The sequence below is a fragment of the Epinephelus fuscoguttatus genome, linkage group LG3 (assembly GCF_011397635.1).
Source record: "Epinephelus fuscoguttatus linkage group LG3, E.fuscoguttatus.final_Chr_v1".
NCBI classification, from domain to species: Eukaryota; Metazoa; Chordata; class Actinopteri; order Perciformes; family Serranidae; genus Epinephelus; species Epinephelus fuscoguttatus.
This window is the reverse complement of record NC_064754.1, coordinates 8,058,478-8,164,131: the sequence shown is the minus strand read 5'-3', so window position 1 is coordinate 8,164,131 and position 105,654 is coordinate 8,058,478. Positions and strand designations below refer to the sequence as shown.

The window sequence follows — 105,654 nt, the reverse complement described above, 5'->3', positions numbered from 1 at the left end:
AACGCCCATATTGTGACATAGAGGAATAAATAGACATTTTGGCAAATGCGCAAACTGTTTTCTAGGAGACCCTGAGGCCCCTAAAGGTGACATGATTTGACCTTTTGCGCACAAGATAATTATCTTGTAGGAACAAACTGTCTTGTGCCCACGAAATAATAAATTGTACATTCAAGGAAAAAAACTTGTTCCCACAAGACAATTAACTTGTTCCTTCAAGATAGTCATGTTGAAGACACAAGATAGAAGTTGTTCCCACACGATAATTAACTTGTTGGCACAAGATAAAGAAGTTGTTCCCACAAGATCATTTACATGTCTGGACGAGATATTAGTTTGTTCTCACAAGATAATTCACTTGTGTAGACAAGACAATAACGTGTTCCCACAAGATAATTATCTTGTACACACAAAATAAATAAGTTGCTCCAACAAAATATTAACTTGTTCCTATAAGATGATTATATTGTATGTGCAATATAAATGTTATTCCCACAAGATAAATAGGTTGTTCCCACAAGATGATCATCTTGTTCCCACAAGATACTTATCTTGTACACACAAAATAATAAGTTGTTCCCTCGACATAATAATTTGTTCCAATAAGATAATAACCTGTTCCTATAAGATGATTATCTTGTACGTGCAACATAAATAAGTTGTTCCCACAAGATAATTATCTTGTACACATAAGATAAGTTGTTCCCACAAGATCTTGTGCACACAAGATAAATAAGTTGTTCCCACAAGATGATTATTTTGTGCACACAAGATGAATAACTTGTTCCCACAAGATTATTAACTTGTGTGGACAAGATAATAAGTTGTTCCCACAAGATGATTCTCTTGTTAGCACAAGATTAGTTGTTCCGACAATAATAATGGCTTGTTCCCATAAGATCTTATGTTGCACACAAGAAAAAGTATTTGTTCCCACAAGATAATTATCTTGCAAACACAAAATAATAAGTTGTTCCAACAAGATAATAATTTGTTCCTATAAGATGATTATCTTGTATGTGCAATATAAATAAGTTGTTCCCACAAGAATTTTTTCCCCATCAAAGCGAGGGTCCTAAGGACAGAGGGATGTCGTATGCTGTAAAGCCCTGTGATATTGGGCTTTATAAATAAAACTGATTGATTGATTGATAATTATCTTGTACACATAAGATAAATAAGTTGTTCCCACAAGATGATTATTTTGTGCGCACAAGGTAAATAACTTGTTCCCACAAGATTAAATTGTGTGGACAAGATAATAATTTGTTCCCACAAGATGATTTTCTTGTACACACAAGATAAGTAAGTTGTTCCCACAAGACGATTCTCACAAGATTAGTTGTTGCCACAGTAATAATTACTTGTTCCCACAAGATGTTATCTTGTACATACAAAAAAAATATTTGTTCCTACAAGACATAACTTGTTCCTACAAGATAATCATCTTGTACACACAAGATAATAAGTTGTTCCCACAGGACGATTCTCACAAGATTAGTTGTTGCCACAGTAATAATTACTCGTTCCCATAGGATGTTATCTTGTACATACAAAAAAAAAATTTGTTCCTACAAGACATAACTTGTTCCTACAAGATAATGATCTTGTACACACAAGATAATAAGTTGGTCCCACAGGATAATGACCTAATAATTATCTACAAATTATCTTGTGTGCACAAGATCATTTGTTCCCACAAGATATAAGTTGTGTGCACAAGATATTAACTTTTGTACACAAGATAAAAAAATGTCATCTTTTGGGACTGTGGGGCTCTGTAGTATTCACTGTGCAGGTAGGAGAAGTCTTCGGAGTCCTGGTTTGAATTAAAAGTATTTGATTCCTGTCAGAAAGGGCTTTCTGAGAGAAAGCCTACCAGGAAAAACTCCACTGTGCATTTACTTCCTGTCTGTCTGTCTGTCTTAAAATGGAGCCAGAATCGAGTTAGCTTAGTTGAATTGGTTTATGTGATTAAAACATTTTATCTCACTTGTTTATTTTATACAAAAAAAACAAGGCTGAACCACAAATTGCTCTTAAGTGGTAATTAGTGAACTAGTGGCTGCCACCTGTTTCCTGTCACTATGCTAAGGTGTGATACCTGGCTGATCATGACCTCAACACACCTTTAAACATATTGACTGAGTGCATTTATAACCGTAACGGACATCAATTTTCTCATTTAACTCTCTGTAATATGGGATGAGTGGCACAGAGTCCCACATTTACAACTTGTGATTCATGTCATACCGCAACTCGTGGTTGTTTGACTGCAGATCAGGTCATGACAGGCTGAAAATATTGTGCATGGTCAGTATGACACTGTTTCCTGGATAAACCTGAACATGCTAAATGTAGCACGATAAAAACCTGGATACTGGGGCAACCATATCCAATTTACTAACCACTGAGTGCAATGTGTGCATGTCCTGCCTAAACTTAAAGGTTGAGTGTGTAGCATTCAGTAGCATCTAGCAGTTTGCCAGTTCTTGGCTACATGGCTGACTCAGTGATAACAGGACGACCGACTGTCGTGTCCGTGTCACAGCCGTGCCGCGCCATCGGATATAGCAGCTTGCAGTGGAAGAGGACCCGTGCAACTGCAGATATAAACTGCTCATTCTAAGGTAACAAAAACACAATGATTCTTAGTTTCAGGTGATTAGAAACATATTTCTGAATTCTACACACTGGACCTTTAAGTTAGCCAGTAAAACAAACAATATGGTCAATGTCATGGTGAAATGAAAATAAAAGTCTGAGAGTGGCAATGTGGTGAATACATTGTTTCATTGCGCTCACCTTCCATTACAGATGATTAAAGAGAGAAGCTAAATGCAGCACAGTGTTAAGTACAGAGTCCAGACCAAAACCAAACTGAGTTTATCCTAATTGTTGGTTGAACTCAGTCCATCCAGAAATGACAGACTTGCTGGATGTGAAGAATAAAGACCTGCCTGCACCACTACGGAGAAAAAGTAAACTTGCGTTATGTCATCATGCATGAAGGGATATGCACAACCAGGTTTCTCTATGTACAATGTAAATGTTACATCCTGAATATACTGAAGTACAACTGTGCATGATGTAAACATAGTAAAGTAGAAAAGCGCAATACAAATGCAGCCCTCTTACATTTACTCATCATAGGACTTGATTTACCTTTTTTCAGTTTATGTTTTGTCACCATCATGATACACAATTCAACAGCATATACAGACTGGCTTAGTTCTGTTGAACGAGGAGGACTGTTATACAAGCAGGGGCCCAGCTGAACATTACTGATAACACAACTCCTGAGCACAAATACATACCAGACACAGAAAGCAAAAACATGCACTTGTCCCCATCACGCCATCGTCTTACTACCAGGGTTCAAGAAAACTGATAGATGCCAGATGTGCGCGTCAATTTTCTTACCAAATTAAATGATAACACATGCAATAATAAGAGGTGTAACCAAAACCAAAAACTTAAAAGGTCAGGCGACTGCAATCCTTAGAGCTGTACTGACTCTAGGTCATTGGTTTAATCAATTAACCAATACAACACTCAGTGAAAACATATTTGTGTGGGCTGAAAATCAAGACGTTATTTTACATTTTAATCCGACATGACTGCGTCAACTCAACTGTTCTGTCGGTGGTGGAAGTACTCAAATATTAAGTATGCTTATCACAGTAAAAGTCCTGCATGAAGAAAAGCACTGGCGCAAAATACCTATGCTCATGATGAGACTATTTCCTTTCAGTCATAGTCACTGATGCATCACCCTGTAATCAGTACTTTATTGTTCAATTTGTCAAACAACTCATTACCCTGGTATGCACTCCGGGACATTACAAGCCAAGGTGTGACAGTTACTACACATCAAGCACATGCAACCATACATTCTGCAAGAATAAACTGTGTTTCTAACTGCATTTACTGTCAATGGATTTTAGAAATGTTCCATTACCCCCCATTGGTTACTTTATACTCTTGAGTTTCTTTTAAAATCAAGCATGAGATCTCAAACCACCAACACACCTTTTACCCTCAGGTCATTTGAATGAAGTAACACATGTAATACACTCTGGAATGAGCTGTATGTGTATCGACAAGCATGGATGGACACTCACACCAGCCACACCCTGTGAATCTGTGCACGAGTGCTTTATGTTGCATGTGGTTTTCTTTCCAGTAACCTGTCAACTTATGGCAAGGCTGATGGAACCAGGGCAACTGATTTCCATATGATTTGAATGCATGTGGTGCTACATGTGCATGTTTAAATGAGGGCAAAGTATTGCACCTTTATGCTTTGACAAACAAACGTGTCCAAAAACTGTTAAGTACTGTTGACTGTCTGGACAAATTCATAATCTTGCCAATTGATTGATGAGATGATCCTGATTTGAAGCAGCTACAAGGTGTTTATTCTGAGAGGCCCTTGTGGACAAAAGCGTTATTGTTTCCATGAACACCATTTCCTTGTGTCATAAAGATCTTGATCTGGCCTGCGGGTGCATTTGTTTATTTTGGAAGCGAGTGAAACACTGACTCATCTTATGTTTGATACTGCTTTTCTTGTTTCAACAGCTGTTTGCAGGATGCATAGCTACATAAGATTAATAACCGCAATATAACAATAGTGAAACAAATTGGAGTACACTTTGTTTTAGCCACCAACATAAATTTATATATTGAAGTAAAACCACGTCTTGCAATGTATGTAATTAAAATAGACATATTAATTGGGTTGGGTATCGGTACTCAATACCTTTACGGTATCTTTTAACATAACAGAATACCAAGTAGTACCGAAACTTCACCGGTCAAAAAATACCTGCATTTGATCCTTTATGTACCCAGATCTAGAGAAAATTAGTTTGTTAGGTTTTGCTGGCAGCACAAGTGTTATTTGATTTAATGTTGCATGTGATTGGACGATGATCGCAGCAGCTACAACCCATACAGTCTGTGATGTGGTGAAGTTGAGTGCGGTATTTGACGGAAGTGCTAGTTCAGCGTGCAGAGATGCCACCCAAATACACATTCTCAATCCGACCTCGTCACATTTCAACACTTGGTCATGGAATTTCCACGTTGACATTTGACGTGCAAGGTACCCTGGGTGCGTTTGTTGTTGCAGTCTGCGACGCCATGTCAACTTCAACCTGTTTGGCTTTACATTCATAAGGAGAAGTGAACACTGCCCCTCCAGGTGAAAGTCTGAGGTTGTGGGACACATCCACCACCTGTCCCACTCGCCCTACTCTGACTTTTACCCCATTAACTTACAGCGTTGTCCTGCCACATTTTCAGCCCCAGTGCCACCGGGCGCCATTACACATTAATGGCTACCAACCTTGTATCATGCAAACGTGAAAGGACACCTTTTTTATCGGTGTCTGATGCCGGAAGTCACTGTCCAAGCGCAAGGATTCAACAACTTCAGAATGAGACTGGGCTGAAAACATGGCTTTACTATACCCCTGTGACTTCTGGTGGCATTTTACACAACCTAGTGCTTCTGTTCACATGACGGGTTTCAAATGAAGTAGAATAAAAAGGATCAAATGACATACTCTATTGTTATCAGTATCATGTTAAAGGTACTGGTATCTTGATCAATGATACCCACCCCTACGTATGACAAACCGACCAAGGTTGACTCATGTTTTTAGTCTCTTCTAGCTTTTTTTTGCTGTTGTTGTTCTTCAGTCAATTCTTTTCTTTTTCTCTTTACTGATCATGCCCCAATATCAGACAGAAGAATAAAATTCTCTAAAGAAAAATCTCCTCCTGCTTCCTTTTAACTGCCTAATGTATGACTAATTGTCAAACTGTGCCTGGGAAAATGTAAACATAGGGTGTTCCTGGGAATTTTACCTGGGGACAGGCATCAAGAACACTACACAGCGATAGCTAATCTTCTTACTGATGGTCTCCTTTGCTTATGTAATTCATATATAGACACTGGTATTAAATTAAGACTGTTTCATAACCATTTAAGAGCTCCTTGTGACTACTTTAAATCATAATTTTGAATTGTATTTTAGTTGAGTTCTTGTACGGAACTTTGGCTTTTTTATGACATGTATGACATGTTAGTGTTGGTACTGAAACTCTGGCACCATATCGGCACAATTTGACACAAACTGAATGACAGCAGTAACACAGGGCTGGGCAATATACAGTCAAGTTTAACTTGGACTGAAGTGGTTTAAAAGTCTTAAATGTGCTCAAGAAACAAGCAATTATGTCAACTTTCCTTGAGTACATCACGAGTGACTCCCATTGTGATCACAATAACTTTATGAACATGTGGCCTTTTCAAGCACCAAGAAACACAACACGTGTACTCAGCCATTGCACGAATGTGTTCAGTTTTCGCTAACAGCCGCGTCTCTGAGCTGGATCATTTTAGGAGGCCTCGGAGACACAGATGCACACAGGTCTGGGAAGTCTTCCAGCTTTTGACAGTTTGTGGAGACAAACTTGTGTTTGCTAATGTTTTCCAGTGTAATGTTTGTTTTAATTTGTGCAGCATCGATGCTATAGCTGTAATAGCTACCGCTCATTTGTTTCACAATGTGGCTCTGTTGCACTGAATAAGCCCTCTACAAATAAACCTGACCTTTTTCATATTCAGCAATGCTTATCATCTTTCAATGGAATAATAGGTGATGAGCCATGAGGGGACTGGCCTGTTGACTTTGTGCGGCGCACCATTCTGTTGTCCTGTTGTAAAATTCTTTGCTGACAATATAAGCTCTAAAGCAAGTTATTACATGATTGTGATTTTGCGGTGCATATTGCTCTCATTTGTTGTGACTAGCTGTTTCAGGCTCACTATCAGGTTACAGTTGGGTCATTTTTCTCAGACTCAGGCCTGGGGGGGAGCTGTTCACTCATGTGAACAAGAACTCAGATGCTCATTATTTGGCAGCAGTGATACAGTTCAGACTTACAATGGCCTATGACCTACTTACTTTTTAACAAGTGTCTGTGTTCATGCAGCAAGTCGGTGAAGTTGGCAACGCCTCAGCTTGTTAGTTCTACTGTAAATACAGCTGGATGTGAAGGCCGCCGGTAGTACTGCAACCCTCATATCAGCCTGAAATCTTCAACCTTACAGCCTCCATTTGTTCTCTCTCTCTCTCTCTCTCTCTCTCTCTCTCTCTCTCTGAGCAGTCAGCAGTTGTTGGAAGCAAGCTCACAGACCCTTCTGCCTTTTTATCAAATATTGATATCAGCCTGTCAGCACATCCAATGTGACAAAGGTTTTCATCCCTGACAACAGGGGACTGTTTTATAGAGCGCAGTTATGAAGTGTGAGAGAGTAATACCTGGAGACCCATCAAATCTGGAACATGCTTTGAAGTGAAAACCCTTCTGACTGGAGGTTTTACTCTGGATTTTTTTTCTGGGAATGTAAAGGGTTTTAGCACCAGTGAGGTGTTTGAGATTGTACAATTTAAAACATCCACAGAGTTGGTATTTTACACACGGATTCCAGTGTTTTCTACATGCTACTTAAATTTGGCCACTTTTAGACCACAAGGACTAAATAAATAGGGGCGTCGCAGTGGGGGGAAAAGTGGGACTGATTACCCAGGGCCCCTTTGGAAGGGGGACCCTCAAAAAGGCCTGCAAAGAAAGTAATTAGTGCCATAACTTCTTAAAAATTGGCTGAATAACCTGGTTAAAAGAAAACTTTTTATTGAGAAAAACTAGTGGAAGCTCTCTGAAGCTCCTCTCACCAAAATGGTTTCGTCCACTGGTGCACTACGATTCATTTCTAAACGCAGCTCCAACTGAGTGAGTGACTTCTTATGCTGCTGGAGCATCAATGTGCACTGTCATGTCTTTTCATCAAGAAAGGAAAATCAGGGTTCCAAAAAAGAAAAGAAAGAAATACGATATGTGGATCAAGAGAAGACGGGCCCACAGAGACTGCTTATGCATCGGTGCCTTTATGATGCCTTACTTTGAGGAAAAGAAACATTTGATTTGACCCTTTCTTTCATCTAACTGAACACTGGAGCTGTCTTGAATACCACTTTAGGACCTTTGACGCTTCAGTGATAATAACCCCCAAAATTTGCAGCTTTGACGGGACACAACAGGACCTTTTGGGGCTGACTTTAGTTGGACTTTACGCCGCTGCATGTGTGTGTGACAGACAGACAGATAAAGAGAAGAAAGTGAATGTGGAAGGTGGACTATTGCAAGCCATGTTTCTACAAGTTATTTTTACCTTTGAATGCTGCAGATGATGCTATTCGACTTCCAGGTCAAAGCCTGGGGTGGAGACTGGAGCATGGGCAAAGCGTAGGAATTTTACCCCCAGGTGCATTATCTGGATGTCTTAGTCCGACTTTGAGAAAGTCAGTTTAGTGCGATTTCAGTCAGCATGTTAAGATGTATTTAAAAGTCCGGTTCCAGGCCAACTAACACAAAATCGATTTTCCCTGCTGTCATGTAAATGTACTGACAGAGACAGACAACCATTCACACTCACATTCACATCTATGGGCAATTTAGAGTCACCAGTTAACTTAAACTGGGTGTCTTTAGACTGTGGGAGGAAGCTGGAAAACCTGGAGAAAACACGCCTACACCCGAAGAACCATGCAAACTCCTCCAAACTTTGGAGGTTTAATATCAATCATGCTCTATCAATAGTGACCACAACAGTTTTCAGTTATAAGGCTCTAAAAATGTCACTGAATGACATATCAATCCATTTCCAACAAATACTGAAACAATAAAAGGGTCTCAGTGAAATACTGTATGTGCAGTGTAACTTGTTTTGTGTTAACTGTCATATGACCAGAGCTATTTACGTCCTGGTTGCACCACAAGAAGAGGACGGCTGCATCAAAACTCCCAAACAAAAGTACGGAAAGTGGTGGTTTCCAACTGGTCCAGCCACATTGTCAAGACTTCTCCGTAGTCATTAGTTAAAAGTCCACACAGTTGAATACGTTCAGCGTCATACTTGTGTTTGGCCATGGCGTCGAGTTAGTTTGCTGTCTTGGCCAAATAGCTGTTTGTGAGTCACTTGCTCTTTATGAGGTGGACAGCACTCCAAATAAAAGCTCCATGCCAAAATTCACTGTACTTCAAAACAAAGTGTGTTTTTAACAAACTTAATATATTTGCGAGTCACGGCCCATTCAGATTTGACCTTTGACCCACTTTTGGACTGCAACCCACCAGTTGGGAACCACTGATGTATGTTAACATCAAGATAGGACAGAGATTTTTTGGTACGAATCATCTTTACAATGTGTAGTATTGATGCGTGCATTTGCATTACCCAAGTTTGTTTAGTGGGGTCACAGAATTAGTTAACAAGTTGACAGCAACAATAGCGACCGGCCGGATAACACAGCACACATAGTTCCTGGTCATACCTAACTTTCTACTCTTTTTTTTCTTTTAGGGTCATTGTGAGTGCAGTTGTGATATGTTGGATCTAGATGACGGCTCAGACAAAGCATGCAACATTACAGTTGTCCCTCAAACTAAAAAAGATGCTGTCTTCAGTGATTGTGATAGCGATGGGTCAGATATAGACAATCAGGGGGAGACAGGCCATTTGCCAGCCAGGCTGTTGAATTCATATGCTGAAATTATGCAAACAGAGCATGACAGGAACATTATCAGTAATGATGACTCCCCCCCACCACCCCTTCTTGCCCATCTTCCACTCCCACTCCCACACACCTATCCACTGTTGATAATAAAGAGCCAAGGGCCTCTACCCACCAGAGGGTCCACCCAGAAGAGCCAAGGGCTTCTACAAACCAGACAGGTCAGCCAGAACAGGAAATGGCCTAAAACTGCCAGAGGGTCCAATCAGAAAAGCCAAGGGCCTGTACAAAACAGATGGGCCAGCCAGACCGGCTAAGGACCTCTAACTATTTTTAAAGTCTGCTGGGAGTCAACAATAAAGACCGAGTGTTTAAACAATCACAGTGGCCTGTTGTTGCTGTGATTCTAAAACACATTGTTTACCGCCCAAATGCTGCAGACATATCCAACAAACCTGCCCCGACCCAGTGCTAACATTACATTAAAGTAACAATTACAAGTGTTGAAATACACTAATGGCTGCTTTTGGGCCTTTGCTCTGAGTATTCAGATTGGTGTTGTATAAGTGTTTCTGATGTGTGAAGTAGTCACTCTCAGATGTGAAAGAGCATTCTAGTGGCAATGTTGGGGACTGCTAGTGACAGAGTTTTAAATGTGTTAATAACTGGACGGGGATATAGAAGAATTTAGATCACTTTTCACCTACTTTTCCATGGAAATTTTTAACAGTAATGATTATTTCAAACTAATGACAGATGATTTGGATATTTTCCTCTGAGAAAAAATTGGGATTAAATAGGTTAGTGTCCCTTTGTGTAATTTTTTTCAGCTGTATCCCTGCTCGAACAGGTTCTGATCATCTCACAGCCTGAAAACAGGACCAACACCCCTGGCAGGAGTAAAAACTGACAGGAGCAACTGAACATTTGAAACCTTAATGTTACTAAAAAAGGTCAAATTTAAAACGATTATTGAAGACTGGCACAGAAATGCTAACTCCTGTCTCTATGTATGAAACCCTTACTGCTCAGAAAGCCCCACAAAATGGAAAGTCCTGCCAATTTTAAACATGAATCTCATTTTCCTAGATGCACATACACACACGGAACTCCAAACACAGAATGTTAAATATTCAGCCAAAGCGCCGTCTCAGATGACACTGGAGATATGAGGGTTATGGAGGACTTTGATCCAAGTCCAGACAAACTGAACCGTTACTGTTGGCTACAGATTTCACCTCCACGACCAACGAGCTTCCCTCAGATAAAATTCCAGAGTGACAAAACAGGAATTGGGAGTTGGAGATGAACCATCTGACTGAACTCAAGGCAAGGTTAGAGAGACATGGAGGTATGTGTCGAGAATGGGCACATTATCTACGGTTTATGTTCTCTGAGACAAAAGGCAAAGAGAGCCAATATGTGGCCATATGCTGTGTGTGTAGTATAAACAAAACAATGTGGGCTGGACAAAAGGGTTGACCCAACAAAAATGAATCATAGTCAAAGGCTTTAGGACCTAAAAGGCATAGTTTACCACTTTGGGAAATACACTTATCTGCTTTCTTCCAAAGGGTTAGATTAATAATGCCACCCTCATGTCTTATACAGCCAGAGCCAGCAGCCGGTTAGCTTAGGTTAGGATTAAACTCCGGGGGCACCATCTTGTGAGGATCACGCAGCGATACCTGTGTCTGCCATCAATCAAGATTAATCAACAGTATTTCTAACATAGGCTACGTTCACATTCCAGGGCTTAATGCTTTCTTCTAATTATTACAACCGAGCTGATCATTCTGCCCCGACTGTTCACATTATGTTTGAAATAACACATCTGACATCCGCGTCAAAGGATCTCTGCCCTGAAACGCCTCACATGCAGTGAGTGACGTCTCAGACATGGGCATTGGAACCACACAAAATGCCACAAACAAATGAATTATGTAGCTTTGCAAGTGTCCATCTCTCGAATGACTTGCGGCGGAGGTTGGATGACAAGTTGCCATATGTTTAGGATGAAAAGAAACACAAAAGCCATAGCTATAGTTATTGCTAGTTCTGTGGAGGTAGAGGGTGTGACTGGGAGAGGAGTCAGGAGTGTTGGAGCCACAATGTGGAGGGTTTTACGAAGGAACAGTTCCTCCAAAACTTCGAGGATGTCCAGGACTACATCTTTAGATGCTTCACAACAAGGCTGTCACACCAGGACTCAAATGTAGCTGAGCTGTCCCGGTCAGAAAGCATATGGCAGGTGGACTCTATTGGCTGGTGACTGGAGCAGCCTCTTTAACAGTGTAGGGTGAGTAATCCGTGCCTGCATAGTGAAGTCTGACATGCTAAAACCATTAATATATGGGACGGTGGCAGCACAGTGTTCTTTGAACCTAGGGTGAGGGGTTCAAACTCTGGGGTGGGGGAGGGCCTTCTGTGCAGAGTTTGCATGTTCTCCCCATGTCAGTGTAGGTTTTCTCCGGGTACTCCAGCTTCCTCCCACAGTCCAAAGACATGCAGGTTAATTGGTGACTCTAAATTGTCCGTAGGTGTGAATGTGAGTGTGAATGATTGTCTGCCTCTACGTGTCAGCCCTGTGATAGTCTGGCGACCTGTCCAGGGTGAACCCTGCCTCTCGCCCAATGTCAGCTGGGATAGGCTCCAGCACACCTCCAACCGCTAACAGGACAAGCAGTTACGGAAAATGAATGAATGAACTAGTCCATACCCATTGGTAGCTTTGTCACCTTCTACCTATGCCAATCCTCAACGCCTATGTGCAGTTTCACATAGACTGACCACGTCACTGAGTAGAAAAACGTGGGACAGACAGAATGACTGACTGACAGAATGACACACTGACAGTTTCCGTGATTATGTACAGCATACCATACCATGACTTAGTCATACCAAAAATTAGAAAAAACAACATTGGTCCACAGGGGGAGCCACAGTGATTGGTCGCATTTTAGCCATTTTTAAGCATTTTTCTGTTTTTATTGCCAGTTGCCAATTAGAGTTAAATTTCTCCAGTCACCTTGAGGCGTCCTGATCTACATATCTACCAAGTTTAGTAAAAATCCATATGGCGGTTAGGCCTAGATAAGAAATGAGCTCTCTAGCGCCCCCATTTTGTTTGATGGGGTCAATAATGGAGGGGTCCCCTCAGATTATGTGTGGTCATATGCCTACAAAGTTGCGTGGTGATGGGTGAAACCCTTGAGATGTTATATACCTTTATGTGATGAGCCACGCCCTCCGCAATATTCATTGCCTTATAGAAGCTCAGTTTGAGTAAGTTTAGATATTGATATTGGTCCCTAGATTATGTTCACTGAGTTTCATGCAGATCGCTCAAACTTCTTAGGAAGAGATCGATTTGAAGTGTTTTTCAAAAAATTCAAATGGCGGAAAATCTATATAACCAGAATTTATGGGTTCTTGAGGCAAATTTGTTTCTCATAAGGAGAGGCATCTCTGTGCAAAGTTTCATGTCTCTACGACATATGGGGCATGAGATATGCCCATTCAAATTTTGCCATTTCAATCGGTTGCTATAGAGTGTGCCAGGGCTGACGTCAAAACCTGGAAGTTTAGCATCGCGCTGGTTCCCGGAAGAGAAAGTGAATGTGATTTTTGCATTGCGTTTTGGATTATGTCAGAAAATAAGCTCTGTGGCTAACACAAGTTTATGATACTTACAGGTTTTGTTCAGCGAGATAATCTTCACATATGAACACCTTTCATACCGCATTTGAAGCTTAAATGCGATCGGCAGAATTAAAAAGCTAACGTTAGGCTTTAACGGACAACATGACTACTCCACGGTCGCATGACTCTTGACGTCACCACCACTAAGCTTTCAACTGATTTTGGCCGCATTATTTTAAAAACATTGTATAATGGGGAAATCGGACTGTTTAAGCTAAATAAGAAGCTGTAATGGGGGACTGCCAGCACTCTCACCTGTTCGGGGGTGATGACGTTTAATGTCCCTGACGGAGTTTGTAGCCGTATTGAGCAACTTGTTAGCAACCGCCTTTTTTATGACACGTAAAAGCTTCAACATTCACAAGCAGGGTATTTACTGACGTGTTTTACGTCGTAGAACAAAACCTGAAACTTGCTTAAGCTTTTGTTAACCACAGACCTTATTTGAGGCATTTTACCAAAATCCCATTCAAAAAACGTACTGACTTTTAGACGAGAGAACCGGAAGTGCTAAAAGCGCTAACGGAGTTCCGGGTTTACTGGCACACTCTATAGCGCCCCCCTTTGGCCAACTGATGTAATATTGCTTCATTTGCATCCTCCCATGACGCTCTACCACTGTACCAAATTTCACATGGATTGACCAAGTCAGTGAGGAGAAAAACATGGAACAGAGACACTGACACACACAGACAGAGGTTTCATTATTATATAGTAAGATAAGATAAGATATATGGGAAAAACACACATATGAATCCTGATATGACTGTTCTGATGATGGTCATACTGCCAGTGATCAGATATTTATCAGATTTAGGATCACATATGAAAGTGCCTGAGATCTGATTGGGAAAAAAAAATCTAATTTCTGTGACCACGCCTCTGCAAAAAAAAAAAAAAATCGGATTTGGGCCACATTTACTTGTAACATGAACACAGCCATAGATCCATGTGAACTGGCAGCACAAGGCTGGATTACAGACCCCGACATACCTTGATACTGTAAATGATCTCCATTTTGGACTGAGTGGATAGACTTTGAGAATAAAAGTGACAGAGCGCTCATGAGATGGTGCCCCCAACCCACACAGTGTGACATCTTCACACTCTCTATAGCACCTGAAGACTCCAGACGAAAAAAATATAGTGCTACACGCAATACCCCCACAGCACTGCAACTAACTGCTGACTGGCTCCAGCTTAATATCAAAAAGACAAACAGAAAAGTGATGTCAATCTTCTCATCTAACTCTCACCAATACAGCTAAAAAGTTTATTTCCCAAAATGTTTAATGATTCGTTTAAGAAAATGCCAAAATATTGGCAAGTAAGACATTTTCTATAGAATCCCCTGAAACAGTTTCCTTTACCAGCACACTTTGCGGTATACCCAAAGGTCAAAGATTGCTGATATACACTTATAACTTCCTGTTGCTGTTTTTGCAAGACGTAACCATAGAATATCAGAAAATCTAAAAGTACTTGTCATGAAATGAAAAATAAAGCAGCATGTGAACACATATATGGACAGAGAGATAAAATAACTAACTTGTTTGACATTTTCCTGCTTTTGGACACATTTTCTCACCACTGCCTTTAGAAACTAGTCCCAAATCTCCTTACAGTTCCACACACACACACACACACACACACACACACACACACACACACACACACACACACACACACACACACACACACACACAGGCTGCATCAGCTTCAGCAGTAGTGTGTCCTCTCACAGACAACACGTCAGACGTTATTACATTCGTAGCAAAAAAATTACAGACATTTGACAGAAGTAAGATCACAGGATTTCTCCTTCACTACCAGAATAGTGGCAGACATGCTGTCAAGCCTGCATCTGTTTACACACAAATGCACGCACAGCTCTCCTCCTCACCCACACTCACTTAGGGAGCATAAATGACAAAGTCTTACCTGTCAAATTTTCCTCTGCCTGTGCTCTCCTCTGCACTCAGTAACACAGCCACAGTGAACGGTCCAGCTCCAGGTAAACCACTCCCCTGCCTGTTGTGTCCTGCACTCCTGCTTCCAGGTGACACTAACAAGCTCTGCCATCAAAGGTGAGAAGAATCAGGTGAGCGTGGGCTGAACAAACACGGCAATCCACACTCTCCTGAGTGATAAAACACAGCAGATTGGCCACCTCATTGGTTGTGAGTATGAACACACCCACAGATTGGCAGGTCCACCCTATAGCTGGTAACTTTTTAACTTCTATCCAGAGAATAATAATAATAAAAGTGGTCAGAATATCGTCAGTGGCGGTACATGTCTTGTTCCTTTTTTTCTCATGCTTCTGCTTGTAAACGTTTCTGCTGACCCTGCACACAGAGAACATGATCAGAAATGCATTCAGTTTCTTGCACAACATTTAATACTGCTTGGCCTCACATCGACTAAACCTGAAAGCTTCAGGTTACAGTACGCTTGGGTAATCGACCATTTAGGCGTCGTGTTGCCAAAATCAAATTGAGTCAGGACCTGAAGGCACAGGTTGCTACTTTGAGATACTCTGTGATGCATGTGGAAATCTAGCTCCACATTGCCATCTGATGGACTGACTGGAACAAACAGCACAACAGACCAGGGCCAGTGGCAGTAACTGTGGGTTCACTATGGAGGTGTGATGGTGATTAAAACCTAAAGTCTACTGGAGTAAAAAGAAAAACATGCTCATGTTGAAAGGTGCAGCACCCTCATCATCCTGATTTTCTCCCTTAGTCTCATTTGAGGGAAAAGCAAAGATGCATGGTCACACATGTCTCTCAGAGCATGTAACACCAGTAAAAGACATCTAATTTTAAGTCTGTAGGTAACTGATGTGGAAAGTAACAAAGTACTTTCACTCAAGTACTTTGCTTAAAGGGACAGTTCACCCCCAAATCAAAAATACATATTGCTCTGCTTACATGCAGTGCTACTCATCAGTCTAGATTGTGTTGGTGTGAGCTGCTGAATGCTGGAGATTTGCCTTCTCTTGAATGTAATGGAAATAGATGACACTCGGTTTATGGTGCTTAAAACAATGACTCTTTCCAAACATCATGACCCGGTTGAACCTCAAGATAATCCACAGACCTTGTTGTGAGCAGTTTCCTGCCAACGGTATCATCACACAGAAGGTAGCATGCATCTATTCATGAACGCACACACACACACACACACACACACACACACACACAGAGACAGTTTGTTCATTTCGGCTGTGAATCTCCTCTGCAGTTTGGGAGTGCTGAGAGGGCTGCTGGGTCTACCACACGGCTGGGTCAAGGTGGAGAGCTGCCTGGTCAAGCAGAGCTACTAGAAGCGTCGTGCAACGCCGGACCTGACCAGCCGCATAACAGTGACCAGATACAGATACACCGACCTTGTTGTAAGAATATCGGCTTCGCCATACACAAGGACAGCACACCCAGCCACAGACATTTATTCCCTCTCTCAACTGAACTGGCTTCCAGACCCATTTTATCTATTTTCTCCCCTAACTTGGGCCCCCATTTTTAACTTTTTTTAATCTATTGAATTGTAATAAAATTACTTGCAAATTTCAGCTTGTTGTGTTTTGCCCATTTCTTCACTGGTTGGTTAAGCCGAAATGGGGTGTTCTACACTTGCACTCATGACAGCTTGAGATGTAAACTCAGATGGATATAAGGTGCTTAGAGCACCACAACCCCAGTGCCATCTAGTTCTATTATATTTGATAGACAGCAGGCATCTCTCTGATATCTCCAACACTCGGAAACTTACACTAAAACAATCTAGACTGATAAAAAGCTCTTCAGGGAAGAGGGAAAAAATGGGTTTTGGATTTTGAGGTGAAGTGTCCCTTAAGTACCTGAACTTTACATCACTTCCTATTCTCTTTTATACTTTTATACTGTAACAGATGAAACTATCCACCAGTAGACAAAGCTCTTGGAAGTCGTTTTAACCAGCTATAATATACAGTGACACATGCAGACATACATCAGTAAGAGTAAACTGAAGAGCCACGCTGCTGCATAATAAGTACTTTCACATTTGATGTTTTAAAGTACATCTCCCCGCCAATGCTTTTGTTTATCTGCTCAAGTTAAATGAATGCAGTTGTAGTGAAGTTAGTTTACCTGAGGCATTGCTACTTTTTTACCTGCCTGTCCTGTAACTCTGAGCAGCCAGAACTAGTTCAGTCACTAAACTATCTGGCATTTCATCTGGAACAAGGAAAAAGACTTGTTTTTTCTCCCACCCTGATGGAAACTTGATAAGCTTATTTTCTTACAATGTGAACTGATAATGTTGCCGCAGTATTTATGGTGAAAACATCGCGTCACTGTTTACATTTCCTGTTTCTTTCTTCTTCTTTTTTTTCCAACATCCACATTCATCGAGCTCACACTGAGGTGCATCTCGCTGTGTGTGTGTTCTCAAAGAAGGAAACAATTATTAAGCACAAACACTAAATTCTCAAGACGACTTGTAGATGGTGAAATACAGTGTGCAAACTTTTATTAACTTCAGTCCTGTTTTGTGGGAAATTGAAGCTGTCTGAGCTAAAGTTGTAAGATAGGCAGCTGATTTGGGTTTGCAAATAACTGGCTGTAATCTACACTATGAGGAGATTTCCCTACGAGTAAATGTAAATGTGGCCAATGTGCATGTTTGCTTTCTTTGTGAGAGTTAGATTAGAAGATTGATATCACTCTGTACACTTAACATGAAGCTACAGTGGAATGGTAACTTTAGCTTAGCATAAGCAGTGGTGCAATGTAACAAAATATAAAATCCTTTGAGTTGTGACGACCTATTTTCTTTCCAAGTGTAATGTAGGCTCCATTTTTGAAGGTGGTGTACACGTTAAGAAGAAGCCACTGTATTCTCCAGCATCCATGTAAATATGATTTGTTTGCTGATTTCTGCTCAGCCCGGATGCACCAAGTCTCATCTATCATTATAAGATTGGAGACCGGAGTCGCACAGCAGAGAAGGCGAGTAATGATTCAAGGAGATAAAGATTTGTGACAGGTAACTGTGTGGTGACTGCTCCACTGCAGCGTGTCAGCCCTGGATAGTCAAAGGTTTTCTTTAAATCCTTTCAGCTGTGAAGAAGACCTCGTTTTCTTCAAGTGTAATGTCGGCTCCATTTTTACGGTGGTGTAGCCTACATGTAAACAGGAAATAAACCTCATAATTCTTTTTATTTACAGCCTTTACTTTTACTTTCAATACTTTAGCATGTTTAATATGATAAAATTACTTTTGATACTTAAGTACAGTAAATATCAGATGCTTTAAGACTTTTACTCAAGTAATATTATGATAGGTGACTTTAACTTAGTAAAAAAAAAGGGAAAGGAAAAAGGCAATGAGCAACTTAGTAATAAATGTTCCCCAAACTGCAATAAAATAGAATAAAATAAATAAATAAATAAAATAAAATAAAAAATAAATACAATAATTAGATTTAGGAAATATCTTTTTAAAAGCTAAGGAAAAAGGCAATGAGCAACTTGGTGATAAATGTTCCCCAACCTGCAATAAAATAAAATAAATTTAGAAAATATCTTTTAAAAAGCTAAGGAAAAAAGAAAATGCTCGAGATAAACTATATTTACATTTCATTACATATTGAAAATTATGTTACAGAATTATTATAATTTTTAAGATTTTTTTCCTTGTTTGTTTTGACTTTTGACTCCTTTATTTATTTATTTATTTTACATATAATTTTTTGCAATTTTTTTGGGGTCATTTCTTCTTTTGTTGCTCATTGCCTTCTTGCCATGTATCTTACAGAACCCAATCTGATTAGCTCAGGTTTCAAAGGGTTAATTAGTGAGCTGTGTTGTGTTTTCATGCTAAGCTAACTGTATCCTGGGTTTATGCTACGGTTGTATTGTTTTCACATTATGCGTAGCTTTGGACATAAATGACCAAACATAAATATAACTCTCGACAGTCCATTTGGTCGCTGTTTTCTCACTAACTAAATCTGAACTGGAGTTAGGTGGCAAATCTCAAAAACTCAGAACATAATTCAGAGAAAGATGCTTGGAATAATTTTTAATTATTCACCAATACATTTTACTTATTTCCTTCCTCCATTTCATCTTTGTCCCACGTGTTTGATTGCATCCATGTATAATCAGCAGCTATATCAATATCTGAATTGTTTACCTCCTAACATCAGCACCAGCCCCAGATATCCAGCATCAGTCGGGCTCTAATAACATGCCTGACACGTTTCTCTGTGTCACTTTGCATAATGTTTGCCTGTTTTCAGACTGAGGCTTGTTATTCATGGAAAAAAAAGGTGTTAAATGTCTCAGTCCTGGAACAGCGCCCGGGATCGTCATCATCACATCCAAGGCCGCGCTGCTTACATCGAGCTCCCTCTGAGACCATCCATCACTACAACACATGAGGTCATGTTGTACAGTATACAGTATGTTTCGAGAATACACTCAACGAGGCACTACTGTAAATCTCCCACAAGGCAGATTAATATCATACAGCATGATGATCTAACACATCACGCCCAGAGAAAATACAGAACAGCTACATTCATCATTCCCATCAGTCAGCAGGCTCACATTTTATGACCGTGAATAGATTTCCTTGAGGGGATACTTGACTGGTTTTCAAACAGCTTTGTGTCATAACAATGTGGACAGTATGTGTAAAAGAACGTGCCTTCATCTATCAGAGGCTGAATCTAGCTGCTCATCTCTCAGCTACGATTTTTTTTTCTAGGGCAGTGGTTCTCGAATGGTGTGCCATGATGCCAATCCAGGTGTGCCATGGGATTTGTGATAAGCAATATTCAACTGGGCCTGTACAAAAAGTTATGAATGAATTTTCAGTATGTTGTGTGCACCTATTTCCTAATACAGAGACAGACTCTGGCTAAAAAATGTCATTTAATTTAAAAAACCTTCACAGTAGAACCTATTTGTCGCTGTTCGCATGTGGGAATTATAAGTGTGTGACACATCGAGGGTCCTGTTTGCCAGCCATGGTGCTTCTCCAAGTCAAGGATGCTTCCTTGGTAGGAGGAGTCCTTCCAAGGAAGCATTCTATAGAGGTAAGGCAAGACTCCTTCCTAGCCTCCAGTGAACACATTGGAACAGGCTAACGAGCGTCCCCAGGTGTGCGTCATTAACCCTCAGCAGACCGAGGAGGCTTCAGGGTACTAGGATCATTTTAGCACTCTAAATATATGCAGTATTTTCAAAGTCACATGACTTTTAGGGAGAATATATTTCCGGATTATACTTAAATAAACAAAGAGGTAGGCTAAATGAAACTTTTGTGGCACTTGACTCTATCACTGCTGTAAATAAAAACTGTCATGTTTTATCTTAATCACAGTATTTTAAAAATCTCATTATTTGGCAGTGGACACATTGGAAAGTGTAAATTCTGAGGTTTCTTTTAACATTTTTTTTTTTTACGATTGTATGACAGAAACTCTTGAAGATATTAATCCAAATAAATGACATATTTATCTAAATCCTGCCGAGCTCCTCTGGCACAGGATTCATTGAAGAGGCCTGCCTTCACTTTCAGCAAATTGTGCACAAAGAATTGTGGGTAGCCTACTTTATACCTGCTAAGGATACACACATGCATCCTTGAAAATTCTCGGAATGCAGGACTCTGTCCTTGGTAGAATTTAAAGGATCCTTGGCATTAAAACAGTCCTTAGGTGGGATTTGACAACATAGCATCCTTGCAATTCAGCCCTTTAAGGATTCTTCCTTGACTTTGAGAAACACCCCCAGTCTGAGGGACGATAACATCTAAAAGGAGAACACTGTGAGTGGGACACTGGATCATTTTATTGTGTGGAGCAAATTCCAACAAAGCACCACCGACGACAACCTACCACAGAAAGAAACGAAAGAAACAAATTGTCTGTAGACAGTATCAAGAAAGCTACCTGTCTTATTTTTCTTACTTTTATTGTCTTATGTTGTGAGTGATAACACACATTACAGAAGCTACTGTGCAGATATAAAGACAGGTTTGCCTTTAGATTTTGGCTTGCACTTTGTGCCTTGGGAACAAAAGGTTTGAACTCTAGGATTGCTCTAGGGTTGTTACTCGGACTGCAGATTGTACTTATGCATTTTCGAACACCTACCATCACAGACACAAAGGGTATAGCAGCAGATCGTGAGAGAGACCCACCCCTCTCTCTCAAACGCACACCAAACTCAGATCACATGGTGAAACTAGGCAGTGCTGATCTAAGGTGTCTCAAATCACATACTTCCGTTAGTACACTTCCATGTAGTATACTATGTGCACTATGTACTCATTGGCCTAGTCCGGGAATTTCAACAGGGTAGTGTTGTCTCAAACCAAACACAGCCGTTGTGTAATCACCGGAAATGACGACTGCAAATTAGCTAGTTAGCAAACTAGCATTAGCATTTGCGTTATTGTTTGCGGTACCAAATCATTACAGACTGCTAAATTAACCCAATAAACATACTGCTGGCTTATACCCGACAACAGTATAGTGGTGCTTAGTGCAAAAACGCATTTGTACAATGCAGCAACATTCACGGTTGCACAGTCCTCGGCCGCCATTTCCAGTTTGAAAAGTCGCACCTCCCCTTCCGCTACGTAGCCAAGATGGCGACCACTGAGGGCGAGAAGTGTCCATAGTTCCACACTCAACTTCTTGACTGTTTTGAGTGCTTCTCAGTGTGAACGCACTTATGCACTCAAAATATGAAGTGTAAGTACAGAAGTACGCGATTTGAGACACAGCACAAGATTCTGTTACTGTGATGCCAATTTCTCACCTAAAATGTCTTCAGAGATATATTTTGGTGCACTATTTGGCTGTGATACGAGAACTTGTTAAACAAGAAGCGGGCGCCATGTTGCTTCCTGTATTGTGTAAGCAGAGACTAAAAAAAATTTGATCAAACAGTATAACTAGGCACTGCTGATAAAATATGAATTAGATTCTTTTACTGTGTTGCCTATGTCTCACCTCTCGCATTTTCATTATCATATATTCACTTCCTGTTTAACTGTAATTTAAGATTGTTTGTTACCAGCCGTCTGCCATATTGTTTCTTGTGGAAAAATTCCCAAACTCGCGTTACGTCACCAAAGATACTGGATTAATACAAAATGGCCCACCTACAATATAATCCCATTGTATGAAATGGTATACATTTCTGGTCTCCTAAGTAGGCATTGTCCCCCGTACCCCAATCAAAGACGATGGAGAACCGCCAATCAAAGACGAGTATCCCCAACCTCGCTTACGTCACGTGTGTAAACTTACTGGCCGTAAGCTAAATAAATAAACGGTCCGTGAAAAAAATGTTTGTTCCAGCGGATGTCTTAGTTACAACATGATTGAGCTAACTGGAGTAGTTTCATGTCGTATCCGACAACGGGAGGCTTTTAACAGATCACGTCCTGATGTTAGCTTTGCTGCTAGTGTTAGCTGTCCCTGTCAGCTGCAGCCACTGATGCTTTCTAGACATTGTGATTTCCCAAAACTGAATAAATACCACACATAGCAACACAAAACTGCTTTGCTAGCTCAATCATGTTATAACTAAGATATCCGCTGGAAAAAAAATATTTTTTCAATCCAGTATCTTTGGTGAAACTGCACTGATTTCAGCACCAGAGAGGAGCTATCTGTTGCCAGATCTCGCGAGAGTGTGTTGTTGAGACAGAGACAGGTCTTGAACAAAGTCAATTTTCTCCTGATTTGTCCGTGTGAAATTTGCCATTTTGGTGTTGGAATGTTCTGAAGATATGTGGCTTGTGATAAATGGGTCCAATATCTGCTTCCATGACTATGGGGCAAAAGAATCGGCCATAATCTGTAATCACGTTCATTTCTCCCACTGAAGACAATGGACTCAAGACCTGCCGTTAGTCTCCTAAAGGGGCGTGGTGGTCGTGAACCCCACGTGACACTGATACAGGAAACTGACTCGCAGTGGACCATCTTGGTTTATCCACCGTCTTTGATGTCACCCACCAGTGGGAGTGTTTATTGGTCTGGTGAAGTGCAGTGCGTTATGGTGGTTGTAGGTTTTCTATTTCTTGAACAAAAGCCACAGCCCTTTTTTACTGTGTTCTCTGGTCATACAGCACCAATTTTAAGTATGTGTCTTCCTCCTGTATACACAGCCTAGTTTTCTGAAAAGAACAACTTCCCAGCAGTGAAATACGGCTTAAAGGACAGGGATGAACAGAGAGTACAAATACAATGCAGTGATGGCGGCAGCCAGCTCTGTTCAACCTCCACCACTCACCTAAGTCTTTTTTTTTTAATTTTTTTTTTTAGGAGCAATAAAGTTAATTGAACCCACTTTTCAAGAATGAGGTCATGGCCTTAACAGGAGGAAAACACCAATTACCACTAAAATGAGCAATTAGGAACATGCCCTTTGTCGGCTTTGATACTAAACAACTCTGTGTTGCACTGCAGCTCCAACTGGTGATTTGAGGTTTTAATGTGAATTTATTTTTCCTTCCATTCATTTCTTTTTGTGTGTGTTTCTAATCAGTTCCCTGATTAGGCCAATTAGAGTTTCATAACAGTGTGAAGTTAATTTAGGGGATTAGATTAACTCCTGGCCTCCAAGAGGAGGAGGCGATGGAAATAAATCTGGACGGTGGCTGGTTGTACGGTTCAGCGACAGGGAAACAGGGAGATTCCATTCCTCCTTCCTAAAAGTAATTCTGGAGTTTGGGAGAAGCAGAAATTAAAGTTTCATCACAAAATACACATTGAAATGCAATAGTAGGAGACTAATAGAGGAGGGCTATTTAGGGTTCAATAAATGAAATTAGAAAGACCAAAACTTTTATTTCAAAGCACAGGCAGCACATGGGATAGAACAACCATAAAGTGATGACTCTGCTGGGCTTTGATGGATGGTTTCATTTGCTCCAACAATCACTCAGCGCCTCCTGTCGACCCTCCCCGCTCCTAACCGTCACATGATGGTTGATTATATTTTTTACTTCACTGCATTATGAACACAGTCTGCCGGCGCTCAAGTCTCCACACTCCCCATCCATCAATGTCATGCTGCTGAGGTGTCAGAGAGGTCCTCTTCCAATCCGCTTCCTTGTCATGTTGACAGAGCAGACTTCGCTTCATAGTAAAGGAGTGGAACATAGTAGCTATGGTCCACTCTGGCTCTCAGAACTGCACATCTCGCACTGTCCTCATACTGTAGCTTGTTTTGCTTTATGTAGTACTGAATCATTTCTGATCTCTGAAAACCTCCAGGTTCAGCTTTTTGTTTTCAGATTTGTTTTTTTTGTTCAGTGACGATCTATCATGCCATTTAAAAAAGCTATTTTGTCATATTTTTCTTGCCATCAAAATCATATGCTGAGGCCTTGACATTGTGCATTTTAAAAAGTGCACATATAGCATGATCCTTCTTGCCTTCATGCTTGGAAGAGTCACTTTTTGCACAAGGTCCCAATGACCACAAACTCTTAATTTCTAGGGTCTCCCCACTCTTTTAGATTTTTATTAAAAAATACCATATTTGATGCTGTTATTTTTATTGCTGTGGTCATTTAGTGCATTCACATTCTGTAAGTGCTTCTCTATATACTAGTTTTGGTTTCCAGCTTTTGAAAATAACCCACGCCTGCACAGGAAATTATGCATGTTGAAGTAGGCGAGATGGTGGCTTGTTGCTGCTCCTGACTAACACACTGTACCGCTACTGGTAAGTAAGAAACATTTGCTAATTTTCCATCCAAAAAAACCCCTATTGCTTAGTTATCTTCTATAAAAATCTCTAATGTGCTTCCACTTTTAAACATTCTCATTTGTTTCGAAGTGTAGCTGTGCAGAGAGGGTCCTCTTCTGCGCTGCCTGTCCACAGACACAAATAGTCATTTAGAATTAAACGCTGGGGTGTGTATTATTTAAAGACATCCTGTGTGACTACATGTCACCACAGGTGTTGTCATACCGACCAAATGAGAGCCTCAAGGGGCCAGATGTATAAGCGATGCATACACACAAAAACCATGCATACGCCTTTTGCTACACATTATAAAAAAAAGAAGTATGCGGTGAGAACGTGTGCACCTCATGCATTCTTCAGACCAGGCGTATATGTGGTTTTAGCTCAGATAGCTGCTGCTGATTAGGGTATACATAAAAATAAGGTGAGAGATGTAACATTATAATAAAACATTACTTTCAGGTTGTTTTTATCCTGATCGTATTATTTTTGCAGGCTCCATGAATGCATCACTGACCATCCTTCTGACGTTTAACAATCATAATGATTGAGATTTAACAAGGATAAAGGTTTGCAAAAATGTGATGAATTATTGGTTTGGACACTACAAATATCCACAGCGATGCATCAGGAGAGCTGCTCTGGCACCATTGGGGAACCTTGCCGATGGTGGAAGAGTGAGCCCAAGCATCGATATACAAATTGATGTTTAAGGGCGTTTACACATCCATTTTTCGGTGAACTGTGAGAGTGGAGATGAGGCTTGTGCATGTGAGCCCAGCTGCACAATGACAGAGATTTATAAAACAGAATCAGATGTACGTGTGGCTTATAACTTTAACGAAAAGAATACGTATGCATACTTCTGTATTTGTTTGTACACAGTTTTAGTTGTGAGTCTGCACACTGTTTTATGCATCTGGTCCCTGGTCTTGTTTGGAGAAGGAGACAGTCAAGTGTTAATATGAAGAGAAGCCCAGAGAGCCCACTGAGTCATTTGGAGATATACTTTCATTACAAATTAAAAAGTACTTTCAAACGTATCCATTCATTTTAGGGCCTTAGTCATAATTATCAACTCCATAAACTCTCAAGTCGATGAGATCCCTGTTTGCAGATACATGTTTTTACATCTGACAACAATGGCTACAGTCTGGATTACATATATTCACACTCATGCCCAGCATCTGAAACAGAAGCACAAACATCATTTTGTGGTGTGTAGTGACACCAGTGTCTCACTGTCTCAGGGTTTTTCTTTGCCCATTGGTTTCACCCGATGTCTGACAGTAAGACCTGGTGACCTCAGTCCTTTGTCCATGCGTCCCCATGCACCTTTAGGTCACTTAGTTTCAGTTATGATACATTAAAAGCATTTCATTGGTCGACCAAACTACCTCTTAAAATCTGTGTCCCTTTGCAATCCATGTGCCTCCTTGCTGTCAGAAAGCCGAGTATGTCCCTTTCCAACTGGCACCGAGCACCCTCATCGTCCCCTCACTGGGGTCCCAGTCCTCCTTGGGTGCTCTGGCCGTCACTGTGGTCACTTCCCCACAGGCGGTAAAACTGACTGAAGTCCACGTACGGCGGTACCCTGCCCGTCTCGTCGGGCTGAGCCGCCTGGCTGCCTCGCTGGCGGAACAGGCTGCCATCTCCCGAGCTGGAGCTGGAGCTCTGCGTCTGGGTGTTGGTGGACTGGAGGGTGGCCGTGGGGCTCTGACTGCTGGGGAGAGTGGAGGAGTAGAAGAGGGAGGAGGAGAAAGGTGGTTGGTTGGGGAGGGTGGAGGAAGAGGAGGAGACGGGTATAAGGGTGGGAATAGAGGGGAAAGATGTGGGGGCGTCAGAAAAGAGGAAGGAGTCCATGTCGTGGGTGGAGAGGCAAAGGAGAGAGGTGGAGAGAGGGAGAGGGCGGGGGGGTGGAGGAGTGGTGGAAAGAGAGAAGAGGGAGGTGGAGAGGGGGAGAGGAGGAAGAGGAGAGAGGGGGAAAAGAGGGGAAAAAGGGAGTTCAATTATGGGCTGCAGGATGTCGACGGAGGTCTGGCAGGTGGCGGGGTGAAACGTGCTAAAGAGGCGGAAAAAGGAGAGGCAAGGACAGAGTGTAGGACGCAGGATGGATATTGGCAAGTCGAGGCCCATGTGGAAGAGAAACACAGATGTGAGTCAGACGGTGAGTGACAGAGTCAAAGTCGTTAAGGAAGAGGAGACAGGGAAGCAATCCTTGTGGACGAGCGAGCAAAGGGCGAAAAAGGACGCGGGAAGTGAAGCACATGCAGCATGAGCATGAGTGCTACTCATGTTTATTCATACTACATTACAAGCAGGTACCCTCCCTACCTCCAGGCACACTAACGCATGCTAATTGAAGCTGTCAGTGATTCATGCTTTGTTACAAATTAAACATATAATTAACTTGGCAGAAGAACATCACATACCACATGTTAAGTGTTCAATCTTAGCCTGTTAACCTTCCAGTGCTGTAAAATCCTGTGAGCATTACAAACTGTCGGCATCTGACAAGCCTTTAAACTTATTAATCTGATATGCCAACTGGACTTCCTGGATCATATTTAATAGTTTTCACATTTATTTGTGGTGGCCCATGATTTTCTATTTTTTGGGGCTGGACCCTTCAATAGGAGCTCTACTGGAACATATACACTGTTCTGATACTAACTGCACTGCACTCTCTGAGCACAGAAGGAGCAGCAGAACCCCAGGTGCAGTCAAAGAGAAACTTAATTGTTCATTGCCCTGGGTCTAGAAGTTTTCATTCACTCGCCTCTGCAGCAGCTGCTCCTCTCATCCATCAATGATCTGCTCAGGGATAATCGGATCGACTGATCATTATCCACCTTGTGACTCAAACTTCACAAGTGAAGCTCCCAGCCAGTAACAGCTTGCAGGTGAGGGAAAGAATTTATAAACAGACAGCAAGCAGAGAGTAGCAGCATGCACCCAAGTGGACACTATGAAAATCATGCAGACACAGCGCAAAAAAACAAAACAAAACAAACAAAAACGTAAAAATAAGCATGGCAAAATGCCAAGCAGAAAAAGCTTAATACAACACTAAAGTGAATCTGGGATTGGCTTTGCCTTACACTTTCACTGATGAGGAGCGACACAGAGTTGGCCTGTTTTCTGTACGACGAGTAGGTGCTGGTGGTTAGCTTAGGCCATGTTTACACGAAAATGATCCGCTGAAAACGGAATCATTTCTCACTTTCGTTTTTAAAAAAAAATCCGCGTTCAGACGACAACACTTTGATAACAATTCCTGTGCACACGGATCCGCAAAAATGACCAAAAACGCTGCAATATACCCGCCAGGCCAGTAGCTGTGACTTTGCAATGAAACAACACACGCCTGCACACATGTGCTTCCTTCTACAGAGCAGTGATGTATAAACAAACAAAATGGCAACCGCACAAACATTTGTCTGGACAGACGACGAGGTGGAGCTACTACAGTAAATCTACACTTTGCTGGAGAAGCATTAATAAATTCAACAGGCTGAGCAGCACAAACAGAGCTCGGGAGTCCGTCATTGTTGTTGTGATGGTCGACTTTCTCGCACATGCCTAGTGACTGGAAGTGTAATGCGCATGTATGAAAAGTCTCCGTTTTCAGAGGAACTGCATATTGCAAGTTTACATGACAACAGAGACGGTGCTGTCCAAAAAACTGCACTCTGGAACCTGTTTTCAAAACACAACTAAAGTTTACTGTTTGCAGTTGAAATCGTTGTCGTATAAATGTGACCTTAGTTAGCTTGCTGAAGTATTGGTATTTTTAGAGTTTTGGGGCTTTTGGCCTTTATTTGATAGGACAGAGCGAATCGGCGCCCCGCGGTGTCTCTATTGTAACAAATGTAATGTTCCTAGAGTGGTAGCTTGCACAAGCAGTAAAGGAAGGAGGAATCAAGTCTGAACGTTGTGTTTACAGTGACCCACAATTCTTGCATGGTATACCTTTAAACATCACTCTCCTCTGCACTGATTTAACACAGGGTGCTGTTTTCATTCTGAGTCCCTGCTAAGTCTCTTGAACACATGACAGTGTGTTCTGTTATACTTGTGAGCACAGCCAGCTGTGATGTAGCTTAGTACTACGCTGTCATGCCACATACCTGTATTACAGACTGAGGAAAAAGGATGTGTTCAGCAGCAGTTGGCAGCACAAGCAGCACTGGAGGCCATTAACACAATTTAAGCAGCAATCTGTAAAACTATTAATTTGTTGGAAAAGCAATAACGTGTTCCAGTAATTTGTTTCTGTACAACACTGTCTAAAATCACAGTGGAAATGGCTCCCAAGAGCAATACTGATTTGATTACACTCATATGCTCACATTACAGTGTGGTGTGTACTGTACTGTAGCGTGTGTTTATGCTCATGTGAAAGTTCAATATTAAAATACTTTTACAGCTGTACTTGATCAGTCTTCTGTTTCTGGTCTGTGAAAGGGACCCTGGCATGATACACGGAGCTCACAGCGGCGGAACAACGGGGAAGTGAAAACCATGCTTACACATAAATAAGCATGGCAGCGAAGGGACACAGGGGAGTGAAAATCAAGCTTACCTAAAATAAATATAGCACGGGAAGGATGAGGGAGGTATCTAAAACACAGCCAAAATAAACCTAACAGTCGGGAGGGGATAGAAGAGTCAGGATAAAGCTCACCGACAGCAATGCGACAAAGGGAAAATCAAGTTTATCAAGTAAAAACACTGAAGCAAAAGCAGTGAGATAAAAAGCAAAAAAACGAGCTTATTCAGACCGAATATTGGAGTAGGAGACAAGCCGGGGTGAAAACCAAGCTTACCCAGAGCAAGCAGGGACAACACACAAACCAAGCTTACCCTGGTGTGGGGGTACCTTCCTCCAGGGTGGAGGCAGTGTTGGTTCCATTGGTGAGGGTACTTTGTGAGGGCATGACCAGTGAGAGGGTGACACTGGTTTTACTGGTGCTCTGGCTGTTGGAGTAGGGCACTGACACGGGGTAGATACGTCCACCTGACAGAAGGACATTCACATAAAAGGTTTAAAAATCACTTTAAATTCTGTGGCCCTGTTGATGTCAGACCTATTTGGAAAGATCAATGAAACAAAAGGTTGAAGGCTCAATAATGTTTTTTTAATATACTTTTCACAAGTACTATTATCAAGAAAAACACTAGTGTGTAGTCTCAGCATAATGGGCGTCTTGGGAACCTGGAATAAATTGGATTGTTTCTGCCCAGACTTTGTTTTTTTGGCTCTGTATGATATTCTTAGCTAGACCTCTCAAAATCTTTTATTTCTCTTTCTCAGGACTGGCTGCTCAGACGAGGATAAACCTAATACTATTTTAAGATCTCCTTTGAAGTGTCGCATTCCCCTGGTATAGGACTAGACTTTTCTTCTTCTTTATTAAGGCAACCAACCCTAGAAGTTTATATTATTCAAAGTCAGCATAGAGTTGAGTTGATATCCAGTTTTGCTGGTCCAGTCAGATGTGAGAGCTTCAACCAGTTTGATGTTATTCAAACTGGCTGAACTGGCATTTGTTATTATTAAGTTTAAGTTAAGTTTAAGTTTATTTACTTTATTAATCCCCTGAGGGGAAATTCAATGTTTTCACTCTTGCTTGTCAATTACACACAGGTCCGAAAGAAAAAATGCCCAAAGTGGAGAGATGTCAGAGTGAGGGGGCTGCCTGTGGTCAGGTGCCCCGAGCGGTTGGGGGGTTCGGTGCCTTGCTCAAGGGCACCTCGGCAGTGCCCAGGAGGTGAACTGGCACCTCTCCAGCCACCAGTCCACACTCCATATTTGGTCCGGACGGGGACTCGAACAGGCGACCCTCCACTTCCCAACCCAAGTCCCTATGGACTGAGCTACTGCCGCCCCCGTTACACGTTCAAGCAAAATAAGCAACCTGTGATGACATACGATGGAGCTATTTCAACTCAGACAGCATTAGTAACAAGCAATATGACAACGTGACTAATATAATATGTTTAAACTGACCAACAGAGCCACTAGTGTCTGACAGATCATATGTAAGAGTGTTTTCACATATAATCCTCTTTAAACAAACCAAACTCAGTCCTCTTAAAGTGCACCAAAAAATGGACCCACGGAAAAGGGACTCAGTTCTTTTTCTGGTCGAGTTCAGCTCTGATGAAGCCTCAGTCCTCTTTCTGTTCACACTACAGTCTATATATGATATATGTAGGGCTGTACTCAAATATTCGGATATTCGTTTCTATGGGTAGGTATTCATTATCAAAAATTTGGTATTCGATATTCGTTTTTTTTATTTACTTTTTTTTTAATCATATTTGTTTGGTGCTAAATGTAGTCTTTTTGTTGTTGGTAAATGTAGGTTATCAATAAAAATCAAAACTTTTAAATTGCATTGTTAAAAATGTGAAAATATAGTATCGCCTACCAACTGAGCTTGTGCGCACGGCACGCTTGAGCCCATCCGTCTGAGGCTGTGGATCAATGCCAAGTTTTACCATGTTATCACTATTCCCTCTAACTCGTAGCTGTTTTTTCATTATCTTTTGAATGTAATATGAATTATGGAACCGTTTTTGTCAACGTTTGTTTCCCCCGTTTTGTACAATAAATTATTAAAGTTTCAACAAATTTCTTTTGGAGTGCGTGACACAAGTGTGTTTTGAAAATGACAGCGGACTGTCACCTGCTCAACGCATCAGGACCTTCGGATGCCATGACAGTAATAGCCAATAATGTCAAAATATCATTTACAGACCGATTTAACAGACGATCACTGCTGCCTGACCTGCAGGTCCATTTGCGGGTCCCGCGGGTTCCGGGTCAACCTGCGCATCACTACTCAGCTCAGTCTATAAGGCTGTACACAACAGTAAGGCTATAGACATTATATTCTATTCAGGCCGGGAGAACCAACAGCGCATCGGCTCTACAGTGCACGGCACTGCTGATTAACCATTTTATTGCAGCACAGAGTGTCTGCCAGCAACCAATTACTTGCCGACAACTTGTTTCAACGGTTCTGATTTAATCAGAAGACAAATTAAACAGGATGACTAGCCAATGTGAAAATCAAAAGAAAGCACAGAATAATGTACTGAAGGAGACTGTTGTGCCATCGCATTTTTTTGTGGTTTGAGAGCAAATATCCGGTCGCCGCTTTGCAAAACTCCGCAATACAATTAGGTCAGAAAAAACCCAGGAGTCCGCGCACGCGAATGTTAAAAAATGGTATTCGGGACAGCCCTAGATACATTTTGACATAGTTTTGTTTTTACTTGAACCAAACTCAGACCACCTTCTGTTCACTTCAGATGAGTCAGACTTCTCTAGAAGTGTTGGCATTTATTTAGATCACCTTTCAGAAGAGGTGGGAGGGGGTAAGAGTGGCACACGCTATATTTGTTTACTTGAAGGTTCATGTGTTTTTTGAGGGGTGAAGGGAAACATGGTAGAGTTAGTCCCTCAAGAAAACTTTGCTAAAAGAGAAAGAAATGGCCTGTTTATTTACAGATATAGATCCCAGGGTACCTTTTTTGTATTCGGGAGCTGGTTTTTTTTGGATTTTTTTTTTAACCAATTTGTCATATTGTCAAGATATCTTAATTGCAAAAATGCCCTGAAATACCGTGGTATTATTTTAGGGCCACATCGCCCACCCCTACTGTGCGACACATGCTAGTTTTCTGTTGGAACACTGTGTCACTATGTTCAGCTCAGGAGCAGCTGCTGAGTTGAGACACCCAGTAAAATTTGCTACACTAGTCTGGTCTGGTGTTTAGCATAGTATCAAATGGGTTTGAAAACCGTAATGTAATTCTAAAATCTGTCAAGCAGTGGTTACCACTGAGGAGTTGGGACCGTCCAAAGGTGTCAAAAGAGTCGCAATATCATCAACAAGTTCGGAAAAAATGATGTTTGTTTGGACATTTAGCTCTACGACTTCTTTGTGAAATACTGAATAGTTTTACTTCTTCAGGCCTGATTTGAATTTAAATATTTTTATCTGAAAGTGCGACCAGCTCAAAAAAACTGTAACCTTAGATGAGGGGTTGTGAGTTCACTTTATTTCAAAGAGAAAAAGTTGGGAAGAACTGATATATGATTGTTTAATGTTCTGTAGGAACCTGAATAATATATATTCAAAATGCTTCAAAATTCTGAAGTTTTTAATGATGAACACTTGCGTTGGTGTAGCGAGTATAGAGGTCTGCTCCCTAGGCAGTTTCAATAAAACATGAACCAATCCCTGAATGCCCTTTCCTACCCTGTGTGGGTGTGAGCACTCCGTCAGCCAGCGGATAGTTGAGCGTGCGTATAAGCAGGGTCATGTCCTCGTGCCGAGAACAGTAAGTTGCCCTCTGACGGCCGGACACGTAGACGTCGTGGTGCAGCCGTTTGACGCGCTCCACCACCGACTGAGCCACTGCCTCCAGACTGGTCTGCTGGGCCAGCTCTGCTGCTACCATGGCAACAATTTCCTGCGGTGGACAGCAGAGGAGACAGGGAGTCAGAGAAAGAAAGATTAATGATAAAGTTTAAGAGCTAAAGAAGATTAGGAGGATGAAAAAAAGAGGCAATACAATAAGTGAGAGACAGAAAACAGCAATGGACGTTAAGACCAAAAGTGGTCATGAAAACAAGAGTCAGGAAGGGACAAGGAATAGTAACAGAAGGATGACATCAAATGAAAAGGAGAAAATAGTAGGTTTGAGTGGAAGGAGGTGATAGAAGGCATATGAGGGAAGGAACAAGATAAGGTAAAGAAAGCAGATTTGGAATAAAGAAAGACATTAAACTTAAACACAGAGACTGAAAAAATAAAACACCAGAAAAACAAGTGGAGAGAAGGTGGCTGAGGTGGGAAGAAATCTTTAAAATGAATCGTCTAACCTGATTGGCTTGTTCAGGGCCGTGGGCGGACTCAAGGGCATTGATAAGACCTTCTGACATCAGCAACAAGAAGCCTGTCACGTTGTCCAAAGAGTGGCTGCCATGAATCTCTGGCTCTGCGATGATTGGCCTTGTCTTGGCCGCACTGATGTAGTAGGAGGACAGGAGAAGATAGATACAAGGGTAGATAAATTAATTCAAAGAAGTGATGAAGAAGAAAGCAAGCAGAGACAGAGACTAAGTAAGAGAGAAGTGGAGGGAGAGAAGAGGAGGAAGGAATGGAGACGAAAAGAGAGACATACCTAAGTGCACCTGACCTAAATACAATAAACCTGGCTAATCTCATAAATCCGAAAAAATCGCTTATACTTTGTCCACATCAAATTTCCTGCACTCTCTTTGATGGCAGTAAGGAGGAAATTCTATGAAGATTCTATTGTGTTTTTTATTGAGGACCATAATTGGAATGACTCGTAGATATCTGAGCCTGATTCGCTTGGCCTGGACAGCAGACAGGAACAGGAAATGAGAAGTGTGAGAGAGGGGCCCCCGGATCGTGGAATTTCAAGAGGCTCAGAGAGGCTGGAGGAGAGTCAGATCTGATAACACAGACCATAATATGGAGACAGAGCCTCCACTGTCCAGGTACTGTTGAGTACACACACAGACACACACACACACACACACACACAACCTGCAGAACTGATTGTACGTAAGTGTGTTTATTTAGCTGCCCTAGTTTCGGTTGAAACACAGTAATAAAGGAAAAGTTTTGGAAAGTATCCTTATTTGCTCTCTTGTTGAGAGGAGAGTAAGAAGATCAGCACCAATCTCCTGCCTGTATGCAAAATACGAAGCTAATAGCTAGTCAAGCAAATAGCTTAGCGTGACTTAAGATTTATTTTTTTCTACTGGCAGAAATGTAATTTAATATAATAAGAAAAATAGGAACTGTAGTGTTTTTGTTACCTTAGAATGAGCCATTTATAGCTACTTAGGGAGCGGGTCCTCATCCATGGAGTCTGCCATATTTCTACAGTAGCCCGCAATGGACAAACAAAACACTGGCTCTAGATAGAGCCATTCGAGTCTTCGCAATTTTGCTTTGGCTACAGTAGTCAGTGACCCCTCTGCGACATGAGCATTGACAAAAACGCTGCTTTATACCAGTTTAAATCATCTGGGTCTGTTTGTTTTGTAGAGGAGGAGATCTCTGCAGATAATCCGGCTACTGGTAAAAACCTCCTGAACGTCTGGATCTTAACTTCTAAGAGAAAAAAGGTGAGCACACATTAGCAGGTGCTGGGCTAACGTGACATGCCAAACAGCGCCGGAGTAACACCGATTTGCAATGTCAAACTGCTTTAATCTGTGTTTTAGCGAATTTAATCACCTGTTTCATTTATTTTGGAGAGGAAGAGACCTTTGCAGATAATTTGGCTCATGGTAAAAACCCTCCTGAACATCTGGCATAAGAAACAAGGCAAGCACACATTAAGTAATTAGAGAAAATAGGTGAGCACACATAGCAAGCAATGGATGTGCTGTTTAGTGATGTGAAACTGCTTTATTTATTGTTTTTACTGTTTTTAATCATCTGGGGTCTCATTTATAAAACAGTGTGCCGGATCCATACTAAAAATGTTCGTACGGACATAAGCCAAAAATGGCATGTGCCAAAAAATACTTAACAATTTCTACAGTCAGGCTTCCAACCCGCCATCTGGGTCACCAATTTCCCGTCTCCAAATTGTTCGGAAGCGTGGGTCAAAGTTTCTCCTGTCGCGTCTGGTTTTATAGATCACAACTTTTGCGTGGGAAGTGGCATACGTCTCTTTCAGGCCTTGTTTTGTGCGTACACAATGTTTATAAATGAGACTCCTGGTCCATTTGTTTTGGAGAGGAAGAGGCCTCTGCAGATAATCTGGATCCTGAACAATTAACACTGAGGGAATTCTAATTGGGTGAAGTTTTAGCTGGTTGCAATCTGCTAGCAGCCACTAAACCTCCTTGAATCTTACACACTGTTCCTTTAAAAGACTGGAAACAGGGGGAAAGCATCTGGCCTGACTTGATCGAAAGTTGCCTACAGGCATTTCTACATTTTACTTACTAAGACTTTATATCCTGTTTGTTTGATCTGTACATGAACAGAAATCCAGAAGGCCAAAACACATTCAGTGACTTCCTGGATTCACTGTGCAAAGCCAAGAAGTTGTTCCAGCACATAACCCCCCATAAAACAACATCTTGTTTTTAGATTTCTAGAAACTTGGCTGTCTGAATAAAAATAACTTTGTGAAGACTCTGAATTTTACATATAAAATATAAAAGACCATACCATAAATGTGACAGAACAAGCAAAAAAAGACATTAAAGAAGAGTGTGGCAGCTTGGCCTCCCCAGGCATGTACAGTATGTGCTTATGATGTAGTCTGAGTATTCTGACTTCACCTGAGAAGGTCGATTTCATTGTAGTTGAACTTAACCCGGTAGTCTCCGAGCCTCCTGGTGCTGCTCTGACCAGCAATCTGCCCTGCCTGCCTTACACGAGCCGAATCTACACCTGTATTAAAAAGGAAGAGGACAGGAGACACATTAAAAACAGGGGGAGTTGGAAAATGAGGACAGAGGAGATGAGTTTGAGGATATGATGATAGATGGCGGGTATGGGGGAGAGGAGCAAAAGATTTAGTATGAGGAAGGAGAGTTTAAAGCAATAACACAAGGGCAATAAGTAGAAGCAGGAAATGGGGTGGGAGGAGAGGAGGGGTGTGTGTGTTTGGGGGTGGATGAAAATATGAGGGGAGAGGTCACCTTCAGCTGGGTTAATGGAATGACTGCCATTTCATTTAAATCATTCAGAGAAGGGCCTGAACAACAGAATAATCACGTGACTCTCAACTGGAGACGGGAGGAGCGGGAGAACAAAGGGAGACAGAGAGCTCTGCCTCCTCTTCTAATGATGTGGTGTGAAGCACCAGGAAACAATGCAGCTAATTCTCCATTATATTCATTACGGGTGCCAGGCTGCACCTAATGCTTCCTCCACAAAGCTAATCACAGCGTATGTATTTCCTGCTACATACACAACCTACATTACTGGACCATTAGCTTGGCTGTCCACTATAGATAGACGTCTCTATGTGTGTCTCTGTGGCAGCTAGTTTACACTAATAGCTGACTCACTGTCAGCCTGTATGTCCTGCATGGAATGCAAGGAATGTTATATAATGTAGGTATGTCTGCTATGCTACTGTGCAAATCTGATTTGTACCAAGATACATGTCTGAGTATTCATCAGACCTCAGTACTAAAGGCAAAACAAAATCCAAAAAGCTTTTCCTCCAAACTAAACTGTTAATTCTGACAATTTTTTAAAATCTTTGTCAGGATTACTTCCTGTCTTGTCCCTGGAAAAAAACAGCAGCAAAGTGAGCAGAGTATGAGAGGAAGGAGGCAGCAGTGCTAATCATATTGGTGAAATGGGATGTCACTGACCAGATAATGTGGAATATTCATCTTGGTGTGTGTTGGTGCATGGTTAGCTCAAAATGAAAAATGCCCAGGATAGCTAAGTATTACATATTTATTCCCCAAACTGAGTGCTTAATAAAACTTAAGTGAAATCTGTGTTCTAATTAAATGAAGCTGCATTAAACCAGAAAAAATAAAACCAAACGAATGGTTAATAGTGCAGAAAGATCTGAAGCTAAGCAAAAAATAAATTACTAAACTATTATGGAGAATATATCTCAACTGGATAAGTGCACCAAACTGACTCTGGACAGTCTGACTGTCTGTCTGTCTGTCTGTCTCACCCAGTGCAGCCAGCCTCTGCAGCTCATCTTCATTGTCAGTGCTGTGTGGTCGGCCAATCTGTAGGACCTGGTTCTGGCCGTCGCTGCTGGACTTGCACAGCAGTGCCCGGTTGGTACCTGGAATCCAGGACAAACACGTAAGGATTAACAAGACGAGAATGGGGACTGGTAAAATAAGTCCATGGTTTAAAATAATCATTTCGTCTTTAAAGGTAAATCAACATCGACACAAGGTTAAATAGATTCGAGACAAAAAGAATCCAATTCATTCACTAGAGCTGCAAGGTAAGACAGCAGCCAGCACAAAGAGAAAATACGAAGCTGGAATGAAGTGTTTTAAATCTGAATGAGTTACCAGTTTTTGTTGACACTCTCAGAGAGGATCTCTTTCAACTCTATTGCCATTTCTCTCATGAGGATGAGACATTTCACCTTGTAATTTCTCCACACAATAATCTTGCAGGGACAAAGATGCAGTGACGTTGCTCTGCTGTGACTCACAGGCCCAAACCTCCGTCAGTGAATCAGCACAAATATTGCACTACTTTTACAAGCTCAATATCAATCACTGAATGATGAAGCCAGTTGCTGACAAAAGCTGACCGGAGATACATCAGTGATTAACTCACTTTTATATTAAAGTTTCTGAACGCTGAGCAGGAGCCTGATGAAGACCACCCCCACCTCCACCCAAAAAAAGTTCGGTAAATGCCCAGTGTAGTGTGTGCTGCTCGTCTAATGTGCAGACAAGGCCAACCAATTAGCCACATTATACTGAAATTGCAGACAGGGGCCCCATGTGCCTCTCTCTGTCCTCTCTGTGGGGCCCTGGGCTTCAGCCCCTGTCACCCCATGTGTTAATGAGCCAGTGCTGACATGGTGCACCGCATTTGTGGTGTTCCAAACAGATCCGATTGGTCACAAAATACTCTATATACCCTCTTCGTAGGCTTGGTGATAATCCTCATGTTCATATGTGCAAAGCTGCATTACATATGTGCAACACACAGCCAGCCATGCCTGTTGTACCTCCATACACCCTTGTCTGCCACCCACACACTCCCACTCCCAGCATATCAAATTATGGGTCATACGACCTTAACTGTCAAATATATTTCACATCAGCACACAGCTGGAAGAGCTTTTTAGAGAACACTTACTCTTATGTTTAAACCTCGCTAGGATTCATGTTGTGTCAACTCTGAACTCTTGACCCTCACACAACAGGCCATTGGGGAGACAGTCCCCCTTTCTACTTGCTACTAATTACTACACCCCCGCCACCCCACCCCATGTTCTGCTCTGTGCCATGTCCTTGAGGACAAAAGAAAATGAAATCCCAGACAGAGAGAAAGAGAGAGGGTGAGGGGCTCTTTTCCTTTGGCTGCTACAGAATCGAGGATGTTAGCAAAAAAACAGAAACATCTAAAACACTGCATTTAAAGGATTTACACTCACCAGACTTACTTTCAATTAGTGCGAACTTAAACTAATATTCATACCCTTGATGAATGTGCCCAGATACATGAAACAAACCACACAGACAGCAGCTGGAGTCTGGCACTTTAACTTTGATGATTCTTGAAGAGGAAGACTTCTAAGGGATAACGCTCCTCAGGGTTGGTGTGTGTATGTGTGTGTGAGTGGGGGTGTTTCTCACACTCTCCAGAATTTCATTACGGTAATGGATCGAAAATGACTGCTGTAGAAACATATCTTTCTATATCTTACTATATAATGACGAAAACTCTGTCTGTGTGTGTGTGTTCCACGTTTTTCTCCTCACTGACTTGGTCAATCCATGTGAAATTTGGCACAGTGGTAGAGGGTCATGGGAGGATGTGAATGAAGCAATATTACATCAATTGGCCAAAGGGGGGCGCTATAGCAACCGATTGAAATTGCAAACTTTGAATGGGCATATCTCATGCCCCGTATATCATAGAGACATGAAACTTTGCACAGAGATGCCTCTCCTCATGAGGAACACATTTGCCTCAAGAACCCATAACTTCCTGTTATACAGATTTTCCGCCATTTTGAATTTTTTTAAAAACACTTCAAATTGATCTCTTCCTAGGAAGTTTGAGCGATCTGCATGAAACTGGGTGAACATAATCTAGGGACCAATATCTAAAGTTCCCTCTTGGCAAAAGTTGGAAAACTTACTAAAAATGAGCTTCAATAAGGCAATGACTTTAACTATCTGCCTTTCAGCATGCTACCTCAACTACTAATGTACAGTTTTAGCCCACTAACTATCCCACTACTGGCAATGGTACTACTGAACTTTCTATAAAGCAATCATACTATCAAATTCACAAAAACTCTGCAATCTGCAATTTCCTATGACCAGTATCGCAAACACACACCATGTGAAACTGTACATGGGCAACTGTGCACTCAATGGGTATGGACTAGTCACTGACAAATGCTTCTTTTCTGTTTCTGTAGCTCAAGATGTTTGGTGAGAATCTCCACACACTAACACACATTTACACACACACACACACACACACACACACACACACACACACACACACACACACACAAGCTTTAATGTGACTCCCTCTGCAGCTGTTGCCTACAGGAGCCTAATTTGGGATTCAAAATCAATGGCCGGCACTGTGGTTATGTTCTGAATACAGATTCAGTCAGTATGATTCCAACATCTGTTTGACAGCCACAGAAAACAGAATGTGTGGCATCAACTTCTTGTCCTCTGTAGAAATAAACCTTTTTGGCACAGTATGTAAAGCACATGCTTGCTGGCGGAGCATTTCATTTCATCTATGGCAGACCTTTTTAAAGCCATGACAAATCACCATTTATTTTGTAAATACTATCAAAATAATCTAGATTGTTGTGCCATATAATCTTGCAAACCTTCTCGTGGTTGATTAGATCTGTGTGTGTGCATCTGTGTGAGTAGGAGTGCATGGCCACAGAAATATTTAGTTAAATGTTTGTATTACTGGACTAAAATGAACAAATAAGGTTAAAAACCATAACTGGATGACTCATGCAGAACAGAATAAGAAATAATCAAGAGGAATACCTGCCCAACCCAAACCCAGACTGAACTCGCTCTGCCGTAGCTAATGCTGTGCATCCAGTATTAGCTTACATGCTACTAAAAATAGAACTAGTGTCCTCTTGGTGGAGAAGCAAAAGATAAAAGAGATGGGAGACTTTATAAATGCCATATGCATCACACTTTGTCTCACTGCAGGATTATTCTGTGCTGTTTGATATTACTGTTTCGTAACTCTGATGTTTGAGTTGTATTTAATGAATGAATGAATAAAAAGAAGAAATGGAGAGACAGAAACAAAGACTAAAACCTCCAGAACACCTTTATCTGTAGGTGTAAAGTGTTTAATGTAACTGCAGTGGAAAAAAAAGAGCAAATATTTTAATTTCTCTACTCCACTCATGCTCTCAACTGGTTCTGACCCTTGTACGACCCACGAGCTGTGGCCGCCACAGTGTGACATCGCCCACAGTCAGCCCTGCAAGCTCGACCTCTAAATTTCCCTAAACTTTGGAAAGTACTACTCCCACAGCGGGGACTTTTTTCTTCTTCATGTGGAACCACCTGAACTAAATTTGTCCCTGCTGCCTCCAGTTGAAATTAAAGTTTAGTTCCTGAGTTCCTCAAAAGGCTCTTGGTCCCTCGGGAAAGTTCCTGCGGTGGAAATGGCTTTATGAATTCATAAACTTTCAAGTCCCTATCTGCTTTCTGTGAATACCACCCAGCCAATCCAAAAAAGTGGTCTCTGACTGGGATTTTCAAAGAGAGACAAGCCCTAAACCAAAAACCTGTGTAAGCCTGACATCTACTGGTGTAAAGCTCATTCTTAAGAGGCCATTTATTGGCTGGTCTTTGGCATTAACCATATTTTCCAGCACTACAACAAAGATGAAAAATAAGGTAAAAGTAAATCAAAATATTTCTCTCAAGTTTTTGATAATGACTGATTTTGAACAGAACCAGAGATGGAGCTGTCAAAGTTAAATGACTCTAGCCTGTGTAAACATGTGTGTCCATACCAACACTGGCGATGTAGAGCTTGTTGTTGAGGATCAGTGCCACCACAGCCGTCGCTCCTCCTGACACCTCCTGCTCCAGCTCCTTCAGACGCTCCTGCACCTTCTGACTCTGAGGAGAAAGCTGGTGGAATGACACATTCTGACCAGCCAAGAGGAGACAAGGAAGAAAGAGAAAGATTGAAGGAAATGGGAGTAGTGAAAAAGTCAAGAAAATGTATTGAGCGGGAGGAGTAGGCAGAGAGGAGGGGAGGAAGGCAGGAATATAAAAAAGAGGAAAAATATCAGTTTGAGTGGGCAGATTGACGGAGAAAAAGAGAGAATGAGACAAGTGATAAAAAATGGAGTTGAGTAATAAAAGACCATAAACATCATCTTACAAAAAACGCCTACAACCAGCAGCAGTATCACAACTGACTATTCCACTATGTGCAGCAGAGACTGAATGAAGAGGAGATATGTCATGACGAGAGAAAAAAATGGAGGGAGGGGGAGGGGAAGGAGTGGAGGCAGGGGAGCAGGGAGAGCTGGATCCAGAGAAGGAAAACTGAGACCTGCTTATCTAATGAAACAGGCTGATGAGACCAATTAGAACATAACAAGCTCATTTTCCAATGGCTGAGCATTAGCTCACACTAATGTCCAAATCTGCGGTTGCTATGGAAACGTACGGAGCACCCCTCTGCTCAATTTTCAGCCAAATCTGTCCATATGCTTTGCAAAGAGTGTGAATGTGTGTGAAGGTGTGTGTGTACCTCATTGTGTGGTAGGAGGTAGTTGGACAGGTGAGCCTTCTCAGCCAGAGCATCATCTATTGTCTCAAAGTAGCTCTTCTCCACCACATCAAAGGCCTGTGACGACAAGAACACACGACAGGATGCTGGTTAATATCCAGGTCGGTTCGCACAGTAAATCAATGCCAAGTACATGCTCTAAATATCGTGCATAACTAATAAGATACAGCGTGTACAAGGGTATCTGCACATTTAATAAGTACTAATTTTATGATCTTTAAGAGCTTTTTAACACCTCTACAAGGAAAAAGAAATTGACAAACTACACCACAGTATACACTGTTACTGAAATTTACTGACTTTGAATGACTGAAATATTCAGTGCACATTTATTAACGCAAATAAAATATGCGTGGCAGTAGACCCAGTCCAATGGAAAACAATGCCCCATAATTCCTTGTATGAAAACTGCCTTGGCAATAATCCTAATAATTATTAATAGATTATAATGATGTGTTCAGGCTTGTACAATTGTAGCAGCGTTTATGAAAAGGGAAAAAAGCAGTTTGAACAAAATCGCTGTTTTGGAGTGCTGGAAGAGGTATTTAGGTCCTAAAATACTCTACTACAAGTAGAAGTCCTGAATTCAAAACCATGCCTATGTAAAAGTGTTTAAGTATTATCATCAAAATGTGCTCAAAGTATAATAACAATAATAACAGTAATGAGAAGAAGAAGAAGAAGAAGAAGAAGACACTTTAACACCTCTATGGAAAAGAAATTGACAAACTACACACAGTATACACTGTTACTGAAATTTACTGACTTTCTATGACATGACACTGTCATGAACTTGTCATAAACATTATGTAAATGTCATAAACCTTTATGACTGCTGTCATTTAGAGTCATTCGGTTTTTGTCATGACACGTTGACATTGTTTGGGTTGTCTTGATTATGACAAGTTGACATTAGTCAAAGTGACATTACCAGAAGTTGTCTTTGTCATGACAAGTTGACATTAAATTTGTTTGGGATGTCCTTATAAGGACAACTTGACGTTAACATAAAGACATCTTCTGGTAATGTCATCCTGGTTAATGTCAAGTTGTCATTATAAGGACATCTCAAACAAATTTAATGTCAACTTGTCATGACAAAGACAACTTCTGGCAATGTCACTTTGATTAGTGTCAACTTGTCATCATCAAGACAACCCAAACAATGTCAACGTGTCATTACAAAAACTGAATGACACTTAATGACAGCAGTCATAAAGGTTTATGACATGTATATAATGTTCATGACAGGTTCATTACCGTGTCATGTCATAGTTATGACAGTGTCATGTCACTCTTATTTAGAAACCTTCAAGTAATGTGTGACCAAACAGAGTTACATAGTTCAGTACAATAAAACTTAACACATTTAAAACACGACTAAAGATAAAATAAGGAAGGCCAAAACTAAAATCAAGATAATTGGAAATTAACAATAGTAATCAAATAAGATAGCAATAAAACAGACAAACAGTTAAGATAAAATCAGGATATGCTTTCCGATAGAAGTACGTTTTTAGGAGAGTCTTAAGCGAAGCCAGTGACTCAGACAGTCTTATATCCTCTGGCAGGTCACTCCAGAGCCTTGGGGCCCTGGTGGCAAAAGCTCTGTCCCTTTGTTCCTCAGTCTGGACTCTGGGACAAGCAGGAAACCTCTGCCCGAGGATCTCAAACTACGCAGAGGTTCATGAGCCATTTCGTTTTCATATATCAAGTCACTTCCTTATGTTGTTTGTGCTTTATTAAAATAGATGCAGCTTATTGTTTGACATTTTCTTTAAATTTCCAATGACTGCTCCATCAATACTGGAGTGATAGTGTCTTGAATCTTAACGGTGGGTCTACCTTCTTGACACAGATTTACTTTGACGTAAGTGAGTGTGTCAGTGTGAGAAGATTAATCAATTCCGCACCCTAGAGAATAAAAGTTTATTTCTCACTCTTCCTAGAAAATAAATACACCATGTGACTTGCTTTACAATCAGCAAGATGTGACACTTGTAATATAAAAATTCGCAGACCTGTGTGAGGATCCGGCGAATGTCGCTGTCTGTGTGACTGGAGTTGAGCTGTCCTAGCAGCAGTTCAGCCGTCAGACACTGCGAGGCAAAACTGGCCACTCTGCTGCCATCGTAACCGTTAAAAACCCCGTACAGGAAGCAGCCATCCTCGCCTCTGATTGATGAAGGAAAAACGAAGACAAACATGTGACTTCTTTACTTCAATGAGGGAAGACAGTGAGAATGTGAAAAAACAAAATGTCCTTCATCCAAAACTTGAAGGATTTAGAGTGTGTTTTGTGTAAATTGTAAGGTTAGGAGGTGTGGGTTGTCTAATGATAATGATAATGGCAAAGTGACATGCCATGTTTGAGAAAAACTAATCAGATAACATTCGAAATGGAAAACAACTACATAATTTCTACATCTTATATTTAGCTTAGCTTAAATGTTGAATTGTGGACTTTTCAAACAGCACAGAGACATACTGTATGTATATTTAATGTGGCACAATTCTGTAGTTTGAGCGTTAACTACTGTAAAGCATGGCTGCCTCAATAAACTCTTCCTCATGTTGTATTTGCAGCAACATGACTCAGCATGTCGGTCATCAAACATCAAATACTAGGATGTGCTGTATATGTAACACAGTTTGAATAAAAGTGATTTATTTACACAACTGGGTAATCAATGCCGTGCTGTCCAAAGGGAAACCTGTTAAAGCAGGTAAACGCAACTCTGATTGTGCTTGCTGTGCACTGTCATGGCTAAAAGGTCAGTAATCTGAAATCAGAGGTGTAACCACACGCAACGTGATTTTTCTTTTAGATATGAGTTTTTAGATATATGTTTTTTTAGCGGCTGAGGTGAAAAACGTGACTGGCCCGATCTAGAGCCACTGACTAGTTGTACAATCATGGCTAACTCCATAAATGAGGATCAGCTCCCTATGTAAATATAAAGAGCTCAGTCTTAGCTAACAGAACAATTTTTATTTTCGGGTGACAGATTACACACTACAGAAAACATATTGTTATTAACATGTAAACATGTTATATTCCAATTCTGCCAATATATCCCCTAAATATACACACTGTTCCTTTAAATACAATTTAGAGACTTAAGCCCTGTGTTGGCAAGAGTCTACCCTGCTGAAGTGTCCTCGAGCAAGACACGCAATCCCTACCAGCTTCAGGGAATTCTTTCAAAAGTTGGCTCCAACAAAATCTTAATGCCATCAGCTGGTTCAACAGCAGTTAGTTTGATAGTGTTTCATGTAACAGGTGTTAATTCATTGTATGACAAAATGATGAACACTCCAAAAATGGAGTCAACGTGGCATCTGAGATGCAAATACTGAGCATGAAAGACAATGTTGTTGCCTCGTCAGCAGTTATCACTCCAGGCATGTTATTATTCATTTTTGTCTCTGCTTTATTCTTTTGTGTTTCCAGAGTTTCTCACCTGAACCCGAGGTGTCCGTCCTCGTTGGGGTGGCTCTGAGTTCCTTTACCATCAGGGCCGTACACACAGTTGGTAGCTGTGCCGACCCCACACATCTGACACAGCGGCAGGTCATCTGTCCAGCTCTGATGCTGTCACGGGGAAAAAAGGAATGAGCGAAAAATTTACAAAAAAGTCCTGTCTTTATACGTCTATAGAAGAGAAGCCTTCAGTGCAGTGAGCACACATAGACACAGCCTTCACTAAAAGCTTTAAGAAACCTCATGTTGTAGGTTTGTAGTGTAAGTTTGCACATATTATCTAAGGAGTATGACACATCTTCAGTGTCTTTTCTGATCATGACTACCGGGCAGCCTGTAGCTTCCACACAAAATTGGTTACAAGTGTAGGTCATTATGACCCCTTGTTCTAGCTGACCGTGACACAGAGAAACATCCACTGTGTTCACATGACATTGCAAATCCTGATGCAGAAATAATTTCTCTACTAGAGTACATGAATGTTTCTGCCACAGACTATATGTTGCAGGTTAACTAATAATTTGAAACTGAATGTCTTTAGAAATACTTTGCCAAAACTATTAGGCAGAAATTAATTTCTTTCTGTGGAAAATTCCACTTATCTCTCTTTAAACCTCTGAGTTATTCTACAAGGTGTTGCCAAATACTATTTGACGAGCAGATTAATGGGAGAATCGAAGTCAGTAACTGTTTTCATAGAATAAAGAAATACTGCAGACTGTATTGATCTTCGGGCAATAAAATCTACAAAGCCATGTTCACCTACATAATGATCTTGTAAAAGTGAAAACATTTCCATGGGTATGAGCTATCTTTAGTGGGTAGGTGCTCTTTCCTTTCCTGTATCCATGCACTGTGATGTGCACTACTTTAGGTGCATTTCACTCTGCATTAACACCATTCTCCTGTACACTTATTGCTGTCTGTCTTTATTGTAAAACACATGAAGTGTGAATTTCATGGAAAGCCTTGTTTAATAAACTTACCTTTGCCTGGCATGCCTGAAAGGATTGCCATGCTGTATGCTATTGTTTATAACAGGTAGGCTTCAAACTGGCAAGTGTCCCTCGGCAGTAACATGTATCCCTCTGTACTTACTAGTAATTAACAAAATGACAATTCTGATTTCGACTTAACTTCTTCATGTTTACACCAGAGACCGACATCGTCTTCATGAAACTACACACCCCACACTGGTGAAAATTAATATGCGGTTACAACTCGAACTCGTTAGGGGTGTTAATAAGGACCTGACAGACAGCATAATCTACTTAAATAATCACCAGCATCAACGTTTCTCAGAAACCCTGTAAGCCAAACATACTGAAGTGACCATTGCTACAGACTAACTAGCTAGCCGACTCAGAGTCTCAGCTAAGTTAGGTGTGAGGAAAAAAACAGAGCAATGCAAAGTCAGTACCACACACATAATTATCTCCTCCTGTTATTAGCAATATCAACTGCCCCTGTTTATTAGAAGTCACTAAATCGCATTACGTTGAGATTAAAGTTTGGTAACTTAGCTAGCTAACTGTTAGCAAACAACTTCAAACAGCCCAGCTAAATTAGCTAGCTAGCATCACTGAATGAAACGAAACAACACTGAGCGGGACAAAACAAACAAAGGCGACCACCTGTGGGGATAAACGAGACCTACACAACCTTCAATGGCAGTGCAACAGTAACATAACAGGTTAGTGAGAGTGATAAAAAGCTGAGTTTTCACTTACGCTCTGCATTAAATTCCGACGCTGCGCCGCCATGTTGGACGGTACTCGTTGCGTTCACGGATTCATTGCAAGGTTCGTAATTTTGATTTTCCCTTTGAAACACGTCTGTCATTGTTAGTGGAATTCATCGATAATGAAATTTAAAAATATATGAAACAAAACCTACCGTGGCTGCTATGAAAATGTATCTCCACTGATGTGAATACCATAAAACACAACATGTGAATCAGCATTTAACTACTGTTTTCTATTTTACGCAATAAAAGAAAAAAACAAACAAAACAAAATCAGTGACTTATTTTTTTTTTAGATCAGGTGTTGAAATGATTTCATGCTGTCGCGTAGATGTCTTCTCTACTGCGACTGTATAAAATAGTTCCCTCCTGACTTGTGGTGTTTTATACTCAGCTAAGATTTACCAGTCTTTGATAGTCTTCTAAATTTCCGACAGCATTTCAAGGCGGCATCAATTTTTTTTTCTGGTAAATAAATATTTTTCTTTATTGCGGTGCGTTTTCTTTATGGTTGCTACTTAAAACGTTTAAACGTAGGCTATGTCCCTTTATTTCGGTAATTTATAAAAAGGATAAAGATTAAAAATATATATATAGAATAAAAAACGGACAAACACCACTTCCTGTTTGTGGCTACGTTGCATTTATTTGGCAATATCGCCACCGTGTGGGTTTACTGTGAACTACAATAATAAATTGCTCCATGCTGCAGACGGCTGGTGGGCCTTTTGACCATCACTACGACATAATGATCTATCTGATACATGAATTTCATTCATGGCTACAGGGAAGCGCTCATGGAAGTTTTACTTTTTGTTTTTGACTTTGCACTGTCTATACTCTGGTATAACAATGATAAATGTATCTTTTTAAATATCAGCTGGATTGTGGGAACAAGCGCATATTTGGATGATAATCTCTTGCACTCCTCTGTTTGGGTCAACAGGGAGGAAAGGGAAATGAATTACAAGAGTTTCAGTATGGTTTATCATTCTCCAACCAAAAGCTACAGGTAAAGGTCTTGCCAGTAGAGGGAGACATGTTGCACAGTCTGTGTCTCACTGCAGCTGCTCAGTAGGGTGAAGTCAGGTAATTTGCAGCCTTAGGTAAAATGGGACAAAAAAGTTTTACATCTCCTGCTCTTTAAATATAAGCAGCCAATCAGTGGTCCCAGAACTTGCAAGGCAGGCCATGTTGTGGCGTGTTGATTTTTGCTTTTTAGTTATAAGAGTACTGCAGGGAAAACAGTAATGGAACAACAAGGTCTGAAGGTCCAAAGTTTCTAAATTATTTGACTTGGAAACATATTTTCTTGTAGAAATATATCAGTGAAGTAACAAAGTGACACTCAAGAAAGTCTTCAGATTTTAATGTGGTTTCACACTTCACACTATCAAAACCAGACTGAAACAAACTTGAAATGATCTTTAGTGTACTTGTTACTTTGTTTGCAAAAACATTGATAAGAGTTTCCTGAACAATCAAGACAAAGTGCTGTAGTTTGAATTAATAGTTGATGTAGAAAATGTGTGTGAAAGTAAATTTCTGGGTGTGATACTGAATCACGAAATCAGCTGGAAACATGGAATAAGTCACATTCAATCAAAGCTGGCAAGGAGCAGTGCAGTTATGGAAAAATCAAGACACATACTGGACCATAAATCACTATACACCATCGACCAATTTCTCCTTAAAGGAAAATTAAGGGGGGCATAAAACAGACTAAATAGACCACACAGAACATATTTCTGACATTTTTTTCAAAATACCACCCCTCACTGTCAGAGATCTGTAATGTTACATATATGTCACACTGGGCGTTAAGAACCTGGATAATTTATCCATCAAGGAAAATTATGGGGGACATAAAATAGACTAAATAGACCATATAGAACACATTTCTGACATTTTTCTCAAAATAACACTCATTAGTGTCAAAGATCTGTCAATGGGTGTTAATGGTAAATTCATTCCTCTTTTGAAAATAAATCAGCCTTAGTCTTTTTCGGTTTGATAACAAAGATTTGTCTTTTTATTTGCGTTTCCACAATATCATAACTTTACCTCTTAGGTTTAACAACAAAATCTTTAACAACAAAATTTTGATTTATTTCACAATACAAAAATTTGCAAATTGAATTAAAAAAAAGACTGCCTCATCATATTGGAGGTCTTCTCAACAAGCCATTGTAGCTGTAAAAAAAACTGAGCTACAGTCTTTTTCTGGTCATGTTTTTCTGTTTGGTAACAAAGATTCTAACTTTACCTCTTAGGTTTAACAACAACATTTTCTTTTCATATTTGTTTTACAACACACAAATGAATACATTTGCAAAAATTTGCAAATTGAACAAAAATAAAAACTACCTCATAATGGAGGTCTTTATATGATACTGTAGCTGTAGAAAACTGAGCAACAGACTTGTAAACTTGTAAACACAAAAAAAGTGTAGTAACAAAAACTTTTGTATTCTCAGAACCATGTTTTAACCACTGTTATCAACATGTGTGGCAGTTAAGCCTAGGCCAAATGGAAAGATCTGAAACAATTTCTTTCCTCAGTGAAGCAAACACGCACGTCGCATTTCTCACAAAGGGTGGTGGTTGCATTGATTTTGCAGAATTTGCAACGGCCACGTTTGTCACATTTCACAGGCCAGTGTGCAACCTGGTCCACGCGAACATCATCTGGAACTCCAACACGAACTCTCTTGGGAGGTGGTGGTGGTGGTGGAGATGTGGCACTGAGTGATGGGCGGCCCCTTTGTGAATGCAGGAGAATGAGGCTAGTTGCAACCTCTGCCTGGAAGCTCCTTTGTTTCAGTGGCTTGTGGACACCAAGTAGTTTACAGTCACGGCGGTAGATCAGCCATGCGTTAACAAGGCCTAGCATTATGGTTTGCCAGAATAGGTAGAGGTACCACCTCCGTGACCTCATGTGGTACTTGTACCTTGCAATGCATGCATCTAGGAGGTCTACCCTCCCATGAATGTGTTGTACTCCTTCACAATGTATGGCCTGTTGACTTCCACAAATGCTTTGTCTGATTTGCTCCAGCGTTGAGCTTTGTCTTGAGGTTCAATGGCACAGTAGGATGAGATCAGGGTAACAGATTTGTTGTCATACCACTTGACAATGGCCATGCGTTCTTCTTTCTCCACCCTGACATCAACAGATCCTCTGCCTCTTTTGGCAAGACTTTTCTCATCTTCAAGCTGACAACCAGCCAAGCGATTGCGGAGTGTTCCTACAAAGTAGATCTGACGCTGAAGAAGCGTGAGCACCAGTGGTGCTGAAGAAAACAAGTTGTCTGCAAATACTTTGTAGTTTTGGTTTGATGGGAGAGTTTCACACAGCTTGACCACAATGTCACCTCCCATGCCAAGTGAGGTTTTTTTCCCAGTGCCACCTTCGTAGACTGCAAAATCACAGAGGATTCCAGAGGAAGTGCAGCGGCCCCAAATTTTCAATCCCCAAGGGTGGGGCTTGCCCTTGACATATTGCCTTATTGGGCTGTGAGTCCCTCTGAAAGAGACCATTTGCTCATCAATAGAGTTGTGCTCCTCTGGGGGGATCTCCAGGCATTGTTTGCGAAACATCTCAAGCCACGGACGGATCTTCCAGCACTTATCCTCTTCTTGCCTGTTTGACTGATCAGTGTTATCAGTGAAGTGCAGAGATGCCAGCAGGTTCTGAAAACGGTTGCGTGACATGTTGTCAGCCACCATGGCACACCTTGTGTCATTTTCCCAGTAAGCACGATTTCCTGGCAGTTGGCAAAGACCCATGCGCAGGTAGAGGCCAATCAATATTTCCAGCTCCTTAACAGTGGTGTTAACATTGCTGTGATTTGCAGATTTTTGTACACTGTACAAATTTGTTTGCTCCTTCAGTAACTCAAGCATTTCCGCTGTGATGAACTTCTTGAAATACTCCAGGGGAGTATGAAGATTGTCTGGGGGTGTGGCACTCTCTCCTTTGAATGAGCACTCAGGGGCTTCAAAAGGTTTCTTTCTCCAAGAAAACTGTTTTGTGTCCTGGGTAGTTGTATTTTGCTGCCCAGGGTTCATCTTTGGTTGAGGTACTTCATCTAAATCACCTGATTCACTGCAGTCTGAATCACTAGACTCACTCGACTTGTCATTCTCCATGTCTTTGTTGCTGGGAGTGTAATCAGGGTCTTCGTAGTCGTCATCTGAGCTACTTTCACATCCCTCAAAGTCACTGTTGTCTCCCTGGATGAATGTCAGTGCATCCTGAACACTGTATCGCTTCTTATCCATACTGCAGATAAAATTAAATTACAATTTTCAATTATTCTTTTCAATTTTTATTATTTATTTATTTTCATTAAATTTTCAAATGATATAGGGTAGAACAAAGTGATATAGGGTCTGTTTATTTTATTTACTGATGGGTAAAAATGGTTTCCTTATATATTTTGTTAATAATTGGATTCATATAATGTGATTTTTTGTTTACATTTGTTTTAATATGCTTTGAATTGAACAATATAAAATATATTAACTAAATATCATTGAAAAAGTTAAGTTAACTGAGCAGATCATACAAAAAAATTCTTATTGTGACATATATGTCACAATAGGTTTTCCATGACAATTTTAAGGTTAAAGGTCCGATGTGACATATATGTCACAACGATATTTACCTGACTTGTTTTATATCAATTTGTTCATGAAATGTGTTCACAACAGGTTAAATGTAATAAAAGACTTGTTATGTAAGCATTACAGTTCTTAAATGGTTTGAATCTTACCTTTGGCAACCAAAAACAAGCTTTTTAAATTTAGCTAGCTCTGCCCCTAGTGGTAACCTGGCACACAGACATCTTGGAAATGTTGGTGTGGGAAGACCAAAGCACATGACCTGTCACATGATCCACCAGGATGTTAAGTATTTGTCACTCTGGGACTTCATGAGTTAAAGTCAAGGAGAAAGCTGTTCATGGAATTTTCCAGAACATTTAAAGGATGTGTGGCACCTGTGTCACAGTGGGTTCTTATGGGCTATCAAAACCAGACTGAAACAAACTTGAAATGATCTTTAGTGTACTTGTTACTTTGTTTGCAAAAACATTGATAAGAGTTTCCTGAACAATCAAGACAAAGTGCTGTAGTTTGAATTAATAGTTGATGTAGAAAATGTGTGTGAAAGTAAATTTCTGGGTGTGATACTGAATCACGAAATCAGCTGGAAACATGGAATAAGTCACATTCAATCAAAGCTGGCAAGGAGCAGTGCAGTTATGGAAAAATCAAGACACATACTGGACCATAAATCACTATACACCATCCACTGCTCACCCATTTTACCGCATCTTAATTGATGTGTGGAGGTCTGGGGTAACAGCAATTTATATCCAATACACATGTTACAAAAAAAGCCATTAGGATTGTACATGATGTTGGATACAGGGAGCATACTAGGGACACACTGTTTTTAAAATCACATACATTGAAATTTGGGGACTGGATTAAATTGAAAACAGTATATTATATAAATAGTCTACTCTAGTCAGATGAGGAGTTAAAGGGAAGCACAACTGTAGAGCACTTTAAAAAGATGGACAGACAGTATGTTTCGGAGGTATACAGACAAAGAGGGGTGATGCTGAAAGGTTGTTTTATTTATTTATTTATTTATCTGGGCTTGGTTGGGATAGGGTTTGTACATCCTCCTGAGGTCCGAACATTTGTTTAGTCTACATTTTTAATTTCTCCTAGCTATTTGGGATCAGTAGGACCCAATAAGTATAAAAACTAAACATTGTCAACAATATTTAAGTCTCAATGTCTTAAAATGAGTACATCGTAATCAACAGTGTCTTAGCTTGTTACTGTTGCTAAAATTGGTCAAATTTGTTACCAAAGCAAACTACAAACATGATTAACCATTAACAAACAAGTTTCAACCATAAAATGTGATCAGGTTTTGGATTTTGTCAACTTTTTGTTGGGATCGGCTGCAGACTGACTTGGCAACGATGGCTGACATCTTGTTTTTACATGGATTAGTGTATTGTGCTCTTACTACCACTAGATGGCACAAAAAGTGTCCATGAACGAGGACAGCGGCTCTAAGTTAAGTAGAATTAAGGCCCAATCCAATTTCTACCCCTTAATCTTCCACTTGGTATTGAGTGCCCTTGTTTGTGAGATAACCCTTGATGAGGGAAGTGAGAAATATTAGGGTGGAGATCTTTCCCAAAGAAATGAGACACGACATCATGCAAATCGGCGTGGCCGACATACAGGCATACGTCACGCGTAGTAGCAAGTAGCGACGCAAGATACCGGTAGTCATTCAGGTTTGAAAATGCCAGCTCCAGCGCTTGTGTTGTGGTGTGTGCTATGTTTATTCTTCTCTGTCTGATGACTCAATGGAGAAGAAATGCTGAAAACGGGAAGCGCCTACGACGTCTTCTAGCTCTGATCGATTTTGTTTAAATATTTTGACGCTGTGTTGAACAGAGTTGCTGATGAGTTTACCCTAGTCCAACCATCTGTTGTTTATATAGCCTACGTCCCGATCGTACAGTAACAAATTGTTTTCCAAAACTTGCCGAAGTTGCTGACTTTGCAAGGTGTTCTGGGAAATTTCATCCTCTACTTAGATGTAAGTGTGGGCCGAGGCTCCCTTGGAGTCTAGGGTGGGTTTTAAGTGTTGGAGACCTTCCACTACCTCAGTTCTGTTTTGGGACACCACTAATCTAATCGTGAACGCGCACAATCAAGTGCAAGTGGGTATTTCTAGGGGAAGTGTGGGTATTGGGACAGGTTGAGTAAACCCAAAATGTGATGTCCTCATATGAGGGCACAGGGTCTAAGGAGGATATTTAATATCTAAAACTCAGATAGTTGTTGACAATTTCAATTTTTGAGACATGAATACTGAGAAGGGGGAAGGATTATATAAGTGTACAGTTCTTCCTACTACTTTTTGAGCATGTTTTGTTTTTATTTTGCTCAAAATGAAGTCATTAATTCGTTCATTCAATGAAGCAGTATGGTAGGCGACATGTGTATGTATTGTATCGTATGTATGTATCCCCCACACTAGAGGGGACCTGAAAGTTAAACAGATTTATCGATATGACACTTTTTAAACACACTTTTATCAGGTTTTTAAAAAGCATAAAAACAGAGTGAAGCAATTATAATCCAAAAATCCCACACCAGCCATTCATATCTTTCTCAGTATTTTCTTTATTTTTATTGGTTAAAATCAAACACAACAAAAACATACATTTGTACACAACCTTTTTTTGTCTTAAATCTTACCTTGCTTTTTTCGACAGATTTCACAAAGGAACATCACACGTTTCTACGTCTACATAGTTGTACAGTTTAAAGTATATATGTGCATATATACTTTGATGATTTGGTCACATTTTTTGTTGCTGTATTTTTTTCTTATAGTTAGTATTATTATCCCAAAATAAAAACATCTCCTTACCCTGAAAGCAACGTAAAATATGAGGCGTGGATGACCTCACCATATATCTTATCACAATAACACTCAACAGAACATAGATCTTCTTTCTTTAGTCTTTTCTTTTTTTTATACAGAACTAGCATAATGCCCTAAAATAAAGCATAATCTTTTTTCCAAACACTCTAATATACTGAATTATAGATTTACATATATTTATAGAGAGATAGATATACTTTATTCTTTAAGAAAATGGAGCATGTTCATAAATACTCAGGATGTTCGTGGTTGCCTCATCAGATTTGTTGAAATAAAATGGGAAAAAGATAAATTACCTGTAGTTTATCAGTGTGGTAGGTTGTCTGTAGGCCTGCTGATGCGAAACGTTTTTATTTTGGATGCTCTATAATGTCGACAAATGCTAATTTTGTTCGGGGTTTCTGTGTGCCAGGGGACAAAAACAATTTTATCGGCTGTATTTTTGCTCTAAAGATGCTGAGAGAGAACTGTGATATGGTGCATGTTGGGTTTTATGTTGCCCTGTGTTCGTTGGATTTTGCTTGGCAGTCAGCACTAAGGCAACAATCGAGGAAAGAAAAAGCGGGTTCTTAAGGGAAATAAGAAAAGACACACTGTCCCACACCCACACATAAAAACAAAAACCCAATGGAGACCTTTCGACCCATGCACAAACACACTCCTGTGTTACAACTGAGGGGATTAGTTGCCAGATATGCCACTGTTGCTTGTTTGTCTATGCTGAGATCCTGTAATGCACCTCTAAGGAGTTTCGTCAGCAGAAACTTGTGTTGTATGTTAAAAATCTGTATGTCCTGTGCTTGCATGTGTGTGTTTTTCATGTGTCTGTGTGTGTTTCAACTAACACTGATCGTTTTGCTTACTGACAGCAGACCTTAGAGGATGAAGGCAATGTGGTCACAAGCATTGATCTGCTACAGAGTGACCGATTCTGCAAACCTTTGACCTCCCGATTCTTCCCACACTCCTTTTATGCCCCTAAATTGTTCCTGACATCTTTAACTGCACCAAGTGACTCTCTACATCCCAATACCTTTTCCCATGGATACCCTGAACCCCTTGCTCTTGTTCTACCGCAGACTCACACCTAATTGACATCTTGTCCCAAAAATCTGTAAAGTTGCCCACAGTTTCTGACTCAGAGACAAATGTAGCTTTTTATGGAAATCAGCCCGATAACTGACATGTCACAGACATGAAATCCACCAACTTCTCCTCCCAGCTAAGTGCTTTCATTTTTGCACGCATGCTCGCACTAAAAGTCATTATGTCAAAACTGACCCAATTTGAGTTCATATAGCACTAATGCAATAATGTCTCCGCTCTACGCAGTACCCTTGCATTAAAAAAAAATCACAATGGGTTGTTCTCATTCAGTGTTGGTGTTAGCTTTTTTAAACCTTACATGTGACTATTTGTTATTTATTGTTTTGCAGTTTTAAGTGTCCTTCTCTGATTGTTTTGTACACTTAAAGCTACAGTAGGTAAGTTTTATAGAAAAAAACATTTTGCTATATTTGCTGAAACTGTCACTGTATCCTGACTGTAGCGAATGTAACAGATAATTTGTGGGGGGGAAATCATGTTCCTCCTCTTAGTGCTTCTAATAGCATTTGCAACTGCCCCTGAATGAAAACAACCAATCAGAGCCCAGCTTGAGCTTCACTGGAGTTCTGCAGCATGTGCACGAGCTGTGATTGACACTGCGTTAGAGAGTCCTCCTGGCTCTGATTGGTTGTTTTTCGTTCAGGCACGGTGGAGGCAGAGGAACGTGTTTTTCCCCCCACAGATTAACGTCTCATGTACTCTTATCAGGATGTGGTGACAGTTTCAGCAAATATAACAAGTTATTTTTTAGAAAAGTCACCCAGTGTAGCTTTAACAACCGATTTGTGACAGTTTTAAGGTAAAATTTAAAGAAACAGTGCATCCCCAAATCAAAAATACATGTTTTTCCTGTTACCTGTAGTGCTGTTTATCAATCCAGATTGTTCTGGTGTGAGATATCGACCATAGAGATGTCTGCCTTGTCTCAAATATAATAAGACTAGATAGCACTTGTCATTTGGTGCTCAAAGAGCGAAAAAGCACATTTGACAAACTCAGCAGTAACGTCTCTCTCCAGAAATAATGATGCTGTTACTCAGGATAAACTACAAAACCATGTAGGAACTATTTTCTTTCTACTGAACTACAACCACCACCTGTATCACTGCACAGAAGGAAGTGTGCATCTACTCATGCGTGAGCAGCTCATGTTAGTGACAGCTCCAGATGTAAATGTCAGACAGCTACCTGTTTAAGCCAGTGGGAGGCGCTATCATGCTGTCTATTTTGCAGCAAGCGTGGCAGTTCACACTGTTTGTCCCCAGCAGGGCACTGTAGCTTTGAGATTTTGTTTAGGACGCAATGTTTTTCAAATTTTATTTTCTCTTGCCCTGCAAGGTTGATGATTTTGTTGAGGACGTGATGCCAGCAACAGAGATGTTACTGAGTGTCACTGTGAGATAAACTGCAGTCAAGGTCTCAACCACAATCCCAAACCCTGCGTCTGGAGCCTCCTTCTCTCCACAAGACACTCCACTGCAACTATGAAGAAAAAAAATCACAACGCAGAGTCCAGCGGAGGTGTAAAGGGAGTCTGGCGACGAGTGTGCAGAGGCAGTGGGTTTAAACGTTAATGGAGTCCTGCTCAGCTGAACTACAATGTAAATAGAATTTTTGACTTTGGGGTGGTTGTTGTGTCTAACACTGGGCCAAAACAACCCATTGGTACTGGTATTGCGTCTGTGCGATATTAACCAAACTGTAATTGTTTTTAGTGTGACAGAAACTATACAAACCCTGCTCTAAATTAGGAACTATGGGCAACTTCACAAGGTCTTCCCCCCACTATTATATTTCTCAGTATTCCTGACGTTGGTAGCCTCCGGTGCCATCAAAGGCCCCGTCGCTGTTGGCCTGGCCCCCTCCTCCTCCTGGGCTCTCCAGGTCGTCCCCACCGAAGGAGGTGTAAGGGGCTCCGGCTGCATCCTGGCTGGGGTCCGTGTAGTCCTGGGAGAAGAGGGCTGAGTCGGCCCCTAGCTTGTACCTCTGGAAGCCCAGGAAGGACTGGCCCGCCTTGGGGACGGAGGGATTGGAGATGGAAGCCGACAGGAAGGCAAAGAGGATAAACAGATGGGGGAAAGGTGTGGCAAAATGGATAGATGTAGAAGCAGAGATGCAGAAGTGTTAGAGCAGGGGTTTGGGGAGGAGAAAGAAAGAGAAGGAAACATTGATTAGTTGGCTTGGAAAGCTTGTGAAGCTCATTAGGTAGTTTGAGTGAGTCATTTAGTCAGTCAGAGCAAGTTAGTTCTATAGGCAGCGCTGCAAAAAGGCTATTTATCCATTGTTCAGCTCCATAATGAGAAACACCACCTCAGCGCCACTCAAGTCCACAGCGGCATAGAGACCAAGCAATTAAACTGTGTCTGCGTGCATTATTAAACAGCTGAGGCCCTGCACTGTAAAACACCACAAGACTCATTTTCGTCGATAACTACAGATGTTTCAAGGCAACAGTGGACCAAAGCCAACGATACAATGAGCACACAGAACAAACACAGACGCTCACAGAAAGAGAGAGAGAACACCACAGAGGAAGTTGAGCTGATTTAAGTTCTCAGTGCTGGGAAGTTTCCCGAGGGTTTTATTTACTTGTGTGTCTCGAATCGATAAGATGTTGCAGACAGATCGAATCTGGTTGAACAGTTTTGACTCTTTCAGTCTGATAGACCACTCTGTCACGGGCCCATCGAAGATTTTGTCGGGTTGGGTGATTGCATAATATGAAACAAGTCAATAAACCTTTAGAGAAATTGTTACTTCTTGATAACATAAAAACACAATTTACAGACAGAAACCTAAAAATTCACATTTTTTTGTTTTTTTGTTAAAATGGATGTGGGACATGTTAATATAGTAGTCATGTAATAAAACTTATTTATGGCCCAGTTACATGCACCAGTCTATAAAATTCTAATGCAATAAAACCGTTTGATACTTCAATTTAATTAAAAACAGTCCAATCAAACTGTGAAGTAAATCTCAAAAAGCTATAAAAAAAACAACAATCTACCTACAAAACTTAATGAAACAGCCAAAGAGGGAAAAACAATGAGATTCACATCGAAAAACTTTGATATGCAACACTGGAGAAATGAAAGGAATAGTCTGACATTTTGGGAAATACACGTTTCCACTTTAAAGCTGAGCATTAGATGAGAAGATTTAATGTCTGTCTCTTCAACATGAGTAAGAATAAAACCACACTGAGTTCTCAGTAACATTACGGCCTTAAAAAAGTTTTCATACCATGCTTGCATTTTATTCGAGACTTTTTATTCCTAAAGTATTACACAGTTTGTCACTGCACAGCCTTTAGCAGTAACTTGAAAAGTTGTGGGAAATTGCAAGGTCGTGCAGAATTCACAGGGATTGATTGAATTTACATGAAGGGCCGTTTCATAGTCGAGGCAAAGGCACGCAGACGCAAATGCCTTGGGACGCATCGAGACGCATTGGCCGCCATGAAGTGCTTGCATCTCAAAATGTGTTGTCCATTTTTTTAAAAAATTGCTACGCGTGTAATACCATGCGTTGCCAGCGGGGGTGATAATGCAAGTGACGTACTTGAAATTAACCACTTTTTGTTATTCACAGAAGGAGCAGGTAAGAAATATAGCGGGCGAGGAGGAAAAACTTTGCAAACTCGTACGGGCACTCCTCCATTTATATGACAGTTCTAGTGCCCTGCACTCTAATACAATAGCAGTACTAGCTAGCTACAGCAGTACCAGCTAGCCAGAATGTACCGGTGATTTTGCTACCCCCTATTGCGCGAGCGATGTATTGCATTTCAAGTGTCGCCCGCGTCGCTTGCGTTCAATGTGTTGACTATGAACGGAAGTGCTCTGCTCGCGTCGCTTGTGTGCGTTGCGTGCATCGACTATGAAACGGCCCTAACTCTTGTGATCACAGTATTGCAACATCCGGGAGGGGCCAATGCAGACTGAAAGCAGGAGACTCAGTTAATGAGTGTATTCCCCAAAATGTAAAACTATTCTTTTAAGGACTGAGGAGAAGGTTTTGAATGTAGCTTTATCAAAAAGCAAAAGAAATACAAAACCTTTACAGTTTTAAGCAACGTATTCTGACAAGTCAGTTTAAAAAAAAGTGAAATCACATAACTGAACTGTTACATATAAAAACTGTCCCCTATAGCAAAAGGTTAAAGCACCAATGTCTCTGTAGACCACCATGTTAATGATGAGAAGAAGTGGTGCTCTGTTCTATAAATTGAGACTGCACTTGTTGAAGGGCTCCAGGTTTGGGGATAAAGCTACAGCTGGGCAGATTCTGTGCCTGTGTTACAGTACACCCAGCTACTTCAGCAATGCACCACTGACCTGCCAGCTCTGAATATAAAGTAAAAAAAAAAACTGAACAACCACATGGTCACATTTTAAAACATACTGCTTGTCTGTAATGTCTGACGTCTTGTTTTAATTCAAATTTCAAACAGACTCCTCCATGAATTTGTAATGTAAGATTTTGGTCGGGAGCATTTTAAAATTCCAGTGGGCAGGGAGCTTTCATTCCAGAACGGATTACAGGAATTTAAGTGGGTGTTAAAGGCCAAAAATCTCAGCATTTGGCGATGTAATTGTTGAGTCATGCATATTGATCAACAATTGAATCAACCCACCTGCACACACATTATCGTCACATTGTGCTTGGGTCAGGAAATAAACTATGATAGGCAAAAACATTAAGCAACATCTTACTGGCGTCAATGATGGTACAACTTTCATGTGACTAGGTGCCTTTAAACAAGCTCAGCCACAGCTGAGTAATAAAAGTGTGTAGGACCAGCTGTGGAGGGTTAAGGCAGCAGGGAGAGAAGACAGAGCAGAGTCAGACAAAAGGTTGATGGGGCTGAGGGGGGAACAGCTTGGTGTACTCCTCTTCAAACGACACATTCTTTAACTTCTCCATAGAGAAGAGAGTCTGAGCACCCTGTTGGAACAACATCTTATGAGTTCACTTGTACACATACAAATTAACATGACCACACATATCCAAACACTAACCAAAAAGAAAATGGAGGAACAGCAGGCATTCACATTTTCAATAGGTCATCAAAAAGAACACAAAGGTGATCCACAATCTAAGGTGTTCAGTGTCTTCTTAGGCCATCCATCACCACCTAACGGCAGGTGTTTTGTCGTGTAGTGTTATACGAAGCACCAATGAAGTGTGGAGGCCCTTACCCAGGTGAAGATGGAGAAGAAGGAGAAGGTGATGGCTGCCCGGGCAGCGTCTCCTCCCTCCCTCAGTGGGTTGTCCTCATGTTTGGTCACCTGCCACTGGTTTGCCAAGAAACAGAAACCCACAAACCACATGAAGGACCAGAACGCTGGGAAGAGAGACAGATACATAAACAGTGTTAAAATAATGCTATACACCTATCAGCTTAAACATTAAAACCACCTACAAGTGACGTGAATAACCCTGTTCACCTTATTACAATACAATGTTCTGCTGGGAAACCTGCTGGGTCCTGGCATTCATGTAGATGCCACTCGACATGCACCACACCCTTGCGGACTACGTACCCCACCCACCTTATGGCAAGAGCACTCCCCGATGGCAGTGGCAGCAGGACAATGCACCATGCCACAAAACAGTTCAAGAATGGCTTGATAATAACAAAGAGCTCAAGGCCTCTATCTATCCTCCAAATTCCCCAGATGCCAATCTGATTGAGCGTCTTTGGTATGTGCCGATACCCCACCTCACAACCCACAGGACTCAAAAGATCTGCCACCAGCTCCCTCGGTCCAAACACCCCAGGACACCCCCATGGGTGCTGTGTCAGTGCCCAGACAGGTCAGAGCCAAGTCCAATCCATGGTGGGGCCTCTGACCTGTTGAGGCAGTATAATTTAGATTTAAATTAAGTCAAATACTTTGACTTGACATTAGCATCAGAAAGGTAGGCCAAGACAGCTAAACTGCTATAGTTGGAGGTCCAGAGTGTGAAATTAAACTCTATATTATTAGTATAACAATGAAGAGGACTATGGAGGCAGTTGTGAATCTGTTGAAAACAAAAAGGGACCAAGGATTGACCCTTGTGGAATTCCACATGTAAAATGAGAAGATAAACAACAGCAACCCCAAAACCAGATTAGGATCTATCCTGCTGGCCAGTTGTTGGAACTAGAGGAGGACCAAGATATTAAGAGGATTCAAACATCACCCAGTCACATCTACTGCTGCTAAATGTGTGGTCACTGAGGAGACAAAAGCTAGAATGTAATCAGAAACATGACTGTGGTCTGATCAGGACACATGTACCAGCTGTCCTCTTCGTAAAGTAAGGGTTTAAAGCATTTCATATTACAGCACAGAGGTAGTGGGAGAAAGAGAGAGACAGAAAGTGTGTGAGTGATGAAAATGGGGAAGGAAAATCTTGTCTGTGACAGAAACGGCCTCATTAAGCGACTCAACACTTGACTATCTTGTCATCATGTCTGAGTTCACTGCAGAGGCAGTGCAGCAGGAGAGGAGAGGAAGCTGCTGAGGAGACACCAAAACATAATGTCTCAGAGGCTTGTTAGCACCAGAAGAGTCCTCCTCTCCTTATTATCCCACTCACACCTCCTCTCCCTTTGTTGTGATGATAACCTAATTACCAATCTCTGAAATGTCATTTCTTTATAGACTGAAAAGAGGGCTCATATTTTCTCTGAGGGTGGGGTACTTTGGGACTTTTTATCAGCTGAGAAAATCAGTCTAGGAGAAAGAGAATAAATGTCGGAACCTTATAGCTGACTCACAAGATAAGCAGCTTGACCCCGACCCCAGTACATGCAGTCTGGTAGCACAAGAGTAGAAATGTATGAGTTGAAAAGAGGACAATCCTGGCACTCAGCATGTATGCTAAGTCAACTTCCTATACAAAGTATGGCAACAGCAGCAATAACATCAGCTAGACTTGTTTCTTTAGAGCGGATTTAATGATAAAAATCACAAGCTGCTCTTTCCAATTTTCCCAAACCTGCTTTTCATACTGTATCTTTTTATTGTTAAACTCATTAATGAGGAACAATTTTCTCACATCATTAATCCATCCATCCATCAAATCAACACATTCTCACTCATTCTTTTAGCCTCTTTTAGTCTCTTCTGTGTCTGTGAATTTGCTGTAATGGTTGTCATAACAGCTGGATAAGCTAATCGTGCTGTGGGTCCCAAGAGGTAGGCTGTGGGGAACCCTCCCAGCATGCCCAGGGCAGTTAATGTAAGGATATGTGTTGATTTATCTGAGCTTCTTGTGCTTCAAACAAAGTGCCTGTCAGATAAAGAAATGACTGATCAGATTTGGTATGTGTTCAATTTTAGGTCAAGAAAAATCTTTTTCTGTAAATCATGGCAGTCATGTCCTTGGGTGCTACAGCAAAAAGAAAAAATTAGAAAGGACAGCTGCGTTGGTGGGACATGTGCTCTCTAATTGCCTTGTACTAATTTATTTTATTAGGTTTTAAGTGTTATTGCCTCACAAGCTGTTGAGCACTTTATGAATCTGTTTTCAAAGAGCTATTCAACTTGAATTTATTTGTTCCAGGTTCATTTGTATCAATTGCCTTGCACACGGTCTTTAAACTCCTGTTCATGCATCTGTCTCTGCCTTAATGCTATACAGTCAATGTTTCCTCTTGCTTTTAAGAAGCTTCACTCTTCTGTAGAGAGTGTGGGAAGTGGATTTAGGAAGAAAAAGAGGAGGACTAATTGAAACCAAAATTATCAAATGAATCTTTATCAGAACTAAGTATGAATGCATAATGGCTTTACCTGACACCCCGACATCAGCCAGCACTGCCTTCTTACGGTCTTTGACGCTGCTGATTTGGGGAAAGTAGACGTCCAGAGCCAGGAAGGCCATGCAGCAGAGGAAGGCCATGGAGCCCATGAAGACGCCATAATTACAGGCGTTCTGGTTGCGGTTGAAGATGCAGTACTCTTCCACTTCGTCGGGGCGGTTGATGTAGCCCTCGTTGGCGATGCAGCCGAAGATCACGATGGAAAAGAGCTGAAGAGGAGAAAAGAAGGGACGAAACTTTGAGAAAAGTACTAAGGCAACCCACTGTAGCTCTAAAGGTATGGTCAGGACATCGATAAACAGGATACAATTTAAAGATATCTGGTAAAAGAGAGCTATCTTTCATTATTTACATAATTACTCTTAAAAGGGAAAACACACTGGTGGTGTATGGCGTGCCAAAAGACCAATGCCAACTGTTTTAAGCTCACATACTAGTGGTGTCTTCACACTCATCTGGATACACCACTGTCCTTTCCAGCAATGGGAAGGCAGCAACTTCATCATATTTGCTCAAAAATTGGCACAAACTGACAGCAAATTCACTTAAGTATTACTGTTGTGCCCAGACATCAATGTGTGACACAAATGACACGACACTTCACAACATGATCTGAGTATTTTGCATAGTAAACCAGATAACACCAAAAGATGAATGACAACAGTTCATGAAAAGGAAGATTTAGGCATTTACGTGGTGTTTCATAGAGTCTGACAATGTATTTGCATCTTTAAAGGACAGCAGCCACTCATAATGGAACATCCATGATGAACTTGAAATAGAATCAGAGTTACATCTGCCAGTCATCAAATTGCTTTATTTTGTCTGACTAACAGTGATATTAAAATGAAGATAAGAAGAAAATTCCCACACGTGAGAGTTTGAAACCGGGAAATGTTTTACATTTTTGCTTGAAAGTTACTGAAACAAATGACTTATCAACTATTAAAAGTTACTGACAACTATAAAGCAAATTTGCTTATGACATGAGTCTAAATTTTTAGGTGTAATTTTAGATTCTCAGCTTGTGAAAAGACTGTGCAAAACTGTTAAAACAAATCTAAATTGCTTTCCCTGAATAAGAAAATATATACCTTTAAAGGCAGTACAGCAGTTCATGCATCCTATGATAATTCCCCATTTATCATACTGTATAACTGCATGGGGTCAGGCCAATCAATCACACACAGCCATTAGGTCATTATATAAACAGGTATTGAAAGTAATGGATCAGAAACCTGCTGGATGGCACCACAGCCCAATTCTACAGAAATACAATATATTGAGTTTTGGGAGAACATGCAACCCTCTTGCTGTGAGGCGAGAGTGCTAACCACCACACCACCGTGCCGCCCACATCGTTTCTTTTATTCCTTATAAATAAATTTGCAGGTTTAGCTTACTCAATCAGTGCAAACAAGGGTTGCCTCCTTCGTCTGGCTCAAAGCCAAAGTGTTGCCATATTGGAGCATTCTTTGATTTCTTTGAGACTAAACTGTCCGCCATTATCGACTCCCCGTCACTGTTAAACAAATTCCAGGCTACAGTAGAGGCCTCGGCGCATGCGCACTTGCACCCCCTAGCTCAGTTTCCTGTAAAAATCCCTGCGAAAAATCCCCACGATGTGAAAAATACATGCCGAGCAGTCTTTTGTGTGACACTGGTGTGCGGTCGTAAAATCTGAGCTTTGCGCGCACAGGGCTTGCAGAGTCCGCTCCACGTCTGTTCCGCCCGATGACGTATGCAGTCCAGTCAGTCTCAAAAAAAAAAAAAAAAACCCCGGTCCAAGATGGACTACAGAACCAAATTGGTATCACCGAGAACCGACCCAACCCTAGCGACCAGTGTGTAGGACTTAGTGATGACTAGCCGTGAGGTTGGACATTGTGCTACCCCTCCACTCACCCATCCCTTTCCAAGCATGTCAGAGAACACTACAGTGGCCTTTAGGTAACATAAAAATGCGACCCAACCTAGAGGCAGTGCTTAGTTTGTCCATTCTGAGCTACTGTAGAAACATGGCGGACTCCTTGAAAGAGGACCTGCTCCCTATGTGGATATGAAGAGCTCTTTCTAAGCTAATGAATACATGATTCTTAGCTTAAGATGATTATACATTAATGTAAACATACTTATGTATACTAGTTTCAATTTCTGTCAATGGATCCCCTAAAATCCTACACACTGGACCTTTAGAACTTTAGTGTCGTTAGTGTAGTTAAGATAGTCATAAAAATGTTACTACCTCATCTGGGAATTCATCCTATTAAAAAAGTTTCTTAAACTTTTACTTACTGAACTGCAGCTAGATTTTTTGGACAATTTAAATAAGTAAATATTAGTCATTTTAATTTGCATGTCTTTACAAAGCCTGTGTTTAGAGTCTGTTTGCCATGAACCCATTGTCCATCCTAATTATGCTTGTACTTTCATGCTGACTGTTTGTTCCCGAGTGTGTGTGTGTGGCTGAGCGGATTTTCATTCACTAATCTGAACTCCCCTGCTCAGTATTGTGCTTATACACCCCCACCTCACCTCTTTCTCCACTCGCATGTTTCGTAATAATTCATAAAAGCCCTTTTCAGCCCAAAAGAAAACCACCTGCTGTAGTCTGATGGTATATTTAGACTGACCGGGTAATTTATGAATAAGGGAACACTTCAGCGTGACGCTCTCAGCCCATAATGTCACGACAACCCTGCAGGGGAGTTTTATGAATAATCCCTCATGTCTTTTTCAAACAGTTTTGCTCAATGTGCCTCTGGGGTTTCTGGCGTTTGACTGCGGAAGAATTCTCTGCTATTCTGCAATTTTGTATGACTGCTACATAATATAAAATAATGCATATATAATGCTCACTGAGGATGTTATGTTTCCTGTATTAATTTGGAAAATATTCAGTAAATTTGACAGTCTATTGTGTGAAGAGTAACCTATTGCTGCATTTTTTCCCACATCATTTTTTAAAATTCCAAACTTAACTACACCTAAATGTCTGTGAAATTACAAATGATCACATCCTGTTTTATTATTATCTTGAACTTATTAGTTGTCTTTTCTGCCCAGGGACTGCAGATGCAAATTATCTAACTCCAGTGCAATTATTTTAGATATGCACACTCCCTCCCAAATAAAAAATTAAAATCACAAAATTAAATTACTTAAGTATCATTTATAAATCCCTCTACCATTTAATTTCGTGTTATCAAGAATCCATAATATGCCTCTGCTAAATCAACACAACAAAGAACACACAAGGGCATTTTCACTTTGCATCACCAGAATCTTTGAAAGCAAAGACTGCACTTCAGGTAGATATCAATATCTGTTTGTTTCTTCAAGGAATAGTTTAATGTTTTGGGAAATGGACTTATTTGCTTTTTTGCAAATTGTTTTATGAGAGGATGAATACTGTTACCTATTCTGTCCGTTCAGTAAAAAGCTACAGCCAGCAGCAGGGGCAGACTGGCATCAAGAAGCAGCAGGTGAATTTGCTGTCAAGCAGATACACCACATTCAAACTGACACATGTTTGTCGATCATTCATTCATTCATCTTCTAACCGCTTCATCCTCTTGAGGGTTGCGGGGCCTCACAGCTGACATCGGGTGACATCGGGTGAGAGGCAGGGTACACCCTGGACAGGTCGCCAGACTATCGCAGGGCTGACACATAGAGACAGACAACCATTCACGCTCACATTCACACCTATGGACAATTTAGAGTTATCAATTAACCTAGTCCCCAATCTGCATGTCTTTGGACTGTGGGAGGAAGCCGGAGTGCCCGGAGAGAACCCCCGGAGTGCACGGGGAGAACATGCAAACTCCGCACAGAAGGGCTCCCACGCCCGGGATCGAACCGGCAACCCTCTTGCTGTGAGGCGAGAGAGCTAACCACCTCACCACCGTGCCGCCCTTGTTTGTCGATCAATTAATATATATTTTAAACCATCTGTTATTGCTTGTGTTATGCTAATATGTTAGATATATGTTTACCGTCACAACCTGGCTCAAGGCTGGATAAAGTGGGGAGACCAAATATGAGTTGTAACTAAAGAGAAGTTTATTTTACAAAACTAAAATCAAAATGAGTGTAATGATAAACTAAATGTAGCCAAAACCAAACTGGGTGAAAGCCAGGGGAGAGGAAGACTGGCTGATGCCTCCAGCTTATATAGTCCTGCAGCCTGCTCCAGCTGAGCTGAATCTCCCTGATGACGCTACTCCACCCACCAGGGTCTTGAAGGGAGAGGCAAATCAGATAGTGTTGTCACAACACCCTTATAAAACAGTGGTTCACCATGATCTCTCCCACCAATCCCAGATGAAACCCCAACAATATCTGAACTGCTTTTTACAGGACAATATCCGCAACCTTGGTACAAGGAGAAGCATCTTAAAGACTATAGAGGGAGACAAACAAGATTTCAGTTGAAGGGGCATGGCGGAGCAAGACAGACATGAGGAGCAATGCTCGAGTGTGGGAGTGAATCAATGACTCCAACAACAACCTTTCCCATTAAACAAGCTTCATATAATACACAAATCTGAAGTGCTGACTCCCTTTGTGCATTAACAAAACCAAAAGGTAGTCCACACAAACAAACTGGAGTCTCCCAACCTAAGTCAACTAACAAAGTCTACAGCTAGCTATATAAGCTCATCCCTTGTCTTCAGACAGCTACTGATGGGGGGTGCTTATTCACTGGAAACCAGTGGGTCCAGATGTCCCTGCTAAGCAGAGCCAGTGTTTGGTTTATCTGTTCTGGGCTACTGCAAAAACAACATGGTGGACTCTGTGGAAAGGACCAGCTCCTTATGTAGACATAAATGGCCCATTCTAAGGTAACGAAAACACACTGATTTTTTTTCAAGTGATTATTAACTAATGAAAAACACAGTGAGGAATACTATATATTATTTCTGCCAATACAGGCTCCTATCTCCTACATACTGGACCTTTGGTCACCTGCAGAGCACTTTCTGAAAGGAACTCTGGTCAAGCCAGTCATCACTCATATCTCCATGGCCAAATCAGCTAGAACTAGAGTGTGCTCATATACTGACACTCATGGTCAATGCATTACAATGGTCCAGATCGAGCTGACGGGGAGAGCTAGTGACAGACCTTGGCGAAGTTAGCATAAGGATACACATGTGACTATTTTTTTTTTTTTAAAGGAGAGAGATTAAAAGTACAGTAGCTGCAGAATTTGCAGATTTAATGCCACTTCCAGTATAAGCCACACCCACCTCCAGTCGTCGATCAGAATACAGACACAGAGACACATAATTTTGTTGGTTCAACAGATACAGATAATGACATGTCTGTACACAGCACACTGGGAAAATTCTCACACTGCCCAGTGGCCAGTCTGGCTAGCTTAGCGTAGCATTAAGACTAGAAACTGGGCAGCTAGCCTGGCTCTGTTCAAAGGTAACAAAACCATCATTTATACATCAGGGCACGTAATCACAAAGGTTCCTAGTACCAAGATTTGCTCCTTGTGATCAAATTCTAAGACAATTCTTAGAATTAGTAGAATTTCCCCTTAAAGTTAAGACCAATGCAATAACACTATAATGTCTGAAATAAAATGATCGTGACACTATGATATTTAGAAAACAATGCTGCAGTGATGACTTGGGTCTGTCTCAACCTGTCCTCAGCAGAGTGATCTCACCAACAATGACAACATTCATATTCTCATATTGTGATGCAGTTCATTTCATTTCCACTGGGTGTCCACACCCTGCAGGCTCACAAAAGGACAACCAATCACATCTGTTAAAACAATGTGTCAAACCCGTCAGCAGGGTCAACCACACCTTCTCACCAAAATAAGATTTGCTCTGAGAACTTCTGTAAATCACTCCTAACCTAAAACTCCTTACTAAATTTTTTTAGGCTTAGTTAGGAACTCTCTGAGAGCCTACACAGAATGTTTGTGAATACAGCCCCAGTTCTTGTAGGTAATACTAGACAGGAACACGGTAATTAGTGTTATATATAGACTAGGGGTGTAAATCACAAGTTTTATCACAATGCTATATTATATTGATTCTTTTGACAGTGATACAATATTTGCTGAAATCACAAAGTCTGCCACAATATGATTTTGATTTGATTCAGGGGCTTGCGATCCATATCAGACGATATCAGTAAATATCCTCATTGTGTTTTTTCTCGGATGCTCACCATTATCTGCCTGGCACTAGGTCACTAGCACTGTTTAAATGTTTAGGAGGGAAGTATGCTTGGATGGAAATGGTGACACAAATTTGCCATTGGATTTGTAAAATAAAGGCACATATTGAAAATGATGATTTGTATTAATTTTTTCACTTTGCATCAATAATATTGGATTGCTGATCATTGAATTGATGATCTTTACACCTCTATTACAGACCTGGTATGTACCCGTGCTGCGTCTGTCCATGTTAACATGGTGTGTGATACAATGCGCCATCATTTGCTGAAAAGTAATATTTGATGCTGCACATGTATAAGCACTGAAAATTAATTATTTCAAAGACACGTTTAAAGTACTTTTTTATCGTATGAGTGCGGTTTTGGTGGTAATTGCTCCAGTGTTAATTCAACTGCTGGATTACATGGTCCTCTGTGACTCTTAGCCATGTGAAATCCTTTTTCAACCAAGCGTTTAATTTTAGAAATGCATGGCAGCCAGTTGAAATATAATGCTGATTTTCTTAATTGCAAGTACGTGATGGAGAGCTTTTTCTCCGGACAGGGCCGGTCTGTCTGCGGTGGCGACAAAATGGAGTCAATCATACCATAGGAGGAGGTTACTATGATAGCATCTGATCCCTCAATCCTTCACGCTGCTCTGCATTCCTCTCCTTTCATCCTCTCTCCTCTGTCCTTTCTTTTCTTTCCTTCTCCTCTCCTGTCTGCCTTTGCCTCAAGGAGTAGAGACACAAAGGGCTACAAAATGGAGTCAATAGCAGGAGCAGGTTACTAAGATACCATCTAATCCCACTCTCCTCTCCTCTCCTCCAATCAGCACAGCATCACGGAAGCACCCTTTCCGGGGCCATAAAATATAAGACCACACACACGTACAGACACCCACGGTGTTAGTATTCCACCCTGCAGTGCAGTGTAGCAGTCGACTTTGTACTTCAGTTGATAACAGCAGATCAGACAACTCCATCCAACTGACAAACCCTCAGACCAAACCCCTAGGGAGCCAGTTCTGTCTGGATAAGACCGAGGCTGAACGTGTTTATGTTTGTCTGCAGTCTGTGTGTGGATTTTGCTGTGGTGACTGATGGATTCTGAATGTGTGTGTGTGTGTGCGGTGTGTAGTGTGTGTGTGTATGCCATTGAGGGAGTAAAAGAGAGACAGAAAGCTAGGAGTGAACCTTGGGTTGCTGAGCTGCTTGGATAGTTTACCCAGCTGTTGTGTCTGTGTTTATATGATAAATGACAGTGATACAAAGGGAGAGCACACAATAGACTGTACTTCCACTGACAGCCCTGACCATGAAGGCTAACAACCAGGCCGGGAGGGAACGGGGATGTCAGTCAGGATGGGGATTACAGCACAGTTTCTCTCTTTCACTCTTTCTGTCTTTATCTGCGTTGAAGCTCTTCTTTCCACTGTCTGTTTCACACCCGGGAAACCACATTTTCTCTGCTGACACAGAGTACTCAACATCTGAAGTGCCAACCGAGGCAGAATATACTGTAAGTCTGTTAACTTTACTTTCCACCGACTTCATTATCTCAAGACTGAGACTTCTGGGATACAATCCATTTGACTGCACGAGGGGAAAAAGTTGAAAATCAAGTCACTTTGTTTTGATATTATAGCACCCTTTGAGGAAAATCCCCATTGTCCATGTCTTGCGTGATCCCAGTGTTGGCCCAGTAAAAACCAGTATGCTTGTTACTGTATTTATACCTCTAAGAGGGACTTATACCTGTGTGTCAGCTCTATACAGAACCTACGCTGGAGCCTATGTATGGGGCTGAGCATTTATACTTGTGCGGTGGCGTCTGTGTCACTCTGCAGTTACACCTCCAAACCACTAGTCGGCATCTGGGTTTCTGTGAAGTGCTTTGAAATTTAGCTGATTCAAAACACATTAAACATAGCGTGATAGCAACAATTTCAAACACAAGTACACAAATCGACATCATTATGACTTGCAGTATTCACAGACAAAACACACACACACATTTTCCCTACAAATACAACATGCTAATGTTTTTAGCACAAGCCTATGGCATTTTACATTGTTTAAATTAGCCTAGCAGCTAGCAGACTTTTCCTCTACTCATATGAAGCCAGGGACAACAGCAACATTTAACAAAGGTAACATTGCAAAATGCTGCTCTATTACAACTCACAAGGTTCACTGACAAAACTGCTAACAATATCAGCACAAGCCTATGGCATTTTACATTGTATAAATTAGCCTAGCAAAGCGCAGATTTGAATTTGAACCCCATCACAAGGTTGGTCGTCCCTTTTATTATCAACAGGGTTTCAGGAAAAAAATGAAAAAATTAAAAATGTGTAACTTTTTAGTTTTTTTAAAGATAGAAACACCAAATTAGTTTTATCTCTATCATAGTAGCCTGCTCATTAATGCCCCTTGTGTTACCATAAATTTCATCCAGGTGTTTGTTTGAATTATCCTCTGTAATGACGAGGCCATTGTTTTACAACAATTCATTATGAATATAACATGAATATAACATTAAATGAAACAGTGGAATTGGAAAAGATTAATCTCCATCACATTGGGTGCGGTTACATGATGGCTTCTCATTCAGAATGAAATAAATCTGAATGAAATAATTCCAGGTAGTTTACATGAGAAATATTAATTCCGAATGAAGGTTTCCACAGGAGATCAGTTTAATCGCCTTTATTCGGGTCTGCGCAAGGTTTGGGGCAGGGAAGGTTTCTGATTGGATAGGGGGTGGGGTGGATGTTATGTGTTTACGTTTTCCAGAAGAAAACACTGTAGTCCTTGCTCCGGATAACAAGATGCTTGACAATGCCGTTCTTAGTGCCTTTTTCAGGCTTGTTTTGCTTATATTCTTGAAGCAGCAGTACGACAACAACCTTGTTCTGCTAATGCTTCGTCTGTTGAGGAGGAGAAGGGAGGTAGAAGGTCGAAGAAGGGAGACAGAAGACCGTGCTGTGGTGAATGGAAACCGGTGAGTGCAGCAAGTCTGACTGCTCTATCTCAGCCCGTTGCTATGCACGCTGTATACGTCATCGCGCCAGAAGGGCAAGGAAACGAGCATGCGCAGAAAGAACGGAATCACTGGAATCGGGTAGGAGGTGTATACAAGACAGAAAAATTCTTCCATTTGTGTTCTGAAAAGGAATATTCCATCCCTGTGCACCCGATTAGATTTTCTTTCGGGTTGGCTGTTTTCATTCGGGTTGAGGTGTTTACAAGGAGCATTTCTATTCAGGTACGGCTTCCAACGCGAATGCAAAAGGAATACATGGCTCCATGTAAACGCACATATTATGAACCAGAACTTTTGTTAAAATGTCAAACAGCCTAGGCTGAAGTATGAAACTGTTTGGATGCAACGTTGTTTTCTACTGAGGAACTAAAGCAACACTGTGTGTGTGTGTTTGTGTGTGTGTGTGTATGTGCAATCAAAAACACCTGAGAACATATGGACCATAACATGTTTGCCATGCTGACTGTCTTTCTGAACTGTCACACATGAACAACCAACCCCCAGAGCACTGAGACGACCGTCCCCAGCTGACCTCTGAACAAACTTTCTAAGCTAGCTACCACATGGCTTTAGCCTGCGAGCTAAAAGTTGACTCAAGTCAAAGCTATTACCTTTGAATTTTTATGATTCTGATCTATTAACAACTGATAACCTACAAGCTTTTAATACAACAACAACACCAACATGAAAAATTACTCAACAGCACAGTGTTACAGCGCCCTCTAGTGTAGCTGTAATAAGCACTGTGACAACCAACCCCGGTCTCCCCTACATATTTTCGCTCTCTTGAGCAATCTCTCTAAATGTAGGGGAAGAGCAGGCATCACTGTGAGTTTTGACAGCCATGAATCTTACTACCTGATGACATAGCCTAATCCCTGAGTCACTCGTATTAATCAGCAATAACACAAGTGACTCAGTACAGTAGCTTACTGTATACAATAATACACTATTATTTTGTGCTAGGCTGCAAACAGACATCACTAATGTTCATGTTAAAGACAAAGTCAATGGAGAGCTGTCTACACAATGTAGGGAGGAAACATGAGCTGGCATTTGGAGTCTGTGTCTTGTCTTAGCAACCATGCACAACCTTTCTGTTTCCCTCGCCCTCCCTCCGTCTGTCCCCTTTCTGCCTCTCTGATCTCTGGCCCGTCTTGAGCCTCACGCACTCCTCTCTCCGTGGAACGAAGGATGTGTGGAGGAGGACACTAACACCTCTATCCCCTCTCCATCTACCTGCAGCCCTTTTTCATTAAAGAGAGAGATGATGAAGAGATGGAGGAAAAGGTGGAGGGATTGCAGAGGGGACGAGCGGAGGGAAGCGTTGGGGGCAGAAGGGGTATGGAGGCGGTGTTATTTTTAGACCGGCTGCATCATCGCTCGCTCCCTCCACTCTCGTCTTCTCCCATCTCCCCTCATTACTGGCCCTGCCTCTGCCCACGAGCATTCTTGAGAAAAATGAGCGCGCTCTTACACACGCGCTAACGCACGCACTCAACCATGTACAGCTCAAACGCACGCACAGTTTGTCCACTGCTTCACATGCCCGTCTTACTTCCGGAGTCAGGTCAGAAAACACAAAGTCAAGCTCATACAGAGTCGATCACATGATGTCAGCATGTTTTGTGTGCTCAGAGTAGACATTTAATAAACATATGTTACAGATAGATATACATATCTTTATCTTACTTGTTCTCTTGCCTCTTTAATTTTTTCCTTTAAGCTTATATTTTCTTGCCTCCCACAGACGCAGACATGCTGGGTTTTTGGCTCTGTGTTTAAAGCATAGAGGAATGGTAGTGTTATCTTAACAGTGGGTTAATATTATGTTAATCTAATTTATGCTCATTTCTCTTACATTGTTCACCTAAAAACAACATATACACTCATCATGCACAAACTTATTTACTTATTTACTTCATAACAACTACATGCAGGTAAAACTAGAGCTATAACTGCTGATTTTTTTCCCCTAAAAAATTTAAATTTGTTAGCTTCTCTGCACTTCTGGTTCAACTGGCTTGAAGTTAATGGGATTATTGAATGGGTTTTTGGTTACATGCCTGAATTATAGTCTGTAGTTAATAGCCAGCTCGCTCACTGTAAAAGTCTGTAGTACACGCAGGTCAAAAAATGCATCCGAGGCACTCTGACTGTGTTAAAAATCCGGGATCACCAACACGTTTTGACTAGAAAGTCTTCATCAGGGTGTAAAATGCACTGGAAACACGTGTGCAATTTAACAGCTCATGTGAGGGTCATGTGACACAGCTCACATGATATGTTGGTATAGGTCAACTAGACAAAAAAAACCCCACATTGACAGAAATTGCCAATGAAAATGACATAAATGTATACTATAAATAATGAACATATTTAGTAACAAGAGGTTCAATGCCAAATAAATAGAAAGGAAACAACAGTGAAATAAAGTGAGAATTGTTATGTATTGTGACAAACCTGCACATAAAGTGGCAGAAACTAACAAAAAGCAGACATGACAAAACACACTACTACAAACTCATGACATGTATTAAGTTGAAATATTTATAAAGCGTATAACTCCTGATAACTAACAAAAGGATTTGTTTACAGCCTAACGTTAGCTTTTTACTTTTTTTTTTTACTAGCTTTGACTATTTTGCTGAACTAAACATGTACCTATCATAAACTTTTGTTTGCCACAAAGCCTTTTTTCTGCAATAATCCCAAAATCCAATGGAAAAATCCCATTGGCTTCTTGATGTGGGGAGCCACTCTACGAATAATAGAGATAGGGGAAAGAATTAATACAATAAAATTGAATCGTGACTTAAGTATCATGATAATATCATATAGTGGATTCTATGGTGATTCCCACCCCAAATTATTAATAGTTTTAATAATAACAAAAGGTTCTAATAACAGTGATGCATGCTATTCAGACTATAAAGTGTTGCAGGACAAATGTGTGATTCTGGCTATCCACCTTATTTTCAAACATGGAAGTAAATAGTGATCAACTTCCGTGTTTTTGTGCGAGGCGATTCCCATTTACACAGTAGTCAAGAGTGCTGGACCGGAAGTGTCGCAAAACAAAAAAAACAACAACAACAAAAAAAAAAACGGAAGCTGGCTGCGTTCTGTTTTGCCTCCGTGTTTCCATGAAAAATAAGGTGAATATGAATAAAATGGACTTCACTTAAATGTGCAATATGTCATTTTCTGCCGCTAGGGGTCTCAAATCAAAACAATAACAGAAGACGGAGTTGGATGACGTCACGAAATAGCGTGGGATCATGGGAGTTGTAGTTATATAACAGATACAGATCTAACGTTCCTCACTCCATGAAACCGAAACCAACCGTTGCAGTTTTTTTGACAGAGCGAACTTCAGCAGCAGAGAAATGCTCATGGACGAGGTATATTACTGAAGATATATTCACTTTATGTTTCACTTTATACAAATGGGGTCCGTCGGCCGGTGTAGCACCACACCAATATTTATCCTTGATTTAGCTCTAAAATTCTTCTGGGATCGCTTGGTTGACCCATACGTTTCCATTTTACCGGCTTGTTTACCGGGACAGCTTTGGTGTCAGAAGGTGCAGCAACCGTCAATGCATAATCATGATCCATGACGAGTTAGCTTAACCTAGCAACAGTAACGTTCATTCTCTGACATCTCATGCGGTCTACTTCTTCTTCTTCTCCTTCATTTAATGGCTATGGTACCTGGAGTTACGTCGCCATTGACATGCGACCTAATGACACGGTCCGTAACTTTTATTAATATTTCATATTTATCTGAGTTTGAAAAATTGTTGGAAACATTTCTGATAATCAAAGTAAACAACTAAACAAAATATTTAATATTGGTTTAGTGGTTTTTAGACATTTTTATGTGGGAAAAACTACATATTATACCTTTAAAGGTCCAGTGAGTAAGATTTAGGTGGGCTAAGTGACATCTAGTGTGAGAAATGCAGATTACAACCAGCTAAACTTTAGGTCACAATTCCTTTAGTGTTCAGTGTTAAGGGGGTTTTTAGCAGGAGCCAAATTTTCCAAAGAGGTCTCTCCCTTTCCAAAATAATCGGACGAGGTGATTAAAACCGGTAAAAACAATGTATAACGCTGTTTCATGTTACAAATCAGTGTTTCTCCAACACTGTTTGGTACGTCACAGACAGCCTGCTTGCCAGGTACCAGCAAATGAGTGCTAACCTAATTTCCAGACGTTGAGGAGGTTTCCTATATAGATATTAACAGCTCCTTCTAAGATAACAAAAACACAACAATTCTTATTTTCAGATGATTATACATTAAAACAACATACATTATATTGCATTTCTGCCTGTATATATATCCCTAAATCCTACACACTGGACCTATAATTATAATAATGGGAAGGAACTGTTTCCATTCATTTGGTAAACCGATTAAAACATGTCGGTGAATCTGTAATAAAAGACTGTAGCACCTATTGTTGCTGCTAACTGTTACTGGAAACACTGAAGCAGTGTGAAATTATAAATTATTTCAACGGCAACTTGTTTTCTTTCATTTTGCTGTAAGACAGAACAACTTAAAGCAGATGTTTGATGTTGTTAATGCCAACCTGAGTTAGCTTTCACAAGCCTCACGTCTGTTTCTATGAATTAATTACTATCATTCTGAAAACTTCTTGTTAAGCACAGAGGTTCATTTTGAGTTTGCGAGGACGTGCATATCTGTAAACTGTAGAATAAAAGGTTCTTTCGGAGATATCTCACAATGTTGATTCAGCTGTTTCGCTCAGGTCATGAAATGACACTGAGTATGCTTCTTTTGCTGGACAAGGCCGTAAGGTTCGGTCAAAGCTCTCAAAAAGGGGTGCCCTAATGGCTGAAGGGTTAAGAGCTGACCATGTACCACCCACAAGTTTGGCCTGGGACTTTTGTTGCAATTCATTCCTCATTTCTCTCGACTCATTTCCTGTTAATGAAGGCATAAAATGACCCCAAATCACATTTACTGTGATAGCAGTTTGCTTCGTATTGTGAAGTGCTGGTGTTTCAGTGTACACAGTGATTATGGAACATGTACATCTGTGTCCCCCGCTGCTTTTTATTTGGATGCAGAGGGGAATTTGTCAGCCTCTGTAACAAGGACAGCAGGACCTGCAGGGCCACTAGTTTTTAGTGGTGTGACACAGTTTGGTTTTATGATGCTCCCCTGAGAAACTCCACTGGGAAATAAACTCACTACCAGGGATGATCTTTCTCTACGTGCCTCTATTTTCCACACTCTCTCCTCTTCTCTGCCTGTTCCAGTGACACAAGCACCAAACACACAAACGCCCTTACTTGAAATAAGGATTGGTTTTGGCATGACCTAGTTCGTTGGGTTTGAAAACGCACATCGTCTTCAGGGTCACAATTATATTTGCTGTCACATGGCAGGGGGCAGATTGAATTACTGAGCTTTTTTCTCCGGCTGCGAGCAGAAATCCAGAAGGGTTTGTGACGGCTGGGGCTGGAGCATGTCCTTCAAATGCACACTGACTGCATATCGCAAGGTTTAACAGTCATTTTTCTAATGTGCACGTCCCACTGAGATACATGTACGCACTTACGGATACGTTACATAACATAAATATTGAAGTGCGCACAAATGAAATGTGGTGAACGCTTGAACTCACTGCACCTAAACATTCCTCACTTGCTTAGAAGCCGTGAAAAGTGGAGCATGTGATATGGTTTCTTATATGACTCTCCTTCACGCCCTCCCCCACACTTTTCTGCTGTGATGCTGTAGATACTTTAGGTGTGTATGTGTGGGGAGGTTTCCTCGCCCCTCTGATCCGTAGACAGATCACAAGGCTCCTGGTGGTGATGAAAGCGGGCTCTGTGAAGGACACCACGTGGGTTTCTGATCTTGTGACCATCAGAGGGTCACTTACAAATTGCACATTAAGTATGCCAACTGCTAGAAGTGCATGTGTGTGTGTGCATGCTTGTGAAACTGTGCATGCATTCGGGAACGGAATCTCCCTTTCTCTTTCTACCTTCCTTACTCTATCTACCTTTCCCCTTTTTTCTCTAAAATTTAATTTTGGGTGGTTGCTCCATGCACCACTTCAAACAGCCAAACAGCCACTGGGTAGACCTAAATCATATCGGTCCAGTCTGGCTGCTTGTGAATGATTTAAAGCTGCTGTTGTTGCTGGCTGAAAGGCCTTTTTGGATCCATTGTAAAGACCAGACAATTGAGCCCGGGCCTCATGTCACCCCAGTATTCACACACTGTACCTCACACAAAATCCTGTGTTAGAACTAGCAACACACACACATGCAGAGGGGCACATCAGACCATGGCCTAGCACTGCAGTTTGTCCAGGTCTTTGTGGCTGTGTATTCATTATCGAATAATAAATGAAAAACCATCTGTGGAAAAAATACTGCACAGGTGAGTTAGTCTTCTCCTTTTTTGAATCATAGACTAATCTATGGAGTAAAATATATGTCCCCTGCACATTTAAGAAGCAAACTGACAGATTTTTACTGACAATGTGAGTCCAAACTGTCATTACACCCCCAAAACATCAGTCTTAATGAGGGGTTTGGTCTCAGATTCAGATTCAGTCTTCAAGACTTTCTAAAACACGAAAGCAGGTCCTGTGGGGTGAGATTATTTAATTTGTTTTTAATAAGCCTGCCTTCGTTTGGGATTAGCTTTATGTCCGTACATTTTCATCTGATTATCCGTGGCCGGATTGCAGGGGCAGCAGGCTGAGCAAGGTACTCCAGGTGTCCTTCTCCCCAGCAACGCTTTCCAGCTCCTGCTAGGGAAACCTGAGGCATTCCCAGGCCAGATGGGGAATATAATCCCTCCAATGTGGTCTGGGTCTGCCCTGGAGTCTCCTACCAGAAGGCGCCTAGGAGGCATCCTGATCAGATGTCCGAACCACCTCAACTGGACCCTTTCAATCCTTTCCAAGCTCCCTCTGGATCTCTGAGCTCCTCACCCCATGTCTAAGGCTGCGCCTAGCCACCCTACAGAGGGAACTCATTTCTGCTGTATCCACGATCTCATTCTTTTGGTCACTACCCAGAGCTCATGACCATACGTGACAGTTGGGACAAAGATATACCAGTAAATCGAGAGCTTTGCCTTCTGGCTCAGCTCCCTCTTCGCAAAGATGGTCAGGCGCATTGCCCACATCACAGCTAAGGCTGTGCTAAACCTCCTGTCCATCTCACTCATGAACAAGACCCCCGAGATACTTAAACCTCTATGGTTTATGTATATATAATAAAACCTATTAGTTTTAAATTCAGACTGGATGAAAACGCAAGTTGTGAAAGAAAAGAGCTAAGGTACTTAGCTAAGTTGTTGTTGTGTTTTTAACTTGTTAAAAACACATGCAGTGGTAATATAATGATGGACAGTCCAGATTGCAGATCTACTCCCACTTGATTTTGTTACGCTCTGCTTTATAAGATTGAGAAACCCGTCTGTTTCCTTACAGCGATGCAACCTTGTTTTCTGGAATCATCTGCTCATTTTCTCACTAATTGCCTCCCAAATTCAAACGGCGAGGGGTAGTAAAGCAAAAAAGGGAGGGGTGTGTTGAGGAGAGCAGAGTGTGTAAGCGAGTGGGTAGAAGAGAGTGTAAATGTGTGGATATCAGTGTCGCTGTGTCCTGGACTTCTGATTATGTCTGTCTGTCTCATTGTGTACCCTTGGTGCTGCAGTGGCTCTCCTTGAGTTGTACTTTGACAAGGTCTCCTCTCTGTCTCGCTCTCCCTCTCTCTCATTACATGAGCAGCTGCTGCCATGGTGACAGCAGCAATCAGGTATCCCCAGTCCAGGCCAGCACGCTGCAGCAGACAATAAGCCCACACACACACCCTCGCACACATACACGGTATATAATATCCTCTAGCCGTGATCCTGTAGCAGTCCGGCTAACTCACTGCTGACTTGTAGTTGCTTTTCTCCATCACATCTATCTCATTTTACAAGTACCTTTTTCCATCTTTATGTTTGTGTTTGATTCTGACAGGAGCTCAAATACAAATCTCAGTGAATCCCTCATTTCCAGTGTCTCTATAGAGGATCCAACCTGTCTTTCATCTACGGCTTTGTCCTCTCTCAGTGATGAATGTATCGTAACACATGAAGGAGTTGGTCCTTTTCCCCCGGTGTCATTGATTTGAAATGGTGAATAGTCCTTTGAAGACCACATCAGCCAAACCGAACGGTCTCTGAAATGGGATGGTCTGGTCTGTGAAGGATTTCCTGGTTGCATCACCAGTTTACCAGCCCGACCCGTTGGTGTTCCTGTTGCCCAGTAACCAGCTATGTTTGACGAAAGGAGTAAGCTAGTAAGTTGGTTAGCTCATGGACCCAGAGATTATTTTATTATTTTTTAAAATTTTATTTAATACTTGAGGAGACGATTCACTACCTGAGGCGCTAATAGTAACGTTGACAATACTTAACCATTTGCTAGTTAAGAACTGTTAGTTAACTTAATAATATATAATAGTCACCAGCGCAGAATGCATCTTGGGATAGACTGGGCCACGAAGAATTCAACTGTTGCATCCTCCAAATTCTTCTTGGCCACACTTGAAGGAGGCATGGGCAATAAAGATCAGGTCATTGTCTGTCTGTGGTTTAAAAGTCATCAGTCACTTGGTCGAGTTGAGAATGCTGATGGCAGTCGGGATGAAGGACTTCTTAAATACATTTCTGGTTGCCAGGGGGACTCTATAGCACCTCCTGGAGCTTAAGAGCTCAAACTGGCTGAAGAGAAGATGTAAGCTATGTGTCAAGATACGCCTCGCTTTCTTCCTCTTCCTTTCCTAAAGAGTTTGCTGAAGGGCTCTTGTGGCTTGCCAACTGTTTTACTTGCCATTGTCACAATCCTACAGAGTTTATTCTTGGATGTACAGTTATGGTGACTGTACCAGACAGGAGGGTGAAACGTTAACGCACTCATCATTATCAGATAATCAGTGACGCATCTCATGTCTTGGTATCTTGCCCAAGAACACTTCAACGTGTAAGGTTCCTGGGGGGAACCTTACACGTTGAAGGGTTTTTCCGATAGGCTCTTCCTCCTGAGCCCCTGCCACCCCCTACAGATGTATGTCAGTGGAGAGTTTCGCATACTGACACTGACCAGCCAAATGCCAAAATGTATTAACAATCCTATTTGACAGACAGTTGGGTGTTGCTCTTGGCTCATTTGTGAATGTGTAATGCTAAAGACGAATAATAGAGTCTGCACACTAGACCAGGCTCCGATTTAATTAAATTACCACCGGGGTGACTTTTCAAGCCACACCCTCTTCATCAAACAAAGTACAATGCAGAAACACACTCTCAAATTCCTACTAGCCCAGGTCACCTGGTGCCCATTCAGCTCCCTTCCATGAATACATCCATACATGAATATTATATATTATAATTGTGTAATGCTACAGACAGGCATCTTTAGTTCACCACAGATCTGAAAACATATGCAGCACATAAAGGCGTTTATACGATGCAAACATGCAACTCACATATTAAAATAGCTTTCAAACAGTGTCTGCATTCTGACATGTAGGCACTAACAAACTGTGAGTGTTTGTGTGTGAGTGTTCCTGTTTTACACGGAGCTGAGAGAATGCACTGCACTGCAGTATTTGTGTGTGTGTGTGTGTGTGTGTGTGTGTGTTGCTAATAGTTACTCACCAATTACAAAATCACCTGACCTCTGAAATGCTCATCATCACCACGGCTAAATTCGAAATGTTAACCCATGTTAGTTATGTAAGAGCATTTCAATGAACGAGAAAAAGAGAGGAGAGTATTTTTCTTCGGCAGGTTCATCAACTTGTAAACATCAGTTTATTACAAGTCTGTTTTGAAATGTTGCTTGTGTGTCAGAAAGTGTTAAAATCAAGAATAAGATGTAAGTGAAAGCAGCTCTCTGATGAACTGTTAGATGTGGAGGAATGCTTTCATTACTATCAATGTACTGTAAGGTGGCTGTCACGGGCTACTGAGACAGTAACTGTGAGAGTGAGCAATTATTTGCTTCAGCCTTCTTTCTCTTTCAAAGACAGACACACACACGCACAGAGATCAAATATCACTTTCTTCTTAGCAGAGTTAAGTGTTGAACTTTGATCTGCAAATTCGCCCAATGGGCCGAAACAAACTCTGCTTTGGGCATGTCAACTTCTTAAAGTTAAAATGCTTCTTCAGAGGAACAGAGAGCACAGAGCAGAACTAAACACCACATTTAGGTGCGTAATGATTTGATAGATGTTTTAAGTTGCCCTGGTGATAACCCAAATCCTTGAAAAGCAGCAGAACTACGCTCAAAGCAAAACAGTGCTGATCCAAGCTTCAAAAGGAATGCTCTTTTAAATACAGATCAAAAGTACAACCACAGGCAAAAAGACGGCATCTCAACTATGCAAGTCAGGTTGACCCTGTTCTGTTTAATTCAATAAATCAATTCAATTGTTATCTTTTTTTTTCATTTAGAAATCATTATCACACAGAAGCGGCTCTCCTCCATCTGGGATTATGCTCAGTCTTCTTCTCTCCTCCATCCATTGTGTATCATCATAAACATACTGGAGTGATTCCCTTAGGCTGAATCACTTTCTCTCTCTCTCTCTCTCTCTCACACACACAGACACACACACACACACACACACACACTTATTATCACCTCCACATACAACCCTCAACCACCATTCATAAACTGCTCTCTCTTTCTTTCTCCTTCTCTCTCAGCTATGCAAATCTATCCATCTCACCCCCACCCCACCCCCCCACCCCCCCAAACACACACACACACACACACACACACTTGACATTCCCCATCACCAAATGTTTAAAGTGCTGATAGTTTCCTCCCCCACAACCCACAGCAGACTGAGTATTAGCACCATCTCACAAAACATCACAACTCAGGCCGTGGCTGTTACTATGGAGACATGTTGCTCTGGTGACACCTAGGAAGCAAGGCATCTCACAGGGGCCCATACAGTCCCTCCATACCTGTATATGTTGCATTTTTTTCTTTTACAAATAAAAACTCACTATAGTGTTTCTCAGAGTCTAAAATAAAATTTATTGACAAAAATTTGATGACTGTTTAAAGGAACAGTTCACGCCCAAATCAAAAATGCATACATTTTGTCTATTTGTCAGTCTAGATTGTTTCAGAGTGAGCTGCTGAGTTTTGGAGACATTCGCTGTAGAGATGTCTGCCTTCGCACCAATATAATGGGACTAGGTGGCACTTGGCTTGAGGTGCTCAAAGCGCCAAAAAAATACATTTGAAAAACTCAACAGCGATGTCTCTTTTCAGAAATCATGACGTGCTTACTAGAGATAAGTCACAAACCTTGTTGTGAGCAGTTTCATGTACAGTAGGAACTATTTTCATTCTACAGAACTACACCTGCCAACCGTATCACCACACAGACGGAAGCATTCATGCTCTCTTGCTGTGTCTCAAATCACATACTTTTGTACTTACACTTAAGTGACCGTTGACGTTGCTGCATTGTACAAATTTTGCACTAAGCACCACTATTCTGTTGTCGGGTATGAGCCAGCAGTATGTTTATTTGGTTAATTTTGCAGTCTGTAATGATTTGGTACTGCAAACGATAACGCTAATGCTAATGCTAGTTTGCTAACTAGCTAATTTGTGGTCATCATTTCCGGTAAGTGCACAACGGCTGTGTTTGGTTTGAGACAACACCACCCTGTCGAAATTTGTGCACTACGCCAATGAGTACATAGTGCACATAGTATACTACATGGAAGTGTACTAAGGGAAGTATGTGATTTGAGACACACCATCTGTTTCATATCAATGTAAATCAAATATCTTTAACCTGGACCTTGGACTTTGGACATCTAGTGAGATCATGAATGTCTGTTTCTACATTTTCTGATATTTTTAGTGCCAATAATGATGCCCTATAATAACCTGCAGCCTTTGATAACATCCAGCTAACCCATTGTGAAAATACATGCCATGATGAAAAAGGCATATAGTGAGTTATCAGGGTTTCCCACACATTAATTTATTAGAGGTGGTCTGCCATGGTTGTAACATCTGCCGCTGTGTTTTGATTTTCTATTTTTGGAGCTGGACCGTTCAATAGGTGCGCTGCCATTCAGTTATTCATTGCACTGGGGGCAGAGAGCGTACTCTGGACACAGATGGAGCAGCAGCACATCAGGCGCAGTAAAACTTAATGGTTAATTGCACTGGGTCTAAGGGTCTGCTTTCACTCTAAATCCAAATTTAGAGAGTGGACACAGACTGACACACAAGGACACACAGACAAAAAAGGATAGTTAGCTACCCCTGTCATTCCAATTCTATGGAAAACACCGCTTTTCATGCGTTACGACCTGTGTGCACACCACAAGATTTCTCCACCGAGCCCTTGCCGACAGAGCCCCAGATAACGCGGTGACGTCACCAAACGTGGAGACGACACATCGTAAGGCATGGATATTCTTCCCAGTGTTGAATCAGATCTGCCTCCATGGTCTGAATCCAAACACAACGCGCTTCCCGTGATCCTGTGGACGCCGCCATTGTTGTTGTTGCTTGCCAGCTTGTCAGTGTTGCCAGATCTTGGGAGAGAAACAAGCAACCAGGGCTATGGAAATAAGCCCAAAAGAAGCGACTATCGTGCGTTTAAATAACTTATTAGACGGATATATATAGAGGAAGGTGACGTTTAGAGAGAAAGCCCAAATAAGCAACTCCACTTTAGAAACATAGCAACCCTGTGGGTTGTCCTCCTCACATTTCTTCCGTCCTCCTGCGTACGGAAGTGGGACGTATCTCGCCTCTCATTGGCCGATGCTCTTTGTCAGTTGTGTCAGGCTTCTCCAGTTTCCTAGCATGCCAGATATCCAGTCCCAGTCACAGACAAAGGGGCGACTTGCTCGTAGGCTTGTTCACACATGAGGACTCGTCGTGGCAGACTATCTGCCGACTCACCTCCGACCCAAGGTGGCTCTCAAGATCCTCTGTGACGTCAAAATCACAGTGAAAATCGTGTAATGTGAACTAGGCTTTAGGGCATTTAGTAATATCTATGGGTGAAGACTGCAGATTGCAACCAAATGAAACTCCTCCCGGATAGAATTCTGTCAGTTTAAGAACCAGTGTTTTTCTGATGCTCTCATTTCAGAGGGGCTTCTCACTACAGTGGCTGACTGAAAGAAACATGAATGGTCCTATCTAGTGTCAGTGTTTGGCTTGTCCGTTCATGGGTACTGTAGAAACATGGTGGTGCAACATGGCCATCTCTGTAGACAAGGACCTGCTCCCTTTATAGATTTAATAGCTCAGTCTACGCTAATAAAAACACAATTCATATTTTTAGGTTATTATACACTAAAGAAAACATACTTGTTATAAGATATTCAATTTCTGCCGATATCCCCTAAATCCTACACACTAGCCCTTTAACACCAGAAACTATTCATACTATGTAACATACTCTAGGTTACCAGTATTAAGAAATGTATCTGTGGACAATGTCAAAATAAAACCAATTCAAACTCAAAATGCTTCATCACATTCATTTACTTTGTCTATGTGCATGCATTTATCCCCAACCAGAGACCTGACCTCATGACTCTTAGAAAACCACAGCTGAAGCTTACATGACTATGAAGTCTTTCATGGTTCATCCATTCGCCACATGACTCTCCTTCACAAGCCGTTCAGAGTTAAGTAGCTGACACACAACCAATGTTCACACTTCTCTCATGTGTTATGTGGATGTTAAGTTCACCATCAGTCACACTTGTAGCTTTAGTCACACACATAGAACCTCAGCGTTACGATACTTGATGGTAAAAGTCAGTTCTTTTTTTCTTACCTAAAGGCTAAACTACAATTATTCAACTTTCTTTCCTGTTTCCAACACAGGCTATCGTAACAGTACACCTAAGTATTAGCTTGGTCTATTTTGTACACATTTCCACCAATAACAAATGCTTCCTTTAAAGTTTGCAACTTTTATGAAAATCAGTTTTTGTGTCCACATTGTCCACACAGTATTACATGTGATGGATAATTCCTCTGCCTCCTCTGCAAGAATCCACCGTATATGAACGAAAACAACAGAGGATCAGAGGAGTCTCTGACGCAGCTGTCAATCATGTCAATCACAACTTGTGAACTGCGATCAAACTGTTGAATTCGGCAGCATAGATAAAATATGAATCAAGATTCTGCTACTGAGACAGTATGTGACCAGGCCGCCATACTGGAAACATGGCCAAGCACCATCCACCAGCTGGACCAACCTTCTCATTTTACAGCTAAACGGTGCACTAAAATATGTTCCTGAATACATCTGAGGCGAGAAATAAGCAATGCAGTTAGAGAGTTTGAAGTTGAAAAAAGCCTTGCTTTTTCCACTATTGTCATTTATGCAAGAATGCAGAAGTTAATGTTTTTTTCACAGGCTCTGTTTAATGCCAATGGTTTATTTTTAGCAACATTTTAAATGAGATTTGGTCATGTTTCCTGGTCTCTTAGCCTTAACTTGGGAAGTCACTTCATAGCACAGATCAGCCTTGGTGACACCATGTCTACAACAGCCCGCATGCCTTCAACATTTTCCCCTTTACTGCAAAGTATAACTTGTGTAGCCACATGAATCCACCTGCATCTTTATCCCTTCAGCATACTTGGAAAGGCTCTTTGGCGTTACTTAAGGACATGCAGCGACAGACACATTCCCATGAATAAGAAATAATCCCAACTGTGCTGCTTTGGCGAGACTGTAAAGAACGGCCTTCCTTTAATATTTTACACTTTACCATACAGAATAAATACTGTAGGGTTGCGGGACCACAAACCCAAACCGACTTTTTGTTTTCTTGTTTTTCTGTGTGCATTTAACGAAAACCTGCTAACTTCAAGAGCAATGTTACACATCCCTCAAGAGGAAGTGCAAACAAGGTTGTAAGCAAGAATTTCTGTGTTGATAAAACATATCATAGAAGTTCTGATGGTGTTTAAGTTGACACAACAGTTTCTGTATATTTTAAATAGTGTATGATAATGGACTATACTGAGGTTATGTTTATATTTACTTTATTTATGTGTTAGAATACAGGCACAAGTTATTTTCGTCAGGTGTGGCGTCGTAAGGCAGATTAGTGCGCATGAGAGTAGGAGATTGTGGACAACGTCATATGTAAAAGAGAAAGTGAAGTTTGTGTTGGTTTGGATTGTAATAAGTTTTTGATCGTGTTATGCAGAGTTGAAGTATAATAACAGGTAATACGAGAGAATACAAGATGTAATTTTGGAAGGGCTTGGCCTGCTGTTTTGTTTTTCTTTTTGTATTCTCAATAAACCTCGTTCAACTTTTTCCCTGCCTCATGTGAGTACTGTAGATCTCCAGAAAAGGCGCAGAAACACAAGACACCTCACAAACTAAGTGGCCTAGGAACTTTGGTATACTGAAACAGTCACTACAAAGGTGATGACATGTTGGAATCACGCACAGGAAACACAACCTGCAGTCAGTGATCACTAATCTTGATCCAATCACCACCGAAAAATCAAAGACAAGCACTTTACTAAACAGAAATATCACTTGACATTTCATGTGTTTGACGTCTAGAAGTGACGTGTGACGTCTGAAAGTGTTCGTGAACATCATCTGAGTGAACGTCAGCGTTGAATAGCTCTGCTCCCATACACTCACTTTTAAATAAGGAGCAGATAAATGAGAAATCAAGGTATTCCATATTGAGGCTGAAGGATTCCTGAAATAAAGAATCAAGTCCTGAGTTTATAGTGATCATATCATACTTAATATCATTTAGAATTTGCAGTGGTATCTTATTCCTTTGCAACTTATAGATGTGTGGCAACTTTGAGTTTTTTGTAGCCATGTGTTTGCTTTCCTTACTATCCTGTTGCTGCCAGAGTTCCTCTGTCTGAGGGAGGGAGGATGTGCAGTTATTATGAAATTATTAAATCCTTTCATAGTGCCTGTGTGTTCTCACCATGCTTAATATTAAACATTAGTTGCTAACTAGAATATAATGAGACTTGGGAGACAGTAAACAGTGATCAGGACCCATTCTTGGCCTACATCAGCCTGATATAAACTCCCTGTACAGTTTCATAAACATACAATTGCAATACAAAAGACATATTTTGGTATAATAGAAATGAAATATATGTAAATAAGATTCCAATACTATAAAGCAGGATGTGATGGCTGTTGGTAGCCTACCTACAATCCCTGTAGGAATCTTTGTTATTTATGACTGATATGAAGCCTGTCTGGGGCCTTTATAGATAAACAAAGAGGAAGAAGAAACCTATATTTGTCATATGCACGTGTAAATTAGACATATAATTAGATTATTATAAGTGGCCTGTGTAACCACTCTGTAGCTCCACCAACAAACTTAATTTCCTCTGTCTCCTACTCACCCAAGACACTATGCGGAGAATGGTCTGAGGCTGCTGGAAGAAGGTGACGGGGTCGAAGGCTCCTCCGGCTTTCCCGGCTCCGTATGCCTGCATCCCCTCCATGGTCCTCCTCCTTTCTGCACAGCCTCCTCTCTGGTCCTCCCCTCCTCCCCGCTGCTGGTTCAAAGGCACAGGGTGTGCGGAGCACGGGGAAACCGACACGGAAAATCCTCGAATCTGCTCCTGCTTCTGTACTAACACCACCACTGCTCCTCCTGCTGCTCCTGCTGCAAGGATGGGTGCTGGTTTCTCCTCGGCTCCTTGGCGCACAGCCTCCCTGGTCTCTCGTGTTGTTGTTTTTAATTTAACCTCTAAATTCCCTGTCGTCCTCCTGCGATATCCGGCCAGAGGAAGCTGTGGGCTGTGCCAGTGTTGTGATGATGCTCTCTCTCACAGCGCAGGAGCCGGTGGCGGACACGTGAACGCGCCTCCGTTGTCACGCCTCTCACATCCACAGCACCCCTCGTAAAAACACACGGCGAGCACGCGCACGTGTTTATCAGGGGAGCGCGCGCTGGTGCTCACAAGATTGCCACAAGAAGTCACGCGCTTTGTCTGAGGGCTTTTTTCCCTTCAACAGGCGGGAGGAGGAGACCTGGGAAACAAGTGGACTCAACCAGAGCATGACATTCAAAGTTACAACTAAGGGACTGTACTTTATTTATCAGAGCAGGGGGACGCTGGGGTGTAGCCATGTACCCATTTCTTTTTCTGGCTGTTTATAGTAGATACCCACCTATCAGCTAAAAACCATTGGAGTATATAAAGCCCCTTTCCCAATGCACAAAAAAACTGCTACAACCTGTTAGCATCTGTCTATTTGATGCAACAGGAAAGGTTTTAATCAGCATTCAAACCAGAATCAGAGTCATATGTATTCATCGCCTCTGCTGCAGATAGGCATTGATGGAAATACTATGCCTGGGTGAATTAATCCGCTTTTACGTGTGGAACTTCCTGTCTACAACGGCTTGAGATGCACCCTCGTTGAGGACTTCGCTCAGATTATTGTGATCCCGTTTGATTCGGCGGTGGGAACCTCTTCCTTTGCTGACGTCGACCCCAGCAGGATTTGAACCCTTGAACCTTCCACATGGAAGACGAGTGCTCTGACCGCAACACTAATGCTATACAAATACTTTACCTAGGTGAACACGCTAATTTTAGCTAATTCTGCAATGATGTTCATTCATTCATTGTTCGTAATTGCATATACTGTTGGGGTTGTGGGGGGGCGAGAGGTGGGGTTCACCCTGGACGGGTCGCCAGACTATCACAGGGCTGACACATAGAGACAGACAACCATTCACGCTCACAGTCACACCCATGGACAGTTTAGAGTCACCAGTTAACCTGCATGTCTGGATTGCGGGAGGAAGCCGGAGTACCCTTGCTGATACAGGGAGAACATGCAAATTGCACACAGATAGGCTCCCCCATCCTGGGTTCGAACCCCCCATCTCACCAGAAACCCTGGTTGGCAACAATGCTTAACCACAATTAGTCTGCGCCGAGTTTGAAAGAGAGACTGAATAAGTCAGAGATATATAAAAAGAAGTAACCACCATAACATTTTCACTGGCCTCCGTGCTCATCTCTACTGTTTACTGACCTGGCCTGTCCGTGATGTCGAATGTGACGCACCAAAAAACCCACGTGCACACAGAAGGGCACACTTGCCTGCTGCAGACCCGTGTACACAGCGCTGATGCACTGGCAATGGGAAAAGAGCCTATAGCCTATTTTAAGCGGGTTTACACGTGTTAAAAAAAAAGCAGTTTACACATACTAATTTTGGTGAAAAGGGGTATAGCAGAATATAACCACTTCCTCCCCAATAACCTACCTAGCCACCTAGTAGTATACCTCATATACCTATACCTCATCAGCTACCACAAATACTTTTCCTGTAGCTTTCTTGAGTGACTGGGAGAAAATGCATGACCTTCCCTCCACAATAAATCACCATATTTAACAATTTCTTTTGGGGTTCTGAGGTTATTTAACAGAAATACAAAATACGATTATTTGAAGTTGAATGTCCCTGCTCTAAGTCAAATTTAAAAAAAAAACGTAACTCTTTCCCTAGTGCTTAAAAAAATATCTGAAGTGCCTGTCTCATTTTTGCACCACCCCATTCCCTCTCATAAGTAACGAACAGTCCCTAAACTACACTTAAAATGGAGATTAAGATTAAATATTTGTTCAAGGTTACTTAATATTGACTTAGAATATTGAATTATGTCTGAAAACACTGTAACAATATGATAATACATTTAAAAGCGATACGAACACCACAAAACTTTAAGAAATAAAGTGATTTATGATGCTGAGGGAGGAAATCCCGCCCTCTAGTGGCCTTACCGGGCTTTGCTTAAAATATTCTGTGTTTTAATAACCCTAAACATGTCTTTCAGGTAGTTCTCACTCCTGACCCATGTACCGCATTATCGTGCTCGAACAGCGAGCCTCACCTGTCGAACAGATCTTATCTACGGTTGAATTTTCGGCTCATAAATCTTTCCAGAAACGCCGGTAACCGTCTACAGCTTTTGAGGAAGCGTGCCTGACAGACATGCTCAGGGGAAAAACACCACGCTTAAACTTCCTCTTACGTCCTCACAACCAGCCAATGACAGCAAAGCTACGCACTGCACGTGCTCGCTGTCTGGACCAATGAAACGCCTCTATGGCTGGTTGCTAAGAGACGCGTTGTGTCTGTGTTACCGAGGGTAAAAGAAGATTGATGCACAGAGAGCTAAAAACTGAAAGTAGAGCTTATTTGGCGTCATTAATGAAACAAGAGAGGTTACTCACAGTGTCCGGAAGTTATCCACGGTGATGGTGAAGCTGAGGGCGCGATGTCTGCTCGTCGGTAAGGTTTTGAAAGACATCTTTATGCTACTTAAGGGTAACGGTATAGGGGCTAACGGTAAAGCTAAAGCTAACCAGTCTGTTGCTAAACTCACCCTCGTCTAGTTAACTTAGGCGTTAAAACACTAAAGATAAATAGACGGTCCCCTGTCTAATGCTTTCATGAATGTACAAAAATGTATTTAGGGTGCAGCGGGCAAATCGCAACAATTTGCTGGTTATGTTTTCATTAGTGTCACTCCTAATACCTCAGGTGTTATGACAGTTACTAGCATTACATCCAAATCACTACTAGTGGATATTTGACAATTGCTGGTAGGCCTGTCTGTGTCTGTGTTTGGACTTTACTGGCTGTTTTTCAACTTCAACTTCAACTCAACTTCAACTTCAACTTTATTTTGTCCCTCGAGGGCAATTAGTTGCACAGCAAGTAAAAAGACATACAAAAAAAAGACACACAAGAAAATAAACACTTGCGTGAGGAGAGGGGATCCAAATACAGTGATCTGAAACAACAGTGGTCATCTCCAGCAACCATCAATGTCTACATCAGCAACATCATCATCATCATCAACAACATCATCACCATCACTCATCACATGAGTAACAACCAGCCAAAAGAGTAGCCTCAGTTAAGCATGACTTCTCCACTGCCCTGCATTCGAAAGAGAAATGGCAGTAGGAATGAAGGAGTGCTTCTTTCTGTTACTCTTAACAGGTTTTTGACAATGCCAGTGTTCAAACTCTGACTGACAAAGGTGAATGATGAATTTGATTGACGAAGCACTCCGAAAAATGCATTTAACATACACTTCTACATAAAGCAAAGCTGAGAAATAAGAATTGAAAACTTAAACAGACACAGATTTTGATATTATGTCTCTCTTTCTCTGTCTGTGTGTGTAGGAGATGCTGCGGTGGGGAAAAGCGCCCTTTCCCACATGTTCCACAGTGACGGTACTCTCTTCCAGAAGAACTACAGCATGGTGAGAGCAACACACACACACACACACACACACACAAAATACAATATTGCTGGTTTAATCCTTCTTGCAATACTGTCACATGACCTCCAGCAAGGGCACGCAGTTCCAAATACACTGCGGTGTATGTGGAGCACCCTGCATACTCTTGTTACACTCCTTGTAATAAAGATATATGTATTCACATCACACAATCGCAACTGAGGAATTGGGTTGTAAAACAACTGGTGGAGGGATTTAGGGATTGGCTGCGCTCTGAGCCGGGGACTAGCCACAGGCTTATATTTTTACATTCAGGTAGGGTAGCTAAGGGTTTGAATCAAGTTTGAAGGAGCAACTTGTGAAGTTTGGCTCACTGCCAGCCCAGGATAGACAGCAGTACGAGGATCCATGTGCTATGAAGTGCTGCAATACTTAACTAGTATTCAGTTATTCGGTCCTACCTGATATTACAGCAGCTAATCAGTGAGTTGATAAGCACAATCTGCTGCTTTACTTGTCATATTTTTAACAAGACTTTGTTTAAAGTAACTTACCAGGAAAACCCCATAGTACTATGACCTGTAGAGATCTCAGCAGGCTCTTCAATAGATGTAGACAGTGCAGTTGAGCAGTAATAAAGTATTTGTGGAGCACAGTTTAGAATCAATAATGCACAGTCACATATTTCAAATTTACTCAGTCAATAAATACACTTAGAATTGGCAATTATTCAGTTTGCCTGAGGTCATAGCTTTCCTTTTCCTAAGATGTTATTATCTATCAGTTGCAAATCATCAAGCCCAATAATAGTAACTGATAATCATGATCATATTACTTGAGTAGTTTCTTTAATGGAACTCCTTGCAAGCTTTTCAAGGACCTGCAGAGGTCTCTTAAGTCTACTCCAAGAATCACCGAAGTGCAAAACAGCATAATGTACCAATTAATGCTGATGCAGAGAAGTCCAATCTGCATTATTTATGCTAATCTGCACGAGGGAGGGAACTGTGTCATTAACCTGAGTCTGTGATATATGGGGTCACGGCTGCTCACTGATTTCCTCTGTCACTTTTTCAAGGGCTAGTACTGCCTAAGTGCATGCACTATACATGCAAGTGAATGCAGGTGCAGTGCACCTTGCGCACCATCATTCGTAAGTCTGCTTTTAAGCCTTGTAGCTGGTTAGGGTACAGAACAGGTTGGTGGGTAAATACTGGACAAGAGCCAAGTGTGTGTATATGTGTGTGTTTGTTCAGCGCTTGCTGTGTCAGCAGTATCGGAGGTTCTGAGGTGACAGGAACGTCGATAATTAATACAGCAGGATTCTGGAGAGCCACCAGAACAGGTACTTAACAAGCATGCGCACAAACACACACACTGTACAACAGTGTTGAGTGTCTCCATACTGCATAGACCCATACCTACTTGTTTGTGATGCTGCGTGTGTCTGTTCATGTTGGACAAGTAGAGTATTAACGAAGTAGAAAGGTGCTGCAACAGTGCTGCATTTTTAATTTGCACTGGCCAAGAATATGTGTTGCTGCACCCCATGCAAGCCTTAACACATTTGTTCTACTGCATAATCAGGAAATACAAAGAAATTAAAAACATACAGATGAATGCATAAATGTGTAAAAAAATATATGCAATAAAACAAATATGAAAATAAGAGGGCATGCCACATGGAGAGTGAAAGGCAAAACATGCAGGTTACCATGTGCACCTGTAGATCAAAGCCCCTTCCACCAGACACCCCTTTATTAGCTGGATGCACTGAAACAAATGCTCATGGGAAATTGCTGGTCACGGTCTCTGCTGTTGCTATGCAACTGTTAAAATACCTATTTGAAGCCAGCCCCTTGCTTGATAGTAGCTGAAGTATTTTTAACTTGTTGCTCAGTTGGCGCCAAGTGCTTCATACAAGACAAACTACACCCTCCAAAACTTTGAAGCTGTTCAGAATAAATTTTTGATGAGATACTATGTATATTATGTGTTGTAGTATTGAGAGAAGCAATAGGAAAATGCAAAAAATGGGAATCTGTTAAATTTAGGTTATCCTCTCCTTTGCAATCTTGTGCCAAATACACACCAGGCAGTGGCAAACAATATTTTTCTGCAGCTTAGAAGTGTGTTTATGTGTATCAGGCAGGAAGAAATTCTTCGTAACAGAGGTCACAGAACTTTGTTTTCTGATTGGCTGTGGGTATTCATTCATTCATTGTCTGTAACCGCTTATCCTGTTGGGGGTGATGGGATGGCTGGAGCCTATCCCAGCTGACGTAGGGCGAGAGGCAGGGTACACCCTGGACAGGTCGCCAGACTATCACAGGGCTGACACATAGAGACACATTCACACCTACAGACAATTTGGAGTCACCAGTTAATCTGCATGTCTTTGGACTGTGGGAGGAAGCTAGAGCCCCTGGACGAAACCCACAGTGACACGGGGGGAACATGCTTACCGCTGTGGGTATTACGGTAGTATACGGACCACAATGTGTCACTGAAAGTCTTGACTATTCCCAGCTTTTAGTTAGGCTGCACTTTACCGCAGAGTTAAACTGCCGTAACTTTCCATAGTTATTGCATGGCAACTCACTACAGGCCGCACTCTGCTACCACTTGGTGTGTTTTCAGAAATGCTTAGCAAGCTTTAGAAATATCTGGACAACTACTGATCAGATTCACATTTGACACGGATATGTTTTCTTTTGAAACTTTTTGACTTGCACCACTGCCGGGTAAAACCAAACCCTGACTCAATGCTTTTATCAGTTATGTTTCCTAAAACATTTAGAAGGGGATGAATCTTGTACATTTTTTCATGACCCCTGCCCTTCCTTCATGCACCACAGCTTACCCAGGATATCCACATATGCACAAGAAATGTCAAAATCTAAAGGGACAGAATGACGTGAAATTTACTAAGCTCCTCAATGCTCCCAAGAGAGTGATCTCTTTCCATATGTATACGACTTGAATTTTCAATTGGTGATATTCTCAGGCTAAAATGTTAACATACCTCATATTTGTAATTCACAGATTGCCAGAGATCTGTGTGGGTACAATAGAACCTAAAAAAGAGGGTGGATCATGGGGAGTACCACCAGCTGGTCCAGGAGCTTCACCTTGATGATGTCCATTTCCGGGCACATTTAAGGATGACTCAGGGGCAGTTTGACAACCTGCTGTCTTTCATTGGGCCGTGTAGCTCTGGATATCCAACAACCGCTACCACCAGTTTCTCCTCCATTGTTTACCAACTGTAAACTTGTCATGACCACCACAGAAGACTGGCCTCTCAAATCATCCGATTGGACAATGGGAAAAAAGATCATGAAAACATTTTGTGTGGTGCTTTTCTGCTCTGCGTTGAAGTTATTTCAACTCGATCAGTTCATAGCGCTCTGGCAAAAAACACCAAATGCCTGGAGTGCAGAAATGTGAGGCGCGTTGCAACGTTAAAACCGTGAGCAAAAAGCTTAATTCTCTTTAAAACGATTACAAAAAGGTGCCTCCAGCTGCTAAAACACTTTCTGTGTGATTAGGGCCTTACTCTACTGTTACTTGTAGGACAAACTCTGAAAGGCTGCCTTTTTTTGTACATACTTAAACCACTATAAACACGGCACCTAACACATGACTAGCAGGTCCATTACCAGTACCATTTTTAAAGACCCCCTTCCAGTGGAAAACCAAGTCTTTACCCTTGTTTTCATGTCCATGTGGTGTTTTTTATATGCTCCAAGAGATATGAGCAAACGAAGCAGTCAGCATGATGGCTGAATATTTTCTCCTTGGAACTGCATTGTACCATGACAGTATCAAAAACATGGACTCCTATTTCCAGGGTCAACTTGCACGGTATCAGAGGAGAATCCAGGTGTAGCGAAGTATCAGTATTTTGCAAGCTAAGTTTCACTCTCACTTAAACTTGTCAGACCTTGCGATCGGGGAAAAAGATTTATCTAATATGAGCAACACATTATTAGCTGTTTGATATCGTATAAGCCTAAGGCTCATGTTATCTATTACTGTTTACAAGCAGAGGTTTGTGTGTGCGATGAGCAGAATTGAAAGTGAGCAGGTACGCATACTTGATGAGAAAGGTGCAGAGTTACAATAAAGCCATTTTAAGACATGAAGGATTTTTTTTAAGGATAAATACTTTTGAGGAACAGAGATGAGATTTTAAGGGTTGGATCAATGCCCAGAGAGGAACATTAAGCAGTGTTAAATGTATCGAGTTGGATTTCTTTTTAAGATTTCACTGCAGATGGAAACAGGGAACAGCGTGTCCTTTCCATTGTGTCTAATGTGAAAAAGAAACCGGTGCTGTAAAGAGTTATTCCTTGTGCAGACGCCTGTGCCATCCCTTATGTTCTTCAACTTTTGATTTTGAAGGGTAGCGGAGGCTGTCGGCCATTCTGCTCACGTCCTCCTTTGAAAATGTCAGACGGCCCGTTAGCAATATTCCAAGCTTATTTGTTACTAATAGGCCCTCATTGACATTCCAGCGAGAGGCTTCCTATGCATCACACCAGCTCATTAGACCGCTCCGAAGTGGGACTGCCGCATCGTCTGTGGGTGTGTGTATCATTGGATCCTTGTTATGAACTGTTTCTGTGTATGAATCAGATAAATGTTAGTCTAAGGTGTGTATGTGTGTCTGTGTGTGTGTTTCACAGAGGCAGTGAGTGTGAAAAGTGTGTGTGTGTGTGTGTGTGTGTGTGTGTGTGTGAGTGTGAGTGTGCTTTAGTCTCGGGCATTTGACACGCTCAGTTAAGTGTGAGCTCAGGAGATCAGATCAATTTAGACTTTGGTGCTGATGTGAAGAAACCTCGGCTTGCTTCTTCAAGGTCACCACTGATCTCATACAGCGGACACGTAGTGGCAAAAGGCAGCCTGCAACCATCCAGTCCACTTAGGACTTTATTGATCTCCAAGCTTGTGAAGAACATGCATCTGTGATAAGACCATATTTATCATATCCTCCTTACCCTCTACTTTCATATCTACCTCCTCTATTTGCCCTGTGTCAATTTAAAAAAAAATCTCAGCTACTTATGCCTACAGCCTCTGCAGTAGAGCTCAAACAGCTATTCTTTCTTGAAACGACCACTGGGCGGGCTCCAAAACCCATCTGCCACCACAGCCACACACCTCTAGCATACAAGTAAAAAGGGAAAACAGCTACTCTGGTCATTTTAGTCCCAATTTTTAGGCCTACTCCTCATTTTCGACTGCCCCTTTGTCCCACAGAACGGAGTCAGGTTGGGTGGTTGTTTAAATCTTCTATGAAATGGGACAACCCTGATGCGTCATCAGTATCGTCATCTATGGCGTTTACGTGAACAGAGTCGACCACGGCAATAATGGCATATCACAATGACACCTGTTTTCCGATCTGTTCACAACTGAAAGTACACTAGTGATGCTCTTAAGGCTAACGCTAGCAACCCATTGGTCCTACGGTGCCTACCACTCTGCAGTGGTATTAGAGGAGTGGTAGAAAGTGCAGCAACAATCGATGCTGGATTTTAGTTAAAGGTACAGTATTTAAGATTTTGGGGGATTAAAGCCTGTTTTCACCAAAAACTTTATGTATAGTACCTTTGGAACCAAAAGTAGCCCTTCAGACATGGTAGGTCTTTTTAGCATTTCCACTGCAAACAGTACTCTTAAATGTGGGCGGAGTTGCTGTCACTCACTGCCTCATCCAGCACTCCTTGTGTTTCCTCATTATGGGTGTCACGGAGGGAAGTCTGCACCTTTTTTATCGTCCACAGAAAAGGGTTGCACACTGACATTTTCAGAACAAAATAAAACAGGCTGCAGTGAGAGTCGATGGGATATTTAAACCATTTGTGCATTTAGTCCTTCTCAGGCAAGCACAGGGGTTTAATATTGCCGTAGTCCACATGTTACCAACATTTTTTTTCTCCATATGAGGATTACAATATATGCAGTTCAGACAATCCAGTTGGAATTAATATACATTTTTAAAGTCTTGAAGATCCACTCATTACTAAAAGTGTATGTCATCCAGGAGAGACAATAAAAACTAATGGAACAGAACAAGTTGAGCAGAGTGACCATCCTCTATTGATCAGTCATCAGACTGCAGTGTTCACAGCTCCATCTTTTAGTACCAGATCTGTGTGCTAGGTACCCCAACAGAGGGGGGACCAGAAATGGGGACAGTGCTGAACGGTTCCATTGGTACCATCCACAACTTTTCATAGTGGAAATGGTAAAAAGGCATACCGAACAGAACTGAACTGTACTGGACTGCTTGGTGGAAACGGGCTTTAGTGGCATATAGTGGTGAGGAGTGCACATTGCAAACTGGAATTCCTTCAGTGTTCATTGTTCAAGAGGTTTTTACTGGGAGCCGAATTTTCCACAGAGGTCTCCTCCTCGCCAAAAGAAACATACCAGGTAATTAAAACCAGTAAAAACACTTAATGAAGTAGTTTCAAGTTACAAATCAGCGTTTGTCCGACACTGTTTGGCATATCGGAGACAGGTGGCTTCCCCACGGCATACTAGTGAGTGCTCACGTTTTTTCTCCGATAATTTAAGATCAAGACGTTCAGGAGGTTTTCAGCAGAAGCCAAATTCTTTGCAGATGTCTCCTCCTCTCCAAAAACAGACCTGGTAATTTAACTGGTCAAAACACTGAATAAAGCAGTTTTACGTTACAAATCTGTATTTCTGATGCTGCTCCAAACTGATGGGCTTCTAAGTACAGTGGCCAACGGGAGAACAGGAGTAGACTGTGAATGACCCTATCTAGAGCCAGTACAGTGTCTGGTTTGTCCATTCTGGGCTGCTGTAGAAACATGGCAGTGACGATGGTGATCTCCACAAACGAGGACCTGCTCCTTATAGATATAAACGGCATGTCAGGGAAAGCACAACAATTTTTATTTTCAGATGATAATACACTAAAAAACTATATACTTATTATATTATATTCCATTTCTGCCAATCAGCATATCCCCCTATATTCTACACTCTGGACCTTTACTTTTTGGGCATCATATGCCATCAAAGAGGAAAATGTGATAAGGAAATATGTCAAAATATGGGACTGTCTTGCACAAATCAGCAATGGCTAGGTAGAACTGTATACTAATTGTGTTTTTATGACCTTAATACATTGACACAACATGAAACCAAGATAATATGGATTTTTTTAATCTTTATTAACAAAGAAAATACATTTGTGTTTGTTCTGTTTATTTTACTGCTTGTGCAGCCATATTACAACAGAGGGGTAAGGGCTAAATGGGCGATTGGTACTGAGCTTAAGTCTGCCAAAAGAGACTTAACAGCCACAGCCACAACTGTCAAGTTCCAAAACTTCTCTGAATGTTTCGTCAGAATCATAATTGTGTTCACTTTTTCTTTGATTACACAAATTTAAATCCAAATTTTGCCAATTTTAGTTTTATTTGGGATGAGACAGCTGTTGCACTGCTGCTTCTGACTGGACGACATTCAAAACTTAAACAATGGAGTCTTTTATTAAAGCGGCTTAAATCAATATTTTTATACTAACATTGGACCACATGACTGCAAATCCACAGAGAATTATCACCCAACTGCAGATCTCCGCAGCTGTACAGAGCTTTATAGCCTGCAATTTTACCAGTCGGAATTATAGAAGGGAAAACAACTTTTAGGCAATGCCAAGTGATTTTTCCAAAATAACTTACAAACCACAGCCAAACTGTCAGCTTGTGGTAACTGTCAGCCCTGAATAAATGTAAACCTCCCCCCCTTAGATTTTCATTAACAATTCAGACTCTAACTACATCTTAATTGTTGCCACCACTGGGCCCGAAGGGGGCTTGTATCATTCTTATAAATATACTCAATTTAACAACAGTACGTCGAAGCTGCTTTCAAGGAAAGCCAAGCTGCTAATTAGTGATGCTCATGCTTGGACGTTAACAATAAATCACATCAGACAGTTTGCCGTGCTAATGTGTATAGTGTCGACTCTGTGACAAGCAAATGTCTCTTCTCTTCTCTTCTCTTCTCTTCTCTTCTCTATAAAGAACCACACACTTTACACATAAAATGTAGCCGAAAAGAACCCCACTACTGTGAGACACTTTGTACAAAAAAAAAAAACAAATGGCAGATGTTTTTCTAATTACATTTACAGAGTTGTTTTTCACAACAAAGCACAGACATACACTGTGAGCTTCATGACAGTCTTTTAGCTTTACATCACATAAACAGCATTATAATTAACATCTTGGTTGTGTTTGCTTGGCAGACTACCGGCGTGGAGCTGCTGATGAAATGTGTCAACATCCCAGAGACCGGTGACAGTGTGGTGAGTCCAGCCATTGTCTCTTCTTCATCCTGTGTCCACCACAAGGCTCATGGGCTTATTTATTGTAATAAAAGTCACCAAATAACAGGAGGTGGGTGGTGAGATTTGGAACCCATCACTCAGTGTGGGAAAAGTTCTCTCAGACATTTAATATTGTAAGTTTCTCATCTTTATTCAGTGAGCAATAGGGCAGCATTGTAAGAGGAACATTGCCCTTGCCAAAGAAAGTAGGAAGTTAAAATCATGTAATTTGACTAAATTTTCATGTATAACACCTCTTCCCTTCCCTTCCCTTCTCTTCTCGCCTTTCCCCTCCAGGAGCTCTACATCATAGACTCTGCAGGGAAGCAGACATTAGTGGAAGCCTGCGAGAAAATGGTGAGACTGCTTCTCTAGAGTTTTTCCTTTTGCATGAAAGCGGTGAAATTCACTACCCAGGCCGCCATGTCTTTACACAAAGTGCAAACACAGGGGAGCTACTGAAGTATTATTTACTTTGTCACAGAAGTAGAAAGAAATAAGCTGATGTGATACCAACTCTCTCCCCTTCTCCTCATTCCCTACACAACCCAACACGCCCGATCACGACCCATCATCTTCCTCTTCCACAGTGGGGTGAGGTGTCGTTGCTGTGTCTGGTTTTTGACCTCACCAGTGAGCAGTCTTTTGCTAACTGCAGCCACTGGATGGAGAGAGTTCGTGCTCACTACCAAGGTCTCCACATTCCAGGTAACAGCCCTTAAAAGGTCAAAGAATTTGTGGAACGCTGGCAGACTGTCAGGGCTGATTTTCAAGACTCAAACCATTCCCGGCACCATAACGTGCAATACCACACCCACCCGCCATCTGCATATATGACCAGTTAGTTTTGAAACCCCACCCAATCCATCAACACAAGATCCAGGGCCTTACCCCTAACTGCAAATCTTAAAATAACCATGCGCTGTTCAGTTAATTTAGTTAAGCAGTAGCTTTATAGTGATCATTTTGGGTCATCTCATACATGTGAGATGAAGATAGTATATTTTAACAAAAGTAATTCAGGAAACACAGTTTAGATAACTTTTACTTATTCTCAGAAGACACACATGGTCAGCAGTCAGATGATTAAAACGCTAGAACTTTAAATTAAATTATCATTATTTCCATTTTATTTTATTGATAACCCAGCATCCACAATCCAACCCACATGTTCTTTGTTTTACCCAGAACCAACCTGGAATTAAAACTAAGACAAAATATCAAACGTGAATCACATTTTTTGCAGGTCTCTCTGCCAGTACCCGCGGGTGCCCAACATAGTTCAAGACTCTGTGTGACACTGGATTTTTTGGCCCAAATAGATATTGATATTTATGAGGGAAAAAAAAGACAGAAATCAGCCAATATTCAGTTTTTAAACATAAACTGATACATTTACAACCCCTTAAAGGAGCTGTATGTGACATTTAGAGCTATCTATTATTCAGAGACTGAGATGGGATTGTTTGCACATGGTTGTCAACATAGAGTTGGCTGAACCAGTGGCTAGCAGGTAACGGTGCTAACAATGGCAAGCGTGCTGACAGAGATAATGGTGTTGACCTCAAGGGGATACTGGTTGTTGGATGTTAGGCTTTCACAATGTCGCTGTTATCAGCAGTACTCGCCCCTAACGACCATGTGAGTGCAGTGCAGAGTGGCAGCGATTAGCTAGCCAGCGCAAGGACTCACGCACCGACAAGCATGAGCAAAACTTCTTAACAGAAGACAGAAATAATACATGTCATGTTTTCCCTTCTGATCTATCCTCCATTATACCAATTCATGAAGTAACCAACCAAACATTCGGCATAATCTCTCTTTTTTTAGAAGTTCCAGGGGGTCCACTTTGGTACATATTGTCTTTATTTTTAATTTGTTTCTTCTCCATGAGATAATGGATGCATGGATGGACATGAATAGAATTAAATGACCATCTGGTTCATCGGTCTGCAACCTTTGTTATCAAATGATGGTCTGAATTAGCCTATCTATATTACTAATAGTTTTAGATGAGCATTCATTAATATGTTATAGCACAAGGTGGCTAATTTGTAGTGGGCTGTTTATGATTATTTGGTACTTGGTACTTGGTACTTATTTCAACTTGTCTCCTATTGTCCTAAATTTGTTTCAAGTGACTAGTGACATAAAAATAATAGTTAGCATGTTAGCCGTTAGCCTAGATACAGCCGGGGCGCATAGTAGTGTCAGACCTGTTAAAACGTAAGTGAACGGGCAACCTTCAAGTGCAAAGTTAGTCCACTAAACAAGCTTTTTTTCCACAAAGACCGCCTCATATTGTTAGGATAAATGTCAGAGAACATATAGAAAACGACATGTAAACGTGTTGTCTTACCTTACCGGTGTGATGCCATGTTTGTTTACCATTTAGCTCTGCTTTCCAAAGTGCAGCCGAAATATCGCGAGAAGTTTGGACACCCTAAAAGCAATGCTTAAACATTTGGTCCTAGAAGTGTCTCGCCTTTTACTTTATAGAGACAATAAGTCAAATAGTATTTGTTTAGATGTCATTGCTTTCCATGACAGTTTTCTATGTGTGTGTGTCAGGTGTCCTGGTGGGCAACAAGTCAGACCTGTCTGGACGAAGGGAGGTCCAGGCATCTGTGGCCCAGGAATGGGCCCAAAGCCAGGGGTTAGAGTACTACGAGACATCGGCGGTAAGTTTATGTCAATATGGACTCCATTAATGTGTTCTTGTTTGACTTTGTGGGTAAAGTGCACCATATGGCTTGTACTGTATTTATGTTTGAGTTTAGAATAGCATCACTCATCACTGTGTGTTCTTGTGTGACTCTTACAGAAGGAGATGGAGAACTGTGATGCGCCGCTCCTCAGTTTAGCCCGGGCCTTTCACTCTCTCTACCAAGAACGTTGTGAGACCATCCAGAACCTGAGTCCAGGCTAGACCACTCAGTCACACGCACCTTGTTTTTTTAATAATAGGATAGTAGACACAAAAAAGTTTATAAGCTTTATGGATAATACATGTGACGATTCAAAGAAACCCTGTGTTCTTTTGTACCACCTGCACTGCAGGCTCGGCAGAGAGTGGCTTGTTTAGAAGGATATTTTGATGCAGCCATGAATAAAGTTGTTTTTCTATGATAATCAGTGGTTAGCTGTGTTGTCTCTTATCTGTCTGCTCCCTCTGTATGCACAGATAGTGGGGTTTACTTTACCCTCGATGGTGGAGTCATTACCAAAGCTACAATAAGACTCCAGCTCTTTGTGGATGAAAGAGAGTCTGTTCCTCCCCTCCTCTTCTCTGCATAGATGGCTGCTCCTGATTTTAGGTGGGAGCTCACCCTTATTTATTGCCTCTCCCCCCTCCTTTTATGTTTTGCTGTAATCTCAATGTGACTTTGTT

At 41.3% G+C, this 105,654-nt stretch overlaps 3 protein-coding genes across 5 annotated transcripts; 1 reads left to right on the top strand and 2 right to left on the bottom strand.

Annotated features, from left to right (window-relative positions):
* Window positions 1-24,139: 24,139 nt before the first annotated feature.
* tab1 (TGF-beta activated kinase 1/MAP3K7 binding protein 1) lies at window positions 24,140-47,903 on the bottom strand. Of its 2 annotated transcripts, none has more exons than XM_049570950.1 (11): window positions 47,848-47,903; window positions 46,098-46,228; window positions 44,655-44,808; window positions 42,595-42,690; window positions 41,843-41,981; window positions 37,790-37,906; window positions 36,423-36,534; window positions 33,969-34,113; window positions 33,343-33,556; window positions 29,933-30,086; window positions 24,140-26,789 (listed from the first exon to the last, which is right to left on the bottom strand). In XM_049570950.1, the coding sequence occupies exons 1-11, from the start codon at window positions 47,878-47,880 to the stop codon at window positions 26,564-26,566; spliced, it is 1,521 nt and encodes a 506-aa protein (XP_049426907.1). In that variant the 5' UTR covers window positions 47,881-47,903; the 3' UTR covers window positions 24,140-26,563. The 2 variants fall into 2 exon arrangements, with proteins under 2 accessions (XP_049426907.1, XP_049426906.1); XM_049570949.1 differs by having other exon boundaries at window positions 24,140-26,786; window positions 47,848-47,900.
* A 7,178-nt stretch (window positions 47,904-55,081) lies between these two features.
* On the bottom strand, window positions 55,082-90,431 carry LOC125885445 (synaptogyrin-1-like). Of its 2 annotated transcripts, none has more exons than XM_049570983.1 (4): window positions 90,009-90,431; window positions 64,251-64,488; window positions 61,665-61,810; window positions 55,082-58,473 (listed from the first exon to the last, which is right to left on the bottom strand). In XM_049570983.1, the coding sequence occupies exons 1-4, from the start codon at window positions 90,108-90,110 to the stop codon at window positions 58,258-58,260; spliced, it is 702 nt and encodes a 233-aa protein (XP_049426940.1). In that variant the 5' UTR covers window positions 90,111-90,431; the 3' UTR covers window positions 55,082-58,257. The 2 variants fall into 2 exon arrangements, with proteins under 2 accessions (XP_049426940.1, XP_049426939.1); XM_049570982.1 differs by having other exon boundaries at window positions 58,343-61,410; window positions 90,009-90,240.
* A 2,321-nt stretch (window positions 90,432-92,752) lies between these two features.
* ift27 (intraflagellar transport 27 homolog (Chlamydomonas)) lies at window positions 92,753-105,381 on the top strand. Its single transcript, XM_049570985.1, has 7 exons — window positions 92,753-92,922; window positions 93,828-93,907; window positions 102,183-102,242; window positions 102,561-102,620; window positions 102,854-102,971; window positions 104,835-104,944; window positions 105,088-105,381. The coding sequence occupies exons 1-7, from the start codon at window positions 92,889-92,891 to the stop codon at window positions 105,190-105,192; spliced, it is 567 nt and encodes a 188-aa protein (XP_049426942.1). The 5' UTR covers window positions 92,753-92,888; the 3' UTR covers window positions 105,193-105,381.
* Window positions 105,382-105,654: the final 273 nt, after the last annotated feature.

Bases quoted from the DNA above. Each gene is read 5' to 3' on its own strand.
- tab1 (XM_049570950.1), bottom strand. From the start codon at position 47,880: ATGGCGGCGCAGCGTCGGAATTTAATGCAGAGC. The intron at 30,087-33,342 runs GTAGGAAAGGGC...TCCTTCTGTCAG, and splicing joins AGTGCTCACACCCACACAGG to GTGGACGTATCTACCCCGTG. The intron at 26,790-29,932 runs GTAAGCTTGGTT...CACTCTCCCCAG, and splicing joins GAAGGTACCCCCACACCAGG to CAGTCAGAGCCCCACGGCCA.
- LOC125885445 (XM_049570983.1), bottom strand. From the start codon at position 90,110: ATGGAGGGGATGCAGGCATACGGAGCCGGGAAAGCCGGAGGAGCCTTC. The intron at 64,489-90,008 runs GTGAGTAGGAGA...TCTCCTCTTCAG, and splicing joins TTCTCCGCATAGTGTCTTGG to CTCTTTTCCATCGTGATCTT. The intron at 61,811-64,250 runs GTAAAGCCATTA...CTCTCTTCCCAG, and splicing joins GGCTGATGTCGGGGTGTCAG to CGTTCTGGTCCTTCATGTGG.
- ift27 (XM_049570985.1), top strand. From the start codon at position 92,889: ATGGTGAAGCTGAGGGCGCGATGTCTGCTCGTCG. The intron at 92,923-93,827 runs GTAAGGTTTTGA...CTGTGTGTGTAG, and splicing joins GGCGCGATGTCTGCTCGTCG to GAGATGCTGCGGTGGGGAAA. The intron at 104,945-105,087 runs GTAAGTTTATGT...TGACTCTTACAG, and splicing joins AGTACTACGAGACATCGGCG to AAGGAGATGGAGAACTGTGA.